The sequence below is a fragment of the Myotis nattereri genome (genome assembly GCF_964212035.1).
Source record: "Myotis nattereri genome assembly, chromosome: 4".
NCBI classification, from domain to species: domain Eukaryota; kingdom Metazoa; phylum Chordata; class Mammalia; order Chiroptera; family Vespertilionidae; genus Myotis; species Myotis nattereri.
In genome coordinates this window covers 15,842,396-15,986,574 of record NC_138079.1, presented here as the reverse complement: position 1 = coordinate 15,986,574, position 144,179 = coordinate 15,842,396, and the positions used below count along the sequence as shown (strand labels likewise).

The 144,179-nt window shown below is 40.9% G+C and overlaps 1 pseudogene across 1 annotated transcript; it reads left to right on the top strand.

Moving 5' to 3' along the window:
- The first annotated feature begins 141,320 nt into the window (after positions 1 to 141,320).
- On the top strand, positions 141,321 to 141,624 carry LOC308517459 (non-histone chromosomal protein HMG-14-like; annotated as a pseudogene). Its single transcript has one exon. The product of its transcript is annotated as a non-histone chromosomal protein HMG-14-like (transcript).
- The last annotated feature ends 2,555 nt before the right edge of the window (positions 141,625 to 144,179 follow it).

The following is a 144,179-nucleotide window of genomic DNA, read 5'->3' as shown; positions in this document are numbered from 1 at the left end:
CTGCTTAGCCGGCATATTCTGTGGTTAGAGCTATGCAGGTATTGCCTGTCTGGAGAAACTTGATGACCTCCAGGTGACCTCCTTCTACTCCGGAATGGCAATGCCATGTAGAAAGTGCATCCAGAAACCCAGTCTTGTCTCCTTAATTCCAATGACCATTCACTCTGCGTTTTGTCACTTACCCTGTGCTGTCTCATATCCTAGATCTGGTTATCACCAAATACAATACTGCCTCCATCCACAAATATTTGAAGTTTCTCTTATCTTTAAAATAAAAGCCCTTCCTGGATTCTCTAGTTATCATTAGACTTCACATTGCATCTAAACACCTCTAAATAGGGCTGTATGTTTGCTATGTTCCTTTCATCACTCCCTGTCATTCCTAAACCCTTGTGACATGGCATCCCTCTCCACTGCTCTACTGAATGTGTTCCCTCGAGAGCTGCCCAATGTCTGGATTCACAAAGCTGGAGGGTTTATTTCTGGACAATTCTACGGCACTTTATACTTTATCCTGCTTCTTTGTCTTGCACATGTGACAGAAATTTTATTGTTCGGCACACATTTCTCTCAGTTATCTTTTTTATCTCCTTCATGGACTCCTCTTACATAATGCTTTTCTCCAAGTTCTATCTTAGATTTTCTCTATTTTATTTCCCATTATGCTTTCTCTGGAAGATCTACTCTAATCCCAACCTTCAGCTAATTTTTATGTATAAGGCAATCACTCCAAAATTTGTATACTTAGCCATTCTCCAAATTATAGACTCATAGTAAGTATTACCATCTCATCTCTACCTGCTGTCATACCAAGACCCACATCTCAACAAGTACAAATCAGAACTCACCATCTTCCCTCAAATTGGCCCTCATGTTCCTGTGTGTTCTAGTGGGTCAGTGGTCACAGCCAGTGACAAAAGCTAGAAGAACAGGCTTATCTTTGTTTCTTCCTCTCTTTCATCCCCCACCTCCAATAAAAATAAAGTCCTTAGCATGGTGCTGGCTTATAGCAAATGCTCAGTAAAATTTGTCAATTGACATTAAGACACAATTCCTAATTTAGAATTTTGAAAAAACATGCTTAATTTGAAATGTTTAAATCTAAACATGTGGCAGGTTTAGTGAAAAGTTGGCTTAATTATAAATTTACCTAAAATAAGCAGCACATACTATATGTGATGTTACTATTAACATATATCCTTCCTCTCTATGGAAGTAATGGAATATTGCAATTCTAAAGAGGTTTGCTTTCTTCTAAAGTGTACTTTTCTGCAAAATGCCTCCTTAATTTTATTGTCTGGAATTGACTTCAGAATATTTGCACCATGCTTTCTTATCTCCATGCCTCTCCCTGCTCCATCAACCTGTCCTTGTCAACCTGTGTTGGTGAGGAAGGAGGATTTTTATACCCTACTCATTTTTCCTCCTAGAAAAAGGGAAACTTTAGGCTAAGCATGGTTGTTTGTGACAAAATAATGTTACATTTTGAATAACACACCTGAACACTTCTGCCTTTGATCTGAACTACGGTAACTAGCCAATCGCCACATCATTTCTCTATACCAGTGGTTCTCAACCTTCCTAATGCCGTGACCCTTTAATACCGTTCCTCATGTTGTGGTGACCCCCAATTTCATTGTTACAAATTGAACATAATTAAAGCATAGTGATTAATCACAAAAACAATATATAATTATATATGTGTTTTCCGATGGTCTTAGACGACCCCTGTGAAAGGCTCGTTCGACCCCCAAATGGGTCGAGACCCACAAGTTGAGAACCGCTGCGCTATACCAATGTGGCTCTGACTCACATCTAATAGATCTAATCTACTTCCCACGGGCTTTATTTATTAAAACTCAACCACCAGATTCTATATTTTCAGCACACCAATTTCTTTAATTGGCTCCCTGACAGTTAGAACGTTTAGCCTAACAGGTATCTTCTGCTAGATATAAATTGTTCTATCAAAGTCCTAGGTGTTAGGATGCCAAGGTCCCGTTTACCTGCCTGCAAATGTGTCCACTTTAAGCAGCTGAAATCGCCTACAAGGTTATGTCTGTTGCCTTAGATCAAGCTGCCATGACAAAGTACCATAGACAGAGTGGCTTTATTTCTTACAGTTCTGGAGGCTCGAACTGTAAGAGGTCAAGGTGCCCGAGTGATTGGTTTCTGGTGAGAGCTCTCCTCCTGGCCTGCAGCTGGCCACCTTTTCACTGCATCTTCATATGGAAGAGAGAGAAAACCAGCTTCCTGATGTCTCTCCTTGTAATGAGAGTAATCCTATCAGATAGGGCCCTACCCCAATGACCTCAGTTCATCTTAGTAACCTCCTTATTCCAAATATAGTCCCATTGGTGGTAGGGCTTCAACATATGAACTTTGGCCAGGACACAATTCAGTCCATAGCACCTGCTTTGTGCTGGTTAGATGGCAGGTTAATTGTAAACAAATTAAAAGATTTCCAAAAAGTAAATGGAGCTCATAAAATAGGTCATATGGATTGTTAATGGGACAATCAGCAAGGTGAGATGTCTTCCTCGGTTGGTAGGAAGAAGCTCTGGAGAAAAACAGTGAAAGAGAGGGCATTCGTTATCGAGGGCTGAAGGTGGACAAGGCAGTCAGCTTATAAGCAAAGGAAGTGAGCATTTAAAAAGTAAAGATTAGCAAAGAAGTCAGAGCCATTTGTTGCTAGCAGACCATAAAACTCATCTCATTAAATTTCCTACAGGATCCAGGTGAGGAAATGAAGGCCCAAAGATGTCCTAAGACAGGGAGTCCATGGCAAACCAGGGTGAGTTGGTCACCCTATCTTTCCAACATGGCATCATACTATATGAATGTAAGAAAGAAGACATTCGTCACAGAACATTAAACCCCCAAGTGTACTTGAACTGCGATGCTATATGACAAATACAAAACTAAATTTTCATAGAACATTCCGCTGCAAAGACTGGCCAATTTCAAACTTCCAACAAGTTTCCCCCACACATGGGCCTTATTAGAGGCCCTGCATTTCCCTCGGCAAGGGAGTCAAGTTGCATTTAAATACTAACTGGAGCTGCTTTCCATAATGTATGCAGAGTGGGCTTCGACCATGTGGTGGAATGACATCAGCACCCTCAGACCCAGCTACAGAGGTTCAGAATCATTGCCTGCCAGAAAGATGAAAAGAGTGGGAGTGTTCTGTGTCCGAGAAAAACGGACAAACCCATCCACTCCAGCTAACAGGACTCCCAAATTTGCCTCAAATTGAGCGGAGTCTTGAAGAATCTCTGATCTGAGCTGGAGTATTTATCTATACATTATTCAATAGACATGAAGATGAAGTGCTGGGAAATACGTCCTTCATCTGCATTATTAAATGAGTTCCATAGCAAAGCCATATGAAAGCCCTGATAGTTTGTGGATCTACTCTGGGACTCCAAAATGTGCACCATACAGGAAACAGACTAGAATCAGACACCTTCCCAGAACCCATATCTTCTAGCTAATAAGTAGAGGCCTGCTTTTTATTTAAAAGAATGGATGAACCCTGTATCATCTCAACACTTTTTTAAAAAACTGACTTTCCACGTTTTCACGAAATAAAATGGTTCCCACAGTTTCTTTGGACTGGTAATGTTCAATCATTTCCTTTTTCTTGACTGTGATGGCAGCTCTGATACCTGCCCACAGGCAGGTAGAAGCCAAGAGTCTGAAACTCTTGCTGACAAGGAAGAAGATAAATTGACCAGGCTGCTGCTGTTCTATCTGTGAGAAATACTCATGTAAAAAAATCATGATGAAATAAATAGATTCCTTCTTCCTGCTTGAACATGTTACATGCCATTAAGACAAAGAGAATTTCACAGGATTTCTAAGCTGGAAGAAAGAGGGTGTGGAATTTTTAATGGTTTCAGTCTGGAAAGAACAATAAGTTTAAGGTTGGAAAAATTGGTTCAAAATGGTGTCTAAGAGTTATTGGTGGTATGAGTTGTGCACAGTGATTCATCGCTCAGGTGTAAAGTCTCCTCACCCAATTCAATGGGCCTAGTGCTGTGGTCAGCAAACTGCGGCTCGCGAGCCACAGGCGGCTCTTTGGCCCCTTGAGTGTGGCTCTTCCACAAAATACCACGTGAGGGCGCGCTCGTACAGTGCGATTGAAACTTCGTGGCCCATGCGCAGAAGTTGGTATTTTGTGGAAGAGCCACACTCATGGGGCCAAAGAGCCGCATGTGGCTCGCGAGCCGCGGTTTGCCGAGCCACAGTTTGCCAACCACTGGCCTAGTGCATTGGGTCATGTCTTCAAGCCCTTCCATCACTAAAGTTCTATGATGCTAAGATCCCTCACACTGTAACTCAAAGCACCAGGGAAAGTTCTTTTCATTATTTTGTACAGTACCAGCATGAGGACACATATAAGGGGACCCAAAGGGATGAGCCATGAACTCTGTTACAGACTGAATGTTTGTGTCTTCCTGCAATTTATATATTGAAACTCTAGACTCTAATGTGACTATATTGGGTGGTATGACCTATGAGGAGGTGATGAAGGTCAAATGAGGTTATAAGAATAGGGCCCTAATCTAACAGGGTTGTACCATTTAAGAAGAGAAACACTTATCTGCCACCCAAGGAGAGAACTCTTGTCAGATTCTAACCCTGCTGGTACCTTGATCTTGTCCGGAACTGTGAGACAACAAATTTCTGTTGTTTAAGCCACAAAGTCTATGCTATTTTGTTATGGCAGCCAAGCAGACTAATACATACATATATTTTAAAAAGTTATTAAAGTCTTAATCCCCACTCTCATACCTTGATTCAAAAGATTCAATTGCGGCTCCATCTAGAGCAGTGGTTCTCAACCTGTGGGTCGCAACCCCTTTGGGGATCAAACAACCCTTTCACAGGGGTCGCCTAAGACCATCAGAAAACACATATATAATTACATATTGTTTTGTGATTAATCACTATGCTTTAATTATGTTCAATTTGTAACAATGAAATTGGGGGTCACCCCAACATGAGGAACTGTATTAAAGGGTTGCGGCATTAACAAGGTTGAGAACCACTGATCTAGAGAATTGCAATTCCATATGACCACCACTTTGGAATTGACTCTTTTAGGCAACATTGCTTTATCTCTGAAGTAAAAAAATCTCTTAGCCCATCAACCACAGAGAGTTTATAAAACTTTGAACTATGATTTCAATTAATCTAAACATAAGATTTTTGCTCCCATAACAAAGTTGCTGACACTGCTTGGAAAAATCATTTGGGTGAAAAAATGTCAAGCTTGCCTTTAGCTATACCCAGTAACCCCTTTAAGTGTCCTTAGTCACCAACCTCTCTGCTTCTAAGAACTATTTATGCTTTCAACTCTCTCTTCATCCCTTTGCCCCATCCTGACTCTCAGCAGGTGCTTTACCTCTTGCTTCATCGCTGCATGGGGTATTCCCAGCCAGGAACTCCATCAACTGCTCCCCATCCAGCTTATCATTTTTCATGCATCTCTATATATCCATATTCTTGCTTTCTTGTTCAGGGTAAGGCAGGGCCATTCCCTTAGTCTGATCTCAGGATCCCTTCCTTATCTGCTTCCCTAAGGATTTTATTCCATTTGTTTTCCCCATTCTCTATTAGATCTTCAGACTCTATCTTCTGATGGCACCTCCACCTCAGCATGTAAGAAGCCTCAAACTACATCCTTCCCAGACAAGCTTGGGGAAAGGATAGCCAGTGGCCTCTTTTGCCATTTTATCTCTCAGTCCAACTATAGGTTGGCGAATGCAAACACATCATGCTGTCTAAGAGGGTGCATGGGGTAAAGAGAAGGACTAGGCACAGAAGTTCTGGTCTTGACTTTTGACCACTGTGTGTCTGGGGTGAATGACTTCCATTTCTGGGCCTCATAAAGGAAATGAACATATTTTATAAATAACTAGTGGCCCGGTGCATGAAATTCATGCACTTGGGGGCGGGGTGCCTCAGCCTGGATTGCAAGAGGGTGCAGGCCAGGCCGAGGGACCCCACTAGTGCACAATCAGGGCTGGGGAGGGACGCGGGAGGTTGGCCAGGTCATGTCCGGCCCGATTCACTCAGTCATGATCTGCCAGAACCCAGCAGCAAGCTAACCAACGGTCAGAGCGTCTGTTCCCTGGTGGTCAGTGCACGTCATAGTGACTGGTGGACTGTCTGCACCCTGATGGTCAGTGCATGTCATAGTGAGCAGTTGAGCGGCTTTAGCATATCATTAGCATATTATGCTTTGATTGGGTGAATGGCCGACCAGATGACCGGACACTTAGCATATTAGGCTTTTCTTATATAGGATAGAATTTGCACTAAAGCACTTAAATGCATGAAGGTATTTATTAATTATAAAGGGCTATTTAAATAGTAATTTCTAATTATTGTTTCCCAATATTGTTCACATTTTAGGCTGTATCTGGCTTTTTCCAGTTTTAAATCTCTTTTGAAAAAAAGCATGCTTATAATGATGAGATTTCAGGCCTGGGAGGAGTCAGTCCAAGGGTATTTTGGGTAAGTGGTCATCATTTCAGTACACTCAACTTCAGCTTGATATCAACTCACCATGACTTAGGTTCCACTGGATACATGCAAAAAGGAGTTCAGAGTTGAGCTATGATAACAGTCTGCTGAAGGTCACAAACTACTTTCCAAATGTTTGAGGTTCAATAAATTTCCAGATGTATTTGGCCCTGAGCAATTTCATTTTTTTTAAACCCATGTGTGTTTTAAAGAAAAATTTACCCATATGTTTTTGATTCATTTACACTTCAATCATTAAAATTTGGTTTATTTCATAGTTATCTAATGTCCAAGAAGGTTTTTTAAAGTAAATGTTTAAAAGTACTTTTTAAAAAGCAACTCTAAAAAAAGGTCAAATAACAGGAAGCTGTGGTTTGCCAAGAGTAAATAAACTTTACACATCCAAGTTTCCATTTTGAGTCCCAAACTGCAAACCTGTCATCTCTGTGTTGTGTCTAAAGAAACCTTAAGAAAACAAGTTTTAATCTCCAAAATAAGCAGAATAGTGCCAGGTGAACCCAAACTTAAAATAATTAACTAAATGTGGCAGTCAAATCCACAACTGCAAACATCCACTACCTGATTTGTAAATAGGTATTGGCTCAATGGATTGGAATCAGGAAGAGTACTTAGGTTATTCTGTTGTTCAGTCATCTTTGGTCAGTCATGATTTTGATAACGTGCCAGTTTCCCCCTTAAGAATATGGAGTTAATAAGACCTGTCCTACCTCTGTCAAAGTGTTGAAGATAGAGCCAAGGCATGTATGGGACATTACAGCCCCTTGGAAAATATAAAGTGCTATGTACTTACATTGTATCCAAAAGAGCAGCAGTAAAAATGTAATCATTATTGTGGAATAAAATATTTATAAAAATATAAACTTTTGATAATATAATGGAACACTATTAGTGAAAAAAATTTGAATTCAGATTTTTTTGCTTTATTTATTTATTATTTTTAAAATAATATTTTTCAATGATGGTTGCCATACAATATTATATTACTTCTATCTGTACAACACAGTGATCAGATATTTATGCAACTTGCAAAGTGACCACTGCAATAAGCTTCGTTTTGGGCTTTTTTACTTTATTATAACCATCAACTTGATAATACTGTGGCATTTATTCACCCTTATTTTTTCTTGATCTAGAGATATTCAAGAACAAGATTTAAGAATTTTAAAGTTGCAAGGTTGTGGTAAATACCCATTAAGTATTTACAATGTGCCAGTGCCTTTAATGTATTGTTTTATTTGATCCTCCTTAATCCTGGGAGATACTATCATGATCCTCAATTTGCAAGTGAAGAAACGGAAAAAAAACTAGTTGAAAGCCACATGGTAATTGGTCAAACAGCACTCACACAAAAATAGCCTCAAGACTCCAGATATTTTACTTCCTTTCCAACTTCTTAAAATGTAGAGAATATTCCAGCTTAAAAACATAGTATTACCCTTCCTGGAAATATAAAGGTAATAAAAGTAAATAAAACAGCCATCTTTAAGATTTTCCTGGTTCAATCTTTACTTGCCATGGATGAATGGCTACTCATAATGTATTTCAAGCATTAAGTTCAACATTTAGGCATTCAGTTAAACCTTGCTGTGATTTGATTCACATGGGAAATTTTATTGCTTCTATAATAACATTGGGATTTATACTCTGTTCATTATCTGAGCAGACATATTTATCTTTTTCAGTTTTATAATGTCCCTATGTACTTTTCTAGGGCAGATGGACCACCCCAAGAAATATCCTATTAATAAAAGGCCAGGGACCATAAGCATAACGACTGGAATGACCACTTGACAAGTCGCCGTGAGGCACACCTATCGGTCCCTCCCACCCTGGCCCATGAGCAGCAGCTCACAGCGATGGTCAGGGCAGCTTGTGGCTCCTGGCAGCAAGCAGGCAAGGTGGAGAGCTGCAGCAAGCAGCGGCAAGCTACACACGCATGATTTTGTGCGCTGGGCCTCTAGTTTTTAATAAAATCATATAGAAACTAGTTATCAGCCTCCTACGTTTGCCTAGTGGTTTGTGTGTCTGCAGCCTTCATATGGTTTCCAGCTTCTACAATTCACCAGGATTTTTTTAAAGAGCCCTGTGTCAATTAGCTTTTTCTGGCATAATAAATGACCTCACAACCTAACAGCTTAAAACAACATTTATTTAGTTCTTAAGTCTGTGGATCAGCTGAATGATTTTTCTGATCTGAGCTGGCCTGGCTAGTCTTTGCTGGGCATCCTCACAGGTATGGAGTCAGTTGTCTGGCTGGCTGGTGGCTGGCCAGTTTCACTGAGATATCTGGCAGCTGGCAAACTGGGGGAACTTCTTAAATTACCAAGAGCAATTTTCACTTCCTGCTCTTTAGTTTCAATCAGCATGATACCAACTATGTAATGGATTATTGTGCAGTCCTGTAGAACAGAGAGGTGAACTAGCTCTACCATAAAGTAGACTATGAGAAAGGGCTGAGGGCTGATGTCGTATAGCTTGGATAGTGAAAATGTATTGCTGGTTGTGTCAGGTGAAAGAAAATGATCTTTACTACGAGATGTAGAGAAGAAAGAACATTTTCCAGACCAATAACTACATGGCAGGTACCAGGAGATGTGGTGATTTGTCTTACAACCGTGGTTACCAATGGAGTGGTAGTGGGGAGGGAAGGGGAGGAGTACGACCAAGAAGACATTGACAATATCTGGAGGTATTTTCGGTTGTCACAACTGGAATAAAGAGTGCTTCTAGTATCTAGTGGTTAGGCCAGGAATGCCGGAAACACCCTACAATTTACTGAACAGGCCCTCACGACAAAGAATTATCTGTCCAAAATGTCAATAGTGCCAAATTTAAGAAACCTTGACCTAGAGAAAAACTGAACAGGAACAGAGCTGCAGTTGGAGTCAATGCCTGGTTAAGTTCACAAGAATCTACTGTCACCTTCCAGGATGCGTCTGTCTCTTGCACTGACCACATAAGCAATTTGAAAGATAACTATTTACTAGCTAAGCAGCAATAACAAATTAGAAAATATAGACTGAAAAATATCAGCCAATACTTGACTGGTGGAATATAGCAGGATTTTCTGACAATGCCTACTCAAGATTTGCAGTCATAAATTTTGTCTCTTTATGAAGTTTTAAGATATGTCTGTCTTTAGCACTAAGTAACAGCACGGACTGACAGGTCCTTGAGATTAGTGTATAATAAGAGTTAAAATGAGATTTTCTGAAAGTCATATTAGCTTTATTAAACGTATAATGAAAGCAAACATTTCATAACGTGTTACACGTTATGTGACATGAATATGATTATAAATGTATGTACTTTGTAAATACATGCATATCATGCATATCGTTAGAGGAGGTGCTGTGTATGTATTACTTCCTAGGGCTGTTGGAACAAAGTATCACAAACTGAGTTGCTTAAAACAACAGAAACTTAATTGTGTTATACTTGGAGGCTGGAAGTTGGAAATCAAGGTGTTGGCAGGGCCATGCTCCTTCTGAAACCTACAAGGGGAAACACTTTCTTGCCTCTTCCTGGATCCTAGCGACATGCTGGCAGTCCTTGGCGTTCCTCGGCTTATACCTGCAGCACTTTAATATGTGCCTTCATCATCACATGGCATTCCTGCCTCGTGCGTCTGTGTCTCTTCTCTTCTTATAAAGACATCAATCATATAAGATTAAAGGCCCCATTCAATATGACCGCATCTTAAATAAATGCATCTGCAATCATCCTGATCCCAAATAAAATCACATTATAAGGGACCAGGACATAGGACATCATCCTATATTTGAGGGCGGGCGGTGGTGACAAATTCCACTCATAGCAGTAGATATGGTCAAAACTTTTGGAAACCCTGTCCTACATGCTGTTATTTCTGGGACTGCTCCATCTCTGACAGCTCTGTTATAAATACTGCCCTGTCTTATTTCCTCCTCATCCTCACTCATTCTGGCTTTCCTCCCATAAAAATATTCAACATTTCAAGTGCTTCAATCCATAGTCCTTTCACTTTTTCATTACCCATCAGAACCTTTATGGTTTTGCTTTTTCCTCTTCCCCCTTCCCTTCCCTTCCCTTCCCTTCCCTTCCCTTCCCTTCCCTTCCCTTCCCTTCCCTTCCCTTCCCTTCCCTTCCCTTCCCTTCCCTTCTCTTCTCTTCTCTTCTCTTCTCTTCTCTTCTCTTCTTTCTCTCTCTCTCTCTCTCTCTCTCTCTCTCTCTCTCTCTCTCTCTCTCTCTCTCTCTCGTATCCTTTCAGGGTTATGGTCTCCACTGATTGATTGGCCGGCACCAGGGCAAGAGATCATTATTCAATGTAGCAGGTCCTGACCTCATCCTGGGCTGGTTTTGGAGCTGAAACACAAATGAGGCCTAGATTTTATCTCTAGATGTTTCTTCCTTTTTCAACACATTCTCAAATTACAACCACACTATTGCAAAAAGTCCTTTCTCTCTCTTTTTAACAAGCTCCTATAGCAGATGCCAAATCTATTACATTCTTCTATCCTCTTACTCAGCATTTGTATCTGAGTAGGTAAATATGGATGGGAACTATAACAAAATCAGATTTCCTGGGCATTCTTCAAATTTATCACCACAAATCTCAAATGGGCACTGTCAGACAATCCTGATGTATTTCTTCAGTCAATTGTCTCTCACACATCCTGAGACAATTTCATACCTTCTCATTTTGTTATTGGATCTCCACCAGTCCCCTCACTCTCCTCTGATGTCCATGATTCTTATTTCATTGATAAAATGGAAGCAATCAGCAGAAATCTCCTGCACACTTGCAATACCACATTTACCAGCAGGTCTATCTCTGTGTTCATGTATGCCAACTTCCAACCTGTTCAGATGGGAGAATTTCCATTGCTTTTATATAAGGCCAATTTCTTTTCATAATCACATCTATAATCATACGCTCTCTCATCTTCCTCATTGATATAACCTTTTCCATTATGTCATTTTCATCAACAGGTAATCATTTAAAAATCATCCCTTGACTCACACCTCCCTTTAGCTGGTGTCCCATTATTTTTAATGTCTATTAATAGGAATTATCTTCAAAATTATTGTGTCATCTTTCTGTCTCTACTTCCTCAGATTCCACTCTCTCTTCCACTTACTTTTCACTCAGTCAGCCTTTCTTCCCCAATCCTTCATTAAATCATTTCATGAAGGAAACCACTAACTCCTACCTTGATATACCATGAAAATATTCAAACTTACTGATCACTTCAATCCATAGAAAGCTCACATTTTTTCATTACCCACCGGGGCCCTTATTGCTTTGTCTCTGTTCTCATTCAATGTATTCTGAAATTAGAGCAACATTTAAAAAAATTTTTTTTTTTTTATTTCAGATAGGAAGGGAGAGGGAGAGAGAGATAGAAACATCTCTAACAATAGAGAAGCATCAATCAGCTGCCTCCTACATGCTCCCTACTGGGGATCGAGCCCAAAACCTGGGCATGTGCCCTGATGGGAAATCAAACCATGACCTCCTGATTCATAGGCCGACGCTCAACCGTTGAACCACGGCAGCTGGGCTGGAACCACATTCTTGAAAATACTCCTTTATATCTCTCTCCCTTAAGACACTATGTAGCAGACCTCAAACCTTGTTAAATCTACTGTCTTCTCACTCAGCACCTAAATCTGAGTAGGTAAATATAGATTTAAAAATGACAAAATCAAATTTACTGGATTACTTCAAATTTATAACCACAGTTATCACAAAGGAATTATATTAGATTTCATCATATTTAAATCTCTGTAATATTGGATATCATTGACCCTTCCCTCTTTGACACACATTCTTCTCTAAGCATATTTTTAGACTTGTATATTCAAATGTTTACCCAATCTCCCAACTTGGATGTACAAAAGATATCTGAAACTTAATTTGTCCAAAATCTTCCTCTGCTCTAACCTTTGCCCATATTAATAAATAACACCACCATTAATTCAGTTGTTTCAACCTTATATCTAGGAATTAACCTTGTGTTGTTTTTTTTTTTGTTCCCAAATATTCCATAATTTCAATCTATATACTAGTATATAAAAGCCTAAGTAACTGGCCAGTAGCTATGACATGCAATGACCGCCAGGGGCAGATGCTCAGTGCAGGAGCTGCCGAGCTGCAGAGACTTGGCAGCTGCGGTTCTCAGGTGACACACCCAGAACCAGAGAGGAGGGAGCCTGATTCTGGGGTGCATCACCTGAGAACTGCCCTCTCGCAATCTGGGACCCCTAGGGGGATGTTGGAGAGTCAGTTTTGGCCCAATCCCCACAGGCCAGGCCGAGGGACTCCACCAGTGTACGAATCCATGCACCAGGCCTCTAGTACAATTTATTGCTCCAGTTCTAACACATACTTGAAATTTGGTCACCTCTCACACCACACCTGCTCTAGTCTAATAAAACATCTTTTGTCAAGACCATTGCAATAGCACTTTAATAGGAGCACTGAAGGCTGCTGAAACAAAGAAAGAATTTTACTTCAAAAAATCATTACCTATGGCTTTAGCTGGTTTTGCTCAGTGGATAGAGCATTGGCCTACAGATCAAAGGATCCCGGGTTCAATTCCAGTCAAGGGCATGTACCTTGGTTGCAGGCTCCTCCCTGCCCGAGCCCTGCTTGGGGCTTGTGCAGGAGGCAACCAATTGATGTGTTTCTCTCACATCGATGTTTCTCTCTGTCTTTCCCTCTCCTACTCTCCCTGAAAATCAATGGAAAAAATGTCCTTGGGTGAGAATTAAAAACAACAACAAAAAAAATCAGACCTATAGATATTCTTTTTGTTCCCTCTCCTAAAACAATAGAAAGTTCTAAACTTTCGAGCCCCAAGATACTTAAGGAGCATAGTTGACTGTTGTCAGATTCACTGACCCACGTGCTTTATAGTATTTCGTATATCTTACCTATAATATTTTATCAAATATAGAATCACGTAATCTCAAAAAATGTGAGTGAGTTTAAAGATAATTTTAACTATGGCCTAATCTCTCAGATTATGTCGCAAAGCTCAGAGATTTTAAAGGACCCTTTCAGGACCACAGAGCTCATGAGCCCTAGTGTTCATCGAGAGACCATGTACCAGGATCCTCCTTTCAATGCTCTTTCTACTACCTCAAAAAATGACTTCTTCCTCACATGCATATGCATATGTGAACTCATGATTACAATATATTTCTTTTCTAACCACCCTAGAATAATTCCTGTAGCTCTTTGGTGGTACTTTGTGTGTGAAAACGGCACAAGAAGAAAGACAAGTCTTTTAGGTGCAATGTCAAATGAAAGTTTCTGGTTAATTTAATTCTCCCTTCTCAATATACTCAGAGTATCCTCTGAGCTGTTAGAACTTTGTGTAAATAAAGACAGACTTGTAATATAGAAAACCTTCAGCATTTCTTACTCAGGGTCCAGCCACCAACCAATTAAGTTCCAAACTGCCCAGGAACCCTTCCTTTAGTAACCCTGGAGACACCCCCCAAGTGGCAAGCAATGCATTTTAAACACATTTCAATTGAGCCCCTGCAGCTGACTGTGGGCCTCTTTCTTATTTGTGTGAAGTTTCTGACTGTCTGCTTATTTTATCCCACCATATGGGCTAAATTACACCTTCCTTTAGATATGTAATTTAAATCACCTTTCCTGTCCAGCAGCTTGTCAGAATTTGGCCACCTGTAGAAGCCTAAAGAGATTACATGCTGAAAATACTGAGCTTTATGCCAATCCCAACTTCTGCTCTTGAGCCTGAGGCTCGGTAATTTCACAACTCAACATTTCAACAAACATTTATTGATGATTCGAAAGTACTGTGTGAATCGCTCTGGAGAATATGGAGGTGAATTTTACCTTCATCCTCCAGAGATGCACCATCTGGAGAACACATATGTGCTTGACACCACATGAGGTTGACTGTGATACAAGCCATGGTAGAAACACAATTTGAGGGATGGAATTCGGATGAGCTCCTGACAGACCCATGACATGTCGAATGCTATCATGGGATGGGGAGGGTTGTGGGGTGTGCTAGGGAATGGAAGAATTACCACTGTCATTGAAGTGAAGGTTTGCATGTGTGTTGGGAGGGTACAAGGCTAGAAAAGAAGTTAGGAAACAAATAATAAAGTGCCTTGAACTTCAACCTTCAGGCTGTGGCCCATATTCTGATTATAATGGTGACTTATAAAGTTTTGATCCGGAGAATGATACGACCATGACTGTGTTTTATGAAGACAAGGTGCATGAGGAGGAGAATTTAGAACAGAGAAAACCTGGAGACACAGATGATAATACATTGTTGTAGATAAGGTCTGTTGTCTCTTGCTTTCTGTACACCAAGCACTCGTGATCTTTTCCTTTGAAACAGTTCCTCTGATTCCCTTTGGAGGACAATTCTCCCAACCAATGCACTTGAAGTGTCATTGACTCAACTTTTGTTTCAGTTGTGGACATTTGACTTACGTGGCATCCACAGAAAGGTGTGTTCCCCTAACTATAATTGACTGGTTTTATAATAAGTATTAGTGACCCAGTGCATTGATTCGTGCACATTGAAAGGAAATAAGTAACTTAATAAAAAATTCAAGTAAGGAGTATCAAACTCAAGACTTGAACCAAGGTTCTTTGATCTTGTATGTGTTGCTCTTCCTACAGTATTATATAACCATCTGATCTTACCAGCTACATGAGATGAGCTATATCACTCTTGAGCCCTTGATTTGTATGAAATGTGTGATAAAAGAAATACATAAGCAAACAAAACCCATGGAATTACTCATTATTCATTGTTCATTATTCATTTCTTGACAAAGGCAAGAAATCCAAATATTTGCAGAGACCTACCTTTCCATAGAAACTAAATGAAAGAAAATAGGGATTTCTTTTTAAGGGCCACCAAATTACAAAAAAAGTAACTTTAAACTACAGATTGCAAAAAATGCAGAACTGATCAAATGCATGATTCTCAATTTGTCACTGTCATAGGCTGAGCACATAAATATTTAATGTTTGCTTGGTACAAGTGTTTATTGATGAATCTAAGATAATCTATATATATAAAGAGCCAGGGGCCATCACAACCAAATGGACGACCGAACATGCTGAGTGGGGTGACAAGGCCAGCAGGGGTGTTAGTGAGGGACGACCAAATGACCGAAAAACAGGCTGTGTGGGGCGACCAGGCTGGCAGGTGGGGCAGTGAGGGACGACCAAGCCGGTGGGGGGGAGGGGGAGGGCAGTTGGGGGCGACCAGGCCAGCAGGCAGAGGCGGTTAGAGGTGATCAGGCTGGCAGGGGCCAGTAGGGGTGATCAGGCAGGTAGGCAGGTGAGCAGCTAGGAGCCAGCAGTCCTGGATTGTGAGATGGATGTCCTGGATTAGAGAGGGTGCAGGCTGGGCTGAGGGGACCACCCCCTGCAGGGATTTTGTGCACCGGGCCTCTAGTATAATACATACATTTAACTTTAGTGATTTATCTAAATGCAGGAATGGCACCTGGGCAATCTGGAAAACATGTTCTTCAAATACCACTAGAGGCCTGGTGCACAGATTCATGCACAATGAAAGAAAATTAATTCAAAGAAATATTTTAATATCACCATTCGCCCTTTCTCTATAATTGAAGTGTCAACCACATTCATGATTGACAATGACATATAGAAACACACGCATGCGATTGGCACCAGAAAGAGCTTTATATGTATCATGCATGCACGAGTCAACTTAGCCATATATATATATATATATATATATATATATATATATATATATATATATATATAAAATAAACTTGCCTAATTAGACCTGCTTTCTGATTTAGCTAAACTTTTTCCATTCCAGTGAAGCACCCCAACTTCTCTTTCAGATAATTGTCAACAACAAAGAAGTAAATATCAACATGAAGCTGATTATTATTGTCGATCATGCAGGGAGAACAAAGGGTAAATAAAATATTTAACTGCAGCAGTGTTTGACTATATTCTGTTCAGTGAGAAAATCTGAAGTCATTTTCAAGGTCCACCATTTCTTACTTCTTTTCAGTTGGGTCAACTTTCTAAACTTTCTAAATCTCCACTTTCTGGATAATGAAAAGAAAATAGTATTTTACCAAGTCTCCTATCTACCTACTCCAGGACTTCTGTGAGAATCAAATGAGATGAGGCATGGGAAAATGCTTCACAGACATTTGGTTAAAGTGTGAAATGTTTGCACCTGGCTATGAAGCAAGTCATGTTCCTGGGCTGAAGAAATTGCAAGGAAGCTAGTCATTAGGGAGAGGAAGCTGGGTGTTGCTATGGGACGTCATTACCTGGGGCCGCATTTTGCTCCATTGGATCTGGGCAGTGTTGGCTGCGATGTGGTGGGCTGTCGCTCCAGGGTGGTGGCGGGGCCTGTATCCCACTTGGGGGAAACTGAGTGTTGCTTTGTCCACAATGCCGTTTCTTTGTAAATGGCCAGTGTGTGTCATGTCAGCTCCTGCATTGAGCTCCTGCCCCCTAGTGGTCAGTGTGCATCATAGTAACTGGTCGGACAGTTGGAGGGACACATAGCATAGTAGCCTTTTATATATATAGAATTTTATTATGTGAGCAATTTGCAGAACTTGATTGATCTTATCATGATGAAATTTTCTGTCATGTATTTACAGCCTCTGTGTGGTTAAAGTGGGACTTCTATGTTTTAGGCATCGTAGGGAGTGAAACAAATTTTCCACAGCTCTGAAATGGTCAGTGCTTTGCTTATGTTTTTATGACCCATAAGTTTACCCAACCCACCTCAGCAGCAGTATTAGCACCTGATGAAATGTGTTAACCAGGTGAAATGTAGACTCACAACACAGAACAATGATTGCACTAGGAGATCTTGGTTCATAGAAAATCACTCCTTCTTTCACATGGTAAATCTCAAGTATAAAGTACAAACTGTAAGTAAAAATTTCCATTTCTCTCACAACATAAAGAAGACAGTTAAATTAGTCTGTACTTCATGCAAAAATGCCACTGACAACATCCTCCTTTGATAGGCACGTTAACTTTGGTGGTCTTAACACTTCAATTTCAAATTAAGTGTCTATATGGGGCAATTTTCTCAATGTTGAAATGTTTCCTAAATATGAAGCATGATTATACTGATTTGACATTCTCTCAGCAATATGTTTAACAAATATGCAACTGAGAGACTTTTTAAAGTCAATTCACATAAGTTATATCACTAATTACATTTTTCCAGCATTTAGCACGTCTGGAGAGTATCAATTCCAACATACTTTGTCAACTGAAATAATAAATAAAGATTTCCCATTCTAGCAATACTATACTAACTAAACATTTTGACTCGTATTTGTTTATACTGCAATGAATTTATTCTCTTACTATTGGGGATCTTTCCCCTTCTAAATGCCCAGCTTTGATTGTAGAACTTGTATAGACCATTTTACTGTCTCTCTAAGCTCAAATTTCCAACTTCCTGAATTAAAATTATATTTTTTAAGTTTTCAGGAACATGTATCCCTCTCAGATATCCCCTCTCATATACAAAGGTGAGACATGCTTTGCTTAGTCCTTGACTGGCACAGGAGGAATAAAAAGAGTTTAGAGTCAATGGCACCATCTATTGGAATTTCCTTGTATACTACTTAGTACTGTTGTGTTTTTTCCCTAGGGTAGGACATTATTAATGATAGTAAATTTACTATAATAGTGCACATTTCTGGTATCCAGGTTGCATACAGAGAGAAGCAAAGTAGATATATAAATATTAAAAGTTCATAAATAAGTTTAAAGATATCTTTAAAGGGGGGAGGGGCAGAATTCTGCTTCTCTGCCCTCTGCTATAAATTGGATGTTTGTGTCCCCTCAAAGTTCAGTTGTTGAAATCTATACCCCAATGTCATGGTGCTAGGAGGTGGGAGTTTTGGGGATGATTAGGTCATGAGAATGGAGCCCTCATGAATGGGATTAGTGCCCTTTTAAAGAGGCCCCATAGAGATCCCTCATCCCTTCCACCATCTGAGGACACAGTGAAAAGCTGGCTGTCTATAAACCAGGAAGTGGGCCCTCACAAGACACCAAATGATCCAGCACTTTGATCTTGGACGTCCCAGCCTCCAGAATTGTGAGAAAGAAATGTCTGTTGTTTGTAAGTCACCCAGTCTATAGTATTTTGTTATAGCAATTCAAATGGACTAAAACACCCTCCCAATATAAACAACTATAATATTGCTCAAAATATATTACAAAACCACTTCTGGCCTTATTTAACTGCCATCAAACTACAGTCATCCTTAAACAAGAAAAAATATGCAAAGTTAATACTACATCGGCTTCAGCATTCAGACCACAAGCACTTACCTCACTATGGCACAGAGAAGTTGTACACAAGCAAAACAGAACTGGGTTTTGCTAGCCTAGCAGACTAAGACTTCCTGGCTGTTGAGTCATATAAAATTCTGTGTGTCCGGATACTTAAGAAGAGAAAGGACAGAGAGGAGTTATGAAATCTGCACAGGTTTCTCTTGAGCCCTTGGCTGGGACTGAGCTGTACATGCACCAGGAGAGACTACATAATGCCTGGCAGAGAGTGGCTGCCAGAATGAAAGCTTCACAAAGGTACAGGGATCATGCAGCTCAAAGGTAGGGGAACATCAGAGCAGCCAGGATGAAGAGACATGATTGAGCAATTTAGTACAGAACCATGAAAGGTGATGTTTCACTAACCCAGAGCATGCCCTAGAGAAAGGCACAAACTGTAGGAAAAAAAGACAAGTCCAATACAGGTCTGCTTTAACAAAGCATAATTCAAGTCTGATAAGATCAAGAGAATGTTCCCATAATTTCACTGCTGTCAAAACAAAACTCAACACTATTTGAAGGAAGACAACTTACATAGACACCTTACAACAAAATATCCACAATGTTCTGCATACAGAAAAAAAAAAGAACAAGGTAGGCAAATGAAAACCAGCAAAATATGACCAGCAATCAAGAAAAAATAGGGCCCACTGGCGTGGCTCAATGGTTGAGCATTGACCTATGAACCAGGAGGTCATGGTTTGATTCCTCCTGGTCAGGGCACATGCCCAGGTTGTGGGCTCAATCACCAGTTTGAGGCATGCAAGAGACAGCCAATCAATGATTCTCTCTCATCATTGATGTTTCTATTTCTCTCCCTCTCCCTTCCTCTCTTAAATCAATAAAAAATATATTTTTTTAAAAGACTTAAAAAAAGGAAAGAAAAAAAATAGGCAATAAAAACAGACCCAGAAATGACCAAGGCGTTAGAATTAGCATGCAGGATGTTAAAAGAAAATATTAACATAATGAGGGACCATAAAAGAAATATCATGAGAGAAATGGTAAGTATAAATAATAATAAATGGAAGTTGTAGACTAGAATAGTATAATATACAAAAATTAAAAAGGTACTAGGTGGAAATGGATTGTGGGAGTACTAGTTCCAAGATGGTAGTAAGAGTTACTCTGTGAACTCCCTACCCAGATAAACAGGCATAACTGGTGAAAATTATTAGAAAAATAAAACCATTTAAATTCTTGAGAAATTGTCCTAAAAGCATAGTAGAAACAAAATAAAAATCAAGAAAATCTACCAAAACTTCATTGCACATTGATAGTGTATTGCATTTTGAACTACAGCCCATTGCTTTCCTCATTCCTCTCAGCTCAGCATAATGGAAATTCCAGTCCATAGATGCAGACAAAAACCCAGGGGTCTTTCTTCTTTCAGGTCCCAGTTGAGGTCTACAGTATCGCTATGGTGTGAATGTTTGTGCCCCTCATCCCATTCAGATGTTGAAATCCTAACCACCACATGTGATAGTATTAGGAGGTGGCACTTTTGGGAGGTGCTTTAATCATGAGAGTGAATCCTCACAAATGGGATTAATGCCTTATAATAGAGGTTCCAGAGAGGTGGTTAGCGCCTTCTGCCATATGAGGAAACCATGACAAGTCTCCATCTCAAAGAGGGCCCTCACCTCACCATGCTAGAACCCTGACCTCAGACTTCAGCCTCCAGAACTGTGAGAAATAATTTTCTGTTGTTTATAAGCTATCCAGTCAGTGGTATTTTGTAAAGTAGCCCAAATGGACCAAGACAAGTATCTCCCCAGATAGGCAGGCCACTAGCATTTCTCATCATCTCCACAGACTTGTTGCAGAGACTGAGTCCCAGATGAGTGCATCTGAGAGGGGAGCTCATCTTACTAGAAATAAAATTTTGCAAGATCAGAGGATAAAAGGTGAATATACAAATATTAATTGGGTTTCTGTATTACCCCCCCCCCCAATAGAAAATTAATATTTAAATGCCATTTAAAAGAGCACCCAAAGGATTTTCCAGGAGCACCAGGTAAAGTGCACCACAAATGGGTTTCTGCAGTGGCAACAAGATGCTACTGCCACGTAACCTGCAGGAACAGGAAGGCTTTGAGGGGTATGCTGAGAATTGCTGGTGTGTAATCAGCAAGGAAAACTTGCTCCCGGAGTCTCTGTGGGCCATATACTTGGAGGGCTTTGTGAACCCCAGCTCCCAGTCTGGCACCATTACAACACTCAGACTGCACAAAGGTAAAAAGGAGAGGGCATTGCAAAGGCTGTGCCTTCTTTGAGTCTGAGTCTGAAGACAGTGGCTGAAAAAAGGAAAAACTGCCTTTTGGGGAAAAGTCTCTTGAAGTGTCAGTTTTACATTATCTGAAAAAGTACCTAAATAAATTTTTAAGGACCAGGATCTTCCATTTTCAGAACATCATACACTATCAGTGGAATAGTATAAGAAGAACAGAATATCTAAAACAAAAGCTCAAGATGGAGAAGGAACTTAAAAACAAAGAAAATTAGAAAGACAATAGCTAAACTAAAATTAGAGTATGGTTTTCCTTCATGGGTTTTATGGAAAAATAAAGCTCTCACACACATCATCAAACTCCATGAATTGCCATGTGGTATCAAAGATAAAATAGGTTTTAGGTAGCCAGGGCCACTCAAACACCTACACATTCTGGAGAATGAAAAATAAGGAAAAAAGTCATCAGTACATTCTTAATATATTATGTATGACATTCCTTCTGAAAATGTGGTGGTTTTATTATTAGAACTGATTCTTTACATTTTGCTAGATGCAATGAAATTCAACCATTCACAAGATTTTTGGAATAGAAATATATTGTTGATTTTTAGTAAATAAGAGAAGCAGTAAGTAATTTATATTTTTCCCACCTTTGCTGAAACACAAGAATGCATGCCAACTTACAGTGGCTGGGCTTGTGCTGCCTCTTTATCCTGTTGGTCTCCTCTAGTCTCCTTTGAAGATTTCATAACTGCTCGTACTTACTCCACCTAGACAGAAAGATCACAGTGTTAACTGCAGAATTAAGTACTAGCCTCAGGCATTTTTGTCACCACCAATTCTGCTGGACACAATGTCACATGTGAGGCCTCATATGCAGTGTACATTTAACCATAAAGGCTACTTAAGAGTCCAACGTCAATGGTTAATTTAAAAGCTAAATTAAACTGAAGAGTTAAAAAGCGTTGCAAATATTAATACCAATTCATTTATGTATATACCGCTCATTTTTACCAAAACTCTCAAATTTGTTTTTGATGAGCTAGCATGGATCAATAACTACCCTTTTGAAATAGTTACATTCATGTGGAATTACGTTCCAAGATTTAAACACTGCCAAACTTTTAAATTTTTTCTACAATAATTTTTTGAATGCAAGTGGGACTTAGTAATCTTGAAATAAAATAGTATTTGCCTTCTCAACTAAAAATATAGCATCATGCACTGCTGGTGGGAATGCAGACTGGTGCAGCCACTGTGGAAGATAGTATGGAGTTTCCTCAAAAAAATTAAAAATGGAACTCCCATTTGACCCAGTGATTCCACTTCTAGGAATATATCTCAAGAAATCAGAAACACCAGTCAGAAAGGATATATGCACCCGTATGTTCATGGCAGCACAATTTACAATAGCTAAGATTTGGAAACAGTTTAAATGCCCATCAGCAGATGAGTGGATTTGAAAACCATGGTACATCTACACAATGGAATACTATGCTGATGTAAAAAAGAGGGAACTTTTACCATTTGCAACAGCATGGATGGACATGGAGAGCATTATGCTAAGGCCCAGTGGTCGGCAAACTCATTAGTCAACAGAGCCAAATATCAACAGTACAACGATTGAAATTTCTTTGGAAAGCCAAATTTTTTAAACTTAAACTATATAGGTAGGTACATTGTTATTAACTTAATTAGGGTACTCCTAAGGCTTAGGAAGAGCCACACTCAAGGGGCCAAAGAGCCGCATGTGGCTCGCAAGCCGCAGTTTGCTGACCACGGTAAGCAAAATAAGCCAGTTAGTGAAAGATAAATATCACATGATCTCACTCATTTGTGGAATATAACAAACGACATAAATTAATGAACAAAAATAGATCCAGAGACAGAGAAGCATCGAATAGACCATCAAACCTCAGAGGGAAGGCGGAGGAAGGTGGGGAGGGAGGTAAGAGATCAACCAAAGGACTTGTATGCGCGCATATAAGCATAAGGAATGGGCACGGACACTGGGGCGGTGGGGGCATGTCCTGGGGGGTAGGGGTGGCCAGAGAGGGGTTGATGGGGGGGAAAGGAGACATACTGGTATGTAATACTTTAAACAATAAAAAAATATATAGCACAAAAATATAATACTTAGTAATAGATTTAACAAAAAATGCATAATATTTATTGAAAACAGCAAAGCATTGCTGAGAGAAATAAAAAAAGATTTAAATGAGTATAGAGAAAAATTCATATTCATAGATTGGAAATAGGGTTGTTCCCATGTCCTTTTTCCTGAAATTGATCTATAGATTTAATGAAGTGCAGGTATAATTTGACAAGCAGATTTTAAAATTTATATGGAAACGAAAAGAACCTAGAAGAGAAAAAAAATAAAACTATCTTGAAGGAAGAGAACATAGTTGCAGGACATATACTCCACTTGATTTAAAGACTCACCATGAAGCTACAATAATCAAGATAGAGTGATTTGGGCAAAATAGATAAATATATCAATCGACTAGAATCCAGAATCCAGAAATACACATACACACACACACACACACACACACAATGAATTTTCTTTCAAGAATAATGTGAATCTACTAGATGGGGGAAGAAAATCTTTTCAAAAATAATTTTGGAACAATTGGATAGATATATGGACATCATTTAAGATGAAAATAGGCCTAAACTTCAAACAATAACTCTAAAGCTCCTCAGAGAACACTTTAGCTAATATCTCATGATGTCGGGGTAGGCAAAGGGTGCTTAGGGACATAAAGCATGAACCACAACATTAAAAAAAGAAAAAATTGGACTTCATCAAAATTTAATGCTTCTACACTTTAGGAAATACTAGGAAGATAACGAAAAGACAGATCACATTCTGGGTGGAAATTATATCTATCGTCTATCTTACAAAGGACTTGAATCCAAAAATTATAAAGAATATCTACAACTCAATAATAAAATACTACACATAGATATAGAATACAGAATCTACATCCAACATAGATTCTAAAACACTTTATAAGTGAATGCCACATAAAACAGTGCTGCTGTTTTATGAAAGTGATGAAATGCTAAACAGGCAAGGAGCCAGCCGAAAATCTAGAAGGCTACTGTAGCTATTTGAATGCCTGAAGTTATAAGTGCTTTTATTCAAGTATTTTTAAAGTGTGAATGATATCCCCAAGGATGTTAGGAATGTTACAGAGCAAATATTTAGAAAATGAACCACAATCTCTACAAGCAAGATTCCAAATTAGCCCGGAATGACAGAGCAGAAGGACTTTGAACGGGAAGCTGAGGCACCTGTGGTCTAGGACCAGCAATGCTATTTAAAGTTTTACTGTGAAAAATCGGCCAAAACAAAGCTTCACTGAGCCTCATTTTTCTTTTGTAAAACATGGACTTTGGACAGGAGAACCCCTAATATTTCTTCCAAATAAAAAATCCTATTATTTATTCATCCGTTCATTTATTTCATTTATTTATCAACCATTTGTTGGTGCCTACTATCTATATTTGCTAAGCAGAGGCTAATAAAATAATCTCTACGCTGCTGAGCTCAATCCAGTGGAGAAACACAGATAAACAAGTGGAGACATTTGTAAACTGCTAAATGAATTCCGATCTGAGCACTGCCCAAGGAAGGGCTGGAAGTTCTTGGTAGGTCCAGAAGCAGCAGATGGTCCCACGTGGGAGTGAGGGGGTGTGCTTTAAATCTGCATAGTGTCACTCAAGGAACACTGACACATTATTAGAAAGACAAGGAGTTTCCAGGCAGCTCGTCTAAAGGATATGGAGGAGAGTTAGCTTGTCTAACTAAAAGAAAAAATAAATACAGTCTTCCCTGCTGAAAGTAGCTATCACTCCCATCTCCCTCTCCCTTTGAAACGCAGAAGATGGAGTTCAAGTAAGATAGAAATAAATTTAAAATAATAATGTTTCAAAAGGCATGTGGGGTTGGATCTGTAATGACTTTCATACAACTAAACCTGTTCTTTTATTCCTGTTTATGTTGGCAAGCTCACAGTAAGTTGAACTGGCAAAAAAAAATTGGCAGTGAAACATTTTGGGACACCAACATAATAAATTGGCTGAATATTAAAGCAGGTCAGTTAAATCTATTCTGTTTTATAGCTGAACCATTTGAGCTATAGTCTACAATATACAGTATATTTATTTACATATACTCCTTTTATGGAGTACCTTTGTATTCTCAGAACTGCTGCAGATAAATGCTTACTTAGGTATGCATTTTGGAATACTTTTTGGGAATACATTTTCAATGCTCACACCACAGATTTATAATATCTTCAGATTAGCTAATGGCCAAATATAGGAATAAAGATTCAGTGCACTTATCAGACAGACGTGGCCAGAAAAGCAGAAATTATGGTAGGTATTTTAACAGGAAGGGGAGTAATACACAGAATTACAGTCTTATGTAATTATTTCAAAGCCAAGGAAACATAGCATCAACCAATCAGAAAGTAGAATCCCAATAAACCTGCACCAATGACCTATGCTTCTTGCAGCATTGCTGAAAACATTGAAAGCCACTGGCAAAACCCCATCGCTGCCATCTGCAGATGCCCAGCTGGTCCTGGAGAACAATGGCTTCTCTCTATCCTCCACTCCCAAATCTTGCACAAATGCCTCCCATTGGCAGAATTTAAAGCAAATCCCTATTGGCCAGTCAATCTGGTTAATGTGGCTTCCAAACTGTCAAGTGCGTGTTACATGCTAGAGTTTAAAAGAAGAGGGATTGTGATATATATCAAGACACAGTCTCTTGTTTGATTCTTCATACATATATCAATAAAGTTCAAAACAACGCTATTATGCTTTTGACTATATCCCTCGATCTAATGAAGATATGCTCATACTCTCCTTTAAAAGGTAATTTACAAAAACCCAAATATTACTGTATCCATTACTGGATATGCATCCTTTTTCAGCTCAATCACAGTCCCTATTTAATATCCTGTAATTTGCAGACTACACTGTAAGTTTCAGTAGCATGAAAATTTCTTACATAAACTAGAAGAGCAAGGAGAAACCTAATCTAATATAATGTATACATAATACAGCGAGGAAGAATATAAGCATAGTTACTATAGTCCTTTATTCTGCAACTTATCATAAAGCTATAATTGCTTTAGAAATGTTTCTATGACCCATGCCATATTCACTTTTGTCCACAGTGAGCATCTCAGATGGATGTGGACTTTTGCCTGGCAGAACAACCCTAAGCTTCATTCCTGAGTGGTCCAAGCTATTGATAATCATGTCTTTATTGGGTAGCTGTGATATTTCTTTAACAACATTGAAAGCATTAAGAGGCACACACACAGTGCCCTGCATTTTCTGCATACTGCTCTCAACCTACTGGTGGCATCACCCCTACTTCCTCTTACTGGTCAGGATTAGTCACCCACCAGTATAGTATTTCCCTTCTTTGTTGTTATTTCAATGGCATTGAAAGTCCAATATGGCTAAATTGCAATCTGAACCTCAAGGTCAATGCAGCTGCTATAGAAACTCTCCTTCTTGGGAACCAAGATCTTGGTATCTGAAAATCCCAAGGTTATGAGGACAGGAAACATAACTTTTGAGGAAACCTTATTAAGTGAAAAGGTTGAGAAGAATTATGTCCATTTCCATTCCTTGTTTCTCAGACCTGTGATATCCTATTGTAGGAGAAATTTACCATATTATGTACATAGACATAGGTATTTGATTTGGCTCCTGCTAGGTATTGTCTCCTAGCTAGCATAAAGCTAAATCTTCAGCAGGCTATTCAATTTTCCTATTAGACTCGCTTCTATTATTATAAAACTATTTCTTTGGTTGCAGGTGGTGAATTCATTACCACCATGATCATAAAGTTATAATTAAATCTACAGATGAAGTTACAGGCAGAAGCACTGAGAACACAGGGGCTTATTTATAACAAGAAGAAGTATCTATTCCAGTGAGCACACAGCACTACCCCTTCCATGATAAAGGAGGTCCAATGGAAGCACCTGGCGTCAGAGGGTTGGTAGTTGCTCTGGAAAAGTACGCTATGTCCAGGTTAGTGTTGGTCTCTGCCGTTGGCAGGCTGGACACCCAGCAATGATCATGACCAGATCACCCTTGGTAATGGAAGCCCATGTTTTTAATTCTAGTCATCACCTCAATCCTATTGCCACGGTATTCAGTTCATGGGCACTGAGGTGGCTGGGAAAGATGTTGATTGACAGTCACAGTGAGTAACCTTTGATTAGCATTCTCAGGGAAAACAAATATTTTCATAAGCTCGTGCCCTCTGAGAGCTCCATTATTATACCTCCCTGTCACCTATCCTACAGAAAAATTTCATCCCAAACCCTGACCACGTTGTTAGATATTACTCATGAATTAGTATAAAACCTTGTCCCTAGCCACTCTCCTCTCATGCACAATAAAAGACAAGATGCTTGGAGTTCCTTCCACTGAAAGTACTTCTCTTCCCCACTGCCTTCAGGGCACTCCCGGAAGGAGCTATGAAGCTACAGCAGTCCAGCTGTGACTAGTGCCAGCATATCTTGAGGAACCAACTTAAACCAACATTCTCAGTCAGTGGTAGAGGAAACTGTGAGGAGGCAGCATGAGTTGAAGGAGAGGTAGAAATGCATTAGGAAGAGTTTCATGAGTCATTTGCTCATTGAATGTATTAGCCTTCAGAACCTACTTAAGGATGACCTCGTTTGCATGCCACTTCCACTTGAAGACAAGTGCTTCCATGTCGGCACATCATTCGGTGCCTTTTTGTGATTTGATATATCAAACCAACCATTTTATAATCATGTGGTCATGTTCTGTCCCATGACCAGGAAATTAGTCCCTACCAGGGCCCTGTAGCAAATCAGAAGTTGTTTCTTTTTTATTGTTGATACTATTACAGATGTTCCCCATTTCCTCCCACATTGCCCACTTCCACCCTGCCTCAGCCCCAGCCCCAGCTCCACCCCTGGCCTTCACCACACTATCGTCTGTGTCCATGGGCTATTCATACATGTTCTTTGGTTAATCTCTTCCTCTTCTTTCATCCACTCCCCTCCATCTTCCTCCCCTCTCACAGTTGTCAGTCTACTCCATGTTTCCATGCCTCTGGTTCTATTTTTCTCATCAGTTTATTTTATTCATTAGATTCCACTTATAAGTGAGATCATATGGTATTTGTCTTTCTCTGACTGCTTTTTCAGGAGTTCTTTCTGAAAAGGAGAAAGTTACATGCAAAAGAGAGTATGGCTTTGCTCTGAAACCACAGGGTCTTTACAGTAAAACTCTTATGGGAGCTTGCCAATAATCCATATGCATTCCTATTTGCCCCATAGACGATGCAAGCTCCATTGGATGTCCAGGTCATAAAGGCATAGTTGGCAGAATGGCCTGGACAAGGTAGTAGCCTTAAGGAACGCTTAGTAAATGGGTTGGAGCAGCACAATAGTGTAGGTTGCCTCCAAAATGAAATGAGGTTTTCAAGCAGTTCATTTCTTTCTTAGGAAGAGGGAGTTAAAGTTTGAGCAACTTGTTTTTCACACTGAATGTGATATGTGATATCTCAACCAGGCTAGAGCAGTGAATTCAAAATTCACTGAGGTGGCAGGTCACTGGATTTTAATGAGGTCATCCCTCATCATTCATCATACATGTGTCTCAGCAAGGCACCTACAGCACTGTCTACATCCTGCTCATCAGATTTTCTCAGCATGATATCATCAATGTTGTGGACAGCCTTAATGTTCTGTGGGACAGTGACATGAGTTACATAATCTAATCAAGGATTAGCTGATGACAGATAACTAAAAACTGACATCGCTCCAAGATAAATCAGTTAAGCTGTATTTCTATTTCTTTAAGGTGAAAGCAAACTGTCTCTGATGTTCTTTATTACTTAGCTATGATAAAAGACATTTTCTAGATCAACTAGCTGAATACCAGAAATTTCTGTCATTATAGGAAATATCTACTTCGGTTTACAATAATCTACTCATTCTCCAAGATCTGTCTCTCCCATGAGCTAATTAGTTAAATTAAATGAGAGATGTAATAGGACTCAACTGCCAGCATCCTTCATGCTTTGATGGTGATATTAATCTCTGCAAGTTCCCCCATGTTGTTGTTTTTAGTTTACTCTTTGGTAGTGGTTTTGAGGCTTCCACTTTCCCTTCCTCCCTTAATAGCCCTGTTTCCATAAGGGAATTCTGACAGTCCCTAACTATGTCTAAGTCAAGCAGTCACACAGTCGCAACTGTCTTCGGATGCTACTTGAAGCTAATGTTTTGTCTCTGTGTGCTATGACCTACCTTTAACCCATTTTCTATTTTCAAGGAGATCATTACTACCACCTTCAAATCTAACCCAGTCAGATAACCAATCTCCAATTCCCATCTATGAGGTTCTGTACCTGTATCAAACTTTGGTACCAAATTCCATACCCAAGAGAATTAATCAGGAAATCAAAACCCACTGTTGATATGTGTAGAGGATGCATAGTCACTGTAAATAACAGGTCAGAGGACAGGAGTGAAAATCAGGGAGCTGCGATTAGCAAGAGGAGATCAGAAGTGCTGATCCCAGAAAACAGGCACGGGATGAGTTGACATGCTTGCTGCACTACACTCGGTGGTTCTCTAAGAGGTCACCACGGAGCCATTGGCAACAGCCCACAGCCATTTGTCACTAGCATAGGAGCTTCTTCTCCTCTACCTTCCAGAACTCACTAAGAACATCTCAATGGCAGAATCTAAATGGGACCTTGATGACAAGGAAGTCTGGGGCTTCCCACCTGCAGCATGGAAAAGTGCTTAAAAGGCAGGATGGTACTAAGTTTCAACAGAGAGTATCTGACACAGTAACCATGGAGAGAAGATAAAATCTCAAGAATTAGACTTCTTTTCAGAATGTCTCAAACCAAATAATCTAACTGTAATCAAATATAAGTTCAATTCTATCAAATCTAGATCTATCAATTAGGATAACATTCTTAATCTTTAAACTTTCATTTCCTCCTTTATAATTGGAGTTCGTTATGATGAACTTCCTTAATTTTGTTGAGAGGATTGAATATACATATAGAGAACCTAAAACAACCCTGACTGGATGGCTCAGTTGGTTGGAGTGTCATCCCGTACACCAAATGGTTGTGGGTTTGATTCCCACTCAGGGCACATACCTAGGTTGCCTGTTTGGTCCCCAGTTGCAGCACATATGGGAGGCAACTGGTTGATGTTACTTTCTCACATTAATGTTTCTCTCTCCCTTCCTCTCTCTCAAAAATCAATGAACAGCAGAGAAACCAAGATGGCGGCATAGGTAAACACTGGAAATAGCTGCCTCACACAACCACTTCAAAAATACAACTAAAAGACAAAACAGACATCATCCAGAACCACAGGAAGGCTGGCTGAGTGGAAATTCTACAACTAGAAGGAAAGAGAAAAGCACACTGAGACTCAGAGGAGGTGCAGAAGTAAAGTGCAGAGGTGCACGCGGAAAGGGCTGGCAACTGAGGACACGGTTGTCTTTTTCAATCGGGAGGGAGTCTAAAGCTCCTGACTGCTCTGAACTCCAGTTCCAGGAAAGTCTCTGGGGACCCAGACTCATACAGGGAGAAACTGGACTGTCTGGCAGTGGGTGGAACTCGAGGGCAGCTTTCTCTCAGAGGTGCTTGCAGCGATTACCGGGACACTGAGACTCGGGGCCTCTTAGGGTAGGACTGAGGATCTGCCATAGCTGTTTGTTCCACCCTGTTGATTCCCTGAGACCCCGCCCCACCCAAGCTGTGTGCAGAGGCTTTTGCATATGAAAGGCCTGGCCCTTTGCAATCTGAAAATTACCTAACAAACTGCAGCTGGGTTAGAGAGACCCAGAACTTCCAAAAGAAGGACCAAGGCTGCACAGCAGCTTGCATTGCTTCATAGCTGGGCCTCATCTGGGCACCTCCAAATGCCAAACAAAGAAGAGGAATGTGCAGATCTCTCCAAAGCTCCTGCTGGGTAGCCTCAGGCAGAGGCTAAATTAGCACCTCCTTAGAGATACAAGAGCCAGTGTACCCAGTGGTCAGAGTGGTACCATCCAGATTACAACTCCTCAGATCCATAAGGGACACACTCAGGGGCCAGACTCAGTGAGCACCAAAGCCCCACTGAAGCAAGTCTTGCCCCAGAAGGATGTCTTCAGCACAGAAGTTCTCCCACTGTAGACACAGCTGATTCTCACAGCCAATTGGCCTGGAGGTCAATTCCTCCTCCTGACACCTACAACAATCAAGGCTTAACTACAACAAGACTGTGCACAAAGCCCACAAAGGGGTGCACCAAAAATGTCCACCTCAGGTAATTGGGGAGGCTGAGTTACTGGGCCCTATAGGACACCTAGCACAGAAAGCCACTCTATCAACACAGGGAAGCAGCTGAAATGTGGAGACAAAGAAACAGGTCACAAATGACAGAAATGGAGGAAAGCAAACTACTGGATATAGAGTTCAAAACCAAACTTATAAGGTTTTTCAAGAATTTTTTAGAAACTGCCAATAAAATTAGTGAGACCCTCAAGAAATCTAGTGAGACCCTCGAGGATATGAACAAGGACCAACTAGAAATTAAGCATACATTGACTGAAATAAAGAATATTATACAGAGTTCCAATAGCAAACTAGAGGATCGCAAGAATCAAGTCAAAGATTTGAAATATGAAGAAGCAAAAATCACCCAACCAGAAAAACAACAACAAAAACGAATCCAAACTAGAGGCCGGTGCACAAAAATTTGTGCACTCGGGGGGTAGAGGGGGTCCCTCAGCCCGGCCTGTGCCCTCTTGCACTCTGGGACCCCTCAGGAGATAACGACCTGCTGGCTTAGGCCTGCTCCCGGGTGGCAGAGGGCAGGCCCAATCCCTAGGTGCAGCCCCTGGTCGGGCTCAGAGCAGGGCTGATTGGGGATTTAAAAAAAAAAAGAAAGAAAAGAAAGGGAACCTAAAACAAATGTAAACAATAATTGTTTACAAAAATACAACATTTTTTGTTTATATGAATGTTTTACATCTAACTGCATTTCTGTTCATATTATGTTTTGTGCCTTTAAAAAGGTACAATTTTGGGAATAACTATCAAAATGATATAGGCAGAAAAAATAATGTGAAATAAGAAAACTCAAGGTACAATGAGATTAAATATTATATCTGTAACAATGTATCTGAACTCAGGCCATCTGCCTTGCAGTTTCTTATCTTATTTACTATAGATTTGTGATGACATCAGCACTACATTGTTGTGCCTAGTTTATATACCTTCCTGATTAAAGTAAAATCATTAATTTTGAACGCTTTGCCTTAGAAAAATGATACCATATGGATCATGAAAAAATGATTAATGTTTAGTTTTAAAGCCAGAAATTAAGTAATCATTAACTGTGATAATTCTAATTCAAGATGTAATATTTATTCCAATTCAAATCTCTTAAGGGATTTCTCCTAGAGTTAAATGGGCAAGTCACATCATATCTTCAGACTGTGTTATTGAAATCAAGATTGAGGAGTAAAATTATACATTTTCTACCTCTATAAAGAAGGCTTTATCTGATGTTAAATGGTGTACTTTATAGGGAAACTTCTCATTTTATTACCCATCTGATAATCTAAATTAGTCATCATTGAGCTGTAAGCAGAACTACATATTTTATAACTTTGTTCATTTCTTTCATGTGTTTAAAGTATTTCTAATTATAGTAGTAGTCTAGAATGAAAAATGAGCAAATGTATGCATATAACTAATTGCATAATAAACTTTTATGGTCATCTATTTAATTATTTCCCTTTCCTATTTGAAACTTATTATCTGTAGTTACATGTTCCAAACGTTGATTAGGGAAACTGTTTTTCAGTGCAATGGATTTTTATTTCCTCAAAGGAAGGCAACAAAATACAAAAGACATTTATTGTTTGCTGAAGGTAACATTTTGAATGGAAGGGGTGTTACTGAGTGATATATAAATTGCCTCTTACCATTCTGCTTCATAAATGTATTTTCTCCAATGATATCAGACCAATCAGAATGTGTATTACAAACATTTCTATCAATATGAAATGCCAGGTCAATTTGTGCAGAGGTAAAGTATAACTATAATTGGTTTGTCCCAGGATCTACTATATTATTTAAAATTAGAAGAGTGTAAGGCTAATATCTGACAGACAGAACTCTTAACATAAAAGTCATCTCTAAGAAGATCAGAATCTCTGTCCTTAAACAACATATGTATAAAATTAACAATATGGATGTGTCCTGAAATAAAGGAAGGATCACTGGTATTGGCAATGATTTTTCTAATGGTTCCAAGTTGATTGCATCTTGTTTTTCTCATTAGTCCACATGTTCCAGAATTATAGATACCATTTGTTTTTACTTTGTAGAGAGCCATTCTTGAGCCAAAGTAGAGGTCATACACACTTGGGTCAATACATATTGTGCTTATCTCTAGCTTGTTACTCTATTAGTCTAAAATGAACAAAAAAGGCAGCCTCCAAGTTGGAGAAATGTGGGAATAATTATAAAATGGCCTTTTGAAGAGGTGTTTCAAAGAAGGAAGTGGCAAGTCTATCCCATCACCTCAGCAATGATAGAGGTTGTCAAGGTCATCAATCCTTATTGCCACAACAGATAAGTTTGAGGAACTTAACACATAAAGTCCAGTGCAAATCCAATGGCCCTTCCTGTCCCTGTGCCAAATGCATCCTCCCAAGTCACATAGCAGGCAAAGAAAGAGCTGGAGAATCTTAAGGAATTTATTGATGGGTCAGGCTTAGAAATGACTTAAACTACTTCTGTCCACATCCCAATGGCCAGAATCAAATCCAACTACAAGTGAGGCTGAGAAATGTGGAGGATCAGAGGGCCATCCCTGAGACAGACAGAGCAAAGGTCAATCGTTAATTACACAGTTCTCATGCCTAAGAATGAAATGTGGTTATAGCTAGTGTGAGCTCTCACTCATTCTATCTCTATCGCTATATCTACCTGTATCATCTCTCTCAGACAATCAGGTACCAGATAATGATAACACTGTTTCTCTTTAGATGTACCCTTGGGAACTCTCATACTCAGCAAGACTAAGCCTTTCTCTCACTCAGGAGAGGTAGGTGAGTGGGACTCCTCAATTAACTCACAAACTATAATCAGCCGCTATCTGCAATTAACAGATGTGCTGTGTTCATCTGCACACCTGCACCACTGCTGTCCTTATGCCGTCTAGCCTGGCAGTAAAGCCACTGGCTCCAAGTATTTCTGGCATAGCCTACCCAACTTCATTTCTCCAGAGCTGCTGAAAGGCTGTCATTTCTTCATGACGTCTCTGTGCCAGGCAATGAAACTGAGCTTCAAGGAACTATCAAAAAGAAAAAGATCATATATCAATAATTAATTTTTTTGGTAAAAATCTGTTTAGAATAATTATATAAGTCTGTTTCTTTTTTTATTTTTATCTAAGAAGAAACTACGTTTGAATTTTTATTTGTTGATTGCAGACCTAAAGACACTGAGATATAAAACAGAGGTATGGGGCTTACTCACCTCTGAAAAGGAGTAAGAAATCACTCAGTCTTCCTCACTAGTGATAGAGAACAGAGTAGGAACTCAGTAAATTGCTTTTACTTGAATTGAGCTGTTGGGATTACTAGATCATTAATGATACTGAGCAACTTCCATTTTCTTTTCTTTCCCTCTTGCCCATATTTTATACAGAGAAGAATTAAAAAAGGTTGTTCATTCCATCCAGAAACATACACAGTATATATCACACATATTTTAAAATAATGGAAGAGGGGGAGTCAGTTCCTTTTTCATCATTCAGAGATTTTAAAAAGTATAATGTTTCATATGATAATAACAGAATTGATCCCAAGTGGAATTAAAATGGTTTAGATTTCAAGGAGACTAAATCGTTCTCAAATTATTTTTCTTCTGGTCCTGTCAATCAACTGAAATCAATGTATCCTTCCATAGTTAATTTTTAAAAATCAGGATGATAAGCAAGTGTAGATCTGGAAATTATTTTAAACTTCTCCCTCTTTCTAACCCTGTTACCTAATAGTCCCCAGATCCTGTAAATCCCACTCCTTAATATCTTTTAAGCCTTTTCCCATTGCCACTGCCTTATCTCAGAATCTTATCTCAGTTCACTTCTAACTCTTCTTTCTGAATCCAGTTTCATTTCTGCTATTTTCAGCCTCAAATCTATAATAATTTTTCTAGAATAAGAATCAACCACAGCACTCTTCTGCATAAAATTTCTCAGTGTATCCAAGGAACCTGTGAGGTAACTCCCCTGGTAAGATGAGTCAGAGGAGATTCTGTTAGCTCTGCACAGTGGTGTCAGCTGAGGCTCTGTGGGCAGGAAAAGAACAAACAAAATTGTTACGGTGCATGGAACACTAGGGCAAAAAAACCTTGCAATGCTCCAAAACAGTAAATTAGTTAAATAAATGGGTACATGCCAAAGATGGAATACTAAGCTGCTATTAAAAATTACTTGGAAGATAAATATTTAATATCTATGGAAATATTCTTCAGATCATTTTATGAGACAAAAATCATGTTGTTACTTCAAATTATTTCTAAATTGAATTTATGAGATTGATTGTAAACAAGTCAGAAATAGGTTACAGGTTTTAGGAAAAGGAGGAAATTTTCTGAATTGAGCAGCTAGGTCATTAGGAGTGCCATTTTGTTGAGAAAGAAAAGAGAGAGGAGTAAGTTTCTAAGGAAAATGTTAATTTCCATTACAGAAACACTGACATTTTTTAAAACATTTTGAAGTAGGTCATAGAGAGACCACAACCACAATAGTTCCCTTTAAAGCAATTATGTCATTCAAAGGGCTAAAGCCACTAGCATCTTTTAGTTACAGAAGCTGGGTAGAGTTCAGGTTGCCTGACCTTGGCTGTCTGGATCCCAGCTACCTGCCTTAGTTCAAGTCCAAGTTCTGCAGCTTCTTAGCTTCCTGACCTTGGGCTACTTCCACGTCACGAACCAGCCTGCACCTATTGTCCTCATCTACACCAGGCAGATGATAATAGAGCCTACTCGGAGAATTGCTGCGAAGTGAACATTTCTCAGGGGGTGAGTATGCCCCCTTGGGGTCATCTGGCAATGTCTGGATACAATTTGCTTGTCACAAATGGGTGAAGTATGCTACTGGAATTTAGTGGGTAGAGGCCAAGGCTGCTGCTCAACATCTGGCAAAGCACGGGACAGTCTCCCCGACTCCATCCAATATCAGTAGAGCCAAGGCTGAGAAATCCTGGCTTAGGCAGAAGCTGCCATATAATAAGATCAAACAATAAGAGTTCTTATTAGTCTGTTCTCAGCCCATGTACTTCAGGATTGTTTTTTTCCCCTCTGCTGACATTATTAAAACAGAATTCTTATAATGTGAGTGCTCTCTCTGAAATTGTCTCCTTCCTGCATGTAAAGTATACTCACTCACTGCCACCTCCCGGGGAGAAAACACAAAATCCTGTCCTGTCATTATGTCCAGGATCTATGGGGAACATGCTGTCTGACCCATCCGTCCTACCCAGATGTGGCACTGACTGGTATGCCCCCGACTGCCACATGCCCCAAACCTGAAGTCTAACTCGTGCTCCTAAAACTATCTGTGAGGAAGGACGAGTTTAGCACGCTTGCTTGTTAGTTTTTTCCCCTTATACATCATGCACTGAAAATTCAAAAATTTAATTTAAATACAGGACTGAAAAAAAATAAAAAAGGAAAAGACATACAAAATACAAGTCCTGATCTTTTATATTAGATTCAAAAATCACAGTATTAAATTTCAGTAGATAAAATAACAACACACAGCACAAAGAAACCAAAAAGTGTACAAAGTTATAGTCATTGCTCATTGAAAGTATATGCATAGGAGATTAATATTGATAATTATATTATACGGGGCATAAATAAAACAGTGATTCCTACATTAAATATCTTCATGTAAACTTTTAATGAACACCACACATATCAACATGTAAAGTTTTAATTGTAAAAAGTGATCTGGTTTCTAGTTTAATTCATACGGTCTAGGCTGGATTGACAGCAACACCTCTCCGTGCACAATGTGCATCTAAACTGTTAATACGATTTGCTTTTAGAATCCTCATAACAGGGGAATTGCTTCCACGGTATATTTGGTGGAAGCTAAAATCCTTTTTTTTTTTTTTCGTGGCTTAAACAACAGAAATTTATTGTCTCAGAGTCTGGAAGTAGAATTCAAGGTGTTAGAAGTTTTGTTTCCTTCTGGGGGCTGTGAGAATCTGTCCCATGACTCTCCTAGTTCCTGGCAGCCACTGATGTTCCTTGGCCTATAGATGTCATTCTCCATGTGTCTTCCCATCATATTCCCTCTGTATGCATTTGTCTCTAGGTCCAAACTTCCCCTTTTTATAAGGACACCACTCATATTGGACTAGGGCCCACCCTACTGACCTCATTTTAACTTGATTACCTCGGTAAAGACTATTTCCAAATAAGGTCTCATTCTGAAGTACAGGGGGACTTCAACACAATTTTGGGTGAGGAAACAGAATTTAACCCATAACAATGCCTATCCTCAATTCCCCATATTCCAGCCATCCTTCCCTCTTACCTTTCTGAACACCACACAACAGATCCCTGGAGGTCGGCTGCCTCTCAGGCATCTCGGCTTCCAACAACCACTTCTCACTGCTCTCCAGAAGGACCCCAGGGCTCCCACATGTCCCTGCCCTTGGGACTCAGCCTTCTCTGCAGCCTCTGGGAGTCCCTTCCTCAGTCATTCCCAGCACTGTCCTCCACCTTCTTTTTTTAAAAATATATTTTATTGATTTTTTTACAGAGAGGAAGGGAGAGGGATAGAGAGTTAGAAACATCAATGAGAGAGAAACATCCATCAGCTGCCTCTTGCACACCTTCTACTGGGGATGTGCCTGCAACCAAGGCACATGCCCTTGACCGGAATTGAACCTGGGACCCTGCAGTCCAGAGACCGACGCTCTATCCATTGGGCAAAACTGGCCAGGGCACTTGTCCTCCGCCTTCTTTAAGCTGCCTAGAGAAGAGGCTCTACCCCTTGGTTACCCACCATCCTATCCACCCCAGATGGCTCCTAGAATCCCAAATCTGGAAATCTTTCTTCAAGGCACCCCATACACTCAAGGCCAATGCCTATTTCTCTGTTGCCTTTGGCTACACACCAAACTCTGCCCCACTCTCCCAACAGAACTAGGCCTATCTACTCCCATCTCTTCCTGTGGATGCGTGGGCTGGTTTCTCAGGATACCTAGGTTTCCTTTCTTTGCCCCCTCCCTTTAACACTTGGGGTTACAGTATCTGGTATCAATCTTTCTCTTCAAAGTCACCAGAAGCAGAAGAGGTCTTAAAGCATCTTCAACAAACTCAAAGTATTCATTTTTCACTTTTATCCTAGGTGAAATAAGTGATGCATTTTCAACAGTCATTTTCAATTCTTCATCAGTAGCCAGTTGCAATAATTTAGCCATTAAAATTATAGTAAATTTTAAGTTATTATTTGATAAAATATATGGACTTTCTATGTATATATTTTATTTTCATAGGAAACAAGATTCAAGATGTTCCATCACTCAGGCTATTCTCAACATGTGGCCTCCAAATTCACTGAGGATAGAGGAAAAGACAAAAATTGTGCATGGGAGAATTATGGGCCAGAACTGCAAAGCTGTATACCAACTGCAAAGCTGTATACACTCTGCTGGTGAGAATGAACCCCACGGCCATCTAGATAAACACAGTTAGAAACTCTGTTATTCACACGCACTGTCGTAAGTAACCTGATCAGAGGGAGATCCAGATGCTCTGGAGTCGCCTATAGGGAGACCAGTAACCCAAAGCAAAACGAGATGCCAGCAAAGGCTTGAGGAGGTCACATCTGCAAGAATTAGTTGCTGGTTGTTATGACCTGAATGTTTGAGTCCTCCCCCCCGCCCCCCGATTTATATGTTGATGCCAAAACCACAAATGTGAGGGTATCATTAAGAGGTAGAGCCTTTGAGAGGTGATTAGGGTTAGGTGAGGTCATGAGAGTAGTCCTGTGATGGGATTAGTGCCCTTCTAAGAAGAGGGGAAGAGGCCAGAGGCCTTTCTCTCTCTGCCATGTAAGGACACAGTTAGAAGGCACCATCCACAGCTAGGAAGAAAGTCCTCACTGGAAATAGAATCAATGCCACATTAACTTTGGACTTCCAGCCTCCAGATCTACATGGCCCCGAGCTTTGCGATCCCATTTTAACAGTCATAAATGTCCTCTAAGCATCAAATAAAAAAATGTATTTAAGAGTTCTCAAGATGTAGAAGGTATGAAAATTTCAGGATTATTTTTTTAAATGGTGTGAACCATATCATTCCATGTGCAATCAACATTCTCATTCTTGTTCCACCACAAGACAGCTGTAAAACTGGACAACCAATTGCTTTATCCTCAAATTAAGTACATTTCCATTGCAAAATATTCACACATTCGGGTCAAGAGTCATAAAGTCAGTGTCCTAATTGGGGAGCCTAAACCTGCAGAAAGGATTGAGGTGCTTGTCTTTTATCTGAGATGTTATGTAACTTTGCAGGTTACAAATCTGTAAGCTGCCTCTGGTAAGCAGCCTGTGGTTTATTGGGTTACTTGGCAGCTTTTCCTCAAAGAGGTAAGAGCTCAACATTAACCATTCAAGATAAATGTGTGCCTATCAACCCTTTTGAAACTTGGTGAATGGTGTTAATAAGCCTAAACTCCATTTGACATTTGTTTCTTTTTCATTTCACCGAAGTTTCTGTTAGCTTTCTCTTCTAGCACTATTTTCAATTCTACAAACCATTTTCTTTTAAGTGAATTTGTAAAAAGAAGGAGAAAATCTTGCAAGATACATTTCAACTAGACATAGGGAACCTTTTAATTGCTTTTTTCTATTAGAAATAAAACATATTTTACTCAAAATCTGAAGTTTTTTGGAATTGCTAATATTTTGGCTGCCACATTGAAATTAAATTCATCAAGAAGTGAATAAAGGGTTGATGTGTTTCTCAATAACTGACTTCTCAGTAATGCATAGACTCAATCTTAAGAATTTTCATTTTCAGGTTCATTTTCTTTGGGTCACATTAAAACAGCAAGATGTGTTTAACCACATAGAAATAATGAAATCTTTTTACAGTTTAAGATTTGGGCTTAGATCATGATTTCCTGGTAATTCACTTTAAGATTGACTTCCAAAAGGCTGTATTTGAATGGGTTGAGATATTAAATGTTTAGCAAACTCAATTTATGTTTTAAATTGTGTCCATGAACTGATGTGAAATATCGCATCCCCAGAGAGAACCCTGCAAAAGATAGTGCTCATATTCTTATGTTTTCTACTGTAAACACATGAATTTTAATTCTAATATACAGAATCTTTCAAGGTCAGGGATATTTATATTAGTGATACCATAAAGGTTGCCTAAACCTAGAACTTCATGCACAATGCGATCCACTGAAAACTCACATTCTGTGAAAACCATAATCAGTTTATTCAAGTGTTGTGAACTTTTCAGATATTGACCAATGTACTCTTGACTGCTGATCTTTCCTCTACCCCTAAGCCCCTCTTACATTAAACAGGTAGACCTTCTGCACACTGGCCTCCTAGAAAGAGAGTTGGAGCGGGAAGCGGGGGAATCAGAGCAGCCATTCCAGGTTTCAGAAGCTCCACGCCCAGGGAAAAGGCACAACCAGTAGATTTGAGAGAGTGTCTGTTGAAGAAAAGCACACCTTCTGCTCTGTGTTCTCCCTCCTCCCTTATTATAAACTAAGAAGAAAAAAAAATCTTTCTAATCCTTGGGGACAGAAAAGACCCAGAGGGACAGCTCTGAGATTAGGTCTCCAGTGAGGAGTATGGGTCCTGTCATTTGCCCCACTCCCCGGTTATCAGAAGCAGAAAGCCTCACATGACCATTTCCAGAGAGATCTGAGGAGCTGGCAAGACCCCAAGGTAATAATGGCTATAAGGTCATCTAAGCAGATGGGATCCTAGAAAGCACAGGGTACCCTTGGCCCATAATGGAGCATGAACAGCTGAAACACCCCCAAGGGGTTCCTGGGGTAACCTCAGATGATGCCCAGCGCTGTAGCATGCCCAGAAATGGCTCTGCAACAGCAGAGAGAAGGACAGAGCTAAGGGCCTTGAGGGATGAGTCAGTAGTGTTGTTGGATGGACCTCAATGGACCAGATGGAGCAGTAAAGCAAGGCAATGCTGGGACAGCCAGATGAGTGGCAAACCAGTTCCTTCCCCCTCATCTAGTGTAGAGCACAACACAGTTCCCTCATTATGTAAAAACACATTTGGAGGAAAAGAGGTAGAAATGGTGAGATAAACTTGAATTGCCTGAGATTAAATGTCCACTACCTGATGGAATGGGGGCTCCAAGTTGAATTAAATTCAACTTTTAAAGAATGGAGGTATGTCATAGAACACTTCAATTTGTGATCTGAAATTCATCCCTAGAATATATTTTCGGTCTTCTGAAATCAGTCTATAATTTATCTTTATGGTGGAGCATAGCATAACTTTAATTAGGCCTAGAAAAATCATGTTGGTTGAGGCTGGATCCTATTCAACGTGCCCTAGGTGTTCTTGGCACACATGAGATGGCCATATCTAGCTTTGAGCCTGTGTTACTATATCCTTCTATCTATATGCTCTAAGTACATCATTGGGGCTGAAGTTTTGCCAATTGATTCAGTGGAAGGCTTTGCTTTCATCCAAAATCCTATGCAAGATTCTAGTTCTGGCGGTGTTTCCTCACTGCATTTCTCTCTGATCTCGGGCTCCTGTGTCTGCCAGCAGCTTCCCTCGGTCTCTTTGTGGGAACAGTGCACTCTCCCTCTCTGGCAGCTGTGTTCTCTCTGTAGGATCATCAGTCTTCCGCAGGCTGTGGTGATAGGATGGATTTTTAAACTCTTTTGGCAGAAAGAATCACTTCCTGCCCAGAGAGAAAGATGAAAGTGAACCCCACACTGTGCAGAAACGTGGACACCATGACACTTCCTGCACAGCACAGTTCAGCTCCCACCACCCCGCCATGTGCACTCAGAACTTAACGGCCTCCGCTCTCCTTGACCTGGACCATATGAGCTACATCCACTTCTCAGCTGATGTCACATCTATTCAAGTAAAAGCTGTACTTGGCTATTCAGCTCTACAGCTTTAAAAGTTTAGATTGGTTACTGTAGTTCCTACTATTATCTGCATACATTTTAATATACTAGTAAGACACCCTCAGTAATTGAAACCTGTGTACCATACGTTAAAAAATAACCACCATGAAATCTCTGAAATCATTCAGTGTGGCTGTACGGTAGAAAAAAAAGTGTTAAGTTATAATCACCAATTATTGGAATGCAAAGGAAAACGCCTGTATTTCTGATTCCTTTCTGTGACATGACTTTAAGTCAATACAAGTTAAGGAACCAGTGCAGACTCTCTCTTCTGTTGTCTCCATAAGCAGGTAAGGTCTTTGGTGTGGTTTGAATAATCTAGGAAACTGAACTTGTGGGTGTGAAAAGAGTCCTAGGGAGCAATAAGGATATCTAAGCCTCGTGCCAGAGCTGCCCAGGTAGACATTTCCTTCTACTGCTGTTTTTACATGTCCACAGCCCATGAGGATTTGGGAGTTCTCACTAGTTAGTGCCACTTATTTGGAAAATATGTCCCATTCCACTCTCTTACTCATCTGCCCACTGCTCTAAATTGCCACAACTGCCTGGTACATTGGAAGAGCTCAAAAGCAGTTTATAAATATGATTGAACTGGGACTTTTGGTAGAGATTGCACCTCCCTCTGAGGTCTCAGCCAGGAGCTTGTGGGGAGCATGAAGACCCTTCTCCTAGACCATTAGCTCTCTTTATTCAGAGAGCATGCAGTCTGGCAGGGGGAGAACCCCAGATCTGAGGGATTTGACCTTTGACCAATGGATATAATGTGTCTCTCAGATGATAAGAGCACCCCCCTCTGCTGGATGGCAGATGTGCCCCACCTCATTCCTGAGTGAGATCCCTTGATGATCTTGGAGGACCAGGAAGACAGCCTCATGACCCACAGGAGAAAATGAGAGAGGAGCACTAACAGCTGGTTTCCACTGGCAGTAGTCCCTCCAGTTACATTCAGTTTGTTTCTGACACTCCCCGTTGGAAGCAGATGACAATAAAATGGGCTATACATTTTTCACTAAAGCTCAATCCAGAGGCAGCCAGGCAGGCGGTTGCTGGAGTCATACACCCAAAAGAGATGTAGTGAGACGGAGAAAATAATATCTACCAAATGGGTCTCAGAGAACATGAGATTCCATGTCGGGGAACAATATTTGTCTCTGCTGCAGGTCCAGTTCACTTTGGAGATTTTGTTCAACCGAGGGAGCAGGGCTGAACTGGTCTGAACCACAGAAGGGAAATTGGATGCAGCTACAGTTTTTCTCCCTTATCCCTTGGATGCTTTTGCCTCTGATCCAAATAGATAATAAGCTGTTGTATATAAAAGGCAACAGTTTATTAACTTACTGGGTTCAGTCTACCCAGCATGGCCATCCCTGCCATGACCTCACAGATGTTGTCTTAAAATGTTAACCTTTTGTTTATTATGAGTTATCTCTTTCTTGGCTTGCATTTTTTATGTTTTAAAACATTACAATCAAATATTGTTTATTTTGATTACTGAGTTTTCTGACACCTTCAATTTTATGCTTGTATATATTATCACAAACTGGGAAGCTGAAAACAATAGGAACTTATTCTCTCAGAGTTCTGGAGGCCAGACATCCAAAATCATGATGTCAATGGAACTACACTCCCTCTGAAAACCTAGAAGAGAATCTTTCCTTACTTCCTCCAGTCTCTGGTGGCTTCAGAGGTTCCTTGGCTTGTGGCAGCATCACTCCAATCTCTGCCTCTGTCTTCCCAGGGCCTTCTCTGTGTCTCTGAGCGCCACATTGCCCTCTGCCTTTCTCTGCTAAGACCCACCCTAAATCCAAGGTGATTTCATCTGGGGATTCTTAATTACTTTTGCAAAGAACCTTATCCAAATAAGATCTCATGAACAGGTTCCAAGGGTTAGGACTGGGATGTATATTGGGGGAGGGGCCCACTATCAACTTAAGGCAAGTGCTGCATTTGCCTCACCCTGGTCTCAGCCCTGCCACAAAGATGTGTGCCCCTAATGCCTTCTCATCATCAGAAAGTCACAGCTGGTCCTCTTAGGCAGTGTGGAATGAGTGAATGGGACAATGGAAAGAGGGAACAGCACACAAAAAAACAGGGGAGATGTACTGTAGCCCATCCCATCCTTACAGAGAGAGTATGGCAAGGAAAAGAGAAATGTCATTTCTCTGCACTGAAGTTTTACATCAAAGTCTTGAAAGTAAGTTGTAGAGAAGTCACTAAATTTCTGACATTACAATAACCTACCTTTTGCTTTTTATTCACATAATTTTGTCCCTTGACTTATTTTCTTTCAATATTTACTTTATACATATATACACAAAAAACTATTGATTTTTTTTTAAAGCACAGCTGCTTGGCTGTTGTAAATTGAAATTCTTAGAGCATGATCTTCTTCCTATAATCATGGGAAAGAGCAAGCTACTTTCAAAACTCACATCCCACCACACTTCTTGACGCCATATGGAGATTTTATTCATGCAAATAGATGCTTGGTTTTCTCCCAATTTCCCACAAGGCACTCATTAGCACTGAGATCTTTGCCCCTAAGTAGAACCTGTTAGGCTGATCTCTGATAAAGTCTCCCCTATCACTTGCCTTGACTTCTAAACATGTACATCCCTCATGACCACCACATTGGCATCAGGGAGCTGCAAAATGTGAGAAAAAAAAAAAAGGCCCACAATCAATTCTGCTGAACAACTTACATTTTTTACCTAAAATATAAATTCAGATGAATCTGTATGTGAGTTTCTACAATATTAGACAAATCATGAGTATTATTTCAAAAAATATGTACAAATTCAGGGTATTTGGGTAAACTTTTCATATTTAATACATTTAAAACCTGGCATTATATGAGCAAATTATTTGCAGATTGCTAGACAGGATGAATAATCTGACACCATATGGAGACTAGTTATAAACCACAGCAATTTCCACACAGTGGATCATATGCAAGATAAACAATGTAACTGAAGTGAATTATTACTTTTCCATTATTTACTTGGTATACTATATTTAATGTTTAAATTGAGAGAAGCAGTTTTGAGAGATTCTCTTATACATATATTACTATTCACTAGTTAGGGGTAATTATTTGGTTTTTTATTTTGTGACTTCAGTACAAATCATGTTTTCCTCGTCCTATGTGCCAACTGGTATTTAGAGAAAAGAGTTAAATAACAGAATGTTAAGTAGACAGAAACTTTGGCTCATGTCATGTGAGTCTTAGAGATGGTATCCTGAGGAAAAATGATGTGAAATAGAGAGTATGTGAGAAATGGTGCATGGTGGACAGTAGTTGTGAACAAACAAACAAAAGGATTCTCTGGAAAGAAACTTCACAGGTAATCAGACCATAAATTTCTAATTGGGCAGGTCAGGATGGATAGTCACGCCCCAGGCTTATCATTGCCTTAAGCAAGCCCTGACCACTGTTTCTGGGGCTCTGCATTAACACTCCTTTGAAATGAGCCATAACCTCCCTCAAAAGAGCACACAATCTTGTTAATCCAATCCCATCCTCGCTTTTTCCCACCGCCATGCAATTCCAAATGCATAAAAGAATCTGCAAAACTTATGCTCCAGAGCATTTGAGATTTTGCTCCCCGGCATATGCCGTCAGTTTGCCTCTCATAAACTTACAAAAATCTCTACAGGTTTGCACGTTTCTTACACCAACAGTTATAGAAAAATGAGAATTCCGGTCGCATGTGTCATCTTTCACTCGAATGGCCCTCTCAACCTACCCCCTTGTGCAACCATGGATGGGAGGAGAGGGTTTCAGTGAACATTGCAAGAGCCTTGAAGGGACATCATAACAAGCACTAACTATTGAACTACCAAGTTTTCTTCCGAACCTGTCCTCCTTCGCCAGCGTCCATGCTGTATTCTAGCCTGCACACGGTCATTTTACTACCACCTTAACTACTCTCCACTGCATTAACCCCTCTCACCCAGTCCTCTCACACAGCCAGACACGTTTTCCAGAAATGCAAAGCTGACATGTCATGCCACTGATCAAAAATTTCAATAGCCTGTACAAAATAAATTTCTAATTTTATATCAGGACTCACAAGACCATTGGTAACCGGACAAAATGGGTCTGTGCTGCGGGTCACTATTTGAGCCAGTTAAGCAGAGACAGGGTTGAATCACATGAGCATTTATTCCAGTACAGCCGGCAGCAGGTCATCCACAAAAATCTGCTCTGCACCCCACCATAAGCCAGCTGCAAATATTGGGTAGAAGGACAAAGATTACATGGGGAAGTAAGCAAAAGGGTATGCCAAATGGGCAGTTTACAGGAGATTTGCAAAGGCCTGGGGGTAGCAAAGGCTGGGGGTCTTCAAAGGACAAGTGACATGAAAAGGACTGGTGGCTCTGGTTTCTGCAACAAGGTTGTTAATCGTTCCATGATAATAAGCAGCTCCTTGATAGGGAGAATGGGCTACATTTCCAGGCTGAGTTCCCAGGTCCCATGTGCAACTCCCACCAGGTTAGAATGTGCCTTCTTTAATCAGAACAGAACAATCGTGGGTAACAAAACCTGATTAATATTTCTTACCATTATAGCCGGTCCCCAATATTCTATTTCTGCCCCTAACACATTCATGATCTGACTCAACCTGTCTTTCCAATCTATCTCTTACTCCACTGGACATATTGAATAGTCAGCCACTCAGGAATTGAGGGGAAACATAATGGTCTGGAAGTAGTGATGAGAAATGAGAAGAAGAAAAAAAAAACCCTTTAAACCCTGAGCAGGAGAATAGCGGCACGCACCTAAGTGCTTCAGATGAGTTGAGGGACTTCGGCATCCAGTAGGGGCAGGTGTCTGTTAAGTCTGAAATTTTCCATCGCAAATATTTAACCCTTTCAGAGACTTATCCCATACTTTAATGTCACACAGATGTTTTATTGCTTTTCTTAACTATATATTTAAAAAAGATTGCAGGTGTCAAAATGCTCTTCACTAGGGAACAAAAACTCAATATTGATTGATTGAGCTTCTGTAAATTGAAGGTACTGATATAGGAACTGAGATGAAGTGAAATGTAGCCCCTGCACTTACGGAGTTCACAGTCAGGGCCTTTATAAGCTTTGGATTTTTCATGAGAAATTCACTTATTGCAGGAAATTGTGGCTCAATGTCTCTTGTCATTCTCATATAACCAAAATCCTGGTCAAGACAACAGATAGAGAGATTGAATATGATGAAAAGAAAGATGTTCTGTAGAGAAAGTTTAATGAATGAGGCCTGGGAAGCAGAGGACAGGCAAGGCTGGAAGCTTCTGGTGCACGGATGAAAGTCAAGGGCCTGGAGCAGGCAATCGGTGTTGGTCTCAGTAGGAAGGTCCTGGCAGGCAGTATGCACTGTCATTTTTACCTCTTGGAGGAAGAATCTTTTCTCTACTCTTCAAGATTCTTTCAGCTGGTCTAACAATTAAATCTGCATGAGACAGATTAACAAAAAAAATAGCCCAATTTAATTACATATGTACATAGGGGGACCCCACATACATGGGGCTCCACATATACAAAAGGTATAGGGCTACTCTTAGGAGATGAGGGACAAGTTAAAAGCTTTCACTGGAGCCTTCCAGCTCTCCAGGCATGTTCTTAATTTTTTTTTTCTTACGTAGTGCAATAAGACATCAGATACTGTTGTCAGTTGTCAACTAATACTATGTAATAAGCTCCCCCCAATGTCAGTGGCTTCTTACACAGCATTTACTTTTCTTGATCCCAGACCTGAGGATTGGCTGAAGTGGCTTTGGGCAGAAGTTCATCTGGGATGGCCTCAGGTCATGTTCATATCTGTTCCATTTGCCTCATTCTGAGAACCAGGTTGAAGAATCAGTAGGTAGTGCGGACAAGCTCTTCTAACAGTGATCTTGGGGACACAGAAGTGAGAAAAGCTGCACAACTCATTTAATATCACATTTGCTCACATTCCATCGACCAAAGCAAGACAACGTGAGGGGGTAGAAAACCCACCCAGTGGGAGGGTGTAGAGTCAGTGCCTGACATTAAGATTTTTTATTGTAATGTGTCTGATGTTAAGCTTTTGCTTGTTGAGCATTGATTTCACAGACTTATTACCAGCTGTACAACACAGCTATCAGTGAAACAACTAGATAAGAGACCAGGCTGCCCCACCTATAAAGTTCCCCTTTAGAAAGGCCTGGGTAACCGAGATAACTGACCACTTGAATGACCCCACCTTTCCCTTGCTGTGTCTTAATTCTTGCTCTTGTGTTTTCAATTTGCTAATAAGAGGGAACTCGTGAAACCCTGGGCACCACAACCTCAACTTCAATAAACACAGAGCCCCAGGTCCTTGCTCCCTCTCTCTCTACCCATTAACTTACTGTGTGGCCCTTGGATGTGTTGTGTACTTTCCAGATTTTGTAAGTAGTAAATCTTTTCTGTTTTTACAAAGTTCCCTGATGGTTGCAGCTGAGGTGCATCTTGCAATCATAATAAGAACCACAAGGCCTGAGCTAACTACATTGGTTCCCATCTGGGAAATATCTGTGGGGTGCTTGCCACAAGTAGCAAGCACCCAGGTGAGTGCCTCAGACATTCCTAGCCGATAGCATCACAGCTGATAGACTGAGATGACATAACACAGAGGGGGAGGCTAGTGAAGAGGTACAGAACAATACTCCATTCTATCATTTCAGGTGAGGCTACAAGCTTCGTAATCACAAGGGTTGGCATAGTGGCTAAATGCCGCAGCTACTACATCTCCAATGTCCCGCCCTACACATGTACTTCATCCCATGTTATCACTAGTGATGACATGATTTACCATGATGCTACCGCATGCCATAAATTACCAGTGTCCTATTTCCCCCAGCAACATGGTTATTTAAGACCTCACCCAATATTAAGAATCACCCGATCCCAGAAACACATTTTCAGGCTCTGTTTCCTGAGGCCACTCCTGGTACCAATTATGTTGTCTGACACAGAAAATAATGTTATACCTGGTTTATATTCATAATACTTTATGAGAGATCAAACTGAATATCCAGATTTTATACATCCCATTGATAGGAAAGAATATATATGTATATATATATATATATATATATATATATATATATATATATACATATATATACATATATATATCACCTAACTTTTAATAAATCTTACTATTCAAAAAATACATAAAAATTCTTGGCATTATTCCCTCCTCAGGTTCTTTGTAACAGATATTAAAAATCCCCAATATTGCTAAGGGTTTTAAAGACACAAGAGTTATATAATACAAAATCTATAAATGTAGTACTAGTCAACAATTGTGTTCATGAGGAACTGTAAAGTAGAATACATATAAAAGCATAGTAAGCCAGGCCAGCATGGCTCAGTGGTTGAGCATTGACCTATGAACCAGTAGGTCACGGTTTGATTCCCAGTCAGGGCACATGCTCAGTTTGTGGGCTTGATCCCCAGTAGGGGGCATACAGGAGGCAGCCTACCAATGATCCTTTCTCATCATTGATGTTTCTATCTCTGTCTCCCTCTCTCTTCCTCTCTGAAATCAATAATATATATATATATTTAAAAGCATAGTAAAAATTGGGGGAAAAAAACCACAGATCTTTTAATGTCAGTTGTAATTGAAGGGGTTCAGAACAGGTCTCCCAGGATGTGCCATTTGGCATGTGAATTATTTTGAGCTTAAGACAATCGAGACCCTGAAGACTCACAAGAAATTTCCACCTCTCCCTTAAATAATTTAAATTAGGGGCCTTGCCCATAATAAGAGTTATTAACAGAGATAACTTTTTATGACCTTTTATAGGCCACGGCAAACATCCAATTACTGAACATCTGCTCTTATTGTCCTGCAATGACCCTCCTCCCCTTTGAAGCCCAGGCATCTGACCTCATCCTTAGTTCAGGATGTCTCCTTTTCCCTTTCTGTCTCTGAACCTCACATGTATGTGGAATCTCTCCTCTCTCATGTATGTGAGGTTCCCATATGTATTGTGTGTAACTAAATTGAGTTATTTTTCACTTTTTAATCAGTCTCATGTGATTTGATTATTAGACCAGCCAGAAGAACCTAGAAAGGTAAAGGAAAGTTCCTTCCTCTCCCCCATAGTAGAGACTCACAAGTATCCCAGGAAATTTTATCAATATATCATCTTTATGAAAAGAAACAATAGAACATAAGGAGATTTTGCTGGTGAAAATTGGAATTTAGACGAGATCTGCAGAAACTCGGATGGAGATCCTCATCACTCTTTGCTTTAGATTTTTAAAAGAGTGAGAATAAAATCTAGACTCAAAAATATCCTTTAGATTGTCAAGCAGTTAGTTTTTTTACATCATATCTTAGATTTTTTTTAAGTACAAAACAGGTGTTTCTTATTTATTGTTAAAGAGAAAACCATAGGCCCAAAATGGCAACACTGTGCAAAAGCCCATGGTACCAAACCTAGATTCAATACCTGACCTAGTTGTTAACCTCTCCCAAAAATATAATCTTAATCAACTAGTCTGGAGTTTTCTGATCAACACCAATGAGGTATTTGTCACTTGGGCCCTCTCTATCTCCCATAGAAAGAAAAAACAATCTGCATGATAAAATTCTTGCCATTCTCTTCCCCTAAAAAGAAGGTGCAATGCTCTGAAACTAGTATTTTATTTTCTTTTGTGCATAGCTCCCTTGTCTCACCCTTCTTTCTATAAAAACCTTCCATCTGTACAACCCCTCAGAGCGCCTTTCCCATTGATAGATTGGATGTTTGCCAATTTATGAATTATTCAATAAAGTCAATTAAATGATCAAATTTACTCAGTTGAATTTTGTTTTTTAACATTATACACATAAAACATAAAAATCCATGAATACTATGCTTTCTCACATCAAGCAACTACAAATCACAAGTATTTTTTTCCCTACCCAAGGAGGTGCACAGGGAGTGACAACGGAGATTACTTGCTGATGAAAATGTGATTACTACATTCGATGATGAGGAGACACCTGCATTCACTTTTAATTCATCATCTGTTTGTTCTCACAAACCGGACACCTCAAAGTCTTCAAAACATACACATGCAAACAAAAGACATTATGTTATCATCTGCATGCTGAAAATTTCATTATTTGCACCTGGCCCTGAAATGTCACTTCTTAAGGAAAAGGATTTAGGGAGCTTTGGAGCATGAATCCGGTGCTAACCAATACTGACAGGCAGGAAGAGTGGAGCTTTCTGCCTCACACAACTATGCTCCCATCCTGTCTGGAAAGGCCTGGGGACGCCCAAATGGCCCTGTCCAGTTGTAACTCTACCTTCAGGTAAAGTGAGAAAGATATATTTCCCAGGAGACTGCAAGGACTGGGTGAGAAAGGAGTTCGAATGCTCTCCACGCTCAGGCATGATGGATGTGGAGATTCCATCTGGCAAGAGAACAGAAGCGCTGACCATGGCTGGGATGGCCACATGCGATTATTGGCAAATTTGAGACTTTCCTTGATGGCTTTTCTCTTCCTCCCAGCAAATACTTCTTCTTGGGCATCAGCTACGAAAGGTAAATGACTTCAATAGCCGATCTACTTTCAGTTCAGACACTTTATTTTCAGATCTCAACTTTCTTTCCACTTTGAACCTCCCTTCAGTAGGATGGCAGGAAACAAATCCACCTTCCTTTGGGTTAGGGCTGGGAGACCGTGTGTTCTGCTTTGCCTGGGACAGTCCTAACTTACGCTGTTTATCCCAGTATAATTGTAAGTACTCTTAAATGTGTGCCGGTATTGACATGTGCTCATCCTGGTAAATCACCTCCCCAGCCCCCAAGTCATCTCAAAGTTCCCAGAGGCCTACATGCTTTGGTGTAGGAGGAGGGGACAAGGGTCTGATCATTAAATTGCACAGGTTTCCTCAGAAATTTCCTTCTTTTGGCATGTGTAGACAACCAGTCTGTAGCTGGGACTTTCTGCCGCCTCTCTGCCATGCATGGGAAGGGCCATCTTTCTGAGTCTGTCCATGTCATGATGCAGAGAAGCTGACATCTCCTTCTAGAGTCTGGCTGCTTCCCTGATACAATGCCATTGCCTATGTGGGAGGCAGACTGCTATGGAATCCTGATATTCATGCTCCCTCAACTGTGGGATGGACCTAGTGACATGCTTCTAATGGAATACAGCAAGAGTGGTGGGATGTCACTTCCAACATTAGGTTACAAAAGACACTGGCTTCCATCTTGTGTGCCACCTCTTGCTCTCTTGCTTCATTGCTGATGGAAGCCAGTAGATATACTGCAAACTTCCCTAAAGAAAGGTCCATAGGAACAACCACAAAGACCTGAGGCTCTCAGTCCAACAGCCCACATGAGTGGAGTGAGCTGGGAAGCACATCATCTCCCCATCAAGACATGAGGGGACTGAAGCATGTGAGAGACTCTGAGGAGATGACCAAGTTTAGGGTGAATTTAGGTCCTGACTCACAGAAACTGAGATGGTAAATCTTTGTTAGTTTAAAGTGCTACATTTCGGGTAATTTCTGACATGGAAATATGAAACTAAGAGGGCTTTTTCTGTTCCTGGGCCCTACATACCTGTCTCATTGATGCCAGGAATTAGGAAACAAACCCCTCCATCATAACAGCGATGTCTTTTATTTTCTGTATTCTGATACTTTGACATCTGGGGCCTTGCTGACTCTATAGAGACTTCCTCTTCCAGGATGAGCCAATACTTGGAGATGGTAAATAACTCCCCTGCAAGGACAAATAAACCAACCCAGAGCCTACACCTCAACCATCTTATCTCTGACTCTCATACTATAGGCCACTATCCACCTGCCCTAATCACCCCCAGGGTCAAGTACCAGACAGCTAGGAACATGCTCTGGGCTCCAGAGCCTGAGAAAATCATTCAGACCAGACAATCCTAAGCCTGCTTACCCTGCCTTCCCCGTTCTTACCTGCAGGAACCACAATAAAAATTCTTACCTGTTTCCCCCGATCCCATCTGGCTCCCAGCTGACCCTGGTGCTTCCCCAAGTGGCCCCTCATGGTTTGGTGTGCCCCTTCCCCTTGAGAATTGTAACAGACCAAATTTTCAATGCCAGTGGTGTCCTGATCTATTGGCCTTACTATACTACAAATCCCCTCTTAATTCACTGATCTGTTAAAACACTCCTCCTTTCATCTTCCCTCTAATCAGAAGTACCTTTTGTAGTTTTGTAGGTTTAAAGGAAACTCCATTTCCTTCCTGCTTCTGTCTAAATACCATACCTGTCTTATTTACTCAACCCAATCACTAAATGTCATGGACCATAGGTCTTTCTTGTTCTCAGTCTATGTTCCTAATCTTTTTATAAATGTAAAGGGTGAAAAACACAGAAGTTAATACAATAAAATATGCTGCTGTAGCTGTGCATGACTTTCAAAAATGTGAAACTTTTCCAAAGACAGTCTTGAAACGAGAGGGCCCCAGGAAAGACCTGGACAGGAAATGGACAGAAGATGAGTCTTCAAGGTCCATTAGACAGAAAATGAAGGCCTACAGGAAGCAGACTGTGCTGAAGATGATCTTAAGGATTTATATGCCAAAGAAGACCATCAGAAGTTCATTAAGTGGATCAAAATTCACAATCAATGGGATTTCTACATGTAGACTATTTTTAAAAGAACTACTTTCTCCTATGTTCCAGCACTAGGAAGAAGTCTGTGATTAAAAGCAAATTCTGCCACAAATGTTGACTTCTGAACACCAAAAAGTTTTTTTAAAAAAGCCTTGGGTATAAAATTAGAAGAAATACAAAAGGGGCTATTCTAAGTATGTGTATGCTTTTCCATCCACACACGCACCCCCAGGGTAAATTTATATTGAGTAGTTCATTTAATAGAAGCCTTCTTGAAAACCACAGCCCATGTGGCAAGGTTTGTTTTACATGGGTCACTAATGTAGAAAACTTTGATACCTTATGTTGAAAGTGGAGCAGTCAATTAATTCCATGAGTGTGAACTTGGCATCATATTCAATTTACCCTTAGGTGAAAGCTGCCAGCTTTCCAAATACTGGTTTCTAAATAAAATAAAATATTTAGTTCTCTGACTTGAAGTAAAAAAAAAAATGCTGCTTTAATTCAAGAAGCATGAGCTGAAAATTCTGTGTATTTTGTCTTCTTATTTCCCCTAAAGGAGTCCCGGGCAAAATTTGTCTTCAAAAGAAACAGGAATTCTGCTTTCTAACCCTCTGCAGAGAGATGCATAGCCATCTGGCTCAGACCCTGTATTAGTCAGGATAGAATGGGTTATGCCACAGTAACAAACAATTCAAACTCTTAGAGGCCCAAGGGGGAAAAAAGATTTATTTCTCCCTCATAAAAACTATCCATCGGAGATTGGCAGTAGTGTTCTGTTCTGCATAATCTCTGAGTGATTCACAATAATGGCACAGCCATAGTTCAAATGCTGTTCATTTCTATTCTAGAGAGAAAGAACATACTGGAGGATGTTGAACCTGCCAGTAATGACGAAGCCCTCACCTCACTGGGCAGTGGTACTCTCGTGGGCTCACTAAAGCATGACAGGTCCAGAAATTCAATCTCTATGGGTCCAGAAGGAGAGGACAACTGGATATGGGGGAGTTGTCCCAATGACAGACACAAGTCCCCTAGTGAAAACCAACTTGAACAAATGGAAATGCACACCAGGCCCTGCTCTCCTGCCTGTGCAGTGGATTCAATAGCATGTTTTTGATCAGATTCCAGAGTGCTAAACAATGTTTGGTTTTGGCCATTTTGTCAAGCTTTAGAGTTGCTTTGAGGGAGGGGACTTGCATTGCCAGAGTTAGAATGACTTTCAAAGCACATCATTTTTTTTAAGAGAGAGAGAAAGGGAGAGGGAGAGAAGAAAGAGAAACACCAATGAGAGTGATACTTCTATTGGGTGCCTCCTGCATGCCCCTCTCGAGCCGGTAACCTGGGCGTGTGCCCTGACTGGGAATTGAACCAGGAAGCTCTCAGTGCATGGGATGATGCTAAACCAACTGAGCCACACTGGCCAGGGCTGCCATAGTAGATCTTAACCCCCATTAATTCTTCAGAACAGCTTACACACACACACACAACACACACACACACACACACACACGCGTGCGCGCGCTGCACTCCCTTGTCTATCACTATTTAGTACTACAGATCTCCAGTGAAGCACGTGTCTGGAATTAATGTTTCCCCTGGTAGAGGTATTGGGAGACAGAAACGCTCACACTCTTGCTGCAGCCCCAGAACCCAGCAGGGTGGCTGGCCAGGGCATGAAGCATTGTCTCTCCTGACATCTGATTTTTAGTACAAATTTCAAAGGCACCTTGCTCCACCACCTTATTGTAATGAGCAGTACATTCTAAATGCCGAAGCTAAAAAGTGCCTCCAGCTCACAGGTGAGGTTAAGGGCGCTGAAGTCGTACCTGTTCAAGTGTAACAGAACCCACTACAGCACGGCTAGCGCTGCCAGGGCGCTTCAGAAACATTCTCCCTCCAGAAAATTTCCCCAGCTCACACTGACAACATTCTGAAAAGGCTTCCACCACAACAAAAGAGATAAAGAATTGTTTAGATAGAAAACACTCCAATCTTTTCCATGTATTGTCTCTAAGCCGATCTGATTATCTCATGAGAATAATTCCAAACCCTTGTCAGAGCATAACAGGTTTCTCCATAGGTCTAGTTGGAAAGGGAAAGAAAGACTACGTACAGCTGTTCCAAGGCTGGGAAATGCTGTGCAGACCTGACAGCTGTTTCCATGCCAGAGAGTTCCAGCAATTTCTAATTAATTCCAGCTCAGGAGAAATTTTATGATCTGAGTCACATGATTCTGCGTGTATCTGGGATGCTTTCTCTGCCTGTTTTGAAAGCCCCTCCAGCAAAGTCTGTCTATTTTCTTCATATTAAAGGGCTAATTCATTAAGAAGCAAAAATATCATTTTATTTTTGAGGTTAGCGTACCCACAGGAGTCAACTACCAAAGCCTTAAGGAATTAGAAAAAGTAAAACAAAAAATGGAAGAAAAATGTAGCAGTATGACTGATGGTGCTCCTTTGGTAAAGATTAAACAGAGCTTAACAAAGCTGACGCAGGAAACTGTTCAGGTGGACATTGAAATCGGTGTTGTGGAACACACATTATTCCAACCCTCTGATGCCAAGAAGTGAGCAATTGGGATGAGTGTATCTACTAGCAAATGGCATGCGTGTTTGTGCTTTTCAATATTGTTTGGTGACACCCTAAGAATCCTAAGTTAACTGTAATAATCCATTGGTATAAAACATTTTATAAAGCACTTTCATGCACAGACTGGGAAGATATTTATTATCTCTATCTTACAAATTAAAACACTGAAGTTCTCAGAGACTGAATGATTCCTGATCAATGTTAAGGTCATGGCCAGTCATTGTCAGAAAACACTTGTCAGCAGATTTTCCAGCCCCATGAACATCACTTCTTCTACTTGGCCCACTTCCTTATCACCTCATTCACTGGGCATACACGTCAAGCTTTTCCTATGTTCAAAAGTGCCATCTTCCCTAAGAGCGTCTATTTATTCTGCAGGGAAAGTATCCATATTTTCGATAACCTCTGTGTGGTTCCAAATTTCATTTTTCCATCTGTCAACAGAAATGTGCTGTAGAGAATAACTCTCCTTGAGGCTGACTGAAATGAGAGCATGAGGCAGATCTGAGTAAGCATTACTGAATATGGAATATACTTAAAATTAATAAGCAGTTTTTATCTAGTCAGCCATAAGAAAGGCTGAAATAGCGCCATTTACAACAACATGGATGGACCTTGAGAACATTATGCTAAGTGAAATGTCAGTCAGAAAAAGCTAAAAACCATATGATTTAACTCATATGTGCGATATAAAATTGAAACTCATGAACACAACAAAAAAGTATTCTTGCCTGAACTGTACAGGACTCTTTTCTCTGGGACAAAATTCCCAGAAATCAACCTATAATACACATTTGCAAAATCCCTGATACCAAACACTAAAAGAGAATTTATTTCTTGCTAAAATAGAAGTCGGGCAGTGAATACAATTTCCATCAAGGTAAACAAAATAATAACCCATGATCCTTTCACACATTCATTCAGACTATGTCACTCCACATGCTAGTCTATTGATAAGTGTTTGAGGGGCCGAGGAACACTTTCCTGTCCTTGTTAATGTGATCAACCAACATAAAAATATTTAAGGGGACCAAATTGGATAAAGGTACATTTTTTAAAATATGATTTATTTTTAGAGAAAGAAGAAGGGAGAGGGATAGAGAGATAGAAACATGGATGAGAAACGTCATCAATTGGCTGACTCCTGTCTATGTCCCCTACTGGGGATTGAGCCTGCAACCCAGGCATGTGCCCTGACCAGGAATCAAACTGGGACTTCTTGGTTCATGGGTCGATGTTCAACCACTGGCTGGGCTGATGGAGGTACTTGACTGTCACCATATTTGATTATTTTCTGAGTTTATTAATCAGGATAATTAACACTCATTGTTGCAACAAACCCCCAGATCAGAGACATAATACAAAAAGTCTATTTGTCACTCACACAAAGTGTGGTGAAGTTTTGGAGATCTGAATTGCTCTCATGGGGTGTTTTCAAACACCAGACCTGGGAGTAGCACACACCACTTCCATGCACAGTACAGCAACCCGTTTCATAGCCCAACCCCACAGCCAGAGATGTTGAGGAAGGCAGTCTTCCTGTTTAGCCATGGAAGGCAATGGCGAGGGAGGCACACAGCCTCATTTCTGCCCACACTGAAAGGGAAATGTCTATGCAGCTCGTCTCCTTCTGCAACCACATCATTCCAAAAGCACCAAATACTCTGTTTTGGAGAAATAACCAACAAGAAGTTACTAGCATTCGAGGGGTTTCTCTGCTGAAGAGTTACTCTCAAAGCCTCAAAAGCTCCAACTTTAAGGACTAGAAGGAGGGAGGAGATGTGCAGGGAGGAGGTTGTACTGAGAAGATGGGATGACTGACCTATCCACAATTGTCACTCCAGTTTCATAATCCAATACAGATTTTCTATCAAAATATATGCATTCATATATGTATATAATTATATAAATAGAGGCCTGGTGCATGAAATTGGTGCACTGGGGGGGGGACGGGGACACGCCTCCCTCAGCCTGGATTGTGAGAGGGCACAGGCCAGGCTGAGGGACCCCACTGGTGCATAATTGGGGCCAGGGAGGAATGTGGGAGGTTGGCCAGCCAGGGAGGGGCCACCGGAGGGCTCCAGGGCATGTCCGGCCTGTCTTGCTCAGTCCCCATCAGCCAAACCCTAACAGCAAGCTAACCTATCAGTTGGAGCATCTGTCCCCTGGTGGTCAGTGCATGTCATAGCGAGCAGTTGAGTCACCTTAGCATACCATTAGCATATTACATTTTGATTGGTTGAATGGCCGACCGGACAACTGGAAACTTAGCATATTAGGCTTTTATTATATAGGATATACATATATGTACACATATAGAGAAATACATAGATATAGACATTATAGACCTAGAGACATAGACATATAGATAAAGAGTTAATTAAGTATTTCTGCTCAGCTGACCAGGGCAAGCTTTGTCATATAATTTGGATTGGCCACCTTGAAGCCATAAATGTTTAGGGAACTCTGGATTCCCACAAAGGACTATGTTCATCAGCATCCAAATGCATCAAATGCTATAAGAAACTCTTCTTATAGTGTCGTCTACGCTTTTCTGTAAAGCAGTGCCAGTGGGTACACTCATGATCTATGTCATGTGCTTTCTCCAGGATTGAACAAGAAAAGGTTTCTGTGATAATGCTTCACTTAACTGTCCCTTGGTCCCTTACATGCTGTTCCTTGGTGCCCATGCAGCCATCACTCTATAGGTGTTAGAATCCATGATTTTATGTATTCACCTTTTTCATAGCTTAAGAAGTTAAGCTGCACAGATTAGCTCCTTATACGGTCCAATTATTTTGTGTTTGTTTTTTCTTAAACCTTGAAGAAGACACAGCTAGGCTTAGTCTTCCATATCCTGACCTGTGTAAAACCTGTTTCCATTAAAAAAAAAATGAGACTAAAATAATTTTGCTAACCTTCCAGAACACACCTAAGGGAGAAGAATGGACAAAACCCATGACACTGAATTCCCAGCCATGCATGCAATTCTGCTGCCCCACTTTTAAAATGTGGGTACATCAGACTCTGTAGAAATACAGTATGCATATAGATTTTGAAATAAATTAAATAGGGCTGGTCAGTTCTCAACAGCTCCATTCATATGTTTACTACACATATTTCTTTCCCAAAGAGCGGAGAAATGTATGTGAGCCTAACAGAAACAGAAATTCAGTTTCTTAAACCGTGCAGTCCATTGCACATTGACACAGACAGTATCACTTGTTCTCTCATCTCAAGAACATTCCAGACTCTGTGGCATGTATAACATATCAAGAGACAATTTTCTGCCCATACCAGAGTGGTGTACATTTCATGTTCAAAGTGGAATCAGGTTTGTGTGACAACAATGCTGTGCCATTGGGAATTTTGAATTTATTGCGGAAAAAATAAAAATGGTCACTAAAGTAGGTGGCTGTAACTATTTCCCCACTTTCGGAAGAGTATAATTTTTGCCTTAGAAAAATATTAGAAACCAAAGAACTTTGTTAGGTAATTTAACCACTCATATATTTTCATATACTTCTGAGGTTATTATATATTTTAAAGAAATAAAGGGAACTCTTACAAGCAGCAGAAAAGAAATAATGTTCAAATTTCTTTTTTATTATTGCTCTATTTGATTAAGAATACATTAAGAACCAGCACAGCTGATATAAATATAGGGCAGGACAGCATTTTCTAAGCCATGTGTATGGAACACTTCATACCATTAGAAATAGCACTCATGGCCAAAAAAACTGGGAGTGCTTGAATAAATTAAATTGGACCAGTTCTTTTATTGAAGGACTTTTCAGAGCCCTTAATAAATTAATATACATCGAGACTCTCCCAGATGTATGGTCTCCAAATGCTGTATTTTCTAAACTTACTTGGCCACCATAAAGTCTTCGTGGCAGACCTCACTTAGCATCTTGAGTCACATTAGTGTCGACAGAACAGAGTTTGGGAAAGTTGCAGTTGGGACTAAAACCCGCTCTTGGAATTCCTCGAAAATTTGTCCTTGCTATGTATACACAATGGCAAAGGAATTCAGCAGGTAACTGGGGGGAAAATCAAAACCAATTAGTTCTATGTGAAAGCGTTTTGTCAACACAGCAATAATGCATTGAGTCACTGCAATGAGATACCTGTGCCATCTAAAAGTAAGCGCCCAGCCCTCGCCGGTTTGGCTCAGTGGATAAGAGTATCAGCCTGTAGACTGAAGGGCCTCTGGTTTGATTCTGGCCAAGGGCACATACTCTGTTGCAGACTCCTCCCCAGCTCAAGCCCTGGTCAGGGCATGTGCAGGAGGCAACCAATTGATGTGTTTCTCCCATGTCGATATTTCTGTCTTTCCCTCTCTCTTCCAGTCTCTGTAAAAAAAAAATCAGTGGAAAAATATCCTCCAGTGAAAATTTAAAAAATAAAACTAAGAAAAAAGTAAGCACCTAATTAGGAAAATAACCTAATTGAGGCATAACCAAACTTCAAGAAGTAATAAAACAGTCACATGGAAACTGGTTATATCTCTCAGACACACCTCCCATTTATTTATTTTACAAATAATGTAAGGCATCTTTTGTGTAAGCCAGGCATTGGGCCGGTGGCCAAGTGCACAGTAGTGAGCAGACCCCCAAAGTCTCACTTGCACAAACATTTCGGAGTCCCTGGTAGAACTATCCAGGCATTGTTTTTATATCTCTTCTCCTGGTGATATACAGGGTGGGGCAAACATGGGTTTATAGTTGTTCCTATGGAAAATACTACAGTAATTAATAAATAATAATACAAGAATAAACTCTCACAAGAGTAAACCTACTTTTGCCCCACCCTGAATATCAGGCTTACGTAAGGTTTGCCACACTAGAGAGGGATTATACTTACCATTACAATAAGAGAATACCAGAAATGTGTTCAAATGGAACATTCCTACTAAAGAGTTACAGATATAAGTCAGTATGCAGATGATTAAGTATTTTATTTTAAATCTTTTTAAATACACATATGGTACTCTCTAAGCAATTAGTGAAGTTAGAGCCAAAAAATGACATTTTTATCTCAAGTTTCTATTGAGTTTACAAAACATTTTTTTTTTTTACAGGTTTCCTCTAGACACTTTCCATCCCAAGAAACCATGAAGCTATTATGTTTAGGAAATGTCACAACATTCCCCCCACACCATAAAGGAACCGTACTACTATACCATTTCCAGGCAGAGTCATACATTTTCCAAACAAAACATGAGCTAATCTAGAAGTCTTTTTTCAATATGTAAACTTTCCATGTTGTCCGTGCTTGCCAGGTTAGAGATGGGGCCAGAGAGATTACAACATTAATGGAATGTAACTTGCTTATGTAATATAGGAAACTGCCTTCCTTTCATCAGGTCTAAGGGCGGTAAATTGGGGGAAGGAGGTAAAATTGGATTGAACCCCCTTTTTCCTTTCTATCTTGAAGCATTCCCCTTTGTCCATCCCACACTGCAGGCCTTGGTAGCAAGGAAGGGACGCAAGAAGAGCAGTAGCAGTAACGGAGGAGGACGCCTAGAAGGGTCTGGAGTGGGTGGTGTGTGAGCATGTACAGGAGTGCCTGGGTGAGGGGGAAAATGAAAGGAGAAGCACTTTTAAAAGATGGAGAATGACATTGGCTTTTTTCTTGCCTCCACTGTTGTCTTCATTTACAGCAAATGTAAAAATCCACCTTTAAAGTGGGGAGATAAGTGATTATATTTTTATTTTATTTTTCCATCACCATTTAGCCCCTCTATGCCCTCTTCCACCTCCACCCCGCCACCCCTGCAATCACCACACTTGTCCATGTCCATGAGTGCTCTCTCTTTTTTGTTCAACCCCCTCCACCCCCAAACCACACCCCCCCCCCCCCCACACACACACACACACACAAGCTGTCTGCCTGCTCTCAATCTATAAGTCTGATCCTATTTTTCTTGGTAGGAGAATTGGTTAGTTTTCAACTGTTTTAAAGTCCTTGTATTATGTGACAAGAGAATAAAGATTAACTTTAGACTGTGCTAAATCAATTATTCTATTGATATTTTTAAAGAGTAACCACTAAAATTATATGAATGCTATGCATAACCTCCAGGAAAATAAAAAAATGACTTTTAAAAAATCACTCAATTGTGTATTTTTAATACACAAAAACAAAAAAAAAAAGGAGAAAAACAAAATCTAGGTATATGCGTTATAATGGACAACCTTAACACATTAAGACATAGAATGATTGACTGATGGATTTCCAGGTGAAAAGAGACACCAGGAAAATCCACCCAAAAGAAAGCAGATATGGATATGTTAGTAACACACAAAACAGACTTTATGCCACAAGGCATTCTTAGTGATACAGATTTATCACAAAGATATGATATAAATATTCATATACTATTACTAGAGGCCCGGTGCACAAAATTCATGCACGGGATGGGGGGGGGGGTGTCACTCAGCCTGGCCTGCACCCTCTCACAATCCAGGACCCCTCAGGGGAGGTCTGACTGCCAGTTTAGGCCCAGTCCCGCAAGGATTCCTGTGGGATCAGGCCTAAACCGGCAGTTGGATATCCCTCTTGCAATCTGGGACCACTGGCTCCTCACCACTTGCTTGCCTTCCTGATTACCCCTAACCCCTCTGCCTGCCTACCTGATTGCCCTAACCACTCACCTGCCTGCCTGATCACCCCTAACCAATCATCTTGCTTGCCTGATTGCCCCTAACTTCCTCTGCCTGCCTGCCTGATTGCCCCTAACCTCTTGTTTGATCACCCCTAACCACTCACCTGCCTGCCTGATTGCCCCTAACTGCTCATCTGCCTGCCTGCCTGCCTGATTGCCCCTAACCGCTTGCTTGCCTGCCTGATGCTCTTAACTGCTCACTTGCCTGCCTGATCACCCCTACCTGCCTCTGCCTCGGCTCCTGCCTCTGCGGCTTCATCCAGAAGGATGTCCAGGAGGACATATGAAAGGTCGTTCGACTGTCTGGGCTAATTAGCATATTATGCTTTTATTATTACAGATATCACACAGGCCTTGAGGCAATTAAAGGTTTTTGGCTTTTATCTACAGTGAGGTTCCATGTAAACTCTTCTTTATCAATCTTCCTTTGTACCCACATGCAGCTTATGTCTGCCTTCATTTAGGGGAAAGTTTCCTTTATTACACCTCTGTGTGCTTTTCTCTGTTTCACTGGTCCAGCTCTCTAATGAAAGGAAACCACTGATTACTATTTTGCCAAAATTTCACAGGATTCTGTTGATTATCATTATTTTCTTGGTAATGTTTATGACTGGTGGTCTGGCTGTTGCTTAAAATGATGCAGAACCACTTGTAGCTCTGTCCTTGGCTACCAGTTTTAGAAATTTTTAACATTAAATTATATATTTTCCTACTAGTAAAATATATTGATTGCTACTAGTAAATTTTAGCTTTTCTTTTAACTTTAAAGATTTTATTTTGATAAATTTTGCAAAAATGTTTGTGATCTTGAATTATTCTTCTTTCTTCTTTGTTAATTTTTACAGAAAACATTTAGCCCAGAAGAGATAATAATACCCTACATAATAACTGGCATGCATATCACCAGATAGTCCCGTGATTACTGGAGATGGTGTCTTCACAATTACTTTCATTACCAGAATAAAAGAATTTGAATGATAAGAAATGATCATTCAAATCATTAATACCTCCAAATGCCTTGAATCCAAGGGCGGGGTGGGGTGGGGAATTATGTTCCCCCAAAGTCTGTATCTTTGTGTCAGAAGAAGCTGTTGTGTTTATGCCTTGGAATGTGCATATTCTGGGCTCCTAGAATTCACAAGAGTTAAGCAGCTATTTAGCAAATAGGCCCCACCTCCATTTTATCCTCTTTCCCTTCTTAATTAGTGTTTTGACACCCTGAGAACATTTGTCATGACAATAACCTTCATTTCCAAGAAGTGTAAAATTACCATAGTCACTGCCTATCTATCTGAGGTAGCTGATGGCTTCCAAGATCGATGTCTAGTGTATTGGCCTGATCAATTTCTCAAAGATTTCTCTGAACAGCTCGTGAGAAGAGACAAGGAAATAAGAATGAGTCAGGAAGCTGCATTAAGGAAGGCCGGGGAGGGTTGGGCGGGGGGGGGCGGGGGGGCGGGGGTAAGAGATCAACCGAAGGACTTGTATGCATGCATATGAGCATAACCAATGGACACAAGACACTGAGGGGTATGGGAGGCTAGGGGAAGGTCAAGGGGAGAAAAAAAAGGAGAAATATATAATACTCTTTGTAATACTTTAAGCAACAAAACAATTAAAAAAAGGAAAAAGAAATATTTATTAAACTTAACGTATTGAATACTTTTTCTCAGTGTCATTCTGCAACACTGAGGGCTTCCCATGGGGATTTGGACTTCTCCTCCATGCGTCAGCCCTCCTGGTTAGTAAGTGGTCCCTAGGTGTCATGTTTGGGGCACATTCATTTTGCGTACCAGTCGATTAAACTTACAATATTTGGTGAATGTCTATTTAGTATTTTAGCATTATTAGGCATCTTTCCAGGACAAGAGTTGCAAAATAAGCAATTTTTAAATCAGAAACATACTATAATAACTCTAGTTTTAAGCGCTCAACACCATTTGAAGTCATTAGCTACACGACAGGGTAACACCTCTCCATTGCACGTCTGATCCAGAGCTGGAGGGAGACCAAAAGCTTGGACCACAGTGGGTTCTTGAAAGATCCACACTGTGCCATTCCAGGCGGGAGGATTTGCTCCCCTGGTAAGCGAGGAAAGATCCTCCGTGGATTAAGACCTTCAGTTTCTCTTAAAGGATGAATGGAGATTATAAGTCCCAAGGATTCAATAAAACCTTTATAACTTTAGCACAGCAGAGCATCCATCAGCCAGTTCTGTGATTTTACTGTGTTTGTCTTTTGCAGAAATTCATGTGAAACCTCAAATGTTCCTTTTACGAGTTCTTTTGTTATACACACATGTTTTTGGTTAAATGAGTGGTGGTTCAATCTGGAAAAGATATCTGTAATTAGAGTCTGATTTTTGAAGTTAAAAAAAGGGGGAGTTAGCACATTTTCTATCAACTATTCCTTACAAACAACTTGCTTTACTTTCAAGGACAGTGGCCTAAAATAACAGCCCCCGGGACCCTTGAGAAACAATATTTTTTCTTACTGTCATATTTTTAGAAAAAGAGGAAAATTCTAGAAGCTTTAAAGAGCTTTGTTTTTGTCTCCTCAAAACTCAAGTGGGCCGAAACCGGTTTGGCTCAGTGGATAGAGCGTCGGCCTGCGGACTGAAAGGTCCCAGGTTCGATTCCGGTCAAGGGCATGTACCTGGGTTGCGGGCACACCCCCAGTGGGAGATGTGCAGGAGGCAGCTGATCGATGTTTCTCTCTCATCGATGTTTCTAGCTCTCTATCTCTTTCCCTTCCTCTCTGTAAAAAATCAATGAAATATATTAAAAAAAAAAACAACTCAAGTGGATACTCATTATATAATAATTCATGTCACTTTTACAGTGTTTTAGCTTTCAAAGCCATGTACATAATCAAATCTGATTCTTAAACCAGTAATTTCACTTATATAGGATAAATATTATTATTATTATCCTCATTCAATAAAAATTATGCCTTTTGTCAAACTAAGAGAGAATAGGTGAAAACTTACCTCTCCACGTAGAAAACTAATTCCCATTCCTTTTCCCCTGTGTGATCTCGCTGTCAAAATATACAACCAGAGCCCTAACTGGTTGGCCTCAGTGGATAGAATGTTGGCCCATAGACTAAAGGTCCTCGGTTCGATTCCAGTCAAGGGCACATACCTCAGTTGCAGGCTCAATTCCCAGCCCCAGTTGGGGCATGTGCCAGGAGGCAACGAATCAATGTGTCTGGTATGTCTCTCTCACATGGATGTTTCTCTCTCTCTGTCTCTCCCCCTTCCCTTCCACTCTCTCTAAAAAGCAATAGGAAAATATCCTAGGGTGAGAATTAATAACAACAACAGAAAAGATACATCAGGAAAGTGTCTTAGCAGAGAGATGGCAGAAATGTCACAACTCTGGCATTCCCTAAATTACGTTGCCATCAATCCGAATTGAGGACCAAGCTGCTTTCCAGGCACACCACATCCTTAACCACCGAGAAGGAAGAGGATGGAGAAAAAGGGGAACAGAGGGTAAGTCCTTTTTCTAGTTTAAAAGACTCTTGTTCCCACACTAACCATCCTGCCACTTCCTTCCCTAAGATTACCACAGCTTGCCTAAGATTGCTGAGGTAGTAAATGGATATTTCGGGTCATAAGCAAAAATAAAAAGTATTATTCCCTATTTCTTTATCCTTAGCATGCCCTTTCCATTTAATTTCTCCATTGCAAAATAATATTTGAATAATAAAAAATTAAATATGCTCATGGGCACATTTTATTCTATGATCATATTTCGAAATTTTAAACACAGGCTATTAAAAACATTGAGAGTACTTTTAAAAAATACATGCAAAGTTGGGATCTGTTTTACATTTTTAAACCAGATTTTTAAAGCAACTGAAGTATTTCTCTATTGAATTTAAGCTGTAAGTTGAGATGAGCAATGAGGATAATAAAAATTCACACTGGCATGAAAAAAAAATCGTAGAATAATTCTCAGAATGAAGTTTTCAGTAATCCCCCAAGATAATAAGAGTTGTTTTTCTAATGAAATGTTGGACCTAATTAAGTGGTATTTATTTCATGTTTTTGGTTATTAGTAGTATAAGTCTATATTAGCCCAAACAGGTATTCTTTTAGATCATCTTTTTTATTTAAAGCAGCATTTCTCAACCTCATCACTAATGGCATTTGGACTAGATAATTCTTTGTTGTAGGATATTGGGCAGCATCCCTGGCTTCTACCCACTAAATGCCATAGCATTCCCCCCAACCCACAGTTGTGACAATGAAAAAATGTTTTTAGACATTACCAAATGTCCCCAGGGGTACAAAAAATTACCCCCCAGTTCAGAACCTCTGGCTTAAAGTACACAAAAATGCAGCATTTCTAATATTCACTAATTCTAATAATTTAAAATAGAATTACGTATTTAATTCACCAAATATTAAATGAGCCTCTGATATATTTTAGGCAGTATAGGGATTACAGTAATGAGTATAACATAGTCTCCAGACTTGGGAACATATACTTCAATAAGCAGGAAGAGTCAAGTATACAAACAACAGTAACAAAATCAAAATATGGTCAATAACATAAACATAATTTTTACTGCTCACCACCCCCCAACACACACACACACACCCAAAATTGTTTGTCCCTAGGGAGAGAATAATCCAGATAAAGAGAAATTGTTCATGGATAGTGAACAATAGCGTACTTACCAATTATTATGATCTATAAAGTTCTTTCGCATATTTTTTTTTCTTATTTAATCCTCACAAATTTATTAGGTGGTTTATTATTAAACCTCTGTTAAAAATAAGTTATGTGTCTTAATCATGGTCAACAATAGGTAAGTGGTCAAGCCAGAAATCTAAGCTAGATTGACTGGTTGCAAATCCTGGCTTTCTTCATTTACAGGGCGATGTCCTCAGCATCTTCTATGGCAGCAGTTCTCAACTTGTGGGTCGCGACCCCTTTGGCGGTCGAACGACCCTTTCACAGGGGTCGCCTAAGACCATCCTGCATATCAGATATTTACATTACGATTCATAACAGTAGCAACATTACAGTTATGAAGTAGCAACGAAAATAATTTCATGGTTGGGTCACAACATGAGGAACTGTATTTAAAGGGCCAGAAGATTGAGAACCACTGTTCCATGGTGTTATGACAGAGGTATGATGGTATCACAGAGGTGTAACATCTTTGGAATGAAAGATTGAGAGAAGGCATTATCCAGGCACATATTTCATCTGGGTCTTATTGGACAGATAGGGAAAATTTAATTGGATTGAGAAAAGTGAGGTTCTTCCAGGAGGAGGTACTGGCCAGGAGTCATAAAGGATTCTGGCTGCTTGACCTGGTACAGAGGAAGAACTTGCAGAAGATAAAGTTGGTCAAGCAAACTGGAGCCAGAGCTTGAATGTTCTTATATGATAAACTAAAAGTTTTTACTTTACCTTAGTTTTTGGGGGCGGTGATCAAAAACCATTCTAAGATTTCAGGTGTGGTAATAATATCATTTTTCTTGTTTGGATGAGATTTGATGAAGAAAGGAGCTAGGGAAAGGGGCATAGGCAAGAGATTATTTCAATGGCCTGATGGCAGGTGGGTCATGAGGATCAAAGAAGACAGATCAAGCAGCTATCTAGAAAGCGGACCAGACAAGAGATTTGGGGATGACTGGATATGGAAGATGAGAGTGTGAAAGAAGACAGTGAAGCAACAAGATTCCATTTTTTAGGGCAATTTATGCAGGAGGCTCCTGCTTTCGGAGGGAAGGTGGAACACAGTAAAAGACTAGTTAGAACCATGTGAGTATATCTTATTTATTTATTGTTTTTAATCCTCACCCAAGGATATTTTCCCATTGATTTTTAGAGTGGAAGACAGAAGGAAAGACAGAGAGAAATATCAATGTGAGAGAAACACACTGATTGGTTGCTTCCTGCACACACCCTGACCAGAGCCCTGGCCAGGGAGAAGCCTGCAACCAAGGTACATACCCTTGACCAGAATAGAACCCGGGACCCTTCAGTCCACAGGCCAATGCTCTAGCCACTGAGCAAAACTGGCTAGGGCCACAGAGATCTATCTTAAAGTGAAATAAAATACAGGGCAAAAATTTAAAGCCTCTTGCTATTGTTTATTGGCTTGTTTCCTTTGAAGTGTTGGTGGAAGAGCAGAAGCAGAAGTCAGCTGGTAACAGGTTGAGAGGTAGCAGACAGTCTTGAAGAATTTTGCAAGTGAAAGAAAGAAGCAGTAATATAAGTCAATAGCTATAAAGCATGGCAGGCTAGATGAGGAGCATGCTCCCTATGGCACAGAGAACAATGGAAACGGTTACACCAAAAAACAGCCCTCTTAGAAACAAAAGCATCACTAAGGGGCTTCCAAGTACAGAGTTCAGAAATTCCCACTGTAAGGACATGTTGACATCTCTGACCCAGTTTCTATTTAACTTCACGAAATTTGGTGATCTTCTTAGACAATTTTCTTCTACCGCACAATTTTTCTCACAGCAAAAAGACTGACCATCTTCCTTTTTCTTCACTTACCATTAACAAAAGAAAATACTCTATTTAAGAGATTTTGTTTTGTGCAGAGAAGTAAACTTAAGCTTGGGATTGATATGTGTACTCTGCAGAAATATAATAAATAAAATCCCTAAGGCCACTCTGAGTACTCCAAAAAGAGTTGTTGCTTTTCCCCAGATGAGTCAATTAAGTGGCTTTTTAAAACAGGTTTTAATGACCTTCTCCAGAGAACCAGGGATGATCTATTTGTCAAGTTGCCATGTGGAGGAAATAAGACTCTTTATCTTATAAAATTTTTAATGCTTTTTTTGAGGAATAATAAAGAAAAATTTAGACCCAAGACTAGAGGAAATCGACAAATCCACTGAGAATGGTAGAAGTTGTTCTACTCTGCTTATTTATTCATAGATTCCCTAGCTTGCGTACTTGTTTGGGTTTTTTTTAATTTGAGAGCTACCAATAACTATTCACAAAGCACATTACTGCTGTTTATGAGAGAGAGAGAGAGAGAGAGAGAGAGAGAGAGAGAGAGAGAGAGAGAAGAAGAGAGATTGATTGATTTTTCCCCTCTGTTGTATCATCACCTTGGCTCCAAGTCTTGAAACTTAAAACCGCATTTGCCCATTGTTACTATGTTTTTCTACTCATATAATATAGAAGATTAAAGACTGAACCTGTGGGAAATGTGAAAATTAATCTTACTTAAAAAACGGTGAATTAAAAAAGCACTCTGCTGAGCATTTCTAATGTGTTAAAACCTGTCCAGAACAATGAAACAATAATAGAAAGAATTGAACTCTTGAGAGATGTGAGTAATGTAATGAAAATAGCTGAAAATAGATGGAGGATGGAAACAGAAGACTCATATAGTGCTAAACCTTCCATGGAAACATTCTGAATTCAATATATCCCAACAACAAGCCTATGGGACAGAAGTTTACGGTCTGTTGCCTTTCAACATTTTATTGTGTGGAATTCATTCAACAAGCATCAGTTGAACACCCACCAAGCATACTCCAGTTGCTTTGGGGAATTCAAAATAAGAAAATGTATTTTTTTTCTTTTGCCTTCAATAATCTTTCAAGCCAGTTACACACACTTCAAGATACGTCTGCATTTTTGTTCTCCTCCTTGATTTGCTGTGCTAATTCTTCTGGCATTAAGTATATATTTCAAACCCTTTCATTGTTGTTCATATATGCATAACAGTAAATCATTCATCAGCTAACTTACTAGACAGTCCGCTGGTCAACAGCAAGAATAGAATGGCCTTTGTTATATCCAAGGGCATGCTTTATGAATACAAGAAAAAGAATGAACGAGCGAATGAATAAATGAATGAGCATGATATTAAAAGTATTAAGGTGAATTCAAAGACAATTCAAAAATTAGAAATTCTAAGACTAAACCTAAACAATTAAGCATTGTTTATTGGCAGTGAAAGAAACTTATATTGACTTGGTAAATATAATTTTGCTGCCAATAAGCGTTTCTGAAGGTAAATATATGGTTAACAAATAGCTTTGCATGCATTCTTCTTTCCATATTATGCTATGTAATCATCGTTCCCCCTTGTTACCATTGTAATTAGCTAGTTATTAATAATAGGAAGAAAGAAAAGTAAAGGCCAGACATTATAGACATGGCCATCTGGGAAGCTTCATCCGGAAGCTGCAACTTTACACTCCTCAGGGAACCACCATTTCCAGCAAATCATTGGGGGCAGGGGTCCAAAAACGGGGAAGAAGAACACATGCAGTAAAGTCAGGGTGGCCTAGGGAAGATACTTGCCTGTCAATCTAGCCTAGGAAACCATGGATTGGCTAGAGAGGGTGGAACCAATGCAAGCGCATGAAACCTTAGACGTTAAAACCCCCAGATAAAGGAATTCTCTCTTGTTGCTCCTGCTCCCTTGCACTCTCTGTGTTTCCTCCATAGCCTTGTGGACCTAGAACCTGCATGGCCCATGCCCATGCAGACCCCACATGCAGCAGACTACAGCTGGGAACCCATAGTAAGCTAGTCTGATGCTGGACTGGACTGGGCAAACAAGGAATGGAAACTCTGGACAATGGCTTTAACCCCGCCTAAGACACAGCTGGACTTCCTCCATGGCAGGATGGAGGGAAAGGGGACCTTGGAAACTCAGGGGTTAATTCCATGCAAATAAATACCACTCATTCTCCCGTGTGAGTCTCAGAAAATTCCCTTTCTCATAACATCGCAAGAAGCCCACTTCCACCGGCAACCAGTGGGGACACGAAGAGCTCCCCACTAATAATACCCTTAGCACACATTTTCTTGTCTGGATGAATTTCCAGAACTGCAAATTCAACAGCGCCATGAATGAGTTCAAAAGATAGCTAACCAAGGCTGTGGTTTCCAGAAATCACCACAGTGGTATATGACATTATTTTGAATATTCTGGGAATACTATTAACTTACACAAATGAAACCAAAGAGAAACCACCTCCTCTCTGTTTCCAAGATATCATTCATCTTAATATGAGGTGACCATCTTACCTTCTATGCCCTGGTTTCCATAACTCTTCCTGGGCACTGGAAGTAATTTAAAAATTTCCCGTTTCCTCTTGGGCAGGATTTCTGTCTCCAGTTGGCCCCTATTAACTGACTCAGGTTGTAACACTGAGAAAGCTCACCCCCAAGTAAGCCACATATAAATAAGAACTGAAAGTATTACTTGACTTACTGTAAAAAGAATTATTTCATAGCATTATTTTGTGTGTGTTCATGTAACTCCAGTTATTACATTTCAGTGATATATTCTTGAGACAAGTGGAGTCTCACAAATGGATAGATAAATAGGTAGATAGACAAATGGACCCATAGCTACTCAACAATCTTTTCAAAGTCTTGCTTGTCTAGTTTAAATACATTTAATTGTTTATTACTATTTAAGTACATTTAATATGATGAAATTTAACATTCTCTTTCATTGAGCTCATCTTGGTCCAGATTTCCTTCAGAAAACAGCTCCAAACTAGTGGCACTGAAGGCTCCCTGGGTTATAGAGACAAGTTTCAGAAAGCTGGGTCTGAAACCTCTACACTTTTCAGGGTTCATTCCTATACCTCGATCTCACATCTTAAGCAGAACTCCTCGATCTGCCAGTCTGCCTTGTGCTCCTCCACCCTCCCCTCCACCAAACACACTACCTCTAGAGGCCAGGAAACCGCAGATATCCAAATAGTGCTCTGGCTGAGAACATAGGTGGATCAGCAGGAGCTGGGAGCAGCTCTTCTCCTGAGGAGCAGTAAGGAGAGAGATCAAAGACCATGCAACATCCAAGTAAAGGTTCCCACTAGGGAGTTTACTGCACATAATCTTCCTATTTTAAAATAACTCACCTGGGACCTATAAAATAGCATTGCTTTTCTGATTCTGCTTCTCCGAATATAAGAAACAAAACACTGATCTTCAAAGAAAGAAACAGACAAAATTCTTAGGATAGGTCAATGTTGGTAGAAAACTATGAAGGTTTTTAATGAAGGATAAATTTCCTTTAACAGAGACACTTTAGGCTGTTAACGGGGCTTGGGGATCTTGTTGTGAAGATTTCTTTTGGGAGAAGCAAATATGTGTTTGGATTCCTATTACTGTAAGTCATCCTCCTCTCTCAACCCTGGAAACCTGCCTGGGGGTGGGAGGAGGGAAAGACCGAGTGTACCAGTACCCCAATGCTTGTGTCCCCAAGCTACCACAGTCAGTCCACTTTTGATATCCCCAGGTTCTAAGACTGCTTTGAAACACAGTTTCATTTTCTCATATGTTGCTTTTTCAAACCTAAACGTTTAGAACATAAGATTAAAAGAAAGATGTGGTTAAAATCACAAGTAAAACACTCTTTACTAAAGGTCACTGATTTTCCTTTACAAAATAGAATAGACAGTCTTACTGATTTATGCAAGACAATTAATGTTTATTTTTTCTCTCTGACATGTTCCCTTCATGTTTAGCTGTTTCTGTGATGACTGCACTCAGCAGTGAAAAGGGCTTGCTCTTTGGGATATCAAAGTAATAATTTTTCAAGTGGTGGTGGTGGGGGGTTAATCGGGTATACCCTGAAACTAACATCCCCAATATTTTCTATCTGCCAACATCTGCATGTGTTCAGGGTTCTTTTCAGACCAGACAATTCCTGATTAGAATCCTAGGTTGTTATTGCCATGACTGATGCAGAAGGGTATTTATTTTTATCCAGAGAGTAGTGTTTTTAAAATTTAAAGAAAACTCTGTGACTCACAATGTGCTTCACTATGACAAATATGTAGTATCTAGAAATTCTATTTTAAAAGCTCATCTACACTAATAAAAGAGAAAAATGGTAATTGGCGTACGGCGATACCGTTTTCATTGGCTAATCAGGGCTATATGCAAATTAACTGCCAACTAAGATTGGCAGTTAACTGCCAACAAGATGGTGGCTAATTTGCATATGTAGGCATAATGCAGGGAGGCGAAAGGGAAAGCAGGAAGAAGCCCCCTGCCACTGACAGTGATCGGAAACCCAGGGGGGAGCTAAGAGCTGGGAGGCAGGGCAAAGGCAGCCCTGGGGCCACCTTTGCCCTGCCCCCCAGCCATGATCGGAGAATCAGGCGCCTTTGCCGCCCTGGCCAGTGATAGCAGGAAGTAGGGGTGGAGCCAGCGATGGGAGCTGGGCATGGTCAAAGCTGGCAGTCCCGGGAGCTAGGGGTCCCTTGCCTGGGCCTAAAGCGAAGCCCACAATCGCGGCGCCCCCCGCTGCCACTGCAGGTCCCCGCTGCCTGGGCCGGACGCCTAGGCCAGAGGCATTAGGCCTGGGCAGGGGCGGAGCCTGCAACCGCGGGGAGCTGGGGGTCCCCTGCCCAGGCCTGACACCTCTGCTGGAGGCCTCAGGTCTGGTCAAGGGGCTGATCCGGTGATTGGTGACCGGAGGGTGATGAGGGTCAACTCCTCTGGCGGAGGCGTCAGGCCTGGGCAAGGGGCCGATCAGGCGATCGGAGGGTGATGGGGGTCAACGCCTGAGGGCTCCCAGTATGTGAGAGGGGGCAGGCTGGGCTGAGGGACACTCTCCCGCCCCCCCCACACCCAGTGCACGAATTTCGTGCACCGGGCCCCTAGTCTTATATAATAAAAGCCTAATATGCAAATCGGCCAAATGGCAGAATGACTGGTTGCTATGACGCGCACTGACCACCAGGGGTCAGACGCTCAATGCAGGAGCTGCCCCCTGGTGGTCAGTGCGCTCTCACAGGGGGAGCTCTGCTCAACCAGAAGCCAGGCTCACGACTGGTGAGCACAGTGGCAGTGGCGGGAGCTTCTCCCGCCTCCACAGTAGTGCTAAGGAGCAGCAAGCCCAGTGGTAAGGAGCCGCGAGCAGGTGGGCGGTAAGGAGCGAGGGGTCCAGGACTGCGAGAGGGCACAGGCCGGGCTGAGGGACCCCCTTGCCTCCAGTGAATAAATTTCGTGCACCGGGCCTCTAGTTAAAAATAAAATTATTCATTATATTTCTTTTATCCTTCATTCCATCCACTCCTTTATCTAAGAAAATAAATGTTAGTGAGAAGAAAAATAATCCCATTTCAATCAGAGAAAAATAATCCCATTTCAATCAGAAGGGTGTCAAAGAAAGATTGCCCCAATATATATGGTATTTATCCATAGAATCTCCTTCAGAAAGAGGGTGTGTTTAATGAGCATATTTAAGTATCAATTGTTTGACTTAGCAGGCTATTCTCTTTGTTCCAAGTAAAAGTGTTCCTTTACTTTCTCTGGGTCACACAGAGAGTCAGTATAAGAACATGGCTAGAATTTAAATAATCCCATGCTGTTTAGCCTGTTTCAAATGTAATAAACCTTCTTTTCTTCCTTAAACATGAATAGTCATTAGATAATGGTCCCACAACATGGGTGGTAACTATAAAATATTGTGCATGATTTCCTTAAATCATGCAAGAAAATAGTTCCACAGATTTATCATGATGACACATTCTTACCAAGTACCCTAAAAGAGTAGAAAATGGAAAGATTAAAAACAGAAACAAATTTCTAAATTAATATTATCAATTTTGAAATGGGCTACTTTATGGGTATTAGTTTTACAGAATCCATAGATGAAAGCAGAAGAAACATAGGCATACAACAACTGTAATCAAGGATTATTATTTCTAATGAGCCTGTGTCCCCAGTCATTTTATAAATCCTAGCAGAATAAATTAATCTGTAATAAGGGAACTTCAAGGTCAAGAGCTTAACTGCATCGAAGTTCCATTAGTTAACAACACACAATGCTGTCTCCCTTCCTGAGTCCGACATTCTTTAGTGGACTTGGGGCATTCTCAGCTCCCTGTCACAAAAGCAAATTTAATTAGTGTCTGTCCTTCCTCAGAGGTGGCTAAGAGCATGAGAGGTGGGCAAAATAAGATTCATGAACCTGACCACCTCTAGTGAATTGACCTGAAAGGAAATTGGTCATTAAAAGCCAATTTCTCAGGGCAGAAGTTCTCTGCTGAAACAGCTTTCCTTTCTGGGTCACCTCAATTAAAAGTGAATTCCTCTGCGGTACACCTAGTAGGCGATAATCCACTCTGGTTTGTAAACTGACATAAATCTGAACCGATGGTCCTACTTCCTGTGCTCAGGAAAAGGTCGGGGGGACAAGTACAATGGCAGCCAACTTTGCCTGATCTTTCGCTCTATGGCAGGAAGTCTGAGATAAATGTTAATTGGGAAAATATAATGCCTGACGTAGTCTTCCAGGGAGACCACATGTAGTCTAAAGGAAGTCTTCTTGAAACTGGTTGCTTCTGCCCTTCCATTTCTCAGCGTCTCCTATGAGAATGCAGGTTAACAGGTCAATTGCAGGTGCCCCACAAATGAGCTAGGTATCCATTCCTGTCTTTAGCCCCGCTGAGAGCTCACTCTAGCAAGAGCACACATCAGTTCTCCGATATCACATGTTTCGGTCCAAGTTACCATTAATATAAAATACCCAACTCTGACCCTCTAATGCAGGTAGGAATGCTCCTAACCTTACCCTGCAACTGGGCAGGTGACCCCTGCCCACTCACTCACAAAATTCCACCCCAGGCTCCAGAGGTTGGTTCAGGGTCGGGCATTAGACCTAATCCAGGCCAATCAGAGTGAGTCCTGGGTTGCATGTTGGGGGTGCTCTTTACTCCTCTGAGGTCACTCCGCTGATAGGCTAAGCCTGCAACTGCTGGATTCATCTTGTCACCATGGAGAAAAGGGCTGGCTGAGAACAAAGCCGAGACAGAAAAAGTAGGGCCAGGAGATGGGGAGACACAGGTTTCAGGTGTCATCGTGTGAGCACCTGGCTTTGACCTTGCCTGGTATTATCCACCTTAGAACTGGTATTGTGTGAGCCAAGCAATCCCTTCCCGTGATGAAGATACTTAGAGTCAAATTTCTGTCACTTCCACTAAGAAAATCCTGACACAAGCAGGAGCCTGAGTCTTTTCCTCCTTCGCAAATGTTTGCTTGTGATTTGAAACTCTCTAAATAAGGGGCAACGTGCTATTTAAATATTTGTAGCAATTACATGTTTTAAATCCCTTAAAATTTATTGTAAATTTTTATTTTAAAAATCCCTCATAAAATATCAAGCGTTTTGCCTAAATCCACAGGATACACTAGCCTATTTATGGAAACACGCCACATTCCAAAGCTGAGGTGCTCGATTCCCCAGAAATCCTCTGGTCACACAGGAGAGCTCATCAGCCCTCAGGACCCCCTCTGTTACAGCTGTTTCCGCTGGGAGGTGGGCGAAGGGTGCGGCCACTTGGTTTTCTAAAAGGAAATGTCAAAGATGATCTAAGACTGAAAGAAAGCCATGACCATTTCTCTCTCACTAGTGTCTTAATCAGCCAGATGTTGCTTCTTAGTAAAGTGATGATGCTCTTTTTCCTATTTTAAGAAAGATATTTCACTTGGGGCTTCCTTAAAACCAAGAAAGGACACCTTTCGTAAAATGCTTCGGAATGGCAATTAGATTTGTTCCTCCTGCTCCTTCCCATGGTGGGATAACCACATTTTCTTGAATGTGGGGGGACACCTCTTACCCTCAAGTTCACAGCATTGTGTGAGGGTATCTGAAGTCTCTGAAGACAAAGCAAGCATTCCTTTGGTACAAAATACTGTAAGTGATTCCCCAGTTCTTCCTAAAGGGCCTCTGGCAGAGGAGTGCTTCATCAGGAAGGCATCCCATGTTAAAACAGGTCAGTTTTAAATATGTAAGGGATGTTGATATGACCAGGAAATTGAAGGTTACCAATTGAAGGTTGAATCCATAGGACCTAGGTCTATCCTGCTATAAGTTCTATGACAAAACCAAATTCCAAACCCAATCGAGCCTTAAGTCATGCTGTTAGGCAAAAAGACTGGACTAAAACAATGGGGTGTGCCTAATACACTTATATTTGAAACCTATAAAATAACTCCACTTTTATGTCTGATATCCGTCTCAAACATAAAATGCCAAAAATTGAACTGATTCTCTCTGAAAACACACATTTTTTCCTTCTTCTTTCTTTCTACTTTTTTTCCTTATTTTCTTTCCTACTTTTCTTCATCACATTCTTTTTCTTTATAATTAAACAGTAGATATGTAGTATAGACAATATAAACAAGTGTTTCAGGCATGGACTTGTGGGCTTATATGCTTTTAAAAATATTTTTTATTGATTTTTAGAGACAGAGGGAGAGGGAGAGAGAAACATCAATGTTGACTGTCTCCTGCATAGCCCCTGCCTCCTACAACTCCCCTACCACTGTCCCAGCCCACAGTCTGGGCATGTGCTCTTACCAGGACCCTTTGATGCATGGGACAAGGCCCAACCAACTGAGCCACACTGGCCAGGGCTGGGCTTCTGTGCCTTTAAATTTCATCATACTATTGTTCCATTGCATTCCAATCTGACGTGCCAGCTTAAGGCCTTATCAGTGTACTTGAGAGGGGCAATTTTCCTGTACTTACAACAGCACCAGGCACTCATTTGTTCTACCTTTATTATCTCAATGAGCAAAAATTAAAGTAACATTGCGGAAACTCCATCCTGTTCTCCACAGTGGCTGCACCAGTCTGCATTCCCACCAGCAATTGCTTTTAGACTTTTAGTTCTTTGATTATTAGAGGGGCACAATCTTCCTTTCTAAGGGGGCCATTACACTACCTGCTCTCTCCTCTTGGAATTTTGTCGTGTGGTTTACAGGACGTTAGAACTGAGAACAGGTAAATCATCTCATTTCACTGCTGAGAAGATTGAGGGCAGCAAAGGCAACGTGTCATTCTCCTAATTTGGCAAAAAAAAAAAAAAAAAAAAAAATGGAACCAGCATGAGGAGTGACTGAACTCCAGGATCAGGTCTCTGTCCATGACACTGATTTCAAAAGGGAGCATTATTTTAAAGCTGTTATAACGGGAAAGGAGTTTAGAAAACTCAGCAGTGCCAGTCAGGGTGCTTCCACAAAGCAGCTCTTTGAGAAGCTGGACAAAGGTGGGTGGGTCCTGTGAGTAGCAGCACTGAGAACTCACGGATGAAGTTTCACGATGATGCTCAGAGTTCAGAGGTGTGGCCTTTTCTGACACACATGAAAATACAAGACTTTCCTCTCCTGTAAACATACAAAAGTAAGTTTGCCCAGCTCTGCCACTTGGCCGTGCACCTCAGGACTGTGTGATCAGCAGACATAAGCAATCACCCCAGCCATCTTACTGATGTTTTCAAGGCCAGCCCCTGAGCCCTTGTAATTTCCCCTCCATTACCATTTCCTTCACTCTCCCAGACGGAGGGAGGAATGCTCCACCCAGAGATAGCTTCCTGGCTGACTTGGCCTGTGATTTTTAAAGCGTTCTCTCGCCGATTCTTGCTGGTCTTAAGCAAAGAATGATTTACCACGGTGGCCTCTACAACAGACAAAGCAGACACAGCCTCTGTCTGCAAGAGATTAAGATCGAAACACATTTGACAGAAGAGGCCCATGTTTTCTCAGGGAGAGGATGTCTAAGAGGGTGATATCACACAGAGGATTCTGCAGTGAGATTGTGCCAGGTGCCGCGGAGGGGGGACCTGGACCTACGGCTTCGTGTATGGAGAGCTGGAGAGACAGAAGCAGTACAGATCCCCTAAACAGTGGTCGGCAAACTCATTAGTCAACAGAGCCAAATATCAACAGTACAACGATTGAAATTTCTTTTGAGAGCCAAATTTTTTAAACTTAAACTATATAGGTAGGTACATTGTTAATAACTTAATTAGGGTACTCCTAAGCTGGCCTTTGCTAAAAACATCCGCAATCTGATTGAGGTACGTTCGCTGAGGTCGACCCCTTCCAACTCTCCCATCCACACTCGTCTTGTATACTTGTTTTAGATAGACAAGTGTGGAGGGGAGAGTTGGAAGGGGTCAACCTCAGCGAACGTACCTCAAAACATGTACTTCCCCCGCCCTGCATATCCCGCGGCCCACCTGCGCCGTGTCTCCAGTCGCCCGACCGACCTACACCCCCCACTTCCTCTAATGCCACTTCTTTAATATAGACTCACCCAGGCCAAAAACCGACTTCTGCACATGGCCACGAAGTTTCAATCGCACTGTACATGCGCGCCCACACATGGTATTTTGTGGAAGAGCCACACTCAAGGGGCCAAAGAGCTGCATGTGGCTCTCGAGCCGTGGTTTGCCAACCACTGACCTAAGATCTAGGGATCTCATCATCTCTCACCTTCCCCAGGGCTTCAGTTGTACTCCATCCGTTTTTGCCTTGCTCCTGATAATGCTCATCAGTGTACAATCGAGCTCTAGTAAATGCCACCTGAACAATAGATTCCTTCACTGTCCTTTCAGGCTTTTCCATTTCTACCTGCCATTTACCTCCCCTCTTTCAAACAAAACTGTGTAAGAGATTTGTCTGTGGTCGCTGTTCCTGATTCCTCAGCTGCCGTTCTCTCCTCAGTCACTGCAGTGCAGCTACTATTCCATTGCTTCAGTGCCATGGCGCTTGTCAATAACCACACGGCTCCAAATCCAGTGGTTGCTCATCCAAACTTGCTTTACTTCCCTGCTCAGCAACATTCATCACAGGGTAACCCGCCCCATTGGTCAGGACATCGCACTGCCTTAACTTCTTGGTCTTTCTTCCTGTTCAGTTTTCTTTGATGAGTTTGCCTCTGAGAGATCTAGAGATGCTGGAATGGCCCAGGGCTGGTTCTAAAAACGTTTTTGGTGTCAGTCCACCTCGTCCATATACATAATATAACATCCTTCAATGGCTTAAAATGCCATCTTTTTGCTAAGAAGTCCAAAATGGAGTGGTATATACATTTAAAATCGTCTATGCAGAATTGGAAATTAATGCAGAAGTAACAAATACATATAAACATAAAGCAATCACTTGGGAATATGTTTTACTTCTAAAGAACACCAAATGGAATGATAAGAGTAATCAGCAACCTAGTGCACATATTTTCTATCAATTCAGGGATGATAAGCAAGGGCATTCTGATACTCTATATGATCATGTGTATAAATTACATGTATGTGTGTGTGCTTATTTAATCATAAATTGTACATAGCTTTTATCACATTCTCTTTGGAAACTGGGATAAACTTGGTTTTCTGAGACAACTAATTTAAGAACTATTTTAATGATTAGAGCTTATGCCACTGTACATCTATTTTTTGTCCACCCTTAACACCAACTAAAAATTTCCTGAGTCAAACTTATCTGATATAATTTTATTAATAAGGTTTAGTGCCTATATTTCATTTTTATGTGCCTATATTTACTAATTATTATTAAATATATAAATTGGACAAAAGACAAATAGTTTTGTGTGTTTCCAGCACAGGAAGGATACTTTGGCAGACAGGATACTATCACTGGCCAAGCAGGGAGCAGTTCCTCTAAATTAGCTGAGTTATCCTTAAAAAAAAAAGGCGGTGAGGGGAGGTAATGCTGGGCAATTCAACTATAAGTACTCACGTCAAAAAAGCCAAGAGAGTGCTGGCTGGTGTGCCTCAGTTGGATGAGTGTCATCACATGCACCAAAGGGTCATCAGTTCAGTCTGGTCGGGGTGCATGCCTGGGTTGGCAGCTAATCCCAGTAGGGGGTGTGTAGGAGGCAGCCAATCTCTCTCTCTCTCTCTCCCCCTCTCCTTACTCCTCTCTCTAAAATCAATGAAAAAACATATTTAAAATTAAAATTAAAAGCTAGGAAAGGTGCTGCAGTCATACGGCACATCCTCCATGCCACCTATAGCAGGAGTCCCATAAGATGCTTTGAAACTTTATATTTGAAGGTTTCTCCTTTGCTGCTGCTTCTAGAGCAGTGGTTCTCAACCTTCCTAATGCCGCGACCCTTTAGTACAGTTCTTCATGTTGTGGTGACCCCCAATCATAAAATTATTTTCGTTGCTACTTCATAACTGTAATTTTGCTACTGTTATGAATCGTAATGTAAAAATCTGATATGCAGGATGTATTTTCATTGTTACAAATTGAACAGAATTAAAGCATAGTGATTAATCACAAAAACAATATGTAATTATATATGTGTTTTCCGATGGTCTTAGGCGACCCCTGTGAAAGGGTCGTTCGACCCACAAAGGGGTCGCGACCCACATGTTGAGAACTGCTGTTCTGGAGTCATGCCAGAGAACGTTTAAAAGTAAATTAAGTATTTTTGCTACATATGGGTCTTTTTATTGAAAACATAATATTTACATAGAGCATAGAATGTAAAAACAGTGCAGCAGGGTTGGCCCTCATAGTCCAGGTGGCAGAATTTGGCACTTGGTAGTGGCTGTTATGGCTCCAATTGCATCTTTTCTTTCAGTGCTGGCATTTGTTGGTGCCGGAAAATGTTTAGAACTTCGTACAATCACCACTAATTTCTGCTGTAATATGCCCTTCATATCATGAAAAGTGAATCTGGTCTCTTTTGCTCAGTTGTACCAGACCCATGCAGATTTCATTTTAAGGCACCAAGAGGCTGGAAGGGTTTTCAAAGCCACAGTGACTGGGACCCACTCTCCTCAGTACTGGGTTTTCTTTTTGCTTTGAAAATTAAATAAGCTTTATTGGTCTGATCAGAAATAAGGTTTTTGGACAACAAATTTCACTGTAGCATACACATTCCAGGAATGCAGCTTTGTTACAATAAAGCCATTTGAAGAATTATTCTCTCTTTCAGGGCATTTCTTGATCCTCTGGAAATTAATTCAGAATTGTGTATTGTAACTTGTATTTACCTAAAATTTAAATAACAGTTAAATCCAATTATAAGTGATTGGATTTTGTGCATGGTGCCATATAATGATTATTATTGCAAAATAAGGGCCTTTGGGAATGACAGGATCCCTGAGAACTATCAGAAATGGACTAAATCATGTTATTTTTGTTCAGTGTTTGCTTTGTCAATACGTAATCCTCAAATAACCAAAATGATTAGTTTACCAGAGATCCTAATTTTAATATCCTAAATAACTGAAAGTTTTCTATACTTTTATTTAAATACAATACCAAGATTTGTGTCATGAGTACTACAAAGAAATGTTATTACATAACAAGTAAATGTCTTATCAAGGGCAAAAACATTTACACAGAGTTTGGTATGTAATGCCTACACAACATGTCTGATATTGGCCAACCTTGAGTAAGAAGCACATTTGATCCTACAGATCAGCAAAGGAAGATTTCACAGGTCTGGGAACACCAGTTTAGTGAGAAGCAAGATAGGCATGTATGTCTTATGTCATCATTAATTCAATTTCATGCATTTGCGATGTCTTTAGGTTCTACTCTGTTCACTTAATTCCTTTATTTTTTGTGCTATTGCATCATCCACTCTCCTTATTTTAACTTTCTCATGCCAATTTTTCTCCAAGTAGCACCCATTTTTCTTAGCCAAGGGATTGTGTAAGTGTGGGCTCATCCCTGCTCCCAGTTGCCTAATCAGGAGCTTATATCTGAAACCAAGGAAAAGATTTAAGGAAGCATCTAGAACTGCTCAGATAAGGACCCCTCAGTGCTCATTGTGAGGTACTTATTTATAACCCTGTAGGATCACCACTAAAACATATCCTTGGCAAAATAAATCAGGCAAAATTGTTGCAATTATTCATTTGACATTCACTTTGGAGGTTTGGCCATGGTGATTATGACTCCTGTCCCAACTTAACAGCCCACTGTCCTTTTTTTTTTTTTTTATTTTGGACACCTGTTTCATTTCCTGGCCAGGGTCAGTAGTCCCCACTGGGCTCACTTCTCCAGCACCCTCCCCTGGGAACATGACTCCACTTCAGGCTGTACCAAAGACTGTCTTCCAGGGTCCTGCATTTCCCCAGAGCACTTTCCCCGCAAATGTACCTGTTTGTTCCCACGTAGAATCCAAGTAGTGACACAATCCTAATTATTCTCAGATGATCTTTAATGATGTCATTTTATTTGAGTATGAAGCAAAGAATAAAAGTGAACACACACATACACACACACATCCATGCTTGAAATAGGCACCTAATACAAATGAACTTCCAAATCCCTTTAACAACAAATTATATGTTGTATTTATTCTGTGTCTGATAATACAAACTTCCCAGTGTGGTCTTCGTCCAAAAGAGACATTTTAAAAAGCAGTATAGCTGCATTTGAGTGAGCCAAAATGTCCCTGGAAATGGGCCAGTTAGCATATGTCATTAGATATTTCAGGTACCAAGATCTTTCTGTCTTTTATGTTAATAATAATCACTTAGGTAATATAATAAAAACAAACTCATTTATATTAGCAATGGTTAATATATAATGTATAGAAAATTAATTTTATGAGAAATGTTCAAGCTTGATATAAAGAAAAAAAACACGTAAATTTCACCAACAGTCATAAAAGAAACATTTAAAAGATAGAAAAATGTCTCATGTTCCAAACTGGATAATCTTAACAATATAAACCTGCCAACTCATCTAAAATTTATTCTGTAGGTTTAATACAATATCAATCAAAGTTCCAAATGGTTTGTTCTGTTGGCAAATTGACCTTAAAGTTCATCAGAGATATTTAATGCTCAGATGCAATGCTAACTATAAGTAAAATGGTCTGGGACATGATGGCAAGGTTATTAGATTTTAACTGTTCCATGTAGCTATTTATAAGATAACTAGAGGCCCGGTGCACAACAGGGAGCGGGGGGAGGGGGGAGTCCCTCAGCCCGTCCTGCACCCTCTGGCAGTCTGAGACCCCTCGCTCCTTACCACCTGCCTGCAGCAGAGGAGCGAGAGGCTCCTGCCACCGCTGCTGTGCTCTCCAGCCATGAGCCTGGCTTCTGGCTGAGTGGTGCTCCCTCTGTGGGAGCGCACTGACCACCAGGGGACAGCTCCTGCATTGAGCATCTGTCCCCTGGTGGTCCGTGCACATCATAGCGACCCATTGTTCTGACATTTGGTTGATTTGCATATTAGGGTTTTATTATATAGGATTATGTAAGAAAAAACTAAAATATTTTACTGAGACATTCAGAAATATAGAGAAAACAGATATTGAAATTTAACATTATCTTTGACTTTTTCTACTTCCCGCTCTCTATTCCTCTAAGTCAGAGGTTCTCAACCTGTGGGTCGCGAACCCTTTGGGAGTCAAACGACCCTTTCACAGGGGCGTTGCCTAAGACCATCGGAAAACACATATATAATTACATATTGTTTTTGTGATTAATCACTATGCTTTAATTCTGTTCAATTTGTAACAATGAAAATACATCCTGCATATCAGATATTTACATTACGATTCATAACAGTAGCAAAATTACAGTTATGAAGTAGCAATGAAAATAATTTTATGATTGGGGGTCACCACAACATGAGGAACTGTATTAAAGGGTTGCAGCATTAGGAAGGTTGAGAACCACTGCTCTAAGTAATCAATGATTTTTCCTCAGTGATGTCTACTAGTTTTGATACTTGTGCTGAGCCAGCCTCTTCAAAAGTCCCCACATCTTCATTCTCTCAGTGCTCCAAAACATTCAAAAGACTGCTTTTTTACCTCACACAATAGCTTCAGAATTTGCAAAGACCTGCAGATGACTATGAAGTCAAATTAAAATGACAATATACATGGTTTCTAGGTGCTATAATTGTGGAATTAACAGACTTCCCACTAACAATGTAATCATAGGTATATTTCTAAAATCTTGCAAAGCTTCAATGTCCTCCTCCTCAGTGGTCATTATAATATTACTTCATAGGGTTGTGTGACAATTGAATGTGCCAGGATGCCCTAGCTGGTTTGACGCAGTGGATAAAATGTCAGTCTACAGATTGAAGGGTCCCTGGTTCAAATCTGGTCAAAGGCACATACGCAGGTTGCAGGCTCAATTCCCAGTAGGGGGTGTGCAAGAGGCAGCTGATCAATGATTCTCTCTTATCATTGACTGGAGACCCGGTGCATGAATTCGTGCATAGGCAGGGTCCCTCGGCCTGGCCCATTATCAGGGCCAGTCAGCTGGGGAGAGGGATTGTGGGAGGTTGGCCGGCTGTGGAAGGATGGCTGTGGGAGCGCACTGACCACCAGGGAGCAGCTCCTGTGTTGAGCATCTAACCCTGGTGGTCAGTGCGTATCATAGCTACCAGCTGGTCATCTGGTCATAACGGTCGTTTAGGTTTTTATATATATACTAGAGGCCCGGTGCACAAAAATTTGTGCACTTGGTGGGGGGGGGAAGGTCCCTCAGCCCGGCCTGTGCCCTCTCGCAGTCTGGGGCCCCTCGGGGGATGACCATCAGCTGGCTGAGGCCTGCTCCCCAGGGGATTGGGCCTAAGCTGGCAATCAGACATCCCTCTGGCAGCCCAGCAGCCCTCGGGGGATGTCCACTTGCCAGCAGGGAGCAGACCTAAGCTGCAGTCAGACATCCTTAGCACTGCTGAGGAGGCAGGAGAGGCTCCCAACACCACTGCTGTACTGGCAGCCATCAGCCTGGCTTGTGGCTGAGCAGAGCTCCTCCATGTGGGAGCTCACTGACCACCAGACAGCAGCTCCTGCATTGAGCGTCTGCCCCCTGGTGGTCAGTGTGTGTCATAGTGACCAGTCATTCCCAGTCCTTCTGCTGTTAGGGTCAGTTTGCATATTACCCTTTTACTATATAGGGTAGAGGCCTGGTGCACGGGTGGGGGCCGGCTGGTTTGCCCTGAAGGGTGTCCCAGATCAGGGTGGGAGTCCCGCTTGGGTGCCTGGCCAGCCTGGGTGAGGGGCTGATGGCTGTTTTCAGGCTACCCATACCCCCTTTAAGGTGGGTGTCCCCACTGGGGTGCCTGGCCAGCCTGGATGAGGGCTGATGGCTGTTTGCAGCTGGTCACACCCACTTCAGGGTGGGGGTCCCCACCGGGGTGCCTGGCCAGTCTGGGTGAGGGGCTGAGGGCCGTTTTCAGAAAGTTGTTTAAATATAGCAATTGACCAAAATGTATTAATTGCATTAGCAATCAGAAGACCCAGTTCAATTCTGGTCACATGCCCGGGTTGCAAGCTAAATCCCCAGTAGGAGGCAACTGATCAATGATTCTCTCTCATCATTGATGTTTCTATCTCTCTCTTCCTCTCCCTTCCTCTCTGAGATCAATAAAAATATTTTTTAAATTAAAAAGAAAAAACGTAAATGTTGCAAATTCATGAAGTTGCCAGATACACTACCCATAGCTTTGATAAGCTTGAGATCTTCAGCAAATAAAAGTTTGGAATTCTCCCCACATAAAATATTCATGGGTAGGTTGTTGTAATTTTCTATTATTACCTAGGGCCCTCCAGTGGCAGAACATTTGTGTGTCACATAATGTTGGGTTACAATTATTTTAACATATTATTGTAATATATCAAAGACCAAATTTACTCCTTTCATTAGTTCATTGATTTAAAAAATATTTATTGTGCACCTACTGTATAGAAGGCACAGACTTTAGGCTTCATCATTGGAAAAACAAAAACAAAGAGCCTTGCACTTTAGGAGCTCATAATTGACACTGATGATAAAAAATAAGCAAAATAAATAAGTGATATGGTACTTTGGAAGGTAGTAGGAACTATGAAAAATAGAAGAAATAGTACAGCATAAGGAGGTATCAGGAATGTGGAGGATGTGGAGAACATCAGGTTGCCATTTTACATGGAGTAACCAGTAAATAGTAACACTAAAGGAGATCAGACAACCATGCAGATATCTGAAGTGAGCATTCATGGAGTTTGTCAAAGAAAGATGTCACTTGAATCCTACTGCCAAGGATATTATCAGAACTTACTGATTGCTTAACGCTGCTCTCAATGGCCAAGACCTTCCACAATGAACCCAACTTCTCTAATGGAAGTCGACATCGCCCGCAGTCATTATCAATTTCTCAGCTCCCAGATTCAGGAGCTGATCAACCACTGCGGTGCCAGTCCACAGGAACACCTTGTAGATCCAAACCATACAGCCTAGCTAATAAGTCTTAAATGTTACCTATAATTTATAGACAGCAAAAACAAACCCCTAGTTTAAGAGTTATCAATCAATGTCTTTAATTGATCCAAGGGGATCTTGCCCACTCAGGGGATACAGAAAATAATCTCCAAAGGGTCTCCATCAGACCTGTGTCAGCAAGGAAACTTTAGAACTTTAACTGTTGGTTTCCATCTACTTTTTTTTCTTATTCATTTTCTATCTACTTTTGAATTTGCCTTAAATGGCATAGGTTGATCATTGTTATCTTAAAGAAATTTAGCATTGGCTGCCTTTAAACGAGGTTAACAAACAGCAAATTTAGAGACAGAACCAATGCTTTAATATTCTATTCTCTGCAGAAACTGATTTAATCACTTTTCTCAATGGATAATCCATGCCTACTCTGGGCCTGTCACAGCACCCTTGCTAGTTATCTCATCAATTTTAGAAAGTCCTTCACTAAGGACAGGTAGGGAGCAATGAGCAAACACCCCAGTAGCTGCTTATCATTCCTCTGCTCCTAACCTCTCCGCTGTGGTTCTCCACATGAGGGTGAAAACTAATCATCATGGGCATATTCACAATGGCCTCTGCCGAAAATTATGGGCCGTATTTTTTCTGCCACTACATTTGGTCTGTTAGAGCACAAGAACCTAACAGCAATATAATACTTCATCCTTTATTTCAACATACAAAAGACATACAGGTTTCGGCAGGCTGACTTTCTTTAATACAATGTGGAAGGGTTATCATTTTGCATGAATTGAAATGTATAACAGTTACACATCAAGGAATAAAAATCTCCTCAAATGCTCTGCATATGGCAATAACTTACTTAAAACAAAACAAAACAAAAGGTATTTTCCCACATCCTCTCAGAAAAAAAAAAGAATGTTGAGGCATTGCATCCTTCAATTGGCAACTCTAGTCCCTAGATTATTATGCTATGCAAGCAATTATACTAGGATCTTAAAAGCTAATTGTATATTGGGCTATGCAAAAAAAAAGAGTAATATTTCCAATGTATAAGATTATTCTGTTTGGAGAAAAAAATATAGTTTTAAGAAAGAAAGGATGATAGGTGTGGTACCTATTGAGAAACCAACAGATATATAAATTACTTAAGCTATTGTGATAATACTAAGAACTAAGGTCTTCTTAGATTTTAGAGTAATATTAGTAAGTGACATTAAAGTTTCATTTTTTAAAAAATTGTAGGAAAGCCTGTATATTTATGGCTATAGATATTTCTCATAAGATGCTAAACAACATCCTATATAATAAAAGCCCAGGGACTGAAACAGTGGAACGACCAGAGACCAGAACGACCATGGCCCCTCACCCCGGCTGGCCCCGCCCCCCAGGGAGCAGCTAGGGGTGATCAGGCAGGCAGGCAGAGGCAGTTAGGGGCCTTCCTTCCCCCAGCTTTCCTTCAGGACCCGGGACCCCAGCTGGCTTCCCCCTAGCCCTGGCTTCATCAGGAAGGATGTCTGGAATGACATCCGGAAGACCTCCAGTCTAATTAGCATATTACCCTTTTATTATGATAGATATTTCATTTCTACATATATCATAAACTCTTCAGTACGCTGTTAATATTTTTGCCGTAAAAAGACAATGGACTTTAAAAGAATTTGGGTTGTTTGGTATTTAAGTAACTGTAGTGAATATACTAGAAGAAAGTCAATGTTCTTCGGATAAGTTGGAGTTTTAAGTAAAAATATTTTTTCTTTTTTAGTTAGTACAGTCTTAATCCAGAAGTAATAGAGATAAAGCAGGGAGATATCTTAAGAATAACCTGGGTGTAGATTTACATGTCATTTTTTTCAATTTAGTCCCTCGCATAAGGTGATTCTTAGGATATTACTTTTAGTGCAGAATGTCAAGTTTATACCAATTTTAGATAGATGTTCTGTTCCTAAATATGATTTTAATGCAGTGTGTGATACGTTCCTGCCTTGTTTCCTGTGAGCTTATTGGCCCCATTTCAATGCATCCTGTACACACAAGGGGGCAGAATTAAACTAGTGGTGAGAATACAGATTCTAAGCTTTCTGCTTTGCAAATAGATCAGATTTTATACTTGATTTACAACAATAATTTCCTATGTAGAATGTTTTTTCTTTTCCATTGAAACATACTTGTCCATCAGAAGCAGTCTAGTTAAATAAGATAAAGTCTATGCTTTAGAAATAAATGGTCAGTTTATGTTTACAGGGTCATTCTTATTCTTCAATGTTTCTCATTTAAGTATTACCTAAATCACACTCATTTTTAGTCTCTGAGAAGAATGAGCACATAAGTAAAATATAGTGACTATCTCAATACTGAGAATGCAGATCTTGGTTCATTTCTGTCAAAAGAAGGATAAAATGGAAAGGAGACAAGACTTCAGAGTAAGCTTGAGAGTTGCAATCAGAACTAAATATACTGATTTCTCAAATATTGCCCAAGACTTCTCAAATATGCCCCTGTTTCTCAAAAATGAAACTCTTCACATATCTGCTCTCTGTAGCCCACAGGCATTTTAGGAAAGAAGTGTTCGTTCCTGTCTTGGTCATCATGGTCCATCTTAAGCATGAAATATATGATGATAGGACTAAATGATCCTTCCTTTTCTGTTTTAAGCTATCCCTCCTTCACCTGTTAAGAATGTAAATGTTACCAGGGAGAAAGTATTTTCTTTGATATTTATTGCTAACACTTAAAATGCTAATATCCAGGGGAGAAATAATTTACTGGCTTCAATTTACATAGAGAAAAATGGATGAAATAAAATCCCTCTTGCATGTTTCAAAGAGCTGAGAGGGTGGGGAGACTGAAAGTTCTACCTGTTGAGGGGAAGTTGAGGAAGAAACTAAGAAAACGGGAAACAACCCAGAAGCAGAAAAGGGTTGATGTCATGACAACATATTTCTATCACGAGTTAACCTTGGGAACAACCTGCTAAGCAGGCTACTTTATCTGTCATTTATGTTCAGCCTCCTTTGAGATGATATTTCATTGAAAGTTGATACAGAAAGGGGATATGTCTGATGCTTGACATGATAGCAAAAACTAATATTTCCTCCTCTTAATTCTCATGAATTTTTTTGTTAGTTGTCAGTAACTTGATTTATAAAGCAATTAATTTTTTCAGCTGCGAAGATCACATACTGTATCCAGATATAATGAACATATCACTAAAAACTAAGACTACAAATATATAAAAGCATGTCATACTATATCTGTATTTTGTCATTTTAAACGTGTTTCTTTTGTTCAATTATAACAGCATTTTCACAAGGGTAATAATCTCAAAACAGTTAATATTCTGTTATTTACTCGGGGGAGCTATTAGAAAGACAGCCTCATAATTTCATGTTGTGGTATAAAAAAAAAACTGAAAGTCAACAGTATCTTTAAAAAATGGAATAAATGAGGCATAAATGAAGAAAGTGCCTGGAGAATATTCAAATGGAACTAAAAAACAAGCATCGCGATTTCTGAATCCCAATTATCCCCTGGTTAACAAAGACCATCCCCTGTCCCATTTTTGTATGTTAAAATGTAACCATAAGGAAAAGTTCCACAACTACTAGATTCATTCTGAATGTTTAATTTTAACATTTTTAAAAATCCATCTAACTGCTTTTTAAAAAGCAAGCTGATTAAACTTGCCAGTGTGCCAGGAAAACTACACTAATGGGTACTTTTTGCTGGTTATTTTAGGAAGGTCTCATTTGATATAAAATAATTTATTAGGTCACATTTTTTAGACTTCTAATATGTATTCCTTAAGAGCATCTTTTCCCGTTCCTTCCTTATGAAAACAAGTTGCTCTCTCTTAATTCTTTCAACTAATATAGTAATAACCATTCTAACGTTGAAATTAAAGAAGTATTCAGGTAAGATACTTGAGGAAATAATACAGACAATAAGGACACAAGACAAAAAGAATTCATCAAAAGAAATTCTCAATCTCACTTATAATTATCATTTACTCCTCATGGGTGCCATCATCATGAGATCGGTGGCAGAAAGATTATTATAACCCCATTTTTAGCGGAGAAACTGAGGCACAGAGAAATTTAGTGACTTGTCTGAGTTTGCAGGGCTAGTAGAAGAGCTAGGGCATCAGCCTGGGTTCTCTAACTTAATTATAAAAATCTATATATATAAAAGCCTAAGCAACCATTATGACCGGTCAACCAAAGGACCGGGCGACTGGTGGCTATGACATGCAACCCCTCAGCCAACCTTCTAAGGCCGGCCAACCTCCCACGGTCCCTCCCCCAGCCAGCCGCTGGCCCCGATTGGTCCCGATCACCAGCCAGGCCAAGGGACCACACCCATGCACGAATTCGTGCACTGGGTCTCTAGTACTAATATAACCAATATCAACCAAGCTCTCACTGTCTGACAAGCACTATTCTAAACACTTTACATGTGTTACTTCACCGAATGCTTAAACCAACCCCATTATTTTTATCCCCGTCTTAAGAAGAGGAAACGGGTGTGGGGCGTTGAAGTAACAGTGCAAGTGGTAAAGTAAGGATTTGGTTTTCATGCTTCAGCCATCCTCCTCATCGAAAACACTTTCACTGGTAAATACTGCAAAAATGTTTGCCTTCTTTCTTTCTTTGCTCTGAATCTAGATTCTCATGAAATATTTGAGGTTGTCCATCATGACGTATCTTCCTTTTCTTTTTCTCAGTTCCTTAACTGGGGACTCGGACCTTGGCGTTGGGAAGCAGAAGGCTGGAGCTCCAGACCCAGCCTGCCACCGCCACCTGTCGCCTTGGGTGGGTCATCCAAACTCCTCTGGGCCTTCATTTTCTCGGAAGAAAAGTTCCAGTTAGCTCTGAAGAGGCAAGGTTAGAATTGATGGTTTATAAAGTCACTTTCTATCCTCACATTCACGGAGTTATGCTTTTGAAGTCCACTCCTATTTTTGAGAGAAAGGTTGTTTCTTTTTTTAAAATATATTTTTATTGATTTCAGAAAGAAAGGGAGAGGGGGAGAGAGATAGAAACATAAATGATGAGAGAGAATCATCGATCGGCTGCCTCCTGCATGCCCCACACTGGGGATGATGGAGCCCACAACCTGGGCATGTGCCCTGATTGGACTCGAACCATGACCTCCTGGTTCATAGGTCAGTGCTCAACCACTGAGCCATGCTGGCTGGGCTGTTTCTTTTTTTGTTTGTTTGTTTGCTTTTTTTTGTTAATTCTCACTTGAGGATATTTTTTCCATTGATTTTAGGGAGAGTAAAAGAGAGAGGGAAAGACAGAGAGAAACATCAATGTGAGAGAAACACATCGATTGGTTGCCTCCTGCATGAGCCCTGACCAGGGCCGGAGCCAGGGAGGAGCCTGTAACTAAGGTATGTGCTTTTGACTGGAATCAAACCCAGGACCCCTTGGCCCATAGGCCAACACTCTACCCACTGAGCCAAACCTGCTAGGTATGAGCTGTTTCTTTTTCAATTGTGCTGTCATAATGCACAACTGTAAAAGCTACACGATTACTGTACCCAGCAGGACTATAAAATGGATTTGATTCCACAAAACTTCATTGAGCACCTAAACAAAAATATTTTCAAATAGCAGCTGCATAAGGCAATGTACAATAAGCCAAGCATAAGTTATGCATTCCCAAAATGAAAAAAAGAGGAACATCAATAAGATGTTATTAGATAAGACTTTCAAAATATAACTTGATTTTAATAAAGTCCAGAATTAGGTCTATAAACAATAAAATTTACTCAGATTACCTCAAGTGCAAACTTATTTCTGATGTTCAATGTATGACTGAGGTGACACTGTCAGCTATTTTGAAAAGGCAGAGGAAAAAATCATGTTTATAAAACAATTGAAAATTAAATCTATTTTTTGTTATTACATCTTTCAAATGGGTACAGTAAGAAAAAGAATAGTTTAAAACCAGTTTTTATTGATTAAACTCTTCTTGTTACAGAAAATTTTACAAAAGATACTGCATATATTAAAAACAATAAAGTTTGGAAATAGAACAACTAATTTGAAATTCTGACTTTAAATTACTTCTCAAAAGCCGCTTAATTTTTCTGAGTCTCAGTTTTCTTGTGTGTAGTAGGGGATACCTGTCTTGTCTACCTCAGAAGGCCCAATTCTGGGCTGATTTTTGTTTTCTAAATTTATGTATCTGGCCTCTGAGATATTTTACTGGGTTTCATGCTTTTAAATGCAATCTATACATTCACAATTCAAAACTTTATTCTCCCACCTGGAGTTTTCTCTGCCCTCCAAACACACACTTCTGACTCTGTGTTTTGTTAACATCTCCACTTGATGTCTACTGGATGTCTCAAACTTAAAAAACCAAGTTTCTGAATCAAGCCTTGCTCCATTTTCTGGAATATTCTTGATTTTAATAAATAGTAATTCCTGCCCCTCATCATTCTAATCTGTGCCACAAGCCAAGAGATGCCTGAATCTACTAGAAGCTGGAAGAGGCAAAGAACAGAATCTCCCCTAAAGCTTTGGGAGGGAGGGGGGCCCTGTTGATTTTTTGAATTCTAGCCTCCAGAATTGCAGCATGAATTTCTAGTGTCTCAAGCCACCAGTGTGTGGTAATTTGTTACAGCAGCCCTAGGAAGCAAATATGTATGTGTCTCTTCAAGTAATTCTAATAGATTTCAAATTGGCAGTAGATACTAACCCAAACTGGTGTAACTGTACTCATTCATCCTTCTGTGATTTTATTTATAAAGTCAAAATCTTACTACCACCACTAATAATTATAATAATGTTGTATAATAAGCATTATTAATATTATTATATAATGAATTTACTAAGCATCAACTCTTCAAGGTACTCTACATCTTTAAAGTCATCTAATTCTCAAGTCAACGCTATGGATTAGGTGCTCTTATCAAGCCAGGCTTTTTCAGATAATTAGACAGAGCTCAGATTAATTGCCCATGATGTCACAGTTAGTATATGATGGAAATGGTATTCAAATTCAGATTTTACTCCCATCTATTTCTACTATATCACAGTGCCTCCTTAGAAAATGATCGATAATTTAATTCCTTTAATTACCTTTCATTAATGATGGGTATGGGGCCTCTCTTGTATTCAGCCAGTCTCTCTTCTCTCTCTCTCTCTCTCTCTCTCTCTCTCTCTCTCTCTCTCTCTCTCTCTCTTCATCTTTTCTTCTTCCCTCCTTCCTTCTCTCTTTCTTTGTCTCCCTCCTTTGAATTCCTGCCAGCTGAAGGAACCCATGTCTCCACTCTGTCCAGTTGAACTATTCGGAGCTCCAATCACATGAAGCTGGGAGGTTTGATACAATCCCAAACTGCTGAGTCCTCTAAGGGTTCGAGATTGGGCTTTGTGGAGGAGATTTCCTGGAAGAAATGTCACATCCATTATTTTCAGTTTTAGCTTCGGAAAGGTTGCCTGGAGAATGTCACTGAACACCAAATTTAACCTTTCAGTGATATTTGATATGAGAATAAATGAAACAGTCTATAAAGCTTGGACCTCCCTAAAATAAAGATGTTAAATAAATCCAGAAAATGTGCTGGAGCTATTTGGGCGTTTTCATGACTAACTTAATGGATTGGAAACAAAGTGTTCAACTGTTCCAACTCCACAATTCACTGCTATGATACAGTTGTTGAATTTGAATTTATGGATGGAATAAATCTGGCTAAAGAGTGGCTGGAAAGAGTTTTAGGTAACTCAAAAATGACCCTTGACCTTATGTGGCTGGCATAGAATAGCCTAGGAAACTCTTATACTTTTTTGGGAAATCAGCTCAATGGGACTCCTCTTCCAGAAAGCCTTCCCACCTCTCCTCACGCCCTCCCAGGGATGAGCTATGGGCCTCTCCTTGGGATTACCTAATCAACCCATTGTATTCAAGTGTTTCCTTCTTTAGTGTCTCCCCCATAAAGGACTTTGAGTTTCTCACAGGGGATGATTCCATGTCTCTGCATCCCAATGCCTAAACCAGTCCCACTGTGAATCCTTCATAATGGTGTGTTCTTTATGCACCTCCTAAACCTACACAATTGACAGGACCTGACTTACAGGTAAGGAAGGCAGTATGGTCCTTGGAACAAACACAGGACTTGGTGGTGCTTTTCATGTGCTTTCTCAGCCCTCCATTTGGAGAGGGAAAAGGGCGAAAGTGGAGGTTGGAGAGGAGGAAAATGAAAATAAACATCACAGTGAATAATCTGATGAGCACTGAGTTTTGAGTCCTCCGGAATTCCCATGTAATGCTAACCCTGACCAATGATCCCTTATTGACTTACAGGGTCCATAAGTTCTCTTCCTAAGACTAGAGTCCTTCGGAATATTCTACTGCTCACATTTTGGGGGTTGAACGACCCTTTCACAGAGGTCGCCTAAGACCATCCTGCATATCAGATATTTACATTATGATTCATAACAGTAGCAACATTACAGTTATGAAGTAGCAACGAAAATAATTTTATGGTTGGGTCACAACATGAGGAACTGTATTTAAAGGGCCAGAAGATTGAGAACCACTGCTCTAGATGCTTGGAAATGTCTACATTTAACCCTCGTACATAAACTATATTTTAATGAAGTATAATATTCCAAGTCAAAACCTATTTTCCCTAAACATTCTGAAGATATTAGGTTTATTATCTTTCTTCATATATTTTTATTGTTGGGAAAATTTCTGCCAGTCTGTTGTTCATTTGCAGGTAATCTGTATTTCCTGTCAATAAGTCTTAAGATTTTAAGATAGCTTATTTTCCTTTGGTTGTTTTTAAGATTTTCTCCTAATATCTATTTTGACGTTTTGCAGTCTCTCTCTCATCCATGCCTATTCCATTAGTCAGTGTTCTCCAAAGAAACAAAACCAAGAGGAGAGATAGATAGATAGATAGATAGATAGATAGATAGATAGATAGATAGATGATAGATAGATAGATAGATGATAGGTAAGGATTTATTTTAAGGAATTAGCTCACAGGATTATGGGGGCTGGCAGGTCTGGAATCTGGGCAGGCTGCTTAGCTGGAAACCCAGGTAATACTAGTAATTGATTGCAGTCTTAAATCAGACCTGCTTCTTCTGTTCTACTGGTACTTGAGGAGGTGTTTGTTTGCTTCTTTGTTTGGTTTTCCTCTGCCACTCGGAGCTTACCCTTTCCCATTAAGCTGTTTTGCCCCCATCCAGCTATTCAAGGTATTGTCTCGAGGTGATAATAAGGACATTATTGTCTCTGTCCCTAAGCCAGTGGTGACTTGGCTCATGTCCAGCTGGTGTGACAGACTTTGTCTCCCCTTCATTCTCTAAGAAGTGACCATAGGCAACAATTGGTCACAACTTTTCACTGGCTTTATAGCATTAGACTGGTTATCATCACCCACCTCACACAGAGCACTTTATTTTGCATTAACATAGGAGCAGAACATCCAGGCACCTCTGCTAACTCATTTATTTGGAGTCAACAGCTCTGTCCAATTTTAGTTCTATGAGTCCTGTGGTATCCGTTCAGGTTAGTTGAACTTCAGTTCTAGACATGTAACATTGCCTTTAGATTGTGGCTCTGACGTTTTTTTCTCTCTTTTTTTAAAAAATATATTTTATTGATTTTTTACAGAGAGGAAGGGAGAGAGATAGAGAGTTAGAAACATCGATGAGAGAGAAACATCAATCAGCTGCCTCCTGCACAACCCCCACTGGGGATGTGCCCGCAACCCAGGTACATGCCCTTGACCGGAATCGAACCCGGGACCCTTCAGTCCGCAGGCCGACGCTCTATCCACTGAGCCAAACCGGTTTCGGCTTTTTTCTCTTTTTAAATGGTTAACTCCAATATATACAATCTGTCATTGTTTTGTTTAAAGAAGAGTAAAGCATCCCAAACTACACATACCTACTGTGCCACCTTGACAAATTTGCTCATGTCAAATTTATTTAAATGCCAATTTGGTCACTATTTTCCACCAGAGCTGGTGTCATATCTTTCAGTTATTAAGAAACAGAAACACATTTTCTGAAGGAGGAGAGTTTATTGAAACAATACATGAGCAATTTAAGATAACAGTAAGCAAATAGCTTTTATGGAGAGCTGGATGCTATTCACGAAACTAAAGCCAGACCAGCATCCCAACCATAACCCTCTCCACCACCACTTTCTTCTCCGTGCCTGCTTTCTCTGTTTCGGTGATCTAACTGCCTCTCTCTACTTGCTGCTCTACCTCATCATTTCTCCCAGTGCATAGCTTCTGCTGCCTCATTGCTTTCTGCTCACACCCCACCCTCTCTGCCTCTCTCAAATTTTGTTTAATTCTACTATTTTGGTCTTTCTTATCTTACTTTTAAACTTCTCCTAGGAGAAGCTCTCATTGGCTTGTTAAAGTTACCACCACCAGGTTTTGAACACCCCTACTGGGCAGAGCTTTCCTGTAGAACCTCATTCTAAGCAGCTCATCTTCCTCATGCCCAGGTTGCATCCCTAGTCCCATCAGTAGTAGCCAGATCTACAGGTCTCGTGATCGAAACCATGGAAATCTATATGCAAAACAGCCTATTGCTTCTCTATTCAGAAGGGGAGAGTGTCTGTGGCAGGCACTTGGAAAAGAATAAACGATGCAGTGCAGAGCTGGTCTAAATCTTTTCTGTCCCTGGCCCCAAGCATCTACAATTACCTTCAGGGTAATTGAGGGGTCTTTGTAAATGTCATTATAAGATTGCTTTTATCTATTAGTAAATCCTCATTTTGTGGGTAGTATTTTTCTTGTGAAATTATACCCTTGGAAAATGTGCATTTCTTAAGACTGCAAAATACACACCAGCATTCCTCAAAATCATGAATATTGACTCCAAAGGGATGTGCACAGCTGTGAGTAAGATGAAGAAATTAAGGTAAAACTGTGTCTGGATACCTCGCCAAAATACTCTTTAAACACATATTCTAAAGCAAATCTCATTTTCTTGACATTATTTTAAATTGTCGTATCTGCCTTGTGGGTTTAAATGTAACAAATATAAAGGCCATCTAACAAGCCATCTGTGCTTTTAATGGGACACTCTTCCAAAAGTGAACAGTTCTCTAGATAGCATTTGGAACCCTATGCCAGCAATTGAACAAATGGACACATTTAGGGACCTATCTTTTGAATCTCTAATCCAAAGGCAAAGACTATTGAAGGCCATTCATATTGCATTTACATTCTACTTTCCAATTAAACATACCATGTATGTTAAAGAAGGCAATAAAATGTTGGTTACTGTGCTAGAAACTCCCTCAATTTCTAAAGTTATTTTTGCTAATTTTGTTCCCTCCATGGTGGGTTGGTGAGAGAAGCCAATCCCATCTGTTCTCTCTAATGGGACTAGGGAATCTTTACTTCGTATTTCATATACGGCCTTTGGCTTAAGTTTATGTCTGTAAAACCCACAAGGAAAAAGACCCAGAGGACTTAAATGGTGCCTGAAAGCATTTAGAAGGCCCGACTGTGCCACACAGGGAGAGAAGCATTCCTGGTAATATGGTGGGCTGGGTATTAGACCAAGCTTTCCATGCAAAATAATTAAAGTTCTAATTCAAATAAAAAAATTACATCTTCCTAAAAATATTGATGAGCTGCAAGACAGTGATATAGTCTGAGGCCATAATGTAAGCAAAACGTTGGGAGCTATGAGAGAAAGCCTGTGCTTTAGTCCCTTTGGCCTGAGGGCATTTGCCAAAGTGGGAACTTGAGAGGTGATTTTCAAGTTCTCATTAGGGCATGAGGAACAGAGACAAAGTGGGTGGTCTAATAACAAGCCTTCTCCTCATAAAGCTGGGACCCCATAGAGTTCCACTTTCAGTTTAAGGATTAACTGGAAAAAAAATTATCACCCTCCTCACTGAAGGCTGCAAGGAAAGTTTGCTTTGGTGCTTTGGCAATGAGAAAAGTGGAGTGGGGGAGGATGTCGGGGAGGGGGGGCAAGTGGGGGAGGGGGAGGATGGTAATGATAAGCTGATCTTTGCAAAATGTTTGCCCAAATTCACATAAGCAAATTCAAGCCATTCATTTCGTTTAAAGAGTGTCTAGATTCGCCGAAACCGGTTTGGCTCAGTGGATAGAGCGTCGGCCTGCGGACTGGGGGGTCCCAGGTTCAATTCCGGTCAAGGGCATGTACCTGGGTTGCGGGCATATCCCCAGTAGGAGATGTGCAGGAGGCGGCTGATCGATGTTTCTCTCTCATTGATGTTTCTAACTCTCTATCTCTCTCCCTTCCTCTCTGTAAAAAATCAATAAAATATATATATTAAAAAAAAAAGAGTGTCTAGATTCGGGTGGCTCCTGGAAACTTCTATCTGGAGGAACTTGCCTTCTAGACCTCAAAAGTCTCCACAATTAGTTCTCCAAGCAAGAGGGAACCATGAACAATAACCAACAGTTCAGAGTGAAAATTAAAATCCAGGCTTGAAAACAATTGCAACATCAAGGGAGCTACAAAATATGACAATGTACAGTGATGCAAGAAGCGAATTAAACTTTTAGATAGAAATACAAAATATAATTGGAAGTAAAAAAAGTCAGCGGGCTGGTTTAACAGCTGAGGAGACACGAAGATTAGAGTGAATATATCTGGAAAGTTTCAGCCACTATCACTTGAAATATTGCCTGGGCTCCATTATCCTTCTTTTCCTGGAGCTCTCAATATATGATTTATATAACTAACAAATATGGACATCGACATCCAAATACTCAGAGTTCCTTGGGTATATTTACTGTTTTCCTTACTGCTGCAGATGATGGTGCTGCAAGCCTTCCCCACTAATGATTCCCACCTTCCAGTAACATTTTCTTCACATTCCTTTAAGCCCACACTGACAGCCTCCCTTTAGACTTTCACTAACACTCTCCTTGAGGTCTCTTAAGCTCTCACTGACCGTCTCCTTAAAGTCCTTCCAGCTTCTGCCTGTTACTCAGGCCCAACGCCAATGTCAAATGTTTTCCATTTTTAATGGACGTACTCCACGCTAAGGAACTAAATCTGCTGCAGTTTTTTTTGTGTAACCAACCCAAAACTCAGTGGCTGAAAACATCATAAGTTATTTTACTCATGGATTTGATATTTGGTTAGAGCTTGACAGGGCTGGCTGTCTCTGTTCCATCTAGAACCAGCTAGGGAGACTTAACTGGGGGATATAGGATCTGCTTTCAAGATCGCTTATTCAGGGACTGGATAGTTGGTGCTGGCTACCAGTTGGCAACCTGGCCTGGGCTGTGGGCCAGAGTTTTAGTTCTTCTCCATGTGGCCTCTCCACAGACTGCCAGGGTTTCCTCAAAATGTGGTGACTGGATTCCAAGATCCAACATCCCAAGAAAGTCACATACAAGTGTATGGCTGTTTTATGGTACAAATACATGGTGTCATTTCTACCATCCAATATTGAAAAAGACAATCACCAAAAATACTCACCTATATTTTATAAGGAGAAAACATAGACTGCACTGCATGATAGGGCCACTTTGCAAAATGAAATCTACCACACTGCTCAAAAACAATAGATAGGTATAGGTATAGGTAAGTATAGGTACAGATATAGATAGATATGGATGATCTATCTATGCATATATAAATAGATATATATATATATAGATAATATAGATGCAGAAACAGACATAGACATAATAAATATATTAGAAAGAGATTTTCTTATATCTATATCCATAGATAGATAGATAGATAGATATCTTAAAAACAGCCAAAAGAAAAATCTTTTTTAAAGGAGCAATAGTTAGACTGATGACTTCAGAAGAGCATCAGTGGAAGGCTATAACAGAGAGGAATGACACTTTAATATAATGGTCAATTTTTACAATGTCTTCTTTTTTCCATCATCCACTCCCTCTTACCCTTGCACTTTGTTGTAATCACAAATAACTATTAGATTAAGCACCAGAGGGATGTATTCTCTCACATATAACAGTTTGGCAGAGTGTCACTGCCTCATGTGGTCATTTAGACCTCAGCTACCTTCCATCTTGTTCTGACACCCCCGAGGGTATTCTCGCTGTCTGTGTGGACAAAGCTGAGAAACGTCCATGCCAACAGTCCAGCCAGAAAACAGGGGGAGGGGTATGGAAGAGTCCTTGTCCAATGCTTCTGCCCACACTTGGCTCAACACACATTTCTTCTCATCGTTGGTTTCTAAGGACTTAGTAAAATGACTACAAAAAGCTAGAAGGAATCTGTGAACATAAAACTGGCTGGGTAGCCAAGTGCCCAGTGAAGACTCTGTGACTAGGGAGGAAAGTGAGAAAGGGTTTTGATTGCAATTTTCAGTCACTGCCAGTCCTGAATCTCAAGTGGGTCCTCAACGCTGCCCAGCGATCCTGCGATGCATCCTCAGTCCATTTTCTCTCCCACTCTTTGAACCATTATGTCATACTTTCTTTCTCTCATCTCAAATGGACAGCTCCTCCTTCATCCTCACTCTGAACTCATGGGCTTGCTTCCAAAACTACTGAGAAATTTGCTTTATTCAGAAGGGAACTTCCTCAGGCTCCAGACATTGCATCTGTGCACCTGCCTTCATGCCCTCAGTCACTAGTTCTCTCTTTTGCATAAGTGGACTGTATTCCCAGCCTGTGAAAATTGTTCCACTTGTCCACCAGATCCCATGCCCTATCACTGCCCAAGGACATTGGTCCAACAGTGGTCCTTTTCTCTTCCCCACAGCACGTCAGTTTGGAGTGACCACTTTTGCAGTGCTCGAGAGCTGCATGCGGCTGGAAGCTACTGTATATCAGACAGTGCAGGTCTAGACTTTACTTATTTACCTTGGTTTTGGCTTTCCTCCCAGAATGAAAGCTAGGTAAGGACATAGGTTTTTGTTGTGTGTGGGTTTTTTTCACTCATGTATCCGCCCCTGGAAAAATGTCTGACTCTAGTGGCCTTCAAAAATATCTGTTGAATAAATGGATTGATGAATATCATTGGTATGCTGAGAAAAAGCACAGGATTAGCTGCGGTTATGTCATTTCCCAGAATCTCCCAAAGATGTAAACTCACTAGTAGCTTGCCTTTATTGGCCATTTTCCCTTCCTGACCCAACTCTTCACTCCCTTCCCAGGTAAATTTCTTGCTCTAGAATCCGTATCACAGGGTCTACTTTGAGGGAAACCCAAACTAACACATTGGCCTCAGCCTATCACTTCGTTCCTTCTGGATTTAGCTGGATGTGAGTCCCTTTTTCTGAGATTCCCTCTCACTGCTGGAAGAGGTCCTTGATTCATTTACAAAAGAGACACAAGAGTGAGTAAAGTGCTCAGCACAGTTCCTCACCCAGTTGTCATTTCCCCATTCATCTTTTTTCAGCCACCAACAGATTCAAAGAAAGCAATTTGTTAGACAGAAATTACCAAAATATTACCTAAGGCTCATTAGCATGCCTGGAAAAGTTAAATGTGAGCTACATCTCAGAAATTCCTGAGGAGTGACAAGCCTTTCCTTACATTTTCCATTGCTGTTGACAACTGAGAAAAAAAATGCATACAAAATAGTCCATTGCGATAACTTAACCTAAGGCTAGCTCGGGCTGGACAGTGCCATTTCATCTTAAGTGACAGAAACAAAAAAGCCTTTTATTTAGGATCACTTCTCCAAAATCAACATTCTTGAAATCATGCCCATTCTCATAGCCCCCTTCTCTGAAGCATAAACATTGTAACCACCTCTTTGAATCTTAAGTGTTAGGCCACAGGGTGTGGGGTACAAATACTGAGTTCCAGTATTGAAGGCTAGATCAGATATCAGCTATAATCCCTTTTAGTACAGAATAGCTGTCTGAAGGGGAAACATTTTTTTTTTCCAACATAGCAGATTCTGCAGCTCTGAAACTCTGAGTTCTGGATCGAGTTTGTTTTGGTAATGCATACCTCAGCTTCTCCAGAGAAAGTTCCTCTCAGGAGTGAAATGATGGCTTCAATTAGACTTGGCTACACCAGTCAAAGCCTGCGATTGTGATTCAATGGGCTGTCGATGTTTTATTCTGCCACCTTTGACATAAATTGTTTTCTGTCTGTGGCTCAGCTCCAGCTCTGTTCCATGGAAGCCATCCATAAGTGTAAAATGTGCCCTGTGCACAATAGAACCATTGATGCCTTCTGAATGGAAGGGTGCCCACATCCCGCTTTCAACCTGCGGATTCCTCTCTCAAAGGAGAGCCCTTCTTCTCACTTTCTCTCTACAAAGGTAAGTTCATGTGTCGTTGCAGGGCACTAGGGTAAGCCAGGGAACTCAGAAACTCTAAAAAAAAAAGTGAGATGCAAGCTGCCTTCTTCGCTGACTTCTTATGGTTGGTGCCTGAAAGATTAGGAAAGCTCAGAAACACTGAAGAAACTGAACTTTAAAAATGTAAGCAGCATTCTTCCAGAAGCAGAAAAGCCATTATCTTCAGGAGCTATTTGAGATAAAAATAGGTTTCAATTCACAGGAATGATTCCTCTACTCATTTTCTCATTTCAAAAGTTATTTCCCTTCCTTTCCTCAAGTCTTTGCTCAAATATTCAATTGTTTCCTTCTCAATAAGGTCTACACTAACCATTTGATTTAAAATTGCAAAATCAATACCTCTCCCTCACCATGCTCTCTCTTTTTCTATACTATTTATTACTTTCTTATGCTTTACATAATTTACTAATTATGTTTATTACTTATTATATTTAAAGCAAGCTCCATGAGAGAAAGAATCCCTGTCAGTTTTGTTCAAGCACCTAGAATAGTGTCTGTCCAAACTAGCACTCATTAGCTATTCTTGAATGAATGTAGAAAAGAATTAGTGAATTGAAGAGTTACAATGTAACATACACTAATTGAGGCCCTGCAATTACTGGATAATGTCATACTAGTTCATCCTGAATCAGGGATTGCAAACTAAAATACCTTCAGGGACCAGGGAGATGTGGTCCATGAATGAAGTGGGCCAGGTATGAAAGAAGGGGAGGTGGTGGAACTGGAGGGTGACACCTGGAGAATACCTACACCTACTAAAGGCATAAAATTCAGTTTAGAAAATTTCTTGGCCAAACAAAATACATCTGTAGCATGTATGGGCTTCCACATGATGATCGCTATAATTCTCTGTAGTTTCCAACACACCCATATTTTCTTCCTCCTGTTTTTAATTCTTTCCAAACTTCCTATCTCAGAAAGTCAAAATACTATAAAATCAGACTCAACTTAAATAAAATTGATGTTCCATTTGAAAGTTATCCCATTTCTGGTCCTAATTAAAAACAGTTATGATCAAGTATTATTTAAGAGACTTAAAGTGTTTCATGTATAAAAAACCAGTCATCTCTCAGAATCTGCATGATTGACAATTGAGGTATATATGGAAACCCACATTAATCAAACTTGTTTTTTCATTTCTTTAAACTGCTATGTGTACTGAGAAGTTTTAACCTCTCTAGATCTCAGTTCACCTATTCATATATGAAATAATGTGTTTTTCTAAATTTATGATCCTACCTAGATTTTACTTCCCCTCCTTGCCTTAAAAATCTAAAACCAAACATCTTTTAGTTTATGAAGCTGAAGGATGCTTTTTGTATTGGGCCATGGTATCAGTCAGCTACTGCTGTGTAAGAAACAATCACAAAACCTCAGGGATGCACACATGACTCTGCAGGTTGGGAAGGGTGGCTCTGCTGCACGTCTCATGCTGGCTGCTGGGTATGATGGCAATGGCAGCAACATCAGATGATAAGTCTACCAAACACACATTTTGCAAGCCTCTGTCCACACCACATTTGGTAACATGTCTCTGCCCAGGGGAGGCATGATAATTCACCACTCAGAAATTAACTGACTGCAGATCCCAATTGTTGCTACTGTGCACCCACCTCCATTTTATGGTGGGGCCGCATTTCCCTAGGGCTGCTCCCAGCCAAGGTCTGAGTTCAATGATAGAGGGTACTAATGCAGGACCATTCCTGCAAGATATGAGACTCTTCAGTTGGGTGACTTTGACTTGAGGACTTCCCATTAGTCTGGCCAAAACTTTCCTTGAACTGCCCTGTAGCCTCTCTCCTCTCCCACCTTGTTCATTTCTCCTTTCCTGCACCTGTCAGGTCTGTACCTGGGTCTGAAAAATTTCCCCTCTCTCTCAGCACCTCCCCTTTATCCTTCCAAGCAAGTTGCTTGGTCAATCCCAAAACCAAAGAGTATAAAATTATCCTCTTCTCACCTTAAAGCCATGGCAAGTATGAAGATGTGTCATCCTCCTACAGGGGAGGGAAACATGGAAATCAATCCTTCAGTGTGCCACAGTAACAAAATGTAGTTGTAATTTATGAAGGTGCTATATAAAACACAAACAAATTATAAAGAAGTGTGGTAGGCAGAATCCTAAAATAAGCTCAAGATTCCCAACCCCTAATATACATGCCCTGAATTGCCCTCTCCCTTTTAGTGTTGTCAGGACTTTTGAATATGATGGGATTTCACTTCCATGATTAGGCTGCCAATCAGTTGGCTTTCAGTGGGTTATGCTGGGTGGGCCTTACATAGTCAAGTGATCCCCTGACTATGTAAGAGCGACTGTCCCCCTACCCTGAGGTAAGCTGCCACATTGAAGAGGGCCATGTAGTAATGACTTGAGAGTTGTCCCATCCAATGGTCAGCTAGAAAACCAGAACTTGAGCTTTACAACCGTAAGGAATTGAATTTTGCCAACAGCTCATGAGCTTAGAAGAACCTGAGCCTCACATGAGATTGCAGCCCCAGTCAGCACCTTGTTTTCAGCCTGTTCAGACACTGCTCAGAGGCCCCAGGTAACCTGTACCCAGACTCCTGATGCATGGAGAGTGTGAGAGAAGAAATGAATGGCATTTTAAGCAGTTAAGTTTGCAATAATTTGTTATGCAGCAATAGAACCTTAATATAAGAAAAAATATTATAAACTCAGTGGGATGGTATGGCAATATTTCAGGTTTACATAAATTAAAGAAGCCCTTCAAAAATTAGTCGACAAGTATCTGAGAGTACCTTAACACACACACACACACACACACACACACACACACACACACGCACAGTAGTTGATAAGTCACAGCCCTGATCTCCTACCTCCACAGGCCCTCCTACTACCTGTGAATCTCTTCCCTAGCTGGCTCTCTTTCCCATCATCTTTAGCAGCCAGCCCACCCTCTCTGCTCCTCTAAAGCATACAGTCTCTCTGAGTCCCCTTCAGTTCCACATGACATCAGCACCTAATTTCAGCCACATGGAACAATAAATTCCATGTGGGTTTATGCCACTTTGATTTAGGCTTTCCGTTGCTGGGAATAAAAGACTCCTAGTGAACAAATCTCTTCCAGCAATCACCATTTCTCTCCCTATTTCCCCTGTCCGGCCAATGTCATGAACACTTCACTCCAGTTCCCCACCACTCCAGAGGCATGGTTGCTGCCAAGTTCCCCACAGACTTTTGTCCTTAGGGCAATGGCTTATTTTACTTGATGTTTCAGTGGCAATTAGCAATATTGACCACTCTTTTCTCTGAAGATACGCTCCCTAGGCATCAGGTCTTCCTTATTTTTCACCTTTGATCATTCCCTCTTAATAAGCTTTTTGGACCTCTTTCCCTCTGCTCTTCCCTGAGGTGATGATACTCTGGGGTGATGGTTTGGTCCAGAAACCTAAAAGTTATGCTCAATTCCATCCTCTTCCTCGTTCCTTGAACCTAATCATGTATCAAATTCTATGAGGTATCCTTGCAAAATGTCTCCTAAACCTGGCCACTTCTCTCCCTTCCCAAATGCCACCAGTGCCGCCCAGGCCATCACTATCCTGGTAAATAGTCATCTACCACCTCTGTTTTCACCTTGCACAAGTCCATAATCCTCACTGCAGATGGGCCTGTCCTTCTAAAGTGCAGACCTGGCTTCATCACTTCAGGGCCTGAAACACTGCCCACCGCTCTCCGAAGAAACTTACCCATGATTGACCTGTCCATCTTCACTCCTGGCCTTCTCGCCCTCCCCACAGTCTTTGCACCAGCCATGCTCTGGTTTCAGAAGAAGCCACTTTCTCTCCTGCTTTTGTTTCCTCTGGGGGATTATTTTCAATCCTTGCTCCCCAGCACCTCCTTCCTCCAGGAATTTCTTCCTGATCCTTACACTCTGGGTGGGTGTCCTTCCTGTGAGCCCTAATACCTAGACCACCCTGCCCTGGCACTTCTCACTCTCTTTGAACTGATCCCTGCTCGCCTGTGTCCTGCACCAGACTGCCACCTCCATGAGAACAGCCACCACTCTGTCCCCAGCATCCAGCACAGTGCCTGGCACAAAGTCGATGCTCAGAAATCATTGTTGACTAAACATTGAATGAATGAGTATGTACTATGTGTGTCAATTAGCATCATGAAAGAGTATTTGCCCAAAAGTGCTCAGTAAAGAAGGATAAAAAGGATCCTTGGCTCCTGATTTGTTCCAGAAGACTCTGCTTCTTCCTGTGCCCCACTTCCCCTCCTACTTTGGGATGAGAAGCCACTGAGCATCTGAGCAATGCGGCTTAGCAGGAGCAGGGAAGACTCCACGGCTTTAGCAACATCCCAGTCACCGGTGGCCTGGAGCGGACCCCACAGGTGCACCCCCAGACACCCTCATACAGAACTCAATCTAGAAATGACCCCTCTTCTGCTACTGGAAGCACCCCTGAAACACTACTTCAGATAAGAGATGTCCCCTTCTACCCTCAATGTCCAGCCAACCACTTCCCAAAGCTCCACTGCCTCATCGGCCATGACCATGGTAGTTAAGTGGCTGACACTCAGCATTAGACTCACTACACTACCCCTTTTCCTTCTGCCCCTGACTGACTCCAGAGAGCAAATTGGTAGGTTGTGCCAAGCCAGCTCAGCCAAGGGCTCCACAAGCCTGAAGGAGGGTGGTGAAGGATGAAGAAAAGACAGTCAAAGAGAATAAGCTGGGTCTAGGTCAGGGGTGGGCAAACTTTTTGACTCGAGGGCCACAATGGGTTCTTAAACTGGACCGGAGGGCTGGAACAAAAGCATGGATGGAGTGTTTGTGTGAACTAATATAAATTCAAAGTAAACATCATTACATAAAAGGGTACGGTCTTTTTTTTAGTTTTATTCATTTCAAACGGTCCGGATCCGGCCCGCGGGCCATAGTTTGCCCACGGCTGGTCTAGGTGGATCGTCCTGTGCCTGGCTGAGGCCACAGAGAGAGATCCAGATGGCAAACTGAGCCTTTATTTTATAGCCAGAGGTAAACAAGGTAGTGGTCACCATAGTTACAATGTTCTTGTGAGTTTCACTTGTTTTGACAGCACTTGCTGCATCTCCCACAGCCCATTAGCTACCCAGATAAGATCTAGGGAGCATCAAAAGGTTAAGCCTAATTTTGATAAGAGGGCTGTGCCCTCTAAGCTGGGACTTGTTTGTGGCTTTGCCAATAGGTCAGTCCGAGGCTTAACCCTATAGCCGCGCCCTACAGTAGGTAGTTCAGGTTTTTGGAGGAAACACCAGAGGAGTGTACAATGCCCTGTAAATCCATTTTACTTTTCCATTTTCTCTCTTTGTATTATTTTTATTTAGACATCTGCAGCCATCCTGGAAACTCATGCATTTATGATGCCATCAGTGTTTTGAAAAGCAAGTGCATCTTTTCCCAGATGTCATTTTGTATACGATCTTTCTTCTTCTGTACTAGTTCAAATAAACCAAGGCATGGATCTTATTTGAGTGAAGATACAGACCTCACTCTCTGTCACACGCCAGCTGTTGTGAATAAATATTATGACAGCCTGGACACATGATGAGTCTCGATGCTAATAGGGACAAGGCAGGCTTCCACACAAGAAGGCAGCAAAAACTCTAATGTCGGCATACTGCTGTGGTCTTCTCCAAGACGGCTGCCAAGTCATCTGATGGAAACACCAGCTTAATTTGCAATCTATCACAGGACCTCAGAATCAAATGGGGTGGCTCTACTTACCCATAATTATGTATAATTGCTTAATTCAAAACCCCGAGATGCACAAAAGTGCATACAGCACACCCCAGGGGTTATCATTTTAAACAGAAAGTCCTAGTATGTTATTCTGGCCCCTGAAACCACAGGTTGGATAGGTTGGCCATTAGGATTCATCTTAGAAATAGAAAAATCTTAACATGAAGAAATAAATTGTCACGGTAGAATTGAGAGATCACAGATGGAGGTATTTTCCCTCAGAACTCCCCTGCCACTCCTTATATTACAAAATGGAGTCCAAAGGCTATTTCTACTCCCTAAAAGGAGCTGTTTCATTCTGTGACATCAATGTGACCTATTTGGTGTCAATTGCTCAGTGTATCTGAAGACAATTCTGCCCGATAGCATTCTTCTCAGCACCATGCTCCTGGCATGGGAGATAAAGCTTACCTTGCCTTCTCTGCATTAGGATTTTGTAAGTAAGAGGAAAGTGAAAGTGGGAGGAGATCAAAGAAAGAGGCCTTTTTCCCCATCACCATCTATCAAAGCCCTGATGGTCCAAAAGCCATCTCAATGTTTACACCTTTTCAAACATTTTTTTCTTGAGTTTCTCTACTTAAGAACTCAACCCCAGAATCTGTAATGTTCTGCAATGTTTAGCTCATACCATTCAATGGTACAAAAACAACATACCAATTTGTAGAATGATTGTGTGTGCATTTCTATTATCACCATTTTTTGTTTTATTTATTCAGCCATTTTGGGGAACATTTATTATGTGCCAGGTTGTGGGAGTGAAAAAAAATGTGATGATAAAATTTCTGTCCTTGAGTTGCTCACAGACATAACTATCAAAAAATGGCTTAAGAACAATAATGTGTTTTTTAATCTATTTCTTACAGTTATAACTGTATATATTTATAGATAGATAGATGGGTAGATAAATAGATAATAGGTAAATAGATGATAGAAGATGATAGATAGATAGATAGATAGATAGATAGATAGATAGATAGATAAATAGATAGAAAATTAAAATCAGATCTAGAGAGCCAAAACCGGTTTGGCTCAGCGGATAGAGCATCGGCTTGCGGACTGAAAGGTCCCAGGTTCGATTCTGGTCAAGGGCATGTATCTGGGTTGCGGGCACATCTCCAGTGGGAGATGTGCAGGAGGCGGCTGATCGATGCTTCTCTCTCATCGATGTTTCTGACTCTCTATCTCTCTCCCTTCCTCTCTGTGAAAAATCAATAAAATATATTTTAAAAAAAAATCAGATCTAGAGAAAATATGCAGGGGTGGGCAAAAGTAATTATATAGTTGTGAGTATGTGAAACACAAAAGTTTATTCTCACATTATTATTTATTAATTATTGTATTATTTTCCATAAGAACAACTGTTAGCCTACTTTTGCCCACTGTGGATATGAAAGTGAGGCTATCTAAGGGAAGAGGCTATCTAAGGGAACAGAAGAAGGAGAATAAAAGAAAATATATAACTCCATGTTAAAAGCACCCAGGTTAAGGAGAGAGTGAAAAGGCATTTGGACAACAAGATAATGTGTGAATTATATTCTTTTTAAATATATTTTTGATAGTATTACAGTTATCTCCCTTTACCCTCCACCTCCCAGCCCCTACCCACCTACCCCCCTATTGCTTGTGTCCTTGGGTTATGCATATAAGTATGTAAGTTCTGTGGTTTATCTACTGTCATCCTCCCAACCCCACATTGAGGTATGTCAGTCTGTTCCATGCCTCCGTGCTTCAGGTCTTATTTTGTTAGTCAATTCATTTTGCTCATTAGATTCTACAAATAAGTGAGATTATGTGATATTTTTCTTTCTCCGTTTGGTTTATTTCACTTAGCATAATATTTTCTAGGTCCATCCATTCTGTTCCAAAAGATAAGAGATCACTCTTTTTTACAGCTGCATTGTATTCCACAGTGTAAATGTCCCACAGCTTTTTTATCCATTCATCTACTGATGGGCACTTGGGCTGTTTCCAAGCCTTAGCTATTGTAAATAATGCTGCTATGAACATAGGAGTACATATATTGTTTCTGATTGGTGTTTTGGGGTTTTTAGGATATATTCCCAGATGTGGGATCACTGGGTCAAATGGAAGTTCTATTTTTAATTTTTAGAGAAAACTCCTTAATAATCTAAGTTATTAATATTTTAAATAATTAATAAAGTCTTAATAATATTTACTACTTTGAATAAATTAATAACTTAATAAAATTTTAAGTGAAATTTATTTACAGTAAACCAATATTTTTCTATGGTAAATGTCTAATCATAAATAATTTCATGGGCACTAGAGTAGTACTCTCTTCATTCACTAAAATGATTGTCAACATTATAATTTTTATTTTAACCTACACAACAAAACACATTTCACCTAGAAGCTTTAAACACCAATACACCACTTTTCCTCTTGGAAGAAAATGTGAGTATACTCAGCCAAGCTCCTAAGTAACAAAATGAAGTGGAGCATTTCCAGGTATGAATTTGGCTCCATCCAGTAAATGGCTCCAGCCAATAAATGGCTCTGTTATTTATGACAAGCATGATTCTCTACCTGTGCAAGAAAGGAACAATTTGTGTTCTGCAAGGGTCCCAAATATCTTGCTTCTAATAATAATGCCTTTTTGAGAGATACACAAATGAATAAAAACCTTAGAGAAAATTTAAGTTGATTGTTATGGATTGTAAGTACACAAAACAGCCATTGGGGCTTCTCATTGTCCTAGCTCTCCTGGACACATGTAGAACCCCCACACTTTGCTCAATGGGGCTGGAAACAACCTTTACTGTATATATATATATATATATATATATATATATATATATATTGATTTAAGAGAAAGCGAGAGGGAGAAAGAGAAATAGAAACATCAATGATAAGAGAGAATCATTGATCGGCTGCCTCCTGCATGCCTCCCATTGGGGATCAAGCCCACAACTCTGGGCATGTGCCCTGACCGGGAATTGAAACATGACTTCCTGGTTCATGGGTCGATGCTCAACCACTGAACCATGCCAGCCAAGCCCTTTGTCGCTTTAAATCACTGAGATTCAGGGGCTGCTTTTCAATCTCAGCATAACCTCACTCACAGTCATCTATAGAAGTGATATAGAAACATCTTGTGTGAAAACATCTTTTGTCTCTGTCCAGATCCCTAAAATATTTTTTTCTCTTTTCCGAAGGGTTTGAAGCCCTAAGAATTTAATTAAGAGGTTTTTAAAAAGAGGTGATCTCTACTATAGCCCATCAAAAAATATACATAAATCTTCTTTATGAGAACATATCTCACCTTACAGTTTAATTTCCCATGAGAAAGAAAATTTCTATTAGAACACCTCATTTAGGTTTCATGAAGCAAGTCTTTCTAACCCTTTAGCCATCAGGTTGACCACCGTTTAGCTATTTACATTGAAGAAGAAATATTGGACAGCCTTAGTTCACTTTGAAACAATAAATGTTTCTGGGCCTTGTCCACTGACCAGCAGGAGTCACCAGGCAGAGCTCACAAGTTCCTCATCTGCTCAGGAAAGTCAGGGTTCCTTTGCTCACAGGGTGCCCTACCAGATTAAATATAAGCCATGCTCTAGCACATGCAAAAATTTTTAATGCATTCTGTAAACGATTTCACACCAAACCAAATATCAACTTGCAAGCAAAGTTTACAGAGCCAAAATAACTGTGAACTACCACCACATTAGTTTTATTTAAATAGATGATCTCATCATAGAGCTAGGGCATGTAATTAGCATTTTCTCTTTCCTAGCAGTGAAGAAACTATCTTCTAGATTCCAAAGAATGGAAAATCTTCAATAGCTACATTAAAAATTATCAACTATGCTGGACAATTTTTCCCATCAATTCAAAGATACATTGAGAATGGCTGAAAATGTGATCGGTCCCTTGTCCGTCACCAAAATTTGTCTTGATCTCTCTCTCTCTCTCTCTCTCTCTCTCTCTCTCACACACACACACACACACACACACACACACACACACACACAAGACTTAGGGTGTGCCTGGGCTCTGGGAAAACAGGAGACTTTGTACATGCTCCTTCTTCAAAAGAGAAATGTATAGATGGTAACTCATAAAATTATCTAAACTAGGGATACGTATCACCGACATTAAATTTACTTCCGAGGGGTTATGAATTTGTGGTGCTTGTAAGAGCTAAGAAGAAGCTCTTTTACCTTGGATATAAGAGGCAATAAGTGATACACATTGCTGTCTTTATTAAAAGAAAGCAAGTTATCTTCATTACAGAATGTGCCATATGCCCTTGGTCTTTACAAAAGCTTGTGCAACCAACAGGGGAGCATTTCAAGCTACATACATGGATCCTTTGTAATTATAAGGAGCTCCCGCCAAATTGAAAAACCTGGTTGAATGTGAGGATATAGAAAAGCATTCTGAGCGCCTTTCTGAAGGTCTTGGCTCCCACAAAACCTCAAGTGCAACTGGCCCACCACGTTCACCCTTCACTCTCAAGCTCATGTGTATTTTAAGGGAAATTTAATCCGTATGTTTCTGCACCGTGGACACGGAACCCATTAAGATTTTTGTTTGGTAAGAGTTTTCTAAATTCCAAGATGACTTATGGGACTTTTTATAGCCTATTTATTTTGAAGCAAAGAAGTCACATTTTGCTGACAATAAACAAGATTTTAAAGTAAGAAACTTTGAGGCTTAGATAATACAAGAGTTAAAATTTATGCACATCAAACCTGTGCAAAACTCATTAGGTGAGTCCTTCAATTTACTCTACCCAAAGCAGAAATAATGGCTCCGTGGGCCAATAAATACTTATTTTTCTAAACATAGTCTCCAGTATTTTAGAACAGCATAGCTCTTTTACTTAAGGCAATAATTAGTCATTCAATAGAATAGCATATTTATTCCTTCTTCAGTGGAAACATTTTCAAAAGTGAGTGTTGCTGATTTTGAGTTATGACGTGTGACTTGATTTCAGGGTGTGGGAGCACTCTGAAGTGCTCTTGGCAAAATCTTCATTAATTCACGTGCTATTAATTTGGAATTTATGACTTGGGATAAATTTACTTATAATTCAACTATGGAAAAGGGTATCAAAACAATTTCTATATAAGCAAATGTTAGAATCTTATTTCACATATTTATGATAACAAACTTCTTTAAAGCATTCAATAAGCACTTCTTTTCACATAAAAAATATTCTCCCTATAAAAAACTGTTTTTATACCAGAAAGTTACTAAAATACTTTAGTTGTCAGAAGTTTATATACGTTGATTTAGTAGTTGTATGTACTTGATAGTAACATAATCCAATTTATTTAATTAACCTATCAGTTGGATTAGCCATTCCTCTCTTATTTGCCTAAATTATTTATGTGTATTTTCTGGTGTCAGAAATTTAGTAATTCAAACAGATTATCAGAGTCAAGGCTGCACCACTCTTTACTTCAGCCTCATTAATTCCAACATATTCTGGTTCAGAATCTATGTAACAGACATCCTAGAAGCCACTTCAATCATAGTATTTCCTCAAATGGTTACAGCTTTGAGAATATCAATAGCACACACTTTATGAATCTAAATGTCTTGAAATAAGTCAGCAAATGGCAACAATAAATACATTTTAGGCATCTGTTATGTGCAAGGCATCATGCTACATACTGTAGAATCATCACCAATAAGAGACTACAGTTTTATCGTAGGGTAAACTTATAAAAAATATGTGATTAATCCAAACACTGGCTGAGTGGTAAATGTTTTAAGAATGTACTAAGATGTTGCCTGGCCAGCATGGCTCAGTGTTTGAGCATCGATCTATGAAACAGGAGGTCATAGTTAGATTCCTGATCAGGGCACATGCCCAAGTTGCTGTCTCGATCCCCAGTGTGAGGGGGGCAGAAGGCAGCCAATTAATGAGTCTCATCATTGATGTTTCTATCTCTCTCTCCCTCGCCCTCTCTGAAATCAATAAAATATATTTTAAAAAAATATATTAAAAAAATTTTTGAAGAATGTACTAAAATGAGATAGGGCAAGACTGGAGAAAAGACCATGAACAAAGCTTCTGGGAGTGTGAATCGAGCCCTGAAGAAAGAATCTAGCTGTGGGAAGCAGAAGGGAGAGAAGACACAGGGGCCATTCCCAGCAAAGGAAGGAAGCACCACAAACAGAGGCAGGGGAGATGTGGAAAGCGAGCGGTTTGGGGCCAAGCAATCTGACATGATTAAAGCACAGAGAGTGAGAAAAGATTAGCCTAAAGCTAAACCGGGATGGACTCAATAGACAGCAAGATACTGTAGGAAAATCCAGTCAGAGAATACAAAATTTACCCAGAATTCTACTGTGAAGGGAATAATAAATGTCCTAATAAGAGAGAAAATCTACTGGATAGAATACAAGGAGTTTATTTTCTCCATCCAGTCATGGGGGTTTGAGAAAGAAGAGAGGGAGAGAGAACCAGGAAAAGGAAAGGAAGAAAAAAATATTTTCTTATGAAGAATTCTAACCATGTATACAGTGCATTATTTATTTTTCTTAAAATATATTTGAAGTGGACATTGAGTGAATAAAGTAGCAAATTAATGTGTCACTGACCTCAACAAAAGGGATAAAACTGATTCTTCTGTCAACTTTAAATCTCTGGCAGAAACAAGCGTTTGAGTAATTTCAGGGTTCAGTTCCTCCATGGATTTAAGGAAAATTTGTTCCTTCCTTTAACACTCGAGAGAAAACCTAACTGAAATATATGCAGAGGGTGGGGACTCTAACAGTGGATGCTGTCCTCTTTGCATCCGTTAGCAACTCTGCTGTTGATTAACACAAATAACCAGCAGACCGAGAAGTAAGTACAGGCTGAGCAGGACCACCAGCACCAGGAGGTTGGAGGAGCTCTGAAAGGTTGTGTGGAGAGGAGCACCCATTGTGTTCAGAGCCCATGTTCCCTCTACCTGTGCTTCTGTCTGAGCTCTTCTTCCATAGGGGGCTCCTTCTCTATGGCAAACATGGATCCCAAACAAGGAGGGAGCTGAGAAATGGATAGTTTAACCAAAGTGATGTCTTTCTTAACAAGTAGACTTTTTTAGTCTTTTGAAAAATATCTTTCTTCAATAGCCATTTCTATTTCATTTTGTGTTTGTATTTCCCTATGAGAGACGAATCTAACCTACCGCAAAAGCCCAAGAGCATAGATTGTTTTATTTCTGTGAATTTCTATGGTACTAAAACAGTAGTTGGAAAGAATAAAAACAATTATTTCTTTTGCATTTCCTCTGTAGTGCACACCAGAGTCTCAGAAGGGTGCCTTTGAGAATGTAAACAACATTTGAGCCTTGTTTCAGCTCATTATAGCACTGTGTCTATGCCTATGTTGTGCATGGGGAAGGTCCCTAGTGCATTCAGATCCACTAGGGTTGCAGGAACCCAGAGGCAGAGGCATATGAAGGTCAGAGACACTAGCAGAGAGACAGAGTGGGACTTGAAGAGGCTGAGTGCAAATGTGTCTTAGGTTGGGATCCCCTAGAAACAGTCCCTGAGAAACGCATTTTTAAGTCAGTAGTTTTTTGGAGAGATATACTAGTTAGGGTTCTCCAGGGAAACATAACCAATAGGATATATACAGATGTATAGGAAGATATTTATTATATCACTAGAGGCCTATTGCACAAAATTTGTGCACTAAGGAGGGGGGTGGTCCCTCAGCCCAGATTGCAAGAGGATGCAGGCCAGGCCAAGGGACCCCACTGGTGCATGATCAGGGCTGGGGAGGGACATGAGAGGGCTCCAGGGCGTGTCTGGTCGGACCCCAGCAGCATGCTAACTTACCAGTCAGAGCATCTGCCACCTGGTGGTCAGTGTACATCATAGTGAGCAGTTGAGCAGTCTTAGCATATCATTAGCATATTACACTTTGATTGTTTAAATGGCCAACTTGACACTTAGCATATTAGGCTTTTATTACATAGGGTGATGCATTTGTTTATGTGATTGCAGAGGCTGAGACATCTGGTGATCTGCCATCTCCAAGCTGGAGGTCTAGGAAAGCCACTGGAGTAGTTCCAGTCCCATCCAAAGGCCTGAGAACCAGCCGAGCCAATGGTATGAGTCCCAGTTCAAGTCTGAAGGGCCACAAACGGAACACAAATGTCCAAAGGCAGAAGAAGATGGATGACTCACCTCAAGCAGACAGCAAATTCTCCTTTCCTTGGACTTCGATGCTATTCATTCTCTCAACAAACTGAATGATGCCCCCTGCATTGGTAAGGAGTCGTCTTCTTTACCCAGCCTATCGGTTTGAATGCTAATCTCTTCTGAAAACACCCTCACAGACACACCCATAAACAATGTTTTACCGGCTATCTGAACATCCCTGAGCCCAGGCAAATTGACACATAAAACTAGCCCTTACAGGAGGTGATCCAGAAAGTTGGAGGAATGAGGATATGATACAGAAAAGCCAAAAAGCCACTGGGCAGGGGGTATATTAATTGGGTGACTACAATGGAAAACTGATGCTCTATCCTGCCCTGGACCCTCTGAGAGACTATGCATGTCACTTTCCAACACAATAGGCACTAGCCACCTGTGGCTATTGAAATTAACTAAAATTTAAAATTAAGTTCCTCATTTTCACTAAGCACATTTCAAGTACTCAATAGCCACATGTGGCTAGTCACTACCATATTGGATAGAGTGGATGACAGAATATTTTCACCATCACTGAAAGTTCTCTTGGACAGTGTTCAGCACGGAATTGTCCTACCCAAAGGACAAGGAAGCTGGGGTAATTATCTACCAATTTTCAACCGTTAGTGGATAAGGGTCATTCATGGAACCTTAGCTATCTTACACTCTGGCAGTCTTCCTCCACCAGGGACCACTCTCAGGCAGAGCGATGTACAGAGCCACCTATGTGTCCAGGTATTTCTGGCAGGTGACCTCTGGAATAGCTGCGTGGGCATATGGGGGGCATCGAGCATCTGATACAGTTACATCCAAAAAAAAGATGGGAGGCAGAAATCTTAAGAGACACAGTGAAGATTAGAAAAGAAAGCCTGTTAAACAAGAAAAGAAGAGGAGGAGGAGAATAAAAAGGAAGAAGAAGAAAGAAAGCCAAAAGGGAGGAGGAAGGAAGGAAGGAAGGAAGGAAGGAAGGAAGGAAGGAAGGAAGGAAGGAAGGAAAGAAAGAAGGAAGGAAGGAAGGAAGAAGGAAGGAAGGAAAGGGGGAAGGGGGGAAGGGAAGGAGGAAGGGAGGGAGGGAAGGAAGGAGGGAGGGAGGAAAAGGAAGGAAGGAAGGAAGGAAGGAAGGAAGGAAGGAAGGAAGGAAGGAAGGAAGGAAGGAATTCAGAAAACAGCCACATGCAAAGTACAATACATCACTTGGTCAAAACAAGGACCTGTCTCATCACCAAGGAAAGATGCTTGGCAAACATCTATATTGCACAGCTGTCTTGCTGGGAAACCCAAGCCTGCATGCACCCACACACCCCAGCCTGTTCCTCTCTCAAACGGAAAGCTGACCTCACTGAGACCCAGCCCCAGGCCATGGTTTACTGCCCTTTTAAAAGAGTATTACAAATGGGAAAGGGAGCCAGGGCAGGACTTACTGCCTAGACAAGCAGGCAGCAGATTAATGAGAACAGTGTCAAAGCTTCTGGAAAGAGAGCATAATCCTCCCAACTCCTCCTTCCTTCCCGGCCTGCCTGCTGACCCAGGAAAGTATTAAACCTTTGCCAACTGCCTATCTGGCTGCTTGATGGCTGAAGTAATTTTAACAGGAAACATTATTAGAGATCAACCCTGGGATCTAAGCACTCCTGGCGAGGAAAGAATATTAAAATATTTCTTATGTGTATACAATTCCCTCAAATATTTTCCTGAGATTTGTGTGTTAGGTTGAGAAAGGGACTCATTCTCCTCCCTGAGTAAGAAAGAAGGGGGTCATGGTGTGGAGGGTGGGCTATAGGGGATGACAAATAAAAATGAGAGGCTGCCAATTGACTGGGACCTGTGGCAAGTGGTAAATTTCACCGATGATGAGTGAAGTCAATCTCAGATGCCCCGAGAAAATGGAGTGAGAAGGCCACTTCACCTTCGCCGTATTCTCAAAAATCAAGAACCCCCATGGAACCATGAGAAAAACATCAGACACACCCAAGTTGAAGGACAGTCTAGAAAATTCCTGAACTGACAAGATCATAAACACACACACACACACACACACACACACACACACACACACACACAAAGACCAAGAAACTATCACAGGCCAGAGGAGACAAAGAGAGATAAAGACTAAATGCAGCTCTGGCTGGTTTGGCTCAGTGGATAGAGCATGGACCTGCAGACTGAAGGGCCCCAGGTTGGATTCCAGTCAGGGGCACATGCCTGGGTTGTGGGTTTGATCCCCAGTGGGGGGCGTGCAGAAGGCAGCCAATCAGTGATTCTCTCTCATCATTGATGTTTCTATTTCTCCCTCTCCCTTCCTCTCTGAAATCAATAAAAACATATTATTAAAAAAAGACTAAATGCAATAAGATAACCCAAATGGGATCCTGGAAAGGAAAGAGACATCAGTGGAGAAACTAGCAAAGTCCAAATAAAGTAGAGAGTTTGGTCAATAGTTAGGCACCACATTAATTTCCAAGTTGTGATAAATATACCACAGTTGTGTCAAATGTTAATAATAGGAGAAACTGGGCGAAGAAAACTCACTTTTGTATAAACCTAAAATTGTTCTAAAATAAAGCTTACTTTTAAATAAAGGCTGTATTACCAAAGACCAATTGCATAATTCTACTTCAGGGTAGTCCTGTGGTGGGAGGAGCTACGGCGGGGGTGGGGGTGGGGGGCAGAGGGAGGAAGGAAAGTTATGATGCCTAAATGTTAGAGATATTGGAGGGTAAATAAATGGGTATATAACAGGGAAATATAAACAATAAGAGAAAAAAAAATCCTTGTTCCCTTACCTGATTATCTTAAACTTCCTCAACTATTAAAAACTACAAGGAAAGGTAAAGGTTTTATGTGCCAGAGAAGGTATAAGATAATATATCAAAATAAGTTTAACTTGACAAAGTGTAATATAAATAGCTGCGTTCAGACGAGTGATGGGGAAATTAACTATGCTTTATGTGCCTGAGCCAAACAGAATGGTCTCGAATCAGTGGTAACAGATGGTGTACAGAAATTAAGTCCAGCCCAAAGCTTTCAGATAAGTCAGTTAAAATTAAAGGAAACAAAAATGTTGAAATGTGTATGCCTTTAATGTGTGTGCCGTGCACGCCGGCCTACTGACAAATGACATACAACAGAGATTTCGTTCCAATGACAAAAATTCTAATTCAGGGAATTTTTTTGTAATTATTTTAATTGACTTTCATTAAACACACACACACACACACCATATTTGTATGACAAATAACTGAATAGTTAACAATTCCAAGACTCAACAACTTCAGCAAGTGTTCTATAAATGGAAAAAATCCTCCAAACCCACTAACAATATAACTGGAAATATGGAAAACTTTACCCAGTTTACAAAAAGAAATCCCTGAATCATATGAACCAAACAAATAAAGAACCCAAATTGCTGACTTGGGGTTTAGGAGGATGAAGATGAAACCATGGTAGGAAAAGCAATTAAGATGAGGGGACCGTAATTGCAACAACGACACAGCTGGAAATAAGACTTCTGCATATGCCCATGTGATGACATGAGATGCAACACTTTTGCTAACCCTCAAACTTATTCCATGTGACCTAATTACTCTCAAAAATGTGCCACCTCATCTTTCCCTTCCATTCAATTTTCATCCGTTTTCTGTCTCGGTGTTTCATTATTTGGAACCATCTGGGGCATGCATGTGTACCAGGATGCTAGCTGTGACTTTGCCTGGTCTCAGCAGAGGCCTCCATGCACGTTGTGTAGGCACCATCCACTCTACCAGCAAGTCCATGATCATTGCCTCTCACATTTTAATATGTATAGAAGCTGCCTGGGGATCTTGTCCCAATGCAGGTTCTGTAGGTTCCGGGGGGGGCGGGGAAGCCTCAGTGCTTGCACATCTAAAAAGCTCCCAGGTGAAGTCGATGCCTGTGGTCCAAGAACCATACTTTGAATAGCAAGAGTCTAGAGGACTGTGAAGGGACCGGCTGAGAGATGAGTGGCTTTGCAGGCGTGGCCGCTTCACTTCCCTCTGGGCTACAGGGCAGAAGACAGAGCCCCTGGCATGTTGAAGCACCCAGTCCTGAAGACCTTCTTTGTAGACAGCGCTCTGATGTGCTCCTGGGTTTCCCCTTTCCTGGAAGCCGCCAGCTGGAGGGGGTTTTGAGAGAACTCCAATCGCTTAAGAGACAAGGGGATGGCTGCCTGATTCCCACCTGTGTATAGGTGAGAGGTGGGGTTGTGAGGGGAATTAACTGACTTTTAGAGTTCACAGGAGCAAGGACCCAGGCAAACAAGAAAAAAAAAAAAATCCGCATGTGGAAGCTACCATACCGGATGGAACCAACACCAGATTACAATTCTCCCAGGAAAGTAAAAACTCCCTCACCTTTGCTACTAATTCCTGTTTCTCCAAATAGCAGCTAGGGAGCAGGGAAAGGAGTAGAGGTTGACAAGAGAGAAACAGCCAGGAACAATGCCGGCATTCCCCAGCTAGACCCCCCTAGCCATGAGCCGAAGCGTGATCCACAGGAGGGGAAGCTCTCGGGAAGAACTGAAAATGTGGCATCATGACTTCGTCTTTACGACTCGTTTCGTACATGCATCACTTATTTTTGAGGCCTGTCAACAATGCTGCCCCATTCATTTTAAAAATAATAAAAGAGCACAGAGTGACATTCTAAATGTACATGTAAAAGATAACAGCCATACTCTGAAAAATAATGTAGCCATCATCTAGTTAGCATGACCTTGAAGACCTCAGCTCCATTTCTTTTCCTGACCTCTCTGAGTAAGCCACTCATTTGCTTTTACATCTCTGTGCTTGAAACTGCTTATAGCCCAGCTGGTGTGGCTCAGTGGTTGAATATGGACCTATGAACCAGGAGGTCACGGTTGGATTCCCAGTCAGGGCACATGCCCAGTTATGAGCTAGAGCCCCAGTGTGGGGTGTGCAGAAGGCAGCAGATCAACGATTCTCTCTCATCATTGATGTTTCTATCTCTCTCTTCCACTCACTTCCTCTCTAAAATCAATAAATTTTTTTTAAAAAAAGAGAAACTGCTGATATTACAGAATCTGCCTTTACAAGGAGGACATTTCCTCCAGAAAGGCAGCCAGGAAACTTCCAAGCCAACTGGATGGTCTACATCCAGGTGACCTGAAAAGCAAGACACCAAAACACATGGGCAAGTCTGTGTCTTCTGGGGAGCGCTACTGTAGTTTAAGCAATAAATCATCAACTGGAGAAATATAACCACTGGTTGCACAAACAACTCAATTGGAGAGTGCCCCCCTGAACCGCTAACGAGTGACATGTGGGCAGCGAATGCCCTGCAGGCCGCCTCGGTGTTTGCTTTTGAAAAAAAGAAAATTAAAAACGCATCAGTTCCCCTCATCTGATGACTCATCTCATTAGCAAAATTCAATTGAAACAACTGACTTTTGACTTAAAATGCTATTTCCAGGGGAGGAGGGAGAGCGCATCTGCCACTGATAAAGAAATGAACCAGCTGAGAAAATGTAATTCCCTCGATTAGGACAGAACAGAGCACACGGACACAGATCTTTCTTCTGATGAGCGGTGATCTATGAAGAATTCCGAACTTTCCATTTACCCACGTGGCGTCATAATCACAGTGACCTTTCTCACAGTGGGACTTTAAAATTATAAGGTTTTCCTCCTTAAAATTTATCTTTAGGGCTGAGACCGAAGATAAACACACACACACACACACACACACACACACACACACACACACACAAAGCATTTTACTTGGGAGGAAAAAGATAAGGGTTTAGGCTTGTCTAATGAAAGACAAGATAACAGCAGGCAGTGAGAGCTAAGAGTTTTTCCATGATGACCCAAGTCGACCCACAGCATTCCCACTTACTGATAACGAGAAGCACAGAGTCCAAATAGATAGGTCGAGAGAAAGTAAAGAATGAGCTTTATTAAAAGACAATGTCTATTTCTATCAGTTCGAGGTACTTCATACTTCACACTGTCAGCACATGACATCGGAGTCCTAACACAGAACTCTTGCTCTTTAGAAAATAAGGATTCGGACCTCACAGAGGTATAGTTTAGGGCCAGACCCACCTGGGCAGGACCAAGCAGCCAGCAAATAGCCCATCACCAGGACACAATGAAAGGGGCTGCAAGCAGGGACACAACTGACCAGCAGAAGTATGTTGACCTGGGGGAAACGCCACACCCTCCATGTCAGAGACACCAAGCACTGCAAATAGTTCTGTTATTTGCCGACTTGACTTCAATTTGCGGAAAGTCTTGCATATTTGTGTGAGGAAGGGGGGTAGAAATTCATTAGTAGAAGATGCTTAGAACAAAGTCTCCCAGACCAGGCACTTCAAGCCCCTAAGTATGACTTTGAGGCCTTGCACAAAACTTACCACCCACCCTGGTGGCTCTTTTCTTAGCCTTCTGGTTTAAATCTCCCTCATGAAACTCTCCCACTATGTCAGTCAGTGTAAGTTTGTTGTCTCCAGAAGATAGATATAAAAATATACCCGGTGTAGGTGGGCCCACCAGCAGAGTTCCTTCCTTGGGCAATTTCACTTGAGTCCCTGTTGCCCCAGGGTCCCCAACTATAAAATGCTCCGTGTCATAGGGCTCTTAAGAAGACTGAATTAGTTGACATAAATTGAGCAGTTAGAATAGTGTCTAGCATCTACTAAGCCCTATGTAAGAATTAGATAGTGTGGTATTTATTTATTCATTTGTGCAAAGAAATGTTCAGCATATATTATATGCTAGGCAATGCTTTTGATGCGAAAACACAATAATAGCTGACATTTCTCGAGCCGGGTCCTGTGCTAAACATTCTACATTTGTCTTATTTAATGGGAGAGGGAAAAGGCAACAGTTTGTGTTAATTGACTACTATGTGCCAAGAAGGTCTTATCTTAGAAGTCAGAGAGTATCTTGCCCACAGTCACATGAAGACTTGCTTTTCTTCAGCACAAAAACTTAAGCAGACCAATGCCTTTCTGAGGGGGGAAAAAAGACTAATACAGAGTAGAACTTTTTGGGAAGAGAAAATATGTCTATGCATCTAAGGGAAAGCGCTCCAACTGGCCACTAGCTGGCAGAAATGCTGCTGAGGGGGTGTCTTCAGTGGTTTTTAAATGCACCCACACATATTTTAAAAGGGAAAGCACCTAGGTCGCCATTCATTGTTGGTCACAGCTCCAGAAGCTTAGACTCTCACAAAAGGCCTGCTCCTAACATGTATATTAACCTGCCAGTCATGTGAATTCAGTCCCCTGAGAAGCTGGGGGTAAAACACCAAAATACAATGAGGAAATTTTTCAATTATGTTTGGAAATTTTTTTGCTTTTGCTTTTTCAGATACAACCTAAATGTTTTATGGGGTTCAAGAATACTTTATGTAATCCTCTGGTTTGTGTTTTGTTTTTGTTTTTGGCATCATTTGAGCTAGAGAGATAAGTTGAGGTTTTAAGCCATGGAAATAAGCAACCTCATCGCCAGTCAACTTGGCGCCTCATTTGGGAACCAGCACCCCTTCAGGCACTGGCCCCTGCCTGGAAGTCATTCTAGCTGCCTTGGATTATCCGGAAAAAGAGCTTCATTCATGGTTCTCTGTTTTTGTGCATTGTCAGGGCACAAGGTTCAGAAATAATTGCCATGGACATAGACAATAGGGAGGTGAAGGCCTAGGGTGGGGCAGGAGCCAGGTAGAGGGGGACAAAGCGGGGGAATGAGGGACATCTGTAATATTCTCAACAATAAAAATAATTTAAAAACAAAGAAATAATTGCAACTACAGGAAAGAAGTTAGAGGATCTGAAATGAGACTAGGAAATATGGCTTCCTTTCTCTATCACTTTTGCATTGACAGAATCAATGCATTTCCCACTCATTCCCAATCACTCCTGCCTCCTCCAGCAGCATGAGCCAGGAAATGGCAACTTTTTAAAATAATTCTCCATTCTCCTTGCCCTTTAGAAGCTTCCCTTCTGTCTCCATCAAACAGAGGTCACACAGGTTTCCAACAGAACAAAAAACTGGTATAGGTACCTGGTCAACCTCTACCAGCTCCTGACATTACAACCTAGCTGCACAGTGGAATGACCTGGAGAGGGTTTGTAAAAAACAGAAATATCCAGCTCATCTCAGAGATTCTGGTTTCATGGGTCTGAGGAGGCTCCTGGGCATTCATATTTTTTAAAGTTTCCCAGAAGATTCTAATGCAGAGCTTATGGAGAGTCACTGCCTGACCTGAAGATCTCTTTTCTTGGCAAATATCCCCTTTGCACCTTGAAGTTAAAGTCCATTTGGAGTTTCTTTCTGCTGTTTCTGCTCAGGAGTCGTCCATGGCATAGCTTCTCTGCACAGCTGCTTTGAGCAAGAGGTGTTGGACAACACTGGCTGTTCATAGCTGTTTGCCAGATGTATCCTCCAGTACGGGACCCACACAGAGGAGGCAAGGGGCAAATGAACCACTTGCCTCAAGCCCTGCATAGATGGAGGTCTCAGATGCAGACTCTCAGCCTTATCAGTAAGTGGCTGGAGGCATGCAGCCAGAAAGGTACAGTGGCAGGTTTGAAAGAATACTTTCATCTGGCACTTTAACCATGAATGCCATTAATAAACTGTGCCACCTAGACTGCACAATGAACTCACATTTTTATAAGCCATAAAGTTCATTTTGGATAGCACAACTAGAATACATTTTATTTGGGGGCATATTTGAAGCACCAATGAGTTCAATTGCAAGCATTGGAAACTCACTACAAATTTCACAGCTGTGCTTCAGCTTCATTCATTTTAAATGTCCTGGCAGAGGTGAGAGCCCTGCCACATCTAGCCCAGCTCACAGACCTTACCCAGGTGCTTCACAGGCCCCCACTACCCACAAGGGAAAGAACACTGAGCCAGGAGTTTTTCCATCCTACCCTTTCTAGTCACAATTGGTACTCATCCCTTTCTAATCACAAGGCCAGGACTGGAGTGTGATAAGAGAGACACCCAGGGTCAATATTTAAGGAGACGCTCACTCTCAAGTACCAACTCTGCACTTGCACAACTCTGAGAGTGAGGGCCTCCTTAAATATTGTACTGTGGGTGCTCGGGTACTTTCTGAGCCAGCACACTCATGCACACTTATGTGCACATGTGCGCGCACACATGTGCGCGCGCACACACACTCACGTACACACACACACACGTACACATCCAGCCATCTCAAGACCAATATGATGATGAAATTCCTGATATAAGGTATCCCACTGAAATGCCTGTTACTCAAAAGTATGTTTTGCATTTAAGAGACATATCTGATCCATTGATTTTCTATTATAACAATGAAAAAATCGTTGACCCCGGCTATTGGACATTAGTAATCCAAGTTGGTTATAAGGTACATGGAGAAGAGGAAATAAAAAATGAGTTGAAAAGGCATATTTGTATGCAGTGCCTGACCTTGCAGATATGTAGGGTGTTCCAAAATTCACGCAAGGAGTAATTTTGATAGAAAACACAGGTTTATAATTAAAAATTGTAAATTTCTTATTGATTCATAAAGTATATAGTATAGGGTTATGTATGGAATAGCACATCGGGTAAATGGCCTCCACGGCTTTGCTGGCACATACGCAAAGCCGTGGTCTTCACTGGTCTTCATTGTCCCTGCTCCAGGGCCATAATTGGTACTTGGTAATGCTTATCAAATTGAAGGGATTGAAATCAAAGGGCAACAGATATTGGAATCTGATTCAATAAACCAAGTAAAATTAGGCTTTTATTTTTTTTGTTGTTATTAATGCTCACGCAAAATTCAAATCTTGCGTGAATTTTGGGACACCCTATATAAGCAGGAGAGAGCAACAGGGACTCCTGGCAACAGAGCTACTGAGACTGTTAATTATTCCTTGTGCTTCCTTTATGAGGAGTTTTCACAAAAGTTAAAATATATGGTATTCTTCAAAATGGTGGGGATGATGAGGAAAAAGACCAAATCTAATCCAGACAAGTTAAAAGCTATGTGGGTAAAGACTTCCGTGATACGCCTGTGATTAATCCTGAAGCATTTTTTCAGTGAAAAATAGGAACTACAAGAGAGCATCATTCTGTTCTTCCTTTTAAAAACGTCATAAAAGTTGATATTGCTTACATCAGTTTCCTTTATTGTTTCAGTTCATTGCAAATTCAAGTAACTTGTCTATATTTGAAAGGATTCCTACATCACTGTATATATAAATATGAATATATCAATATATACACACACACAGAAACACATCCTAATGATAGCCCAGTTGAACTCAAGATCACTTGCTCATTGCTCAGCTCTCTGAGGAGAGAACCGCTTTTGCAGAGAACACCAGAGGAGAGCAGCTTGTCTCTTTACGGAATCCCCTCTGAAAGCCCGTTCCTCACCCACCAGTGCTTGATTCTGTCTCAGCATCGGATGAGCCTTGGCCACTTAAAGAGTAAGGATACCTTAGAGAGTACGGATAACTTAGAAAGTAAGTCGGTGCAAAGAGGAAGGAAGGAAACAAGTGAGAGCAGATCTGTTTCCTGGGAGTTGGCCAAGGTCACTGCCAGTTCTAGGACTGCCATTTTGCTGAGGAACGGTATATCATTGAAATCACTATAAAAATAAATGACATTCTAGATTCACTCTCCTGCCTTGACGTGAAAACGAGGCAAAAAAAAAAATATCATATTCTATTTACAATTGACACAGTGAGGGGGAAAATCCATTTTGGGAAAATTTTGCCCATCCAATGAATTTCTTATGCTCCAGTTCTTTAACTAAATATCAACTTTTTAAATTTGACTTTTATAAATGAATAGCCAATGGGATCAAAACTGAGAAGTAGTATGGCTTTGTTCTTTTTTTTTAATATATTTGTATTGATTTCAGAGAGCAAGGGAGAGGGAGAGAGAAATAGAAACATCAATGATGAAAGAGAACCATTGATTGGCTGCATCCTGCATGCCCCCTACTGGGGATTGAGCCCACAACCCAGGCATGTGCCCTTGACCGGAATTGAACCTGGGACTTTTCAGTCCACAGGCCAACGCTCTATCCACTGAGCCAAACTAGGGCTGGCTTTGTTCTTAAGAGTTTGTTTTTCCTCCAATGTATGGGGCTATCCTCCCTTTAAAAACAGTGACTTTTGTCTCCAGGCCCTGAATGATGGGTCCGTACTGTTTGCTTGTAACAATAGAGGTCAATTGCTAGAGAAACATGTAACTTCACAGTTCACACCAACCAAAGGCTCTGAGTTGAAATAATCAAGCTCTTAGGGTAATTGGAACCTATAATATGCATGAACAATAATCTTACTGCTAAATTCTGTATTAATGAACTGGACTTTCTCAACTTCTTTCCATAGGGCCACTTTTAACATAGGCTGATGGTTTTGAAAAGATCTTCTAAAAAGGACTTTTTAAAAGACCTTGCACCCTGACAATTTATACAAGATCTTTTTAAAGACCCCGTCAAAAATAATAAATAAATAAATAACCCCTTCAAAGGATCCTGCATCCTGACATATTCCTTAAGGAGTCTTAGTAATATTAACTATAATGGGAGCTACATTTTGAGCCCTTTCTTTAAAGGCAGACAATGCTAAGCTCTCACGAAGCACTTGGCAAACATTAAATGCTGAAGTTGAGTCATTAGTCACTAGAGCTTGCCCAAGGACACGTGGGCAGTAAAGTTGTTGGGGAGCACACGAGACTTGGTTGGAAGGTTTGTAAGGAGGACATTCCGACAAAAGAGAAATGTGCGGAAGGCCGCCTGCCCTGTTTACCAGAATTCCGACTTAGGGGAGACTTAGGGGAGTATCGAAGGCGGCACCGCTAATTATTCCTGGTCCTTTCCAAACAAGTCTGTGTTTACTGGAATCCTTATGCTTAATCCCTGAATGCCCTTGCCTAGAGTACAAAATAAACACATGTGTCCTCCCAAGATTACTCACCCTACTGATTGTATCTAAAGATAAAAATTCTAATAAAAGTCTAACAAGGCAGGCAATCGAGGCTGCTCTAGCTACTAAATCCAGGGGCCCCTTGGCCCTCTCTTGCATAGACAAACTGTGTCTAAGTAATCTGTTCATCTGTCATCCAGGGGGTGCTGGTCAGCCAGGGCATAAAGTGGCAGATGTGTGTGTATGGGTTCTGGCTCTGCCACTTCTAGCTATGTGACCTTCAGTAAATTCCTCAGTTCTCTGTGCTTCCATCTAAATGGGGGGTAATTATACTTACTCCACAGAATTATTGAGAAGACACAATGCATTCATATAAGAGCAGCACTAGTACAGTGCATGCACACAGTTGGTGCCTTGTTACTGACTATTCAAGTATGTTTTATGTCACCCCCCACCCCTTTTCAAATACTGCCAGTGGCTCATATTGCCTAAACCTTGACATCAAACCCCTCAGCATGGCATTCCATGCCTTCCTTGCTCTAACCCTGGCCTAACTTTCCAGGTTTTCTTATGTTCTATGCTTCAGACACAGGCACATGATAATCCAGGTGCATCAGGCTGGATTAAGCAAAACCTGCCATACATTTTTCTCATCTCCTTGTTTAGGCTTTTACTGCCACTCTTGCCTTAAAGACCTACTTTCCCCAAAGTGTTTTTAAAAATACTGCATACCCTTCAAGGCCTGAATCAAATGAACTTTCATCCAGAAATATAGTTCTGGTCACCCCATTTGGAAAAATTATCTCGTGTGCTACATATTTCTGGCACTTCCACTCGGTTATAGACACCCTCACATTCACTCTCGCAGTCCCAGAGTTGGGGGGGAGGGGCAAGGTGCCCAGGGGTGAGTCACCAAAAATGACCCCAGATCGCACTCTGTGATGTTTCTGCTCTGAAAGGAGAACATGCCAAGGACTTGCCTCCTTAGGTATCAGGAGAAAAGAAGGGAACTGAAGATGACCCGGAGAGCTGTTCTGTGCGCTAAAGTCTGAGGTAGCTAACATTCTAAAAAGGGAGGATGACAACTCCACAGTAGTGGGACCCGTGGCTTGAAGGAAGTAGCAATGGGGTTAAAATCATCCAAATCTTTCCACTCAAATGAAGGCAACTCTGACCCATTCAATATTTACACTATCTTATATTTTACCATAAAGAGCATGTCTTCTCACTTACGCTGTTGTCCTGAAATCTTTCTGAGAGCGTAGCTATCACCAGCTAGTGTTACATGTCGGAATCCTTCAGGCTTGCAGGACACTGGAGCCTCTTTAAAGGCAAAACGGGATGCCCCGGCCAGTTCCTACCCTCACGATTTATGACACTGCAATTTGCTAACATATTAATAGGAACAGATGTTAGGAGCTGTAACTTTATGCAACCGCTCTTTTGTGTGTTTATAGGCAAGCTAGTACTACACTCCACAGCAATTCACCCACCACCCACAATTAATACCTGGAATTTTTAGAAAACCAGAAACAAAAGGGAAGCCATAACTTTGAAATAGCAAGAAATGCTTTACCCCCAAGGCAGGCTGTGAGAATCTGGGTTCATAGGTGCTATCCAGGCATGAGCTCTTTATGCATATTGCCATGTCCTTACACAGAGGGAAGCCATTTCGTCAGTGGGCCTGATAAATGAGCTGGGGCTTAATTCAGTTTGTGGGTTCACCAAGTGAAAGACAAACGTTTGCACTTCACACAGCCTGGGATAATCCAAAGGTTACATGGCTCTAACAAGATAATCCTTTAAGCACCGTTGCTTAAGTGTCTTTCCATTTGGGGGTAGAATTTATCAGGAGGTTGTCAGAGGAAAAGAGCCCAAATGATGCTTCTCCAGACATTGAGCTCACCCTGCAGATTTGAGAAGGGCCCTTGCCAAAGAGCCCACACCGAGGCGAGCCTAGAGCAGATTTATGGAGCAAAGAGACCACACTCACTGAGGGGGTCCCACGGCAGCCTCCTCACCTCTTCACAGGCTTGGGGATCAGCTTTACCATCATTGAACTCTCCTAGACGTTCACAATGATCTATAGCCTCAGTTTGAAGCTCATCCAAAGATAACTGCAGAGCCATCAAGTTTTATTTCTATTAGGCTACTCTGGGATTTACTGAGTCTGCACTGGATTTTGGACCCAAAAAAATGACCTTGGTTTGCTTTGTCACAGGAACATAGGAATCATTTCAATTATTAGCTCCTCACTGACGATGAAAGCCCAGTAGTAAAAATAGAACCTATTTAAGATGACATCCTATATAAAGATTCTAAGTGAAAAGTGCTTTCTTCTTTGAATTTGAAGGATAATGGCAGTATAATAAAGATGCTCACACGCATTGATTCTATAGATACTCATGGGTAGAAAGAATATTTTATTCTTTGGTGGTTATGTTTAGAATTCATGCGACAAATAGAGTTTAGTGAGTTTTAATGGGTCATGGGGTAGTAGAGGGAGATGCTAGGTGAAGTCCTAGCATAAATACATGAAAACATAAATAACTAGAGGAAAATTACAAATGTAGCATAAGGACAGACGAGAAATATTCCATGGAAGTCCATGGATAGCTGCCATAGAAAGTGGTTGAGTTCTAGGCAAAGGATATCACAAGAACAACTCATACTGTCATTTCCCCAATACACCTTCCAAGTCTTTGTTTCAAACCTTTTTAATGATGAACACAGCATCAGAGCTGCCAACCTGCCATCCATGCCCTTCAGCCACTTTCACATCTAACTTCCAAGCAGAGCAGCGTTCTGAAACACTGCCATCTTGTGGCCACTCCCAGAGAGAGCAATGAGCACTGGGTACCTCAAATAGCAATCCCCCAAGAGAGGAAACTTGGAGATGAAATTTCCACAAATGGGCATTTGTGATTCACCTAACAAGTGACATCTACTTCAATAGAATTTACTTTTTAAAAGTATAACAGTATTTCTAGAGTACTGAGTGTGTACATAGCCAAGGCTTCATCCTAAGTAAAACGAAAGAGAATTAAAGAAACAGAAGAAGAAAAAAACAAAAAACTGAGCAATGTCAACACGGTCCCAATAATATTTTCTGCAGCGATTTTTAAAAAGAATACAACTAGTAAAACAAGCCTCAAAGAGATGTGTGCCCGTGGAAGACATTCAGGAGATGGCTGCTGATCTGTGAGAGGCACAGTGTTCCCCCAACTTTTTATTTGGAAAATTTTCAAACCTTACAAAAAACTGAATAAATAGTACCATGAAACACCTTTATTTCCATCCCTTGGAGTTCACCAACTGTTAGCATTTTGCTGCTTTCTTTATCTCTGTATTTTGATCTACTTTCTTTTCTCCTGGATGATTTGAGGGCAAGTTGCCGTAATCATGAGATCTGAAAAGTTGAGCATTTCTGTCCCAAGGATAAGGGCCTTTCCTCTATGACCACAACATCAATGTCACACTTATAATTAGCATCAGTCAATAACATTTTGTACTATAGAGTCCATATTTCAATTGTCCCCAAAAATATCTTTTTACATTTTCTTTTCTTTTTTTGCTGATTCAAGAGCCACTCAAGGCTCACACTTCATCTGATTATTGTGTTCTGGTCAGTCTCTATACATCTAGGACAGCTCCTCCCCATCACCATTTTTGTCATTCATGACATTCACGCATCTGGAGAGTCCAGACAATTGTCTATTATATCATTTCTGACATTCTGGATTTGTTGACCCATTTTGACCTCAGATGACAATGTTAGCTGATTCCTGCCTCTCTCATATCTGCTCTCATTTTCATTAAGTATGGAACCATTTTTTCTGTGGGATTCTAAGGTGAGCACTGGAGTGCCTCTGTGAGGAACTGAGAGATAGCTATATCATTAAACAACATGCTCATCTCTACAAAATCTCAGGGGAGAGACACAGAGGTCCTGGGATTTTCAAAGGGGGTGAAGGAAGGAGAAAAATAGTTCTACTCGAGATTGGCAGTTACTATCATAGGCTCCATTCTCTTCTGATTCACATCCACACAAGCAGAAGTTAAAAACTAACCTCTCCTTTTCAATCCCATGTTCACATATATTTTTTTAAATATGTTTTTATTAACTTTTAGAGAGAGAGGGAGCAAGAGGGATAGAGAGAAAAACATCAATAAGAGAGAAACATCATCGATCAGGATTGAGCCCACAACTCATACATGTGCCCTGACTGGGAATAGAATTGTGACCTCTTGGTTCCTGGGTCGATGCTCAACCACTGAGCCACACCAGCCAGGCCAGGTATTTTTATTAGAACTTTAAGAAAAAGAAAAATAATATGGTCCAAGCATGCAAAAATATTCTGAAATCTATCAAATTTTAAAAACCTGCTTTGTTGTTTATCCTTTCCTACCTTCTCAGTCATGATCATTTGCAACTAAGGGGGAGAGTTCCTTGCTACACTCTATGGTTGTGTTTTTCCATCGTTGCCAAACTCTGCATCTGCCATCAGCCTGGTGTCCAGTCCATTCCAACTGAGCTCTTTCAGATTTTGATCTGTGCTCATTTGCGTTATTGTTTGAGATCTTACATAAAATGAGAAGCGTATAGGTTCCTTCAGTTATTTTATAAGCACATTAATCTATAACATAGAACTTACCAATGTCAGAGCCCATATACCCCCCAGTCCTACCTGGGTTCTTTCTTCTCCCAGATGTTGTCCCATTTCCAGCACCCATCATCCAGTGCTGCAGTAAAAACCTGAAAAATAAAAAAGAAAGAAAAAGATGAGCTCTGATTCTGGAGTCAGATATACCTGAAATCCCAGGTCAGCCAACCTCTAGGCCAGTGGTTCTCAACCTTCTGGCCCTTTAAATACAGTTCCTCATGTTGTGACCCAACCATAAAATTATTTTCGTTGCTACTTCATAACTGTAATGTTGCTACTGTTATGAATTGTAATGTAAATATCTGATATGCAAGATGGTCTTAGGCGACCCCTGTGAAAGGGTCATTCAACCGCCAAAGGGGTCATGACCCACAGGTTGAAAACCACTGCTCTAGGCAGTAAATCTGTGAGAAGTTATCTCTGATTTCATTTTCTCATCTGTAAAATAGGATTATCGATAATATGTACCCTACAGGCTGCTTATAAATCCTACAGAGAAAACAAATAATATGCTTTCTTTTTCAGACACCTTCAAATATCCCAACACGCTTGCTATGCTGATTTCAATGTATATCACCCATTGCTATGATGGCTCAGAAGACTCTCGGATTTTTCAGATTAGTGAGTTCCTGTTGGGGAGAATAAATAGTAGAATTAGATAAGAAGCTGTGAATCTGAAGGTAGTGGTGCAGAAATTCTTCATGGATGATAAAAACTATTACTTTGAGATAAAAATGAAAAGCCCATATTAAAGGACATTGCATACTCATTGTCCAGGAGCTTTGAACAGAAGCCTTTGCCAACAAGGGGAAATGTTAGTCAACTGATTCCATCTCACAGGATAAAGGACTATTTGGCCAGCCGCTGCAGGAAATCCTGACTGCGCTTGGCTGAACACTTGGCCTCAGCTGATAGAAGCACATAGACCTATGTCCTGGCCAAATGGCAGAGATGAACTGTCTCACTCTCTGAATTTTTCCAGAAGCAAATTTGGATCAATCAGCAGGTCTGGGTGCTGAACTCACACTAGGTGGGGGAAGGCAAACATGGGGTGCGCATGCGCGCACACAGCTCCTGAGCTGGGCAGCCTCCCTGGGTCCCACCTTGCTCTGCCTCTCCATGCACACTGGCCTCCCCCGCTTCTCAGTTCACCATGTCAAGTTGTCACTATCAACTGATGGGGTGGACACACCAGTTCCCGTTAGTTTTCTGCTGGTAGATCACTCTCATTCTGCATATTGGAGATTGTCATTAATTTATTGATATTGGATCCCTTTCAAAAGTTTATCCTTACGATGCTTGAGTGTTTTTAATCCCGATATAGATCAGTCCTCTTAGTATTAACTTCACCTTTACTTCATTCCTTCTAGATGAATGAGAATGAACAACAATCCTATGACAAGAGTGTGCCATATACTGTGTAAATGCCTTCTATTAAGTCATTAAGTTTGCCTTAAGGTTGATACCACTATTATCACTTTAGACATATAAGAAGGAACCCAGGGAAGTTAAGCAGTTTGCTCCAGGTCCCATAGCTGGGAAGTGGCAAAGCCGGGATCTGAATCCAGGTACCTGTACTGGAGTCTATGCAATGAAATACTATCCCACATGTGCCACAGGTTCTAGTCGAAAGACAGTGGGGCAGGAAGAGCCCAGGTTTTCCTAAGTCCCAGTATGCTGGGCCCTTAGCATTCTCCTTCTATCCTTACAGCCACCCTGGGAGGCAGGGTTCTCATTGCACAGCCAGAGTCCATTACAGCCCAGAGAAATGCCCATCTCCCTTCTGCGGGAAACCTGCTCTCAATGCAGGCAGTTCCTTGCACAGAAGTGACTTTGTATCGTACCATGTGACCCCACCACTCCAGTCCCATTTAGGGTAGACAGGAGCAGAAGGTGTCATCTGATGCCAAGCAGTCTCACCGGTATGTGCCAGAGAAACACGGTATAGGCTGGCTGATGGAATCAAGTCTTTCCTGGGGAATCCGAACTCAAGACGTTCAGAAAAGTTGGTCAGCAGGTGGCAGAAGCAGAAGAAACCATGGGACAGTGGCAAGTTACCAAAATGGTGGAGCACTAGCAACATGACCAATGTCCCCGCCACTGAGGAGGAAACAGATAGCCCATTTTCTCCCGGATGGCAATGGGCCAGGCCTTATCCTGGGAGGGAGGACAGAGTTGTCACCGAGCACGGACGGGGCCTATTTAAGCAGGACACCATGAAACTGTGTGATAACCAAGAAGAAACATGAGAATGACAGGCAAATGTCATGGTTAAAAGTTAGCAGCAAATACAGGTCTCAGGGACCTCATACACCCTCCAAAGGGAAATAAGTTGATTTGTTTAATAATTTTAAAAAAGGTTTTAATTTTGTTATCCTTTAAACTACTTTCTCAGGACTGAAAGCAGCTACAAGATTCTATCTGCATTGAAGAGGCCAAACTGACATTCTTCTGTGTCTGGTCTTCACCCACATGTTCCTCGGTGCCAACAAGAGTCCCATTTGGAGAAAGACAGCTGTGAAATTTCAGCAAATTGATTTGGCCACCACCACAGTCCAATGTTTTCCTTTCTCAGTTGCCTTTACAATGAAGGATGTTATTTCTAATGTAGCTGCTGAGTGGATGATATTTTTAAGAGCAATCTCTCTTCCCATGTCTCTCTGGGCTCCTACAAAGAGTTTCTTCCTCTGACCCTTGTGAGCTGGTGCACAAGTATCTACATTTACCTTCTTCTTGCTCCACTGAGATTGTTTTCTCTCTAAAGAAAAAATATATATATAAAAAGAAAAATTGCATAAATGTATACATATATATAGAAAAAAAGAGATAAAGGATATAGATACAAAGGTTATATATGGACCATTTTATATATTATTTTATATCTAATCCCTTTATGTATATGTGTGTATATACATAATACATGTATTTATATCATACTAGAGGCCCAGTGCATGAAATTCATGCACTCAGGGGGTGGTCCCTCAGCCTGGCCTGCACCCTCTTGCAGTCCAGGAGCCAGCAGTTGAACATCCTTAGTGCTGCCGCGGAGGCAGGAGAGGCTCCCACCACCGCCGCTGTGCTGACTACCAGGGGGCAGCTCCTGTGTTAAGCATCTGCCCCTGGTGGTCAGTGCACGTCATAGTGACTGGTCATTCCACTGTTTGGTCAATTTGCATATTAGCCTTTTATTATATAAGATATGTGTGAATGTATACGTATATATGAATGGATGGATGGGTAGATAATAGATGATATACACATATAGTTTATTACATATCAGATTACTGAAACTTAGACTAAATTTTTATATCTAACTATATACCATTTACAGACACCAAGATAATAGCATATTTATGGCCCAGATTCTATTTTAGAAATTTTGACTTTTAACTATCACTAGTCCATACATTTCTGTCCTACGGCTCTTTACCAGTCAAATTATCTACACTAATAAAAGAGAAAAATGGTAATTGGCGTATGGCGCTACCCTTTTCATTGGCTAATCAGGGCTATATGCAAATTAACTGCCAACTAAGATTGGCAGTTAACTGCCAACAAGATGGCGGCTAATTTGCATATGTAGGCACAATGCAGGGAGGCGAAAGGGAAAGCAGGAAGAAGCCCCCTGCCACTGACAGTGATCGGAAACCCAGGGGGGAGCTAAGAGCTGGGGGGCAGGGCAAAGGCGGCCCTGGGGCCGCCTTTGCCCTGCCCCCCAGCCATGATCGGAGAATCAGGCACCTTTGCCGCCCTGGCCAGTGATAGCAGGAAGTAGGGGTGGAGCCAGCGATGGGAACTGGGCACGGTCGAAGCTGGCAGTCCCAGGAGCTAGGGGTCCCTTGCCTGGGCCTAAAGCAAAGCCCATGATAGCGGGGCCGCTGCAGCTGCGGGTCCTCGCTTCCCGGACCGGACGCCTAGGCCAGAGGCGTTAGGCCTGGGCAGGGGCAGAGCCTGCAACCGTGGGGAGCTGGGAGTCCCCTGCCCAGGCCTGACACCTCTGCTGGAGGCCTCAGGCCTGGTCAAGGGGCAGATCCGGTGATTGGTGATCGGTGGGTGATGAGGGTCAACTCCTCTGGCCAAGGCATCAGGCCTGGGCGGGGGGCTGGGGGTCCCCTGCCCAGGCCTGATGCCTTGGCCAGAGGCATCAGGCCTGGGTGGGGGGCAGAGCCGGGGATTGGAGGGATATGATGGTCCCCTTGCCCAGGCCTGAAGCCTGGGTCAGAGGCGTCAGGCTTGGGCGGGGGGTGTAGCAAGCAATCGGAGGGAGATGGGGGTCCCCTGCCCAGGCATGACTCCTGGGCCAGAGGCCTCAGGCCTGGGCGGGGGCCAGAGCCAGTGATCGGGGGGAGATGGGGGTCCCCTGTCCAAGCCTGACACCTCTGGCGGAGGCGTCAGACCTGGGCAAGGGGCCGATCCTGAGATTGGAGGGTGATGGGGGTCAACGCCTGAGGGCTCCCAGTATGTGAGAGGGACCAGGCTGGGCTGAGGGACACTCGCCCACACACACACACCCAGTGCACGAATTTCATGCACCGGGCCCCTAGTAACTTATATAAGCATTTGATAATCACTCATTAGCACTCTGACTCTCAAGAGAAAAGGTGGCCTTTTCAGCTCATTCTATTTGAATTTCTGATCTGGATAACACTGGAAATTGTAGGGCCACACAGCTGCTAATCAGATAGGTTTCTTTTCAAAGGTTGCCACTGGGGTTTGAGAAGAATAAGCTACATGAGTGCACATCACAGGAGGTCAGACTGGTAGATTTCCTGCACTAGCATGTTGCATGGTTCTTAGCAAAGAAGGGCACCAAGTCTAATAAATTGGTGTTTTTGTAGGCTCACAAAGACATAACTATTGGCTTCCTTAATATACCACAAAGCTGTTTCATTTGAGATAAGACCTAAGAGAAGCAATCTTCAACCAGGTAAGTGTCCTCTTCTCTAATTGCTGTCCTAGAAATTCAAATCAGTCACCATAGACTCTAGAATCACCATAGAGTCATATTAAAATTCCTACATTATCACAGGGAGGTTAAAAGGCTCAAGACTGACAATCACCAAGGTTTAATGCAACTTAATAAAATCATGACCTACTTTGACATGGCACTTAGCATCCTGTTGTTAAGTCTAACAGTCAGAGTTTTTAATGCTTCTGAGGGGTGTAAAAATTTTAGGTTAGAAGGTAAAGGCAGCAACACGAGTCAAAACAGTAATATGATGAGAGAGAAAACATTGGAATATTAAATATTCAACATCATAACAATTGAATTATATGCATATTGTATAGAGTTAAATGTGTCACATATGCTGTGCACAAAGCCACCCACCTCCCAAACTGCCTCTTTCAAGAGTTGAAAACCAAGTCAATTCCACTTCTCCTCACAACTTTCTTAATTCTAGAGTAATGCATCTATTCACAGTGGCCCAGTGGTCATTGATTTTGCAGCCAATGCAACCTGATAATATATTACTCAGAGGTTATCACTTGGTTCCTAATTGTTATGCAGATGGCTCCTGGGCCTCATTTCTTAGTATCGAGGCTAATTTATCACCATTTCCACAACTGCCAGTTATTTTTTCTTAATGAATAAATAAATTGTGTTTAAAATTTTTGTCAATAGTTTCATAACATGCTTATACTGTTTGTCTCTCCCTCTTTACTTTTTTCTTGACCCTGTGATTTATTGCTTGGGTGAATTAATCCAACTCACTCTTCCTCGATAGGTAGGCTAGTTATTGGTAAGCTAAACCTCACCAAGAAGGGATTAAATATCACGCTTTTCCCAATACCTTAAAAATAATTTCCTGGAGATCCTATAATTGACCATGATAAATGTCTGGATCAATATTGACAGCAGTGATATCTTTCAAGAAGGTCAACAACACACAATTTAGGTTAAATTATGTCATTAGTGCCATGTTCCTTCTTTCAAGGAGTCACCATGGTCTATTGGGGGGCCTCTGTCATAGAGGCAACAGGATCCACTTGGCTCACAGAATCTCAGGAGGGTTTATTGGCTCCTCAATGTCTGGGACACCTTTGTACTCTGGGACTCACCTTAAGCCTGGATTAATGGGGGCAAAAGTCACAAAAAAACTATAAAATTTCCCACCCAGCCCAACATTATAATATTTCCTCCTGATGTTCTCAATTTTATTTATGCCCATAACCATAACAACCATACCCATGAGAAAAGGGGTATGAAAGACTTTGATGGGGTCCAAGCAGGTTGGGCAGCAAGAGAAGCAGCAGTGAAGCCACTCGGCATGCCTCGGCCCTCAAGCACCCAGCACATGCCCAATCTGCTGCCACGATGCCCAAAAGGAAGGTCAGCTCTGCCAAGAGGTGACCAAGGAGGAGCCCAAGAGGAGGTCGTCCAGGTTGTCAGCCAAACCTGCTCCTGCAAAAGTGGAAACGAAGCCCAAAAAGGTGACAGGAAAGGATAAATCTGCAGACTAAAAGGTGCAAATGAGAGGGAAAAGGGGAGCAAAGGGAAAGCTGGCAGAGGGACTGACCAGGAGCCTAAAGAAAATCTACCTGCGGAAAACAGAGAAACTAAAAACGAGGAGAGTCCAGCCTCAGATGAAGCAGGAGAAAAAGAAGCCAAGTCTGATTAATGTCATGTACCAAGTCTTATCAGTGGTCCCTGTCTCCCTTCTTGTACAATCCAGAGGAATATTTTTATCACTTGTTTTGTAAATGCAAGTTTTTTAGTAGCTCTACAAACATTTTTAAGAAGGAGGGAATTCCAATTCATCCCATTGTTTTAAGTGTAAATGCCTTTTTTAAGAGGTGAAATCATTTCCTGGTTGTTTCTTCTTTGGCACAACCAGAAAATAGTGGGATATTGAATATGGGAGGCTTTCATTGTCTTGGGTGTCAGCTTAACATTCCATAGATGGGGGTTGTTTTTATATCCTACTAGGGGCCCAGTGCATGAATTCATGCACCTTGAAAGGAACTGTGGGCCAAGAGACTGTGGTAGGCACAGAGGTGTGTCTCGGCCCACCCTCTGGGCCCCCGCCTGGCCCCTCCCACCTTGGTCCCTGGTCCCCTGTCTGTTGGCAGCCCTGCTCCTGCTGCAGCCACTCCCATGGGCTGATGGCGCAGCCCCCGCTCGCACCTGCTGATGGCACAGAGCGATTGGGCCCATGCCAGCAGCAGGTGGGAGTGGGGCAGGCACCATCAGTGGGTGTGAGTGGCGGCTGCTGCCCTGATTGCCCCTCAGGAGCAGTGGGAGGTGGAGAAGCCCTCAGGGTGCGAGTACAGCAAAGAATTTTCAGTAACCACCAGAGGCTCGCCTCAATGACAGCAACCGGCGCCCTGCCTTGGTCTGGCACCCCCGTTCACCTGATCCACCATCCCGCCGTGGCCAATGCCCGACATGTTCCGCACATGCCCCCTGGTGGTCAGTGCATGTCATAGCAACCTGTTCAGTTGTTTGGTTGTTCCGGTTGTTCTGGTTGTTCTGCCATTTGGTCTATTTGCATATTAGCCTTTTATTATATAGGATAATACAAAGAATACTAAATGGCAATTTGGAGTCAGTCATGTATTTGCTATGTCTTGAACACTTTAAATTACTTCTATTCACGTGTTTTTGGTAGAATTGTTTCCTAAAGAAAACCACTCCTTGATCTTGGCTCTCCCTGTCAGAATTTTGTGCATCTGTAACATCTTTGTTGTGTAGTCCAGTTTTCCTAGTAACTTTGTTAATGTGCTGTGAAAGATTGTAAATTTGATTATGTAGTATATATGATATTAAATTGTGAATTAGTGGGACTTTGATGTAACAGCATAGCAACTTTTGAAGATATTGGTACTTGATACTCTATTAAGGAAAATTAGTCTCCAAATTTTAAGCTGGAAAGTCACTGGAATACTGTTTAGAAAAGAAACACAACTACATGACTTCACATTTTGGTACATATGGTAAGAATTGTGCACAAATTGAAATGTCTGTGTACTGATCCTCAAAGCAAACAATAAAATCTCAATTATGAAAAAAAGACTTTGATATTCCTATTTTTGTGGCTACTTAAGGGTCAAGGACTGCAGTGGAGTTCAAAATCAGGTCCATTTGAGTGTTCATGTAGGGGCATGGGAAGATCCAGCTAACATTTTAAGACATGATTGTAGCTGGTGAGTACATGGCAGGAAAGAAGGCTGGGAGGCTGTTGTAAGGGGGGCTATTGAAAGAGTTGATTATGTAGACAACAGAGATGAAGAAAACAGAAAAAAAATCAAGGTACATTGGTAGATGCAGAATTAGTAGTATTTGTGGATATATTAGTTGTGGGTTTGACAGAGGAGAAATGAAGGCTTACTCTTAGATTTAGACTGGAGTATTGCGTGGATTTTGGAACCAATTCCCAAGATGAGAAATTGAAGGGCAGAGAGATTTGGGAGGACTAGAAGTCAAGTAGTCTCAAATATTAAGACTGTGATGCTTGTGGGACAGGACTTCCAAGCAGAGATGTGAAGTAGACCTGTAAGTACATGACTCTGAGGTTCAGTGAGGTCTGCCAAATGCATATATGTTTGGGAGTCATCACAACAGATGAAGCATGGGAAAGGGTGTAACTGCTTGGGCTTCCTCACAGCAGGGCAGTCTAGGTTAATCTCCTCACATGTCAGCTAGCCGTCCTTAAGAAAGTAGGTTCCAGAGAATCAGGCAAAAGCTGAAAGGTTTCTTATGATCTCATGTCATAAGTTCCATCATAAACTGTGAAATTTTACACTTTGATTGGACTTTTCCCAAGTTCCTCTCTGCAGATTACTTAACTGTGTCTGATTCTTCCAGACTCCAGGTTTAAGCTGAGATTGTTTTTTTACTGGGTCCATATTTAAAAACTGCATTCTCAAATGTCAAATTTTTATTACAAAATATACTAACAAAAGTAAAAATTGAAAGATAGCCCATGATTGCAGAGACCTCCTTCTTGGAAGGACAGCAGAAAAGGGAACAGAGAAATCATGAGAGGATGAATAGAAAATGGAAAAGCCATTTTTTAAAAACTTCAACCTTATTTAACACCAAACACACAAAATCTAAAGTGGATGTGGTTCATAGTTGAGTTACAGAATAATCCCTGCAAGGGGTTTCACAAATACAAAAGCTTCTCTCTCCCTCTCTTTGACCCAATATCTCATTTCTAAAACTTCTTCTCTC